The sequence below is a fragment of the Hypanus sabinus genome, chromosome 10 (genome assembly GCF_030144855.1).
Source record: "Hypanus sabinus isolate sHypSab1 chromosome 10, sHypSab1.hap1, whole genome shotgun sequence".
NCBI classification, from domain to species: Eukaryota; Metazoa; Chordata; class Chondrichthyes; order Myliobatiformes; family Dasyatidae; genus Hypanus; species Hypanus sabinus.
In genome coordinates, this window is record NC_082715.1 from 17815291 (window position 1) to 17959469 (window position 144179).

General features: G+C 41.6%; 2 protein-coding genes and 1 non-coding gene across 3 annotated transcripts in view; 1 reads left to right on the forward strand and 2 right to left on the reverse strand.

Annotated features, from left to right (window-relative positions):
- Positions 1-52177: 52177 nt before the first annotated feature.
- gopc (golgi-associated PDZ and coiled-coil motif containing) lies at positions 52178-114537 on the reverse strand. Its single transcript, XM_059981462.1, has 8 exons — positions 114133-114537; positions 84617-84781; positions 78861-79036; positions 77535-77700; positions 75998-76093; positions 71336-71500; positions 55132-55312; positions 52178-53709 (listed from the first exon to the last, which is right to left on the reverse strand). The coding sequence occupies exons 1-8, from the start codon at positions 114406-114408 to the stop codon at positions 53597-53599; spliced, it is 1338 nt and encodes a 445-aa protein (XP_059837445.1). The 5' UTR covers positions 114409-114537; the 3' UTR covers positions 52178-53596.
- Positions 114538-115222: 685 nt separating this feature from the next.
- trnac-gca (transfer RNA cysteine (anticodon GCA)) lies at positions 115223-115294 on the reverse strand. Its single transcript has one exon. It is a non-coding gene; the product is annotated as a tRNA-Cys (tRNA).
- A 10493-nt stretch (positions 115295-125787) lies between these two features.
- Positions 125788-144179, forward strand: part of LOC132400407 (nephrocan-like) — a 19537-nt gene continuing 1145 nt past the window's right edge. The window contains exons 1-3 of the mRNA XM_059981347.1: positions 125788-125791; positions 130147-130280; positions 141749-142650. Coding sequence (XP_059837330.1) covers positions 125788-125791; positions 130147-130280; positions 141749-142650 — 1040 coding nt within the window. The remainder of the gene's footprint in view (positions 125792-130146; positions 130281-141748; positions 142651-144179) is intronic.

Consider the following 144179-nt stretch of genomic DNA (forward strand, 5'->3'; position numbering starts at 1 on the left):
GTTCAGAGGGAAAACGGATCAGCCATGATCAAACGGCAGAGAAGACTCAATGGGCTGAATGGCCTAATTCTGTTCCTATGTCTTATGGTTTCATGGAGATAAAGGTCTGTAACAATTTATTTTCCCATTACGCAACCTCTATACCGTGTCTCATTCTCCTATAGTTCTTTCTTTCCAGTTCGATTGTATTACAGTTCACTTTCTTTCAACAACTTAAACAACACTTTCGTTTGATTGGGATTATAAAGGTACTACACATAGTACCCTCCAAGAGGACCACAACCTGGTCATGGGGTTTGGAGACTCGCGTGCCTCAATGAGCTATAATGGCTGGAGTCAGGGCTTTGTGTTTTGGCTGTTGGTAGGGTCACCCATGCCAAACAGGTCAAAGGGTAAAGGTCAGACTAAGAGTGGTTCACCAGTCCTCCAGGTTCGGGAGGGTTCAACTCAGGGCTAACAACCCTGACAGGTAAAACAGAACTGTTACAGAAGGAACAATGAAGAACGCTTCTACATCTGAGTGCGACAATATTCCAGAGTCTCCAGCTGGGACTTGCATGGCTGACAGTAGTGAAAACCGAGAGGAAGTTACTGACACGATGAAGGAAGCCCTGAACACCACCAGAGATGGAGGACCTTCATTGCTGCCCCAAACACCAGGAACACAATATGCAGTAACTAGTATATAAACATACTGTAATATATAAAGTGAAATAATAGGAAACAGTGTTTTGTACATTGGTTAATCAATTAGAGTGGAATATTATGCCATATATTTCCAGTAGCACCACCATTCAGAACATCTACCATAAACGCTGCCTGGGCAGGGCGAAAAGCATTATCAAGGATGCATCTCGCCCTAACCATGGACTTTTTACTCTCCTCCCAACCGGTAGGCGCTACAGGAGCCTCCGCTCCCACGCCAACAGACACAGGAAGAGCTTCTTCCCTGAGGCTGTGACCCTGCTAAACCTCACCTCTCAGCGCTAAGCAGTATTGCACCCATATTGTACAGTCTCAGTACTTTTTTATTCGTGTGCTGTAGCACTTACTTTTTATTCGCAGTAATTTTGTAAAGAACACCATTCTTTCCATTTCTGGTTAGATACTAACTGCATTTCATTGGCTTTGTATCTGTACTCTGCACAATAACAATAAAGTTGAATCTAATCTAATCTATTTATAAAGCTAATTTTCCCAGATAGCAAAAACAAAATGCTGGAGGAACACAGCAGGTCAGGCAACATCTATGGAGAGGAACAAACAGCTAACGTTTCAAGCTGAGACCATCGACTGTTTATTCCTCTTCATAGGTGCTGCCGGACCTGCTGAGTTCCTCCAGCTTTTTGTGTGCATTGCTCTGGATTTCCAGCATCTGCAGAATCTCTTGCATTTCCCAGACAGCAGAAGCTTTACATTAATAAAACTGGACTCAGTTAAGGCAATAAGAACCCACAGACAAGGAAGGCCTGGGGCAACACACACAAAATGCTGGAGGAAATCTTTCATTCTGCTTTCATCCTATTTCCTTTCCAGTCCTGATGAAGGGTCTGGGCCTGAAGTGACAACTGTTTATTCCTCTTCATAGATGTTGCCTTGTCTGCTGAGTTCCTCCAGCATTTTATATGTGTTTTCCATATGGATTTCCAGCATCTGTAGTGTTTAGGATGATCTGGGGATTAATCCACTGTAGGTAACAAGTTACTTAACATGAGCAAAGGAGAATTTCTCAGTGCTTCAGTTTGCCTTGGTCCACTTGCATATGGTGGGCAGAGTTTGACAAAGTTTCTTACTGCTGATCACTATCCATTGATCCCACAGCAAAACTGTGAATGATAGAATGGCAGGTGAAGACAGCAGTAGGCACACAGTTACATAAGAACATAAGAGATAGGAGCAGGAGTAGGCCATTCGGCCCCTCAAGCCTGCTCCGCCATTCAACAAGATCATGGCTGATCCAATCTTAACTCTAGTTTTCACCGAATCCCACAAGGCAAGAGTGCCAACCAACAGGGCACCATGCCGCCCATTTTATTTTATTATTCATCCCGCCCAAACCCATGTGATCACCCTGGGAAATAAAAAACTATTTGCCAATTGAGGAGAAAAAAATCTGGAAAATTCCTCTCCGACCCATCCAGGCTATCGAAAACTGGCCCAGGAGATCACATGGCTGATCTAAACCTAGCCTCATGTCCACTTACCTGCTCGCTCACCGTATCCCCTAATGCCATTTTTATCCAGGAAAATGTCTATCTCTGTTTTGAATTTATTGAGTGTAGTAGCTTCCACTGCTCTCTGGGGCAGTAAATTCCACAGCCCCACTACCCTCTGAGTGAAGAAATTTCTCCTCATCTCAGTCCTGGAACGGCATCCCCTCATTTTAAGATTATGCTCCCTAGTCCTAGTTTCACCCATCATTGGGAACATACTCCCCACATCCACCCAATCAAGCCCCTTCACAATCTTATATGTTTCAATAAGATCGCCTCTCATTCTTCGGAACTCCAATGAGTAGAGCCCCAATCTACTCAACCTCTCATCATACATCAACCCACCCATCCCCGGAATTAACCTAGTGAACCTTCTCTGCACTGCCTCGAGAGCCAGTATGTCCTTTCTTAAATATGGACACCAGAACTGCACACAGTACTCCGGGTGTGGTCTCACCAATACCAGTTGTAGGATGTTGTGGTCAAATTATCTTCATCGTTTATCTTCAAGGCTGAAGATGAAGAATAATTACCTGAATGTGTACCTAGAACACCCAGCTCCCCCAGAGAGAAACGGTAATTTCAAGAACACTTCTGTTTCTTCATTCATAAATGTATAAAACAAAATCCCAAAACTTTGGAATTATATAACAGGCTCCAATGCATTTGGAGTCACAACACATTATATTTCTGAATCCAAATTGGAAAATAAATGAAAAGATCTTTTCAAAATTAACCACATAGGAGAGGGAAGGAAGGATAAAGAAGTCATCAAGAATACAATAGGGTCTTTTAAGAGACAACTGGAAAGGTACATGGAGCTTAGAAAAATACAGGGCAATGAGTAACCCTAGGTAATTTCTGAAGTAAGTGCATGTTTGGCACAGCATTGTGGGCGAAGGGCCTGCTTTGCGCTGTAGGTTTTCTATGTTTCTGTGTTTCTAAGAAGAGACTCTGATGATTATTATCATAGAACAACAGTTATTGACTCAAAAACAAGAAGGTGAATGCATCACAGAGTTGTCATGGAGATCTCATCATAGACATGAGAGACATACATAACAAACGTAATCTGATAATCTAATATTTGCTCTCCTCCAATGCAAGTTAGCATAACATTCAAAATATCTGAAGACTTAACCTGGACCCAACATATCAATGCAGCTATAAAGAAGGCTAGATCAGGAGTTTGAGGAGGTGTTCTTGTTTGGTGTTTGTGTCACCAAAAACTGAAAACTGAAAACACTGAAAATTTCAACAGATGTACCATGGAGAACATTCTAACTGGCTACATCACTGTCTGGTATGGGGTGGGGGCTACTGCAAAGGATCAAATTAAGCTACAGAGTGTTGTAAGATTAGTCAGCTCCATCATGGGCATTAGTCTCTGTAGTATCCATTTCATCTTCAAGGAGCAGTGCCTCAGAAAGGCGGCATCCATCATTTAAGGTTCCCACCACCCAGAACATGCCCTCTTTTCATTGTTACCATCAGGAAGGAGGTACAGGAACCTGAAGACACACACTCAGTGATTCAGGAACAGCTTCTTTGCCTCTGCAATCCAATTTCTGAATGGATATTGAAACCATGAACTCTACCTCACTACCTTGACCACCTATCTGAGCAAGTCAACCAAAAGAAACCAGAATGAAGCTAAATATTAAGATTAAACCCCTAGGAAGAGGTTAAAAACTTGCACCTCCAATCCTACAACTCTATTGTAAAGATATTGCCTTTCAATAAAATGGTGACTTAGGGTTCAGCATCTAGTACAACCTTGAGTGCATTCCCATCAACTCATTGTGTACCTGTGCTACCAAGGTACAGGACCTCAAGCAGAAACATTTATTCATTCCTCCCACAACAATGGAAAATTCATTCTTTGGTAGGGGTAATTCTTGCTTCATTTCAGTTGTAGGATAATAACTGTTCATGAACCTGGTGGTGTGGGACCTAAGGCTCCTGCACCTCCTTCCTAATGGCAGTAGTGAGAAGAGAGTATGGCTTGGATGTTGAGAAAAAAGAATATATTCCTAACAGAAATTAATTACAAATCCATGAACAGAAACATAAATGATTCAACTTTTCTCTGTGAAATACTTGAAAAGGCCTGGGGATTAATTTATCAGAGTACTGAAAACTGTGTTCATGTTGAATGACAGAGATAGTTTAGGACTGGGGATATTTTAAGCAAGTAGCCAATTAAATGACTCATGTCTTCTCTGGTAATGACAGCTGAATTAAGATCTTAAAGTGTACCAGCAGGAAGAGAAAAGGTAAATCTCTCTCCACAGCTGAGTGACTTCAGGTGTTAGAGGAGTTGAAACTGATACCATGCTGAAACAAACAGAAAAGCTGTGCTGCAGAAACAAGTCCAATGAAGGATTAACTTTATATTCTGCAGCTGGGAAACCCTTGACAGTCAGGAATCCCGTCCTAACTATTAGAATGCTTCACTTAAACCAGGGATACCTGCTAAAATATTCTCACCATAACACAGCACAGTGTCAGTTTTAATCAATTAACAAGCACTTTACCGTAAATCAACATGATGAAAAGTCAATATTTGCTTGGTACGTTGCCACAGTCCCGCTCTGCAGATAACATCAAGTTCATAATAGATATAATATGCAATGTTATTCACAAATGTTATAGGCAATTTTTAACTGAATATGCTTTGTTGTACCATTCAGAACTATGGGTTGATGGGACTGGTCTGTTTAAATAGTTCAGAATGGACTAGATGGGCCGAATTGCCTGTTTCTGTGCCATAGTTTTCTATGACAGTAAACTACATGTTGATCTGCATTTTCACATTCACTTCAAGAGGACTAGAATATAAAAGCAAGGATGAAATGCTGAGGTTTTGGTCAGAACACACTAGGAGTATTGAGAACAGTTTTAGGGCCCAGATCTAAGAAAGGATGTGCTGACATTGGAATGGGTCCAGATGAGATTGACGAGAACTATCCTGGGAGTTAATGTTGATGTATGAGGATTGTTTGATGGCTTTGGGCCTGTACTAGTTGGAGTTTAAAAGAACACGGGGGTGGGGGCATCTCATTGATTCCCATCGAATATTGAAAAGCCCAGAGTGGACGTGGAGAGGAGATGTCCTATAGTGGGGGAAATCTCAGACCAGAATAGGACATCCCTTTAGAACAGATATGAGGAGGAATTTCTTTAGCGAGAAGATGAGGGATCTGAGGAATTCATCGCCACAGACGGTAATATTAAAGTGGAAACAAACAAGAGAAAAGCTGCAGCTGCTAGAAATGGTAGTAATAGAAAAATAGAAATGGAAGTAATACACAAAAAATGCTGGAGGAATTCAGGAGGTCAGTCAGCATCTAGGAAAAAGAGTAAACAATTGACATTTCAGGCCAAGACCCTTTATCCCTGTTAGGTTGACTGTTTGCTCTTTTCCATAGATGCTGCCTGGCCTGCTGAGTTCCACCAGCATTTTGTGTGCATTCATTATATTTAACGTGGAGGTTGATAAGTTTTTGATTAGTCAAGCTGTCAAAGGTTACGAGGATACAGCAGGAAAATAGAGTTGAGAAGGAAGATAAGTCAGCCCTGATGGAAGGGCGGAGAAGGCTTGATGGACCGAGTGGCTTAATTCTGTTCCAGTGATGTGCCATGCAGTCACTAGTTCCTCACCTTTCTAGAATAAGACACAGCTTTGGCTCTCCCCAACCAACTTCATTGCTAACAGCGGCAGCCCTCAACAGAGGGCAACTTACCTCTACAGAAAGGCCAGGAAAATGTAGACAAAGGAAACGACTGACATTTGTTATTTCCTTTGTTTGGTGGAAAGAATATAAATCCTTTGGATCCATTGGGCTGAGCCAGAGTGTTTAAGATCAGAATCAAAGTCAGATCTCTGAAGACTTAACCTGGACCCAACACATCAATGCAGCTATAAAGAAGGCTAGGTTTCATTCGGAGCTTGAGGAGACACCAAAAGCACTTGTATATTTCTGCAGATGTACTGTGGAGAGCGTTCTAACTGGCTGCATCACCGTCTGGTATGGGGTGGGGGCTACAGCTCGGAATCGAAGCAAGCTGCAGAACGTTATAAAATTAGTCAGCTCCATCATGGGCACTAGCCTCCGTAAGCACCCAGGGCATCTTCAAAGAGCAGGGTCTCAGAAAAGGGGCGTCTGCCATTCAGTGCCCCCATTACACAGGACATGCCCTCTTCTCATCAGGAAGGAAGTACAGAAGCCTGAAGGCACACACTCAACGATTCAGGAACAGCTTCTTCCCCTTTGTTCTCAGATTTCTGAATGGACATTGAACCTATGAACACTACCTCACTACTTTTTTATTTCAGATTTTTTGCAAAACTTATTTTAAATTAACTATTGAGTGTACCTCAGCTGTGTGCTTCATTTACTTATCATGTATTTCATTGTACTGCTGCCGTAAAGTTAACGAATTTCACCACATATGCCAGTGATATTAAATCTGAATCTAATTCTTGTTGGTGTATAATGGCCATGAAAATGCTGCTGGCACAATGTTTTACACCAATAACAAATTTGCAGCCAAGAGCATTAATCTGACAAATTACTGCAGCTGTGGACCTCCTACCAACTGAGAGCAAAGCTCAAAATCACTGCAGGGCTTTGCAGCAGGTAATCTCACCCAGATGGAGTTTTGCTTTGTAAACTTCCATAGTGATGCTGCTTGAAGAGTAGCCAGCAGTAATACCATAATACACCATAAGCACATGTAATATTCACCGATTTCAAGCAGGTGGTAAAAGCCAGACAACGTCTCACATGATAAGACAAGTCTAACATTAAAAATCCACAACCTGACAATTTGTGGCTTTGGAGACTGGTTTCAGTCCTCCCGATCATTTGATTTACTGAAGAATGACAAGTTCAAGGAAGGATTACAAGCGGCTCAGAATGAGAATCAGGTTTAATATCACTGGCGTAAGCCGTGAAGTGTGTTGTTATGCAGCAGCAGTACATTGCAATACATAATAATAAAAACCGTGAATTAAGTAAAATTAAATAAATAAAGCAAAACATCTCCATTGAAGTTCTCAAATCATGTTCCTTGCACATGGTCTGACAAGCACTAGATATAAGACCATAAGATATAGGAGCAGACGGCAGGCAGAATTAATAGGTAAATGCAGTATTTACTATTGTGCAAATGAGGCAGTAAGTGTCACAAGCTGGGGAAATTGTGACGTTATAGCCACCAGGAAGGATGAAACTATTACAGCAACACATGTTACTGGAAGCCAGCAAAGATCCTCTTTCTTTAAGCAGCAAGGACACTCATAGACAAAATAAGTTTGATGAAAAAGGACAAATACAAGAAAATCTGCAGGTGGTGGAAATCCAGTGCACCATCAGGTTGGAGGCTATCCAGGTGGGATACCAGGAGCTGCTCCTCCACCCTGAGGGTGGCCTCATCTTAGCACAAGATCGGCACATCAGAAACGGAATGGGGATTGGAATTAAAATGCTCGGCCACCAGGAAGCCCAGCTTGTGGTGGATGAGGCCACTCTCAGGGTGGAGGGGCAACACCTTATATTCCATCTGGGTACCCTCCAAATTGATGGCATGAAAATCGATTTCTCCTTCCAGGGAACCATATTTCCCCCCTCCTGCCCCCTTCCTCTATTACTCACACTGACCTTTTATTCTTCTCCACCTGCTTATTACTTCCCTGTGTCCCCTCTTCCTTCCCTTTCTCCTATTGGCCATTCTCCTCGCCTATCAGATTATTTTTTTCTCCAGCCCTTGACCTTTCCCACCCACCTGGATTCACCTATCACCGTCCAGCTGGCCTCCTTACCTACCCCCCACCCCACCTTGTAATTCACGCTCAGTCCTGAAGAAGGGTCTCGGCCCAAAATGTCAACTGCTTACGCTTTTCCATAGATGCTGTGTCTCTCCAGCATCTTGTGCACGTTGATGAAAACAGAAATGTTTTTAATGAATAGAGATGGAAAAATGGAGAGTGAAATCAATAGAATGTTTTCATTGAGTAAACTTAAGAGAACTGTTCCATTCGTCAATTGTAAAAGAGAGTGTTAAGAACATAACCTATTGCAAAGGCAATAACACACACAAAATGCTGGAGAGCTCCGTTTTTTAATTGTGGGAAGATACTGGAGCACCCAGGGGAAGCCTGCATGATTTACCAAGAAAATGTACAATCACCATGCAGACGGTGCTGGTATTGAACTCTGAACTCTGACGCCCAAAGCTGGAATATATATATATAATAAATAATATATATAATGGAATAATAAATATATATTCCACTTCTGGAGAAAAATTTGCCAGGAACAATCATGGTCTTTAGAACATGATCATACATGTCATACAACACGGCACATAAGGATGATGATACATCACTAACACATGTCATGAAATGTATTGTTCTATGGCTGTGGTACAGTGCTATACACAAAAGAATTATAAGTTACAATAAGAAATATATATGAGAAAAATTAAATAAGTAGTGCAAAGAGTGAGTAAAAATAGCGAGGTAGTGTTCATGGCTCGATTCATTGTCCATTTAGAAATCCATTCTATTCACTGTGTCTTCTGTATACAAATGGGAATATTTGTGTAAAATTGCAAGAATCTCCATGTTATTCAAACAACCAGAAACACAATGATAGTCAATGGCACAATTGTGGCAAACACTGGAGATATTTGGAAAGAGAGAAATAAAAGGAATGTCAAAATAAATGGGAAATGTTTAATCATTCTTTCATTATTGTTTTCTACGTTTGGTTAAATGGCATAAACATCACAGAACTACCTCTCTTTGCAGTGAAGATCACTTGAGCGAGTAATGCAAATATTTTTTCATTTATTAGTAATGAAACTCACCACTGAAGTTTTTACTAAAACGTACACAAGTGCCAGTTCCTATGATTTCTGGTTGACTTGATCTTTGAACAATCACTTTAGGTTCAGAAGAAAGATATTTTCCATCAGCAGCGAAAACATTTGTTTTAAGGCATCACACACACAAATTGCTGGAGGAACTCAACAGGTCAGGCAACATCTGTGGAAATGAAGAAACAGTCGACAGTTCAAGCCAAGACATTTCTTCAGGACTGGTGAAGGGTTTCGGCCTGAAACGTCAACTGTTTATTCATTTCTGTGAACACTGCATGACCTGCTAAGTTCCTCCTGCATTTTGTATCTGTTGTTTTGGATTTCCAGCAGAATCATTTGTGTTTATGATTTGTTCTAAAGTGCAGGTTTGATCAAAAATACATAACGCAATGGTTCCATGAAAAATGCTCTGCCCACCCCAAGAAAAAAGCTCCCTCCGCTCCATCAATAACTTCTGTTGGACAAGAGGTGAAAACTAAGGGAAATTCTCAACCACTCACTGCCTGATAGGTGCCCATGGGCTGCAAGTCTACTGGAGATGTCAGAGGCCTAATGTCTGTCTACTGGAGGCTGTAGGCCTGGATAGGGCCTTTCCTGGGGCTGGACTGTCTGTGGGTGTGATTGGGAGCGACTTTTTGCTGTTGTTCTGCTGAACATTGTGGACATGCTTAGTTGGTGTCGGAATGCGTGGAGACACTTGTGGGCTGTCCCCAGCACATCCTTAGGTTTTGTTGGTTGTTGGTGCAAACAATGCATTTCACTGCATGTTTCAATGCACATGTGATAAATAACTTAATCTGAATCTGAATCTCTACTGTCTGTGCCTCGGTGGTAAATTGTGCGGAGCTGATTGTAAGGCATTGAGCAGGATAAAGAACACTGTCTTTCGGGATGTTAAATGAGAGTTTCAGGCCTGCTTTAGCTTCTGTGATAAGATGTGGTACAAAACTGTGGCCATCTTTTGGGGTTGTGCAAGGATGGAACAAATCCCTGCATGACAGAGTTTGAACAGAGACACTCCTCACCTACCAATCTATGTTTCTGAGCTGAAACCATCGGATAGGGTATGACTCAGTTAGTAACCTTCTCATCTCAAATCCTAAAAGCACAAGGGAGAGCTAAAATTAAATCTAAATCTAAAGGCATGACATCTAATAATTTGACAAATTTCTATAGATGTGTGGTGGAGAGTATATTGGCTGGATGCATCATAGACTGGTATGGAAACAGCAATGCTTTTGAATGGAAAATCCTACCAAAAGCAGTGGATACAGCCTAGTCCATCATGGGTAAAGCACTCCCCACCATAGAGTATATCTACACAAAGTTTTGTCGCAGGAAAGGAACATACATCATCAGGGACCCCCACCACTCACGTCCTGCTCTCTTCTCGCCACATGCCATCAGGAAGGAAGTGCAGAAGCGTTAGAACTCACACCACCAGGTCCAGGAACAGTTATTACACCTCAACCATCAGGCTCCTGAACTTAAGGTGATAAATTCACCCGACTTCACTTGTACCATCGCTAAAATGATCCTACAACCTATGGACTCTCTATCTCATGTTCTTGATATTTGTTTGTTTGTTTGTTTATTATCTCTTTCTTTTTGTATTTTCACAGATCATTGTCAAGTTGCACACCCAGTTGGGTGCGGTCTTTCATTGATTCTGTTATGGTTATTAGATTTAGTGAGTATGCCTACTAGAAAAGGAATCTCAGGGTTGTATATGGTGAAGTGTATGTACTTCGGTTATAAATTTACTTTAAACTTTGAACTTTAAAATCTCCCCATAATTAAATTCTGGGTGAGAATGATTGCACCATCTGACAATCTTCTATCATTGCACTGTTTGACAATAACCAGATTAAGCATCTTAAACTAATTCTTAAAATGCTTAACTACCTAATCTTCTGCCTGAGTCATCTCACTTACACTTATTCACCCAATGTCAGGTAACCAAACTTATTATGCTAATGATGCATCATTTAACTAATTCATCTGCCTACACATGGTCAAGATCCCTCTATTCTTTAAATATTCATGTGTCTACCTACAAGCTTCTTAAATGCCTCTATCATATGTCTCCACCAACACCTCAGCACTCACCATGCACTGTGTAAGAAAGCCTACCTGCACATCTCCTGAGAACTTATTCTCTCTCACCCGAAATGCATGTTCTCTGGTATTTTGACCTTGGGAAAATGATATCCGCCCTCTACACTATCTCTGCCTCTCGTAATGGTATAAACTTTAATCAAGACTCTCCTCCTCAGCCTCCGCCAATCCAGAAAAAACAACCCCAGTAGGTCCAATCCCTCCTTATTACACATGTCCTTTACTGCAGAAGGCATCCCGGTAAACCTCATTTGCACCTGCTCCAAAGACTGACCGGAACTGAAAGCAATACTCCAGATTCAGCCTCACCAGAGTCTTTAAAAAACTGCAACATATGTAACTTCCTGATTCTGAACTCAGCGCCCCAACTAATAAAGGACACCATTTCATAAGCGTTTTCCAATACTCTGTCAGCTTGCGCATCCACTTTCATGGAGCTATCGCCAGACCCCAAAATCCCTCTATACATCAACACAGTCTGGATGTACCTGTGGAATGTTTTGGGATAAGCTCTCATACTCTTCTTGACCAGTGATGGAAAGTTAGTTACTGCTTATTATGCCACTAGTGTTTAGGGCAGCGATCAGTGACTAGCACAGAAATAAACCAGGTTACTTGCCTTCGGTTTTCAGATTCAGATTAATTTCTCACACGTCTGAGACCTCTGTTGGTCAGGGTTGACGGTAGGTGTTGCATCCTAGCTGTCTAGATGCACAAGCCTGGGCAGTACGATATAGAGAGCAAGCTGTTGCCCATGTAGCAAATCCCCTCCCCAAGCATCTGATGAAGCCAAAGGAACGGCAGAAGTGTGTACACAGTTTGGCACCACCAGTGTCGCAGGAGTTGCCAGTCATCGTTGAACTCAACCTAGGACTGCTCAAGGGACTCCAGCTCCAGAACTTTTCCTCGGGGTTTGCTCCTGAAGCCTTCCCCATGAGTGGGTGTAGCCGCAAGGCAGTGGAGGTTTGAGATCAGAGTTTTCCTTCTCCTAGATGAGCTGCCAACCATGGGTGATGAGCTCTATCTGCCCGAAGCGGTTTTAAGGCACTAGTAACCCACCTCTTCCTGTTCTCCCGTCAGTAGAAATGTAGCTAAGCTGCACATGAATGCCAGGAGCTGGACTTGGTTGTCAGAGACTGTTTGAGGCTCACACCATTGGGGGCATCTAATAGGTAGTGAGAGCTTGTCCCCATTACCACCCCTGGCTATAACAACCTTAAGGGACCCTAAGGTTCCTTATCACATGTACCTGGAAACCTGGCAGCCCATAAGTGTCACCACACGTTCCAGTGCCAACATAACATACTCACAATGCTTGACAGAACAGCACAGAAAACGACAACAGCAAAACAGGCCCCTTTCCTCCCAGCCACACAGACGGACAGTCTTCCAACTCCAGGACAGGAGGGGCGAACTAAACTTTGTGAAACATACATCAGCACAGTAACTGGCCCTTCTGCCCACAACGTTATGCCGAACCAATTAAATTAGTAATCAAATGGCCAACTAAACTAATCCCTCCTGCCTTTTTAATGTCCGTATCCAAAGCTGCCCTTCTGGTTTGGCCACAGGAGTGCGCTTTGGAAATCCAGACACAAGTTCCTTTGGCAGCATTTCCTGCTTCCACATCTCAAACTTCACAGTTCCCATTTCAGCCAAGCCCTCCAGGATGCCTCCAGCGTGAAAAAAAAATCAAAAAAAAAACTGCAGGTGCTGAAAACCTGAAATAAAAATCTTCATGACCTGAAATAACTGCTTCTCCTTCCACAGGTACTGCCTGCCCTGCTGAGGACTTTCTGTTTCTATGCCTTCAGTATTTATTTCGCGATGCAGCGTGGAATAGGCGCTCCAGCAACCCCACCACTGTGATTTAACCCTAACCTAATCAGGGGACAATGTACAATGACCAATTAGCCTTCCCGGTACATGTTTGGACTGTGGGAGGAAATCAGAGCACCTGGCAAAACCCATGCATTCCATGGGGAGGATGTACAGAGACTGCGTATAGAACGGTGCCAGAATTGAACTCCAAATTCTGGAATGCCACAAGCTCTAATAGAGTCACACTAACCTAAGCTGTGGAACTGAATCTCCGATCTGTCTGCTAAGGAGAGGGAAGCTAGAGGTTTAATCATAGACGTTCCAACCAATGCATCACTAATGGCCTTCTGTGTAAACACTTATGTCATACACAAACATGGGCGTCACGGTAAAGTAGCGATTAGCACAACACTATTACAGCTCAGAGTTCAGAGTTCAGTCCCAGCATCCTCTGCATGTAGTCTCTGTGGAACGCGTGGGTTACCTCTGCGTCCTCTGGTTTCCTCCCACAGTCGAAAGATGTACCGGCTAGGTATATTAATCATTGCAAGTTGTCTCGTGATTAGGTTAAGATTAAATTGGGCTGCTGGGGGGTGGGGGGAGGGTTGCTGGCCAGTACAGCTCAGTGGGCTGGAAAGGCCTACTCCACACTGTATCTCTAATTAAAATAAAATAAACAACATCCTTAACGAAGGAGAACTGAGGGGGTGGGGGGGAAATGTCAAATTGAGGCAACCTTTTATAAAATGTCCTGTTATTGCGATTCCCACTCTAAATGTGTGAATATGAATTGGGAACAATGCAGAAGCTTCTCCTTCTGTCTTCATCTTTCCTTTCAGTGAGCATAAAAGTCCAGGAACAAGGTAAGAATGCTCAGATGAAAGACATTCCCTCACAAGGCCGCAACCCTCATTCATGTGTCAGAAAGAGAGGCATGCTGGTAATGGAGACACTTCTGCCTCATCAAGTGTGCCTCCTTCAGGAATTCAGACTTTTCATGGTCCGTGGCACTTTTCTTCAGAGTCTACTCAAAACAAAGACAAAACAACCATTTAATACCGCTTTATCACTGTCAAATCCCGGCCCTGGAGAAATAATACGGGTGCAACATCTTCCTGGGCCCGCTACCCACCCGTGGACACCTTCAATAAGAGGTACTTGGTTCAATGCATAAGAGGCTGCCCTGTTTTTTTTTCATCAACAGGGCTGTTAGGCACAAGCGTGCAAGCAATCTTTGTAAGCTGGTTGTTTTGACAAGAGTTCCATTGTTTGTTGTCAGCTGCTCTATCTGTATCAGTAAATGGGAACAATGTTTCAGTGTGATGTTACACTTGTGTCTGAAAAGCCTGAAATTCAAATATTTGCATCTTCTGTTAGCAACACCACTTACTATAAAAGAAATGAGAAATAAAATAAGCCAAACACATCGCTATAATCCCGTACCTCTACACCAGCTTGTCAACTTTGCTTTCAAGAGCCGTGCATGGAGGCCCTGGTGGCAAAGTCAAGGGGGGACAATAGACAATAGGCAGTAGGTGCAGGAGTGGGCCATTCGGCCTTTCTAGCCAGCACCGCCATTCACTGTGATCATGGCTGATCATACACAATCAGTACCCCGTTCTGCCCTCTCCCCATATCCCTTGACCCTGCTATCTATAAGAGCTCTATATAACTCTCTCTTGAATGCATCCAGAGACTTGGCCTCCACTGCCTTCTGGGGCAGAGCATTCCAAATATCCACCACTCTGTGGGTGAAAAAGTTTTTCCGCATCTCAGTTCTAAATGGCCTACCCTGTGTTCTTAAACTGTGGCCTCTAGTTCTGGACTCACCCATCAGCGGGAACATGCTTCCTGCCTCCAGTGTGTCCAATCCCTTAATAATCTTATATGTTTCAATCAGATCCCCTCTCATCCTTCTAAATTCCAGTGTATACAAGCCCAGTCACTCCAATCTTTCAACATATGACAATCTCGCCATTCCTGGAATTAACCTTGTGAACCTACGCTGCACTCCCTCAATAGCAAGAATGTCCTTCCTCAAATTTGAAGACCAAAACTGCACACAATACTCCAGGTGGGGTCTCACCAGGGCCCTGTACAGCTGCAGAAGGACCTCTTTACTCCTATACTCAATTCCTCTTGTTATAAAAGCCAGCATGCCATTAGCTTTCTTCACTGCTTGCTGTACCTGCATGCTTGCTTTCATTGACTGGTGTACAAGAACACCTAGATCTCATTGTACTTCCCCATTTCCTAACTTGACTCCATTTAGATGGTAATCTGCCTTCCTGTTCTTGCCACCAAAGTGGATAACCTCACATTTATCCACATTAAACTGCATCTGCCATACATTTGCCCACTCACCCAACCTGTCCAAGTCACCCTGCATTCTCATAACATCCTCCTGACATTTCACACTGCCACCCAGCTTTGTGTCACCAGTAAATTTGCTAATGTTACTTTTAATCCCTTCATCTAAATCATTAATGTATATTGTAAACAGCTGCGGTCCCAGCACCGAACCTTGCGGTACCCCACTGGTCACAGCCTGCCATTCCGAAAGGACCCGTTAATCACTACTTTTTGTTTCCTGTCAGCCAGCCAATTTTCAATCCATGTCAGTACTCTGCCCCCAGTACCATGTGCCCTAATTTTGCCCACTAATCTCCTACGTGGGACTTTATCAAAAGCTTTCTGGAAGTCCAGGTACACTACATCCACTGGCTCTCCCTTATCCATTTTTATAGTTATGTCCTCAAAAAACTCAAGAAGATTAGTCAAGCATGATTTTCCCTTCATAAATCCATACTGACTTGGACTGATCCTTCTACTGCTATCCAAATGTGTTGTAATTTCCTTTTTTATGATTGACTCCAGCATCTTTCCCACCACTGACATCAGGCTAACCGGTCTATAATTCCCTGTTCTCTCTCTCTCTCTCTCTCTCTCTCTCTCCTTTCTTGAAAAGTGGGACAACATTAGCCACCCTCCAATCAGTAGGAACTGTTCCTGAATCTATCAAACATTGGAAAATGATTACCAATGCATCCACGATTTCTAGAGCCACTTCTTTATGTACCCTGGGATGCAGACCATCAGGTCCCGGGGACTTATCAGCCTTTAGACTCAACAGTCTATCCAACACCGTTTCTTGCCTAATATAAATTTCCTTCAGTTCATCCTTTACCCTAGTTCCTTTGGCCACGATTACATCTGGGAGATTGTTTGTGTCTTCCCTAGTGAAGACAGATCCAAAGTACCTGTTCAACTCATCTGCCATTTCCTTGTTCCCCATAATAAATTCACCCGTTTCTGTCTTCAATGGCCCAATTTTGGTCTTAACTATTTTTTGCTATTCACATACCTAAAGAAGCTTTTACTATCCTCCTTTATATTCTTGGCTAGTTTACCTTCGTACCTCATTTTTTCTTGGCGTATTGCCTTTTTTGTTAACTTCTGTTGCTCTTTAAAAGCTTCCCAGTCCTCCAGCTTCCCGCTCGTCTTTGCTATGTTATACTTTTCTTTTATTTTTATACTGCCCTTTACTTCCCTCGTCAGCCACGGCCACCCCTTACTCCCCTTAGGATCTTTCTTCCTCTTTGGAATGAACCAATCCTGCACCTTCTGTATTATTCCCAGAAATACCTGCCATTGTTGTTCCACTGTCTTCCCTGCTAGGGTATTGTTCCATTGAACTTTGGCCAGCTCCTCCCTCATAGCTCCATAGTTCCCTTTGTTCAACTGTAATACTGACACATCCAATTTTCCCTTCTCCTTCTCAAATTGTAGGTTAAAACATATCATATTATGTTCGCTACCTCCTAATGGTTCCTTTACCTCAAGGTCCCTGATCAAATCCGGTTCATTGCACAACACTAAATCTAGAATTGCCTTCTCCCTGGTAGGCTCCAGTACAAGCTGTTCTAAGAATCCATCTCGCAGGCACTCCACAAACTCCTTTTCTTGGGGTCCAGTACCATTCTGTTTCTTCCAGTCCACCTGCATGTTGAAATCCCCCATGACAACTGTATCATTATCTTTGCGACATGCCAATTTTAACTCCTCATTCAACTTACACCCTACATCCAGACTGCTGTTTGGGGGCCTGTAGATAACTCCCATTAGTGTCTTTCTACCCTTAGAATTTCTCAGTTCTATCCATACTGACTCTACATCCCCAGATTCTATGTCCTCACTCGCAAGGGACTGAATATCATTCCTCACCAACAGAGCCACCCCAACCCCTCTGCCAGTCAGTCTGTCCTTTCGATAAGATGTATATTCTTGAATATTCATTTCCCAGGCGCTGTCCGCTTGAAGCCATGTCTCAGTTATTCCCATGACATCGTACTTGCCAATTTCCAACTGAGCCTCAAGCTCATCTACTTTATTCCTTATACTTCGTGCATTCATATATAATACTTTTAATTCGGTACTCCCCTCTCCTTTCATATCAATTCCTATTTCACTTGACCATACTGTATGATCTCTTCTTGAGCTTTCTACTCCATTGATTCTGTTGTCCTTTTTAACTTCTCTTATTTTCACTTTCCCTTTACCTCCGTACTTATATTTCTAGTTCATCCCTTCCCCCTGCCACTTCTTAGTTTAAACACATCCATGTTGCAGTGGCAAACCTGTCTGTCAGAATGCTGGTCCCCCGCCTATTAAGGTGCAAACCAAGAGATAATAAGGGAGAGATAATAGCCCATTCAAGTAAATCTCACTGAAAGCCAAGTTGCTTGAAAAGCACAGTCAAAAATTTAAATCCTTTTCTGTGCAGAAGCTAACATCATTTTATAGAGGAGAAAAGATGTCTATAGCTCTTTTATACTCTGTCTCCATTTGAGTTAATTCATTCATCTAGCAAGTATTATGTTGGGTGCAAAAGTGCTCTGACTTCTGCTGCAGATACTCAAACCCAGCTGAGGGCAATGCATTGGAATAGTTTCAGCAAGATGCCAGAGAGAGAAAGGGAATACGAGCTGTAACAGAACAGTAGTCAGAAAAATACATCCATCCAGATTTTCAGTACTTCTCTCAACATCAAAACATGAAGTAACCATATAACAATCACAATCACAGCACGGAAACAGGCCATCTTGGCCCTCCTAGTCCGTGCCGAACCCTTAATCTCACCTAGTCCCATCTACCCGCACTCAGCCCATAACCCTCCATTCCTTTCCTGTCCATATACCTATCCAATTTTACCTTAAATGACACAACTGAACTGGCCTCTACTACTTCTACAGGAAGCTCATTCCACACAGCTATCACTCTTTGAGTAAAGAAATACCCCCTCGTGTTTCCCTTAAACTTCTGCCCCCTAACTCTCAAATCATGTCCTCTAGTTTGAATCTCCCCTACTCTCAATGGAAACAGCCTGTTCACGACAACTCTATCTATCCCTCTCAAAATTTTAAATACCTCGATCAAATCCCCCCTCAACCTTCTACGCTCCAATGAATAGAGACCTAACTTGTTCAACCTTTCTCTGTAACTTAATTGCTGAAACCCAGGTAACATCCTAGTAAATCGTCTCTGCACTCTCTCTAATTTATTGATATCTTTCCTATAATTCGGTGACCAGAACTGCACACAATATTCCAAATTTGGCCTTACCAATGCCTTGTACAACTTTAGCATTACATCCCAACTTCTGTACTCAATGCTTTGATTTATAAAGGCCAGCGTTCCAAAAGCCCTCTTCACCACCCTATCTACATGAGATTCCACTTTCAGGGAACTATGCACAGTTACTCCTAGATCTCTCTGTTCCTCTGCATTCCTCAATGCCCTACCATATACTCTGTATGTTCTATTTGGATTATTCCTGCCAAAATGTAGAACCTCACACTTCTCAGCATTAAACTCCATCTGCCAACGTTCAGCCCATTCTTCTAACTGGCATAAATCTCCCTGCAAGCTTTGAAAATCCACCTCATTATCCACAACACCTCCTACCTTAGTATCATCGGCATACTTACTAATCCAATTTACCACCCCAACATCCAGATCATTTATGTATAAACAGATAAACAATGGCCCAAAACAGATCCCTGAGGCTCCCCACTAGTCACTGGCCTCCATCCCGATAAACAATTATCCACCACTACTCTCTGGCATCTCCCATCTAGCCACTGTTGAATCCATTTTATTACTCCAGCATTAATACCTAACGACTGAACCTTCTTAACTAACCTTCCATGTGGAACTTTGTCAAAGGCTTTGCTGAAGTCCATATAGACTACATCCACTGCCTTACCCTCATCAACATTCCTCGTAACTTCTTCAAAAAATTCAATAAGGTTTGTCAAACATGACCTTCCACGCACAAATCCATGCTGGCTACTTCTAATCAGATCCCGTCTATCCAGATAATTATAAATACTATCTCTAAGAATACTTTCCATTAATTTACCCACCACTGATGTCAAACTGACAGGTCTATAATTGCTAGGCTTCCTTCTAGAACCCTTTTTAAACAATGGAACCACATGAGCAATACGCTAATCCTCCGGCACAATCCTCGTTTCTAATGACATATTAAAGATCTCCGTCAGAGCTCCTGCTATTTCTACACAAACTTCCCTCAAGGTCCTGGGGAATATCCTGTCAGGACCCGGAGATTTATCCACTTTTACATTTCTTAAAAGCGCCAGTACCTCCACCTCTTTAATTGTCATAGGTTCCATAACTTCCTTACTTGTTTCCCACACCTTAGACAATTCAATATCCTTCTCCTTAGTGAATACCGAAGAGAAGAAATCATTCAAAATCTCTCCCCTCCTTCGGTTCCACACATAGCCGACCACCCTGATTCAATTTTATCCCTCACTATCCTCTTGCTTTTAATATAACTGTAGAAACCTTTAGGATTTACTTTCACCTTATTTGCCAAACCAACCTCGTATCTTCTTTTAGCTTTTCTAATCTCTTTCTTAAGATTCCTTTTACATTCTTTTACATAATACATTCAAGTATTATCTCCTTCTGCACTTTGTTCAAAGGTTTCAAGTAAACATGACTTCAAATTGCAGTTAAAAAAATAATTGTCATGTTAGAAAGAAAACCAAATCAAGTCAAAGTAAATTTCTTATCAAAGTATGCATATGTCATCAGATACAACCCTGAGGTTCATTTTCTTGCAGGCATTCACAAGAAAATAAAGAAATAAAGTAGAATTTATGAAAACTATACATAAACAAAGATTGACAAACAACCAATGAGCAAAAGAGGACAAACTGTTCAAATAATAATAACAATAGTAGTAATAATAATAATAATAATAGTAATAATAATAGTAATAATAGTTAAGCTAAAGCAATTAATTCAAATAGTAGCAGTATTTTTGAAAGATATAAGCATGAGCTTCTGACAAGATAAATGTAGAACAGTAAGCATAAAGAAAGGTGCAATAGATCTAACAGAATATAAAGCAGAGCAGCAGGATACAATACAACTGATGGATGAATATGAAACATTTAAGTATCTGGGATATCAACAAGCAAAGAAAGTAGATTGTAGTGTGATAAAAGAAAAACTTTTGACAGAGTTTACTTCAAGGCTTGAAATTCTGCCACACGGAGCTCAACAGTAGAAGTATAACAAAGGCAATAAGCACTTTCTCTATACCTATTGTAACATGCTTTTTTTGGCATAATATCTTGGTCCAAGACCAATCTAGTAAATTTACAAAGAAAAATAAGGAACTGAAATGACAAATTTCAGAAAACATTACGTACCCTCAAATGCGCTTAGATTAACATTACCTAAGACAGAAGGGAAAGAGAAATAACAAACATTAAAAATCTACACAACGGTCAGATAAAGCTTCTGAGGATATATTTTCTTCAATGAAAATGGGATTCAGTACTTCATGTGAGCATTGCAATTCTGATAAAAAAAATAAATGCTACTAAACTTACATGAAAGCACAACCCAGGAAAATTAAGCCATTATCACTATAGAATAAAAAGTTAACCTTTGGAAGAGCATGACGCTCCATAGAAGACATCCCCTCAATCTGGGCAGATTAGATGTTGACATAGAAGCGTCAAACGCCTGGCTCAGAGTTGGAGACCTCGTCCCAGAAACAGAGGGGTTCCTTGTGACAATACCAGACCAGATGGCTAACACAAAAAAGTTATCAAAAATACATCATAAAAGACAAGAAATTCAAGATGATAAATGCAGAAAATATTAAGAGAAATCAGAAGCAATCCTGCAAGTGACAGGGTCCTGGAGCAGTTTAACTCAATATGATTTCTTATATAGGCACAATCAAGTGGCAAGCATCACTCACCAACAAACTCAAAAATAAATCTTACCTTACTATAAGTACAAGCCTGATCCAATTTTAGTCAGAGTTCTACAAACAATTTTACAACCAATCCATTATTACAAATTAAGCAATCCATAATAACTGTTCAGACATAACGTCACAGGAAAAACAAGCAAGAACATCTCACCTAATAGAGACAGCCATTCCACACACATAAAACTTACAAAAATCAATGTGAAAAACAACAGAAATATGCTGAATTAAAAGAGCAAATTGAAATGGTACATGAACAAGGTATGCATTGTCCCAATATTAATATTCACAACTGGTATCATCCCAAAGTCACTCCACAATAGCATTAACCAATTAGGGCTACAACATAATATCAGAAAATCAGAATATCAGAATCAGAAATATCAGAATATCATAAAATCTTCAGAAAGCCTCAATACTAAACACCACTGGAATAGTCTGAAAGTTCCTAGCAACTGAGAAATAGGCATGCTTGGCTGTGCCTGCACCTCACGTTTTACCAGCTTGAGTTAAGAAAATTAATCTTTAAAAATAAATAATAACAATAGAAGTTATTATTTGAAAATTGAAGTTATAGGTTCCTTTATCAATAAAACTGAAGTAATTAATTCAAATAGTAGAACTATTTTCAAAAGATATAAACATGAACTTTGGATTGGATAAATGCAGATCATTAAACATAAAGAAAGGTGCAATGGAGCTAATAGAATATAAAACAAAGCAGCAGAATATAATATAACCAATGAATGAATATAAGTATCTGGGATTTCAACAAGCAAAGAAATAGATCATAGTATGATAGAGGGAAAACTTCCAACAGAATTTACTTCAAAGCTTAATAAAATTTGCCAGACGGAGCTCAATTGTAAAAATATAACAAGGGCAATAAACACTTTTGCTAGACCTATACTAACATATCATTTTGACATTGTATCTTGTTCCCAAACAATGTGGAAAACTTACAGGAAAAAAAAATGACAGATTTTAGAAAACACTATTGTACACTCGAATGCACTTAGATTAACACTACCCAAAGACAGAAAGAGGAAGAGGAGAAACTGACATAAAAAATGTACTTAACAGCCAGATAAAGCTTCAAAGAATATATTTTCATCAATGAAAACAGGTTTCAGAACTCCATGTGAGCATATGCAATTCTGATGAGAAGTACACGCCACTAAACGTAAATGAGGGCACGACCCAGAAAAATGAAGAAGTTATCACTACAGAAGGAAACTTTAGCCATTGGAAGAGCATGACCCTCCATAGAAGACATCCCCATGATCTGAGCAAAATAGATATTGACATCTAGCATCAAACTCCTGGTTCAGGGTTGGAGATCTCTTCCCAGAAACAGAGGGGTTCCTTGTGGCAATACAAGTCCAGATGGTTAACACAAAAAAAATCAAAAATACATCATAAAAGACCAACAAATTCAATATGATAGATGCAGAAAATGCCAAGAGAAATCAGAAATAATCCACCACATTACAGGATCCTGGGGCAGTTTAACTTGATCTGATTTAAATTAGGCCTTTATTTAATTTCCAGATTTTAATTAACTATTTTTTTACTCAGATTCCCTGGTTCTCAGGTTGGGATTTGAACTTGTAGCTCTGGAGCAGTGATCAAGACCAGTAAGTAAACCATCTCACTCTCTCTCTCTCTCTCCTTAACGCAGTGGTTAGGTTGTTGGTCTGTCCATGGGGCCACCTGGTGGTGGATTATTCAGAATCAAGGATCAAGTCTACTATCATGGACATGTGCTGTGAAATTTGTTGTTATGCAGCAGCAGTAGAGTGCAATTCAGTGAAATTATTATTTTAGGAAGTGTGTGTGTGTGTGTGTGTGTGTGTGTGTGTGTGTGTGTGTTTGTGTGTGTGTGTGTGTGTGTGCGTGTGTGTGTGTGTGTGTGTGTGTGTGTGTGTGTGTGTGTGTGTGTGTGTACACCGTACTTTGCAAAAGTCTTTGGCACATATATATAGCTAGAACGCCTAGGACTTTTGAAGAGTACTGTTTAACCTTATTTCCCTGATGATCTTTCACTAGAGCAGGGGTTCCCATTAGGGTTAGGGTTTCTACGCCATGCACCCCTACCATTAACTGAGAGGTCCGTGGACCCTAGGTTGGGAACCCCTGCTCTAGAATAAGTGAATCAGTAACATCCTTTGCAGAAATTCCAGGAAAAACATTTTAAAAATCATTTTGATCAATTAATTTGCTTTAATTAAGTCTATCATTTTTTTACTTTATCGCCAGAGACTAATATGATTAATTAATTAAACTACTGGACAATTTGAATTTAAATACAATAGAATATTAATGGACACAGGAAATCCTGTGCCCTGATGTGGGGTCTTGATGTGGAATATTAACGTACACCTTTTTTTCTCCACGGATGCTGTCTGACCTGCTGAGTTTTCCAGTGTTCTGTTATTCCATCGATTCCATTCCTTATTGCAGCTCCTTACATCCCACATTTAATTCACACTATTCAGCCTTAAGCACATATGTAGAAACAGGGTTCAAAGTTCAAAGTAAATTTACCATCTAAGTTTTAGGTGTCGTGCCGAATCTGCGCAAACTCCAAAGGAAGTAGAGGCACTGCCTTTGCCAAGCTTTCTTTGTAATTGCACTTACATGCTGGGCCCAGTTTCCATCATTTGCTCTGCTTTCCTACCTCACGTCAAAGATATGCCACTAAGCTAAATGATTAGTGTGAACTAACAAAGTAACTAAGTGTTAAAATAATTGATGGAGCATTGATAAGAAAGAATAAATACCAGGATAATGGAATGTAAGGAGCTGGAATAAGGAATAAAATTGATGTGAGTACTCTCTTGGGAGTTGACATGGACAAAATGGACAACTGGACTCCTTCTTATAATAATAACTTCCAAAAGGACAACAACCTTGTCATAGGATTTGGAGGCCTGAATGTCTCAGAGACCTGGGGAGCCATGTTGGCTGGAGTGAGGGCTTTGTGCTTTGACTCTTGCCAGGGTCACTCTAACCCTAACCCTAACAGGTCAAAGGGTAGAGGACAGACTAAAAGTGGTCCACTGAATCTCCAAGTTCAGGGGTTCAGCTCAGGGCTAACAACCCTGACTGGTCAAACAAAATTGTTACAGAAACAGCAATGAAGAATCCTTCTACATCCGTGTGCGATTGCATGAAGAGACAGAGCTGGAGGGCCATTGCTGCCCAAAACACCAGCAGCATAAGGGGCAGTAAGTTATAACAAAAAGATATAAAAGATTAGAAAATAAAAGAACATTGCAAGAACTAAGCCGGTCAGAACTAGAACTTCACTTGCCCCATCACTGAAATGGTCCCTCAAACTACGGACTCAGCTTCAAAGACTTTTCATCTCATGCTCTTGATATTTATTACTTATTTATTTATCATTCTCATTTCTTTTTGTATTTGCACTGTCTATTGTCTTTTGTACATTGATTGAGTGCCCAAGTTGGTAAGGTATTTCACTGACTCTATTATTGTTATTATTCTTATAGATTTATTGAGTATGCCCACAAGAAAATGGATCTCAGAGTTGTACATGCAGATATATATGTACTTTGATAATAAATTACCTTTGAACTTTGAAATTCCTCCATTTACAGCGAGAACGTGCAAACTCCACACCGATTGCATCCAGTTGAACCCACATCAATGGAACCGTGAGTTCCCAGCGCAGACCATTGGGACATTGTGCTGTTTCTTTGTCAGCTGTTTTCTCCCAGATGCTTGCATTTTAATCCTCATGCACAGCTCATTTCAGAGCGTAGTTTTCTTTTTAGAAAAACTGCTTTCGTCTTCCAGTTGTCTTGGTCATTTTCTTATTCAACATTCCCTGCCTCATTTCACAATGAATTCCACAGATTCGTCATCATCTGGCTAAAGCAATTGCTTCTCATCTCGTTCTAAGGGAACGTCCTTATACTCTGAGTCTGTGTCATCTGGTCCTGGACTCTCCCTCCGTTGGAAAAGTCCTCTCAGTATCCATTCTTTTCAGGTCTTTCAACATTTGATTGATTTAAAACTTGCATAGATTATCTTTGAAGTAAGAATCACTAATTAGCTGTTAAAATACCATTGTTATGATCAATAAGGAGTTATAACTATTATAACTTTGTTGAAGATCCCATCAATATGGAATAGTTTGAGGGCTCCTTCTTCCCTTCTGAGCTGAACTTTGAAGTTTTATACTTTGAACCAGAGCAGGGGAATTTTCACTCATGCAGTATCTCTCTCTTATATAAATTTGTCGGCTCTTCCTTTTATCAAATGTATTCCACCAAGTATTCCAAAAATGTTTAAACAATTCCACAAAGCTTAAAACTCAGACAGTCAGACTGTGTCCCATTGCTCTTCCCCTCTGAAATGAGAAAGGAAGAAGAGATGCCGGATAGAGAAAGAGGCAGAAAGAGGATAGTTTTTATTTTCATGCAAAAGTAACAAATATTGTTCTAAAGAAGGGTCTTGGCCTGAACCATCGACTGCTTATTCATCTCTATAGTCTCTGCCTGCCCTGCTGAGTTCCTCCAGGATTTTGTGTGTGTTACTTTGGATTTCCAGCATCTGCAGACTTTCTCGTGTTTAAAATATTGCAAATATTATTTAAGTTTTTATTTGATTCTTCCACTGATTTTACAAACCGTCGTTTCTACTGCTGAAGTACCAAACTGTGTTACTTTTAACACAGTCTTCATGAATAAATCAGAAAATGTGGACGCCCCAGTAGAGATGTTATCTGCTTGGTACTAACCTCAGTCGGAACTAATTAGTGCCTTCTGCTCCCTTCCTTTCAACCGATTTCTGAATGCTCCGTCTTCTTTGCGATATAATCTGCTTTTGACGTGTATCAACATCTTTAACATGGAGCTTTATTGGAGTTACTCTACATTGTTTAGTTTCTCTACATTACATTTCTCTACTCTACATTGTTTAGTTTCCCAAAACTCCCTTTCAATCCCATGTTTCAAAAACACTGAAAGGGAACCAGGCCCTTTCGAAAAGTGGTAATTAAGAGATCTGTCTAACTGTCTATGCTCCTGGGAAAAAACGGAATGCACAATTCAAACTGATTGTCATACCATCCTACATTGCAGAAGCAACTGTACAAGAACCTTAATCACGAAGTCATTTTGTTTTGTTGAAGCATGCCGTTTCTTTGTTGTTGTTCACTTTCGGATAAATCATGCTGAAAAGTACATGGTTGTTGGATCAGATTGCTGGGCTCAGAAATACTTGGTTTGTCACCGAAGACTCCAGCAACTTTCTACAGATATACTGTACCGTGGAGGGCAGTCAGACTGGTTGCAACACTTCCTGGTACAGAGGTACCAGTGGAAAACATACCAGTACATACCAACGCAATACATCTGCAGAGGGTTCTACGCTCAGTCAGCTAACTTGTGGGTACAACCCTCACTACCACTGAAGACATTCTCAAAGGACAATGCCTCCAGAAGGCGGCATCGAAAAAAGGTCTTTAACCACCCTGAATGTGCCCTCCTCTCATTACTACCATCAATAAAGAGGTACAGGAGCCTGAAGGCCCACACCGAATGGTTTGGCAATGACTTCTCCTCCTCCGCCAATAGATTTCTGAATGGTCCATGAATACTCCCTTGCTACTTTTCTCTCTTTTTGCCCTGTTTATTTTATTACATGTATATATAGTATTGGGCAGTTATATTTAGCGACGGGTGCTTTAGGGTACTGTATCTATTAGCATGGAGCAAAGAGCAAGTTTGTAAATTTGTTGAGAGCAAAAAAGCAAAGGATGTTGGGGTTGGAGAGGGTGTTCTACAAGGGGGGGGCTGGTGTGGGTGTTGACACACCCATCCCTGCGACACTAGGCAAGCTCATTTGATTCTGAACTGTTGGTTGATTGATCAGTACAGAGTATCTCTTTAATGCCTTCCGCTCCCTTCCCCTTTTCCCAACCATGATTCCCGTCTCCTTGCCCCCTTCCCACTCTCAGTCCACAATAGAGACCCATATCAGAATCAGGTTTATCATCACTCATATATGTCATGAAATTAGTTTATTTTGCAGCAGCAGTTCAGTGCAATACATAAAATTACTACAGTACTGTGCAAAACTCTGAGGTATCTGGCCTAAGAATTTTGCACAGTACTGTACAGGACAGCAGTAATCTTCACACTTTCCAGATGCAACATATTCAATGGTATTACTAAAATATAAATATCATTCTTCTGATGTACTTTGGCATGCAAGCTTGTTCTAGAGTAACAAGTTTATTTTTTAAACTATAGTAACAACCGTTCTTTTTAAACTAGAAAGAAGTTTAATGCTAATTGACTGGCTACTTCCAGCAGTATTTTATCACTCATTGCTGCATGGAGAGTTGTAATTCTAGTCATTGACCTTTTCAGGTTAGCTTCCTCTAAAACGCTGCTGTTCTTCCCCAGACCAATTGCACTTCCAGCTGCTGCTCTGAGCTGGAATGTTTCTCTTGCACACTCGCCTGGCCAGGTGCAGAGCTGGTGCTACAGAACTCACTCCACACCACTTCCCACGGCTCTGATGCACTCGGATTTCTCTGAGAGCCTTCCACTACATCAAACTACCTGTGGATTGATTGTAAAAACAAGAGAGATAGAATCTTTCTGCCGCACTTTCACATGCTTTGTGAAATTAGGAAGTTTAGTCCCAAGGTCAAAATGATGAGTGGAAAACACTAAACATCGCCCAGATTTCATTCATTTATCAACATTAAATTGACGATTCAAGTTGCGTCAAAATTGTGGATCAATTGATTAATAGTTTCTATATTTTCAATTACAATTCAAACAAACATTTCACAATGAACAGCATGGTAGTGTAATGGTTAACATAACTCTATTACAGCTCGGGGTATTCCGGAATTTGGAGTTCAATTCCGGTGCCACCTCTAATCTAACCCTTAGGTTCAGCCGGCGGCATTAGTCTAGGGAAGATGGTCTCTGGCCCTGCCAAACATGTGAAATATGTGAAGTGAAAACTTCTTGTTTGTGTGGATGCGTTGTGATGTGTTCCCCGGTTACAAATCAGTACTACGAAATAACAAGCAGCAGACGATATGCAATTAAACGACTTGGTTTATAATTCTTAATTTAACTAAAGGGTTAGTAAATAAAGAAAAAAAAAGGGCCCATTTTAATGAAACAGTCCAATATGCACCGTGGAGCTCACAGCTTCCCATCCGTTAGTCCTGCATCAATATCCCCCAGGCAGCATCGACTCCCGGCCCCTCACTCCAAGTCCATTCCATCTGCCGTCTACGACCACTCCGTTCTCTCTCCATCTTCCACCATACAAAAAAAAACCTCAAACAACTCACGTTAAGGCACACAGCAAGAAAAAAAACCACTCCCTTTATCGGACGACGCACATTCCAAAGGCCCTGTTATCTCTAGTCATAACCCAAACACTGCTGGAGCAGAACAACCATTACATTAGCAGTGAAACCTTTCCCAGGGCGTTACATAAGGAATGCATGGATTTTCCCCAGGTGATCTGGTTTCCTCCCAAAGATGGGTAGGTTATTAGGTCATTGTAAATTGTCCCATGATTAGGTTCGGGTTTATCAGGTTTGTTGGGGATTGCTGGGGTGGTGTGGCTCAATGAGCTGGAAGGGCCTACTCCCCACTGTATCACTAAATAAATAAGTATTTCTATGTTTTGCAATGTCTAACGGGGTTTTCCAACTTACTTTTGAAAGGATTTTATAAATGTTAGCTCCATGTGCCATCATTTACACTGTCAGTGAAAATTTACCGGTAACATGGGTAGAATAAGGGAATATGGATAATTAAACACCAGTACATTCTGTGTACTGCTCTAGATTTCCAGCATCTGTAGTACCCCTCATGCCCAAGATGAAACTTTTTACAGCTTTATTCATTATATATGTAAGCGACTTCCATGCTCAGCGAAAATCACAGCACTGCCGCAACTCAATTTAAGTCAAGAGATTTGCAAAAGGAAAAATTGCTTTCCTCAAACATTTCCACGGAATTAGCAGGGCTCTTAGTTTTCTTAGTCACTGACATTCCTTATTTCAATTTAGATTGAAATTTACTGAAGCAACAACACCCCGAAGTGCATCATAATGGTATAATTAAAAATCATCTGACTTTGATTCTCGGAGGCTTATTAGGATTGGCAAACACAGTCTTCAATCCAAGAGTCAGATTTCCTTTCTTTTGCAAGAGTTGTTTTTAAACAGTGCCTTACAGCTGAAGACATGGCCGTGAATGATAGAGCAATTAAAATTGGGGGTGCTATAACTGAGAGAATGTAGCTATCACCAAGAGATGTTGATTGAGTTTACACAAATAGGGAGATCTATGGTCACAGAAGGACTGGAACAGAATATCGAGGAACTGCGAAGCCATGGGCAATGTAAACCAGCTGTCACAAGGGTGATGGATCAACATGAACAAGCTTTGCTGCACAGCGATTATGTATAACACATTTTGGTTTTCACCTGCCATGCACAATAACCTTATGCAATACTCTTAGGGGTGAGCCTTTCATAATAACTTCTCACTTGCAGAAAATCTATTTATGTTATGAAATTTGTCCAAAAACTCAATTTTTTTTCATTACTTTTATCCAGAAATTTGAAAGACAGAAGTGTCTTCACTGAACTGATTTTACAGCCTATGGACTCACTTTCAAGGACTCTCTGACCATGTTCTCTGTATTATTTATTCATTTTCTGTACTTTCACGGTTTTTCTTCATTTGCACATTGGTTGTTTGTCAGTTTTTGTGCGTGTGTAGTTTTTCATTGCTTCTATTGTATTTCTTTGTTCTACTATGAATGCCTGTAATAAAATTAATCTCAAGGTGACATAATGTAATTCCCTGGTTCACATATTTACTGTTATGGTGTAGGTATCTCATTTAACAGCTCGGGAAGAGCAGTCTGTTTGGGTTATTGCTGAAGATAAGGAATGATGTGGAATGTGTGCCATCCAATTAGCGGCAAGTTTTTCTTGGTGGTAGGCAATAAGGTTGGTCTCGGGCTTGTGTTCGGGGGGAGATGGAGAGAGAAGACCTTGGGGAGAACCGGTCATAGCATACGGTCCAGAGGGAGACCCGTTTGTTCGAGATGGATTGCGAGCGTTGTGTGCTCTCACATTGACCGAGGGCACTTTTCTTTTTGTTATTCTTTACTAACCCTTTAGTTAAGATTCATAAATATAATCCCTTTAACTGTATGGAGTGTACCATCTGTTCTTTCGTGGCACTAATTTGTAACAGGGTAGGTAATTACCCAGTATCCACACAAACTGCGGTTTGCAGTGGGATCGAGCAGACCCAAATCTCAGCAGTTTGGTGGGCTGGAGGTTGTTTTTCCTAGACTTATGCAGCCAAGGAAACATAATTTGATAATAAATTTACTTTGAGCTTTGGTAACTCTTTTTTGATAGTATCACATACTCAAACAAGTATCACACCTTCGGATAGACTTTACTGGCCTGGGCCCCACCCAGGATTATGCATGGTCCCACCACAAACCCTGTTATCTTGTTCAGATGTAAAAGGCCAGTGTTGCTCAGGAAGCTCCAGCAGCACCAGGAGGAAAGAGACTTCGCTCCAAAAGGCCTTAAATACCTTCGACAATTTGCAAAGCTGGAAGCTGGCCTGATAGATCTAATCGACATGGAGTCATAGTGCACTATAGCACAGCCTATCTATTCCATGGTGCAACTATTATTCTGCCTAGTTCTATCAACTGGAACCTTAACCATAGGGCTCCGTATCCATGTACTTATACAAATTTCTCTTAAATGTTGCAGTCAAACCTACACACACCACTACAGCTGGCAGCTCGTTCCACATTCAAGTTCCCTTTAAATAGTTCACCTTTCACCCTAAACCTTTGATCTCTAGTTCCAGTCTCACCCAACCTCAGTGTAAAAAGCCTACGTGATTTGCTCTATTCATACCTTTCATAACTTTGTACACCTCTATCAAATGAGGTTGGCTGGTGGCACAGTGACATCAGCGTCAGACTCCGGAACAGAGGCTGCCGGGTTCGGATCCCGTCGGGCCGTTCCCAAGTACACTTTCCATCCGTGCTGGGTCGAACATTGAGCTAGCAACTCGGCCTTGTGAAAACAAGAAAGCCTGCTAAAAATATGCGTCCTGATGACTCCGCTCGGAATAAGGGCTTACTTCTTCTTCTTCTTCTATATACTCTAACCTGCTGAGTATTTCCAGCTTTTTCTTATTTCAGATTTCCAGCAATTAAATTTAATCATCCTTTCTCACAGATGATCAACAAAAGGCATATCATTAATTGGTAACTGCAAGCTGATGTAATCTGTGCTGGCAATCTGTTGATGAAAATTTGGCTGCTGGCTGTAGTATTGGGCTGGTACTATTTTTTATAGCAGAAAGAGTAAGGAATTTCAAGTTCCTGGGTGTCAATATCTCTGAGCATCTAACCTGGACCCAGCATATCGATGCAGCCACACAGGAAGCACAACAGTGGCTTTATTTCATTGGGATTTCGAGGCAATTTGGTATGTCACCCGAAACATTTGCAGATTTCAATACCACTGTCTGGTATGGGGCAGTGGTGGAGTGGTGGTGGAGGGCTAGTGCACAGTAAGGACCCCTATCACCCAGGTCATGCCTTGTTCTCATTGCTACTATAGGGAAGGCGATACAGAAGACTGAAGACACACACTTAACAATTCATGAATAGCTTCTTTCCTTTCTGCCATCCAAATTCCAATGTCCAATGGACATTGAAGCTATGAACACTACCTCACTACTTTCTTATTTCCATCTCTGCACTACTTATTTCCTTTAACTCTCATATTGTAACTCACGTTTCCCTAATGTTGTGTTGCAAAGTGCTGCCATCGCAAAGACAACAATTTTCATGACATGTGCCACTGATATTAAACCTGATTTTGACTCTGATCTGGACCGCAATCCAACATCATAGCTGCATTCCCCTACCTGCCCCAATTAGGTTTTCTAGATGAGCAACGAACAGCCACCTTTCACACCCACCCTAACTCCTGCGAGGCAGGGAGGGTCCAGAAGCCCAGTTCCATGCAATCCCACCCCTCCCCACCCCCAATGCTGACAGCTGCCAAAGGTGTTTGCTTTTTTTTTAATATTTACATCATTCATTATTATATTGTAATTTGCTTTTTATTGTCCCAGTTGTCTTGTTTATTAATTATTGTACTGTCTTGCACTGTTTTGTGCAGTTTATGTAGTCCCGTGTAGGTTTAAAGTAGTTTTGTGTTGTTTCATGTAGCACCATGGGTCAATAGACAATAGGTACAGGAGTAGGCTATTGGGCCCTTCGAGCCAGCACTGCCATTCAATGTGATCATGGCTGATCATCCACAATCACCCTGCATTCTCCTAACATCCTCCTCATATTTCACACTGCTACCCAGCTTTGTGTCTTCTGCAAATTTGCTAATGTTACTTTTAATCCCTTTATCTAAATCTTTAATGTCCTGGAGTCCTGGAGGAATGTTGTTTCATTTTTACTGTGTACTGTACCAGCAGTTATGGTTGAAATGACAATAGAAAGTGACTTGACTTTTACTGTGCTGATGTCCCTTTGTCAGATTTGAACTTTGAACTTTGTTTCTTTTCCCTCATGCCACCTGACCTACTCAGTGTGGGTATTCCCACTGTTTTCTCTCCAAATCTTAAGGCTTTTCTCTCTGGAGTGAGGGAGGTTGAGAGGTGACTTGATAGAGGTGTACAAAATAATCAGAGGATAGCCAGAGATTTTTGTCTGGGATGGAAATGGCCAATACAAGAGTGCTTTATTTAAAAGTGTTTGGAGGAAAGTTTAGGGCAGGTGTCAGGGGTAAGTTTTATTTTACACAGAGAGTGGTTTCCAACAACTGAACCATGTTGAACCATGTGACTGTATCTGCATGTTTTTATGCATTAATGTGCTGCCACATGATTGTCTGATAAGATATTTGCATTAACAAGCAGGTTTGCATGTGTACCTAATAAATAGCCAATGAGTATATAGCAGCCAAAGTAAAGTATGAGACAATTGAAAATAATTAACTTGCATTAAATTATCTAATTTTATGATCATGTGTAATATTTTATATCCTAAATTGAATAAATCTTTTATTCCAGAACTATCCTGTGCAACAAATATTTTAGTAGCGATCACACCATGGAAGTAATGGGGCGCCTGGATATACTTGTCTTCAGATATAAAATGGTAGTTTCTACAATAGCCTCAACTGACATGTGACATGCTGCACTACAAAAGACATGGTGGAGGAAATGGGAATGAGATACGGTGAAGGAACAGGGAATGTCTAACTGGGAACTTGTGGGTCAACTCAACTTGCTTCCTTAGCTCAGAAAGCAGAAACATGAGGCCGCCAGCTACGCTCACCTGGCTTAGCCACCCGTCGAAATAGTTTACTGGGGTGTGGCCCACTGTCACATGCGAACAGGCACATGAGTCACAGGTGAGCGCTGGGGACCGAAGGTGAGCAAGCTTCTCTGGAATGGACATGACAAGCCCCTTCACCAGAAGTGCTACCCATCCCTGGATGCCCATACACCCTGCTACTCAGTATAGACCCCTATGTACCCCTATTATATAGAGCCATGTTGAGGCCATGCTAGGAATATCCATCATGGGTCTTGTCTGCTGACCTTAGCAAGGGTATGCATGCAATAAAGGTTTACCCAGGTGAAGTCTAGGGGTGAGTGGAATGTCCTGTCGGGAGAGATTAAGCAGACCATGATAATGTTCTCCAAAGTTTAGAAGAGCAAAAAATGATCTCATTGAAACATACAAAATAATTTAAGGGCTTGATAGGGTAGACGTGATGTTGATGTTTCCACTAGCTTGTTTCCTTCTAGCATTTCATAATAAGGGGCTGGTCTTTTAGGGGTGAGATGAGAAGAAGTTTCTTCACCCTGACAGGAATGAACCCTTGGAACTCTCAACCCATGAGGTTCTGCAGAGGCTGAGTCATTCAATATTTTCAAGACAGAGATCAATAGACTGTTGGATTTTAAGGGAATCAGGAATGTGGGAATACCACAGGAAAGTGGCTCTAGGGTAAAATTTGATCCTTGATCTTATTGAATAACGCAGCAGGAGCATCCTAAGTGCTTTTATTTGTAATGATGATGATGGCGTCCGTCTGTTTCGAAGGACTATGGAGCTGGTGACCTCTCCAGGGCACGTCTGGGCAGAAGGTATGGAGATCCTGGGATGTCCAGTAATCAAGATTCCCTCTTGGCCTCACCGGTGTAGTCCAAAGGAAAGTGAAGCAATATGTTTGGCACCAGCTTGGCTGCAGGAACCACCGTAAGGCTGTTCAGAGACATCCAGCCAGTTTAGGGGCTGCATTGCGGATTTGCTGTCTGGGTTTATTCTCGTAGATGAGGATCTGGTTCACGAGCACCGGGGCGTGTCCACACACCGGTGGGCCTGCGTGCTACGCGCGCAGGGTCCAGACCTCCTCGCCTCTGTACCCTGTAGTTCAGCCTGAATCCGAAAGGAGTTCAGTTTCGGGGTGGTGCCAGTGAGGAGGCACTACATGAAGCTTGCTGCTGGAGAGGCTATGTACCGGCAGGGAGAGACTTACACATTCAGCTCTTCTTTTTGCGAGACTGCTAGTCAGCAGTGGAATCTGAAAGAAAGAGCGATGAGCATACCTACTACACTACCACACCAGACACGTCACAACGACCGTTTGACATGCGTTTGTTCTATTGTGCCCGTATCCTTCCGACAAAAAAATGCAGATTATACTCCAGGCGCAGTGTCACTAAAGCTTTAAAACTCCAGCTACATTTAGATTTGATTCCATTCCTTTAGGATAAAAATCATCAAGCTATGCTTTTGTCCTGTTTATGTCTTTCAGGAACATACTTCCAGATTACTCTGTATTGAATCAATATTTCTTGGTTTCTTCCATTTTGAGAAACATGCTGCTTTGCTACTGATCCTATCAAAGATTCATTTATTATCAAAGTATATATGCAATATACAACTCTGAGATTCTTCTTCTCCAGAAAGCCACAAAACAAAGAAAACCATGGAAGTCAGTTCAAAGAGAAACAGCAAACTCACCCCAGCCCCCCGCACAAAAAAAGAGCGGCAACATGAACATCATCCCCCTTAAAACCCATCCCCTGCACAAAAATATCAGTCCCCCAAATCCCCCTCCCCACACAAAAAACTAACAAGAACGCAACAAGAACTTTGAAAGACAGGCCCCCGAATTCCCCTCCCCAGCACAAGAAAAACTACCAAAAGTCAACAAAAACATTGACCCCAAACTTCCCCTCCCTGCATGAAAAAATGAGAAAGAATGTGTGATAAAACAGAACATAAAAACCTTAAGACTGAAAAAGTCCACAGTCCAGAGTTCAAATCCATAAACACAGAACCTTGGCATCATTGTCCAACATCGTGGAAAGAGAGAGACAAGGCTCGAGCGCAGGGGCCTACCCTCTGGGCACAGTGATAGGCTTCTCTGGCAGCAGAGGGGATCGAAAGGCAGGCAGTCGGCGATGAACACTCACTCACCATCTGCATTCGCACCCATCTTGACCAATACAACCTCATAGTTCATGACATACTTCACCTGCCAACTTCTTGTCCACTTAATTAACATGTTTTAATCTTTACTCTCTCAGTCTAAATGGCATGAATATTAATGCTGAGCCTCCCTGATGACAGGGGGTGTTAGTCAAAGAGTGACTCCTGGCTTGAATCTTTATAAAGGAAACCAAAAAATAATTTGAATCTTTTCGATACATAGAGATGTAGGCTGGACACCTACCTCATATCTTTCCAAACAGATCCTTTACTCCCAATTGAAGAAAGCTCAGTGAGCCCTTGGTGGAAAAAGGAAATGCTTCAAAGATAACATTGCATTCAGCCTGAAGAAATTCAACATTGCCTCAGGAACCTGGGAAGACATTGCACTCAATCGATCCAACTGAAGGAAGTCTGTTCAAGAGTGAGCTGGGCTACATGAGAACGATTTCGGCTGGGCCACAGAGAACAAGTGGAAGCTGGGAACAGGGGGACCGATCAACCGAAAGACCCAAGCACTAACCTCAATCACCACTTACTCTTGCCCACACTGCACTGGAAAACGTGATCCCAGATCAGCCTCTGCAGCCATTTGAGAACTCCATAGGAGAACATCATACTCAACTCGCATTACACTACAATAGAAATATTGGCAGAAAAATAAGTATATTTACATAGCTTGAGAAATGGTCTGGCAAAATTTAACAGGAAACGTAAAAGGACCTTCTGCCCTGAATTTCCATTCTCTGTATTATCCTGAACAGTATAGATGAATCTCAAATCTCATGCCATATAAGCATTATGCAGCATGATTTCAGACTGTAATACTGTCATTGAATGGTGGAGACATACAGCAGACATACAGCCCAATTAGTCCTTGGCGTTTGTCAATCTTCCATTTGCCCCAATCCCACATGAATTCATCAACCCCCTCCCCTCAGATTCTACCACTCTCCTAAGCACTAGGAGAACCCCATACTCAACTCAAGTGATCACACTACTACTAACAGAGATACTGTACAGAAACAAGCCTTTTCACATATCATCTCTGTGCTAATCATCAACTGCCTTTTTGCAGTAATCCCATTCTCCCACCTACACACTAGAATCAGAATCAGGTTTAAAATCACCAGCATGTGTTGTGAAGTTTGTTAACTTTGTGGCAGCAATACAATGCAATAGATGATAAATAAACAAAAGAACTGTATTACAGTAAATACATACATATTAAAAGTTAAATTAAGATAAGTAGTGCAAAAACAGAAATTTAAGAAAAAGTAGTGAGGTAATGTTCAGGGGTTCAATATCCATCTAGGAATCGGATGGCAGAGGGGAAGAAGCTGTTCCTGAATCATTGAGTGTGTGCCTTCAGATTTCTCTGCCTCCTTCCTGATGGTTGCAATGAGAGTAAATCAGAGCAATGTACAGTAACATTGAACTTACTAACCCGTACATGTGGGAGGAATCCAGAGCATGCAGGTCAAGGTGAACTTATGCACAGACAGCACCTGATTAAATCCAAGACTTCTGTGCCAAAGGGCAAGAGCTCAGATTCAGAATCGGGCTTATTATCACTGATATATGTCGTGAAATTTGTTCCTTTGCGGGAGCAGTACAGTGCAATATGTGAAAAATTACTGAAAGCTCCAATAAGAAATATATTTTTAAATGAATAGTGCAAAAAGAGGAATATAGTGAGGTAGTGTTCGTGGACTGTTCGTATATCGGACCTCTTCAGTCTCCTGTATCTCCTCCCTGATGATAGTAATGAGAAGGGAGCATGTCCTGCAGCACCGGGCCTCTTTGTCTCACAAGCTGCCCGCTGTGTCTTGTTCAGAGTGGATGGGTGAGTGGGGCGGTAGTGCGAAGATTAAACCACTTGGCTGCCTGTAATGGATACTGAGCAGAGACAGTCATCCTGCAGGGGGCGCGATTGTACCAGTCCGCCACAGAGTGGCTGTTGACTTTTCAAACACAAATTGAACCTCAATGCATTTGAAAATCCTCAGGGCTGATCGCAGTTAATGTTTTATACACAGATAGCTTGGTCAATTCACAGCTGAACTTTCAACAAAATTATACAGAGGCATTCTTACTGCAAGATAACCCCAATCTTTTGCTGATGTTTTTGCTTAGAAACAAGTGTTCCTAAATTTAATTAGTATTACAAGGAATTTTGGCAAGGCCATCTGCTCAAATTTGTTTGATTAAATACAAGAAGCATAAGAAAATTGGGGAAAAGAGATGGAGATGGTTTAAGTAAAAAATCCAAAATGCAAGAGATAGTTAACAGTCATGTGGTCTCTATGGAGAGAGAAGCTTAATTTATCATGTTCAAACCTACGACTGACATTTAACCATAGATTTGTATTGTAATTTCTAACACCCCTCTCCCACCCCATCTCCCGTTCCCATGGATACCAAAGGAACGGATGAGGGGCCTCACAAGTAATGTGGTCGATGAATCTGAAGAAACATTTCAAAGCTGTGTGGTTTATGTCGACGAGCAACCTGTTACAGTCTCCAACCATATACATCAAAGTTCAAAGTAAATTGATTATCAAAGTACATACATGTCACCATATATAACCCTGAGAGTTACTTTCTTGTGGGCATATTTAATAAATCCAGTAACCGTAATAGAATCATTGAAAAATTACAGCAACTGGGCATTCAACCAGTGTGCAAAAGACATCAAACTGTGCAAATACAATAATAATAAGAAATCAGTATCATGAACATGAGATGGAGAGTTCTTGAAAGTGAGTCCATAGGTTGTGGGAACATTTCAGTGAGGGAGCGAGTGATGTTATTCCCTTTGGTTCAAGAACCTGATGGTTTAAAGGTAGTTGTAGCGGTGTGCTACATGCAGCGCTAAAATAACAACACGGAGTCGGTAAACTGCAATTAAAGATGATTTTATTCGAACTTCACAGCCTCCCTCATCCCGCCCTCCCCGGGCGCGGATGCTCCAAGGGACATGTACTCACAAACCCCCACAGGCTTTTTCCCTTTGTTGCAGACCTGGCCTTTATGCCTGCACACTGGCTAATTGTGAGCCGGTTCGAGTGCGCTAGGAAGTGGGTCGCCACATAACGCCCCCCCCAGAACCAGAGATACACTCTCCAAATGTCCACAGTCTGGGCCGGTCAACATGGGCCAGTTTGAGTCGGTCCACCGTGAAAACCTCCTCTCTCCCCCAACGTCCAGCACAAGCGTGGACCCGTTGTTCCTGATCACCGGAAATGGCCCCTCATAGGGACGTTGCAGCGGTGGCCGATGCCCGCCCCTTCGTACAAACACAAACTTACAGTTCTGCAGGTCTTGGGGTACGCAGGTCGGGTTCTGCCCATGCTGCGAAGTGTGTATGGGGGCCAGGTCACCGAGTCTCTCGCGTAATCTGCCCAGGACTGCTGCGGGTTCTTCCTCTTGCCCCCTTGGGGCTGGTATGAACTCCCTGGGGACGACCAGGGGTGCGCCGTACACAAATTCGGCCGATGAGGTGTGCAGATCGTCTTTGGGCGCCGTGTGGATGCCGAGTAGGACACAGGGAAGCTCGTCCACCCAGTTAGCTCCTCGCAGGCGGGCCATGAGGGTCGACTTCAGGCGACAGTGGAAACACTCCACCAGGCCGTTTGACTGTGGGTGGTAGGCAATGGTGTGGTGCAGCTGTGTCCCCAAAAGGCTGGCCATAGCTGACCACAGGCCGGCGGTGAACTGGGCGCCTCTGTCGGAGGTAATGTGGGCCGGTACACCAAAGCGGGATATCCAGGTGGCGATCAGGGCTCGGGCGCAAGATTCGGAGGTGGTGTTGGTGAGCAGGATCGCCTCGGGCCATCTTGTGAACCGGCCCACGATAGTCAGGAGGTGCCGCGCTCCACGCGACACTGACAGGGGGCCCACGATATCCACATGAATGTGGTCGAAACGCCAGTGGGTGGGATGGAACTGCTGCGGTGGGGCTTTGGTGTGCCGCTGCACTTTGGCCGTCTGGCAGTGCACGCACGTTCTGGCCCATTCACTGACCTGCTTTCGGAGTCCGTGCCAAACAAACCTGCTGGAGACCATCCAGACGATTGTCCTGATGGAGGGGTGCGCTAAGTTATGAATGGCGTCAAAAACACGTCGCCGCCAAGGTGCCGGGATGACGGGACGGGGCTGGCTGGTGGCGACATCACAGAGTTGGGCCCTCTCACCTGGGCCCACGGGGAGGTCCTGGAGCTGCAAACCAGAGACTGTGGTTCTGTAACTTGGAATCTCCTTGTCTGCCTGCTGCGCCTCTGCCAGTGCCTCAAAGTCTACCCCTTGGGAAAGGGCATGAATGTTAGGGCGAGAGAGCATGTCCGCCACGACATTGTCCTTACCCGAGACGTGCCGGACGTCCGTCGTGTATTCAGAGATGTAGGACAGATGGCGCTGCTGGCGGGACGACCAGGGATCGGACACCTTCGTGAACATAAAGGTAAGCGGTTTGTGGTCCGTGAACGCAGTGAAAGGCCGACCTTCTAAGAAGTACCCGAAATGTCGGATTGCCAGGTATGGCGCCAACAGTTCCCGGTCGAAAGCACTGTATTTGAGCTCGGGTGGCTGCAGGTGTTTGCTGAAAAACGCCAGGGGTTGCCAGCGCCCCTTGATGAGGTGTTCCAGTACCCCACCGACTGCCGTGTTAGATGCGTCCGCTGTGAGGGCGGTAGGGACGTCCATTCTGGGATGTACTAGCATCACGGCGTTCGCCAAGGCTTCCTTCGTTTGAATGAAAGTGGCGGTGGACTCCTCGTCCCAGGTAATGTCCTTGCCCAGACCCGACAGCAGGGCGAACAGGGGGCGCATGATCCGGGCAGCTGAAGGGAGGAAGCGGCGGTAGAAATTGACCATACCCACGAATTCCTATAGGCCTTTGATCGTGGTGGGTCGAGGGAAATGGAGGACCGCATCTACCTTAGCGGGCAGAGGGGCTGCCCCGTCTTTAGTAATCCTGTGGCCCAGGAAGTCAATGGTGTCGAGCCCGAACTGACATTTGGCCGGGTTGATTGTCAGACCGTATTCACTCAGCCGGGCATAGAGTTGACGGAGGTGGGACAGATGCTCTTGACGACTGCTGCTGGCTGTGAGGATGTCGTCCAAACAGATGAAAGCAAAGTCCAGGTCACGTCCCACCGCGTCCATCAACCGCTGGATCGTCTGTGCGGCATTCTTCAGACCAAACGGCATGCGGGGGAACTCGAAAAGGCCGAACGGGGTGATGAGTGCCGTTTTGGGGACGTCGTCTGGATGCATCGGGATTTGATGGTATCCTCGGACGAGGTCTACCTTGGAGAAGATCCGTGCGCCGTGCAGGTTTGCTGCAGTCCTGAATGTGCGGCACAGGGTAGCGGTCCGGTGTGGTAGCCTCGTTCAGCCTGCGGTAGTCGCCGCACGATCTCCAGCCCCCCTGTCGCTTTGGGCACCATGTGCAGGGGGGAGGCCCATGGGCTGTCGGACCGCCGGATGATCCCCAATTCCTCCATCCTCTTGAACTCCTCCTTCGCCAGTCGGAGCTTGTCCGGGGGAAGCCGCCGAGCGCGGGCGTGGAGGGGTGGTCCCTGGGTCGGGATGTGGTGCTGTACGCCGTGTCGGGGCATGGCTGGCATGAATTGCGGTGCCAGAACTGATGGGAAATCCGCCAGGACCCTGGTGAAGTCGTTGTCGGACAGCGTGATGGAGTCAAAGTGAGGGGCTGACAACTGGGTTGCACCCAGGGAGAACGTCTGAAAGGTCTCGGCGTGGACCAGTCTCTTCCTTGGCAGGTTGACCAGTAGTCTGTCAGCCCGCAAAAAATCCGCATCCAGAAGTGGTTGGGCTACGGCGGCCAGTGTGAAGTCCCACGTGAACCAGCTGGAGCCGAACTGTAGCTGCACCGTACAGGTGCCATAGGTCCTTACTGTGCTGCCGTTCACAGCCCTCAGGGGGGGGACCCGGTGCCCTGTTGCGGGTGTCGTAACTCGTCGGAGGTAAGACGCTGATCTCGGCACCGGTGTCGACCAAAAAAAGGCGTCCCAACCGCTGGTCCCACACCTACAGGAGGCTATCCCGAAGGCCAGCCGCTGTAGCCATCAGTGGCGGCTGGCCCTGGCATTTCCCAGGAACTTGCACGGCGGGAGACAGCAGCGGGCTTCTGCGCCCCACCGCTGGTGGTAGAAACACCATTGTTCATTGGGCTCCCCACCCCTGCCTCTGGGGTTAGCGGGCTCTGCGGCCAGGCCTGGACTGGTTTGCTGCTGGGAGTGTGGCCTGGTGATCTGCGCGACGGACGCCTCACTCACCTTCTTGGCGTCCCACAGCAAATCCGCCCGGGCTGCCACCTTCCGGGGGTCGCTGAAATCCGCGTCGGACAGCAGCAGGCGTATGTCCTCAGGCATCTGCTCCAGGAATGCCTGCTCAAACATGAGGCAGGGTTTGTGGCCAACAGCCAGAGGCAACATCTCATTCATTAAAGCCAATGGAGGTCTGTCTCCCAAGCCATCCAGGTGCAGTAAACGGGCAGCCGGCTCGCGCCGTGAGAGTCTGTAAGTCCTGAGGAGCAGGGCTTTGAATTCCGTGTATTTGCCGTCCGCTGGGGGAGACTGTAAGAACTCCTCAACCTGGGCCGTTGTGTCCTGGTCGAGGGAGCTCACCACGTAGTAGTAACGTGTGTCCTCTGAGGTTATCTGCCGAATGTGGAATTGGGCTTCTGCTTGCTGGAACCATAGGTGAGGTTGCAGCGTCCAGCAGCTTGGCAGTTTCAATGAAACCGCATGAACAGATGCGGCGTCGGTCATCTCCGGTCTAAAAATCGTTTGGACCGTTGGGGTCACCAATTGTAGTGGTGTGCTACACGCAGTGCTAAAATAATGACACGGAGTCGGTAAACTGCAATTAAAGATGATTTTATTTGAACTTCACAGCCTTGCTTTTAAAGCCTCCCTCATCCCGCCCTCCCCGGGCGCGGATGCTCCAACGGACACGTACTCACAAACCCCCGCAGGCTTTCTTCCCTTTGTTGCGGACCTGGCCTTTGGGCCTGCACACTGGATAATTGTGAACCGGTTTGAGTGCGCTAGGAAGTGGGTCGCCACATAGTAACTATTCCTGAACATGGTGGTGTGAGCCCTGAGGCTCCTGTACCTTCTTTTTCTGATGGCAGTTTACAGAAAGCACAACTTGAGTGGTGGGGGTCGCGATGATGGATACTGTTTTTCTGTAACAATGCTCTGTGTCGTTGTGCAGGCGGGGAGGACTTTACCCATGATGGACTGGGCCACGTCCACTACTTTTTGCTCAATATAATCATCTGCAGCTTTACGGCCCTTTTTTTTGGAACTTATTACATCATTACTGATGATGAGAGTCACAGTACTGAGCTGTCGTAATCCTGTAAAAATTTTGAATACTGAGACGCTGAGGGAGGGGGCAAGAGATGCAAAAACTGAAGAATCATTTACACTCTGGTGTAAATGGCTTCATTTTAGAAATCAGGTGTTTTTAGCGCTTCTCACTAACTGAGCCTCTGGCCGCATCAAGCTGAATTTCACTGACGATGTGCAGGATTCAGTAAATTCAGTCGGATTTAAAAATGACCTGGTATGTAATCATTGTTTGATTGAACCTGCACAAATTTAGTGATATTCCCCTCAGAGTCACATCTTTAGAATTATATTCCACCCCCCCCCCACCCATCCCAACATTCCCTACTCTGATCTTTTACCACTTATCACCTCCCCCTGGCTTCCCACCACCTTCCCTCTCTCCTATGAATTCTCCCCCCCCCCCCCCCTCCATCAGATGATTTCCTCTCCAGCCCTTCCCTCCCCTACCTTTTTATTCTGGTATCTTCCCCCTTTCTTTTCAGTCCTGATGCAGGGTCTCAGCCTGAAATGTTGACTGTCCATCCATTTTCACAGATGCTGCATGACGTGTTGAGTTCCTTCAGCATTTGCTGAGTGTTGCTCTGCATACTGGCATAATAGTCCTTTTTTTAACTTTAAAGTGGGTTATTGTTTATATAATGTGCCAAAGAAAATTATTCATTTCAGTGTAAGGCAAAATTTCAATTATATCATTCAAAGCTTGATGAAGTTCAGCCTAAAGACAGCAATAATAAATAAAATGACATCTGACTGCATAACATATGGGCTTCAGTTATATCTTCACAGCCTTTACCAACCTTTAGAGAACATGCACTCAGTGCACTTCTGGGAAAGGTATAACTTGTTAAAAAAAGGATGGATTACACCTGAACTCAAGGAGACCAATATCCTGGAAGTCAGGGTTGCCACAGCTGTTTGGGAGGGCTTAAATCAGTGTTCCCAACATTTTTTTAATGTCATGGAGCCTTACCATGAACTAAAGGGTCTATGGAACCCAAGATGGGAACTGGAATGATAGGGTAAAGATGGAGACAGTTGGTATACTAGCAGATGCAGTGTGTAGTGAGACTGAGGAGAGGGAGATGATAAGGCAGAATTGCTGTCAGTGTGATGGGTTTAAGTATGTCTTTAAAGTAAGTGGTAGCTTCAACTGTTCAACAAGTTGGAAAAGTGAAGATAAAGTAAAAGGGAAGAAGGTAGGCGAGGTTACAAGTCTCCAGAATAAATAAAAAGGCAATAAATTTAGAAAGGTATTAGCATTTGACTTCCAGTAACATGGGGACAAATTTGAAAAGGGTGATGGAATACAGGACTGAAGATGTTATTAACAACCACAAAATGCTGGAGGGACAGCAGGCCTGGCAGCATCTATGGAAAAGATTACATTCGACGCTTCGGGCCAAGACCTTTCTGAAACATAAACTGCACTGTTTTCCATAGATACTGCCTGGCCTGCTGAGGTCCTCCAGTCTGTGGGTGTTACTTAGATTTCCAGCATCTGTTGATTTTCTCGTCTGTGACTGAAGGCATGTAAAAAGTACCTGGTTATGTAACTGCAGTGTTTCGTAAATGGCGCACAGTATAGTCCCCACTAAACAAGACACTGGATGCGAGGGAAGGCTGTGGTCACCAAGTCATTAGGTATATGTAAAGTGGAGGTTGAAAAGTTCTAGATTAGTAAAGTTGTTAAATGCTACATGTAGACGGTAAGAGGATGGGGTTGAAAGGGTTAATAAACCAGCCATGATAGAATGGCAGAGCAGACTCAATAGGCCAAATGGCCTAATTCTGCTCCTGTGCTTTTTGGCCTTAAAATTCTCAGCTCTCTTAATGTTATTTCAATCAACCTCCTCAATAAAATATGCATATGTACGATTGGGAATTGTAAACTGTCATAGAGAATTGGTTTTCAAATTCACCGAGACCCTGGAAAGCACTAATTTTTTTCCATTCACATTAGAAAATTACACAAAGGCTTATTGGTAACAAGAATAGGATTTTAAACAACCCTTTTCCCATCAGTTCTATTTATTTTATTAGAATCGAACAGGTGTTTGGAGTCTATGTACAGTAGACGAAAGTTCAATCCCATTGCTTTTCCTGATATCTGAATACCAGTTACAAAGAAAATGCATTAAATTCCAGATTTTTAACAATGAAAGTTGAAAGGAAATTAGTCTAAAATACTGTACTGTGTAGGTCCAAGAGTGCCACTGGTTAACTTGCTGGTTATCAGACAGTTAACTTCAAGAAAGTTTGATTGTTATCATCAGGGTCAACCCCTGCCCACCCCCACCCACAAGGACATGCTCTATTCTTTCTGCTGCCATCAGGAAGATGATACAGGAGCCTGAGGACTCACACCAAAACAGTAATTTCCCTTTAACCATCAGACTCTTGAACCAATGGTGATAACTTCACTTGCCCAATCATTGAGATGTTCTCACAATCAATGGACTCACTTTCAAGGATTCTTTGTCTCATGCTCACAATATTTATTCTTTTTTAATTTATTATTGCTTCTGGTAGTTGTGCTTTTTTTTTGCTTTCTGCACTCTGGTTGAACATCCTAGTGGAGCAGTCTTTCATTGATTTTGTTAAGCCTATTATGCTATAGATGTATTGTGTATGCCCACAAGAACATGAAACTCAGGGTTGTATCTGCTGACATATATGTAGCTTGATAACAAAAATTACTTCTTCATGTTTTCAGCAGATGAAAGTCCTGCTCTATCTAAATATAGCCCACCAAAAAAAAAAGCCCAAATGAACAATGGACAAGGGATCTCATCTACCTGATCTTATTGCAGCCTGCTAACACTAGTTTCATTGATGTTTCTCTTAAGTAAGTAAAGATCATCAAGGATCCTTAAGAATGTAACTTTACACTTTTCAGAAATTTGAAATTGAGTGTATTGCAACTAGTTGATGTGCCATTTTTGTTATATTCCATTTCTGTTCAATTGTTAATATCATTTGGGCAATATTGTGACTTTCAAATTGGATTGATGTCAAAAGGTGATAATGAAGCCAGTAACACACACAATGCTCCTAAGTTTGTGATCACTGCCGGAGTCAGTGGTGGAGGCAGATACATTAGTGAAGTTTAAGAGACTACTAGATAGGTAATATGGAGGAATTTAAGGTGGGGGGGAGATTACATGGAAGGCAGGGTTTGACAGTTGGCACAACATTGTGGGCCGAAGGGCCTGGAATGTGCTGTACTATTCTACGTTCTATCATGAAGACATTGTATACGGTTCTTATATTCTATTTAAATATTGAGCACCAACATTCCTCACTAACAAATACAGTTAAATTTGAAACACAAATAACTCCAACGGACCTTTTGTCTTTGTGACTTTTTTTTATGAACAAAGCCTTTATCACATTAGAGGAGAAGGTTTCTTACAGAATTATTTTTAAGCATGTTTGCTATTTCATACTAATTTTACTATCTGCAATTTCTTCTCCATACTTGGGAGTATTAACCATTTTGTTTTTATTCTTGGTCACAGAATATAACAGATACTCATAAATATCAATAACTTAAGCTATCACCCACTGGTGGAAAAAAATTGGCAGGAAAATATAGTTTTTCCTGAACTCCATTTGGCCACGTAAGGTCAATGGAGTCATTTTGAAAATTTCATAGTTTTTAAGCACACATACCATTTCATTATTTTATTTGAGATATATCATTGTCAATAAATTACACTCTGCTTGATCTAGTTATAAAATACAGTTGCAAATGTTAGTTGTAGAGGGAACTAACTGAAAGATTTCATATGACAAAGATTTTTCAGTTTTCACTTCTCTGTCTTTCCAACACATTCCATTAGGAAATTTACCCCAAGAATAATTAAGAAAATTATTCTGAATTTTCAAAACTAAAATATTGAGATTTACTGAGGAACATGAACTCATCGTTTGTTTGTTTTTTGTTAGCAAGACTCTACAAAGCAGGCATCCTTTATGCTCTGGTAATAATTGAATTGAAAAAGGGTACAAACATATGTCCGTTTGTTGGCTGCAGTACAGAATAAGTAGCCATATTCAAGATATCTCTGCAGTAGTTTTCTGAGTGCAGACATCAGCACCATAAACGTATCAAATCCTCCTGAAGAAGGGTTTCGGCCCAAAACGTCGTTATTACATCCTCCCATAGATGCTGTCTGGCCTGCTGAGTTCTGCCAGCATTTTGTGTTTTTTTTTATTTCCAGCATCTGCAGATTCACTCGTGTTGCATATCAAACAATAACATTGTTTTGAGTAATTAAGCAAGCATGAAAGACAAACCTGTTCCCAACAAATCAAGGAAGTCACCTTTGACACCTACCTCCTGCATAAAGCTGGTTGCTTGCTTGCTTAAGCAGTTTTAGCTTTGTATCTCAAATTTTATAAGAAAGCAACCTAGTTTTGGTAAACTGTTTGAAGTAGTTTGTTATTGCACTGTATAGTCTTACTCCAATCAATGCATTGGAAAGCAGGCTAGGTTTTTGGTAGCATGTGTCAGTATTGTATCAATATGAAAATTTAATATACAATAGACAGTAGGTGCAGGAGTAGGCCATTCAGCCTTTCTAGCCAACACCGCCATTCACTGTGATCATGGCTGATCATACACAATCAGTACCCCGTTCCTGCCTTCTCCCCATAACCCTTGACCCCATTATCTATAAGAGCTCTATCTCTCTCTCTTGAATGCATCCAGGGAATTGGCTTCCACTGCCTTCTGAGGCAGAGTATTCCATAGATCCATAACTTTCTGGGTGAAGAAGTTTTTCCTCAACTCCGTTCTAAATGGTCTACCCCTTATTCTTAAATTGTGGCCTCTGGTTCTGGACTCCCCCAACATCGGGAACATATTTCCTGCCTCTAGTGTGTATAATCCCTTAATAATCTTATATGTTTCAATCAGACCCCCTTTCATCCTTCCGAATTCCAGTGTGTACAAGCCCAGTCACTCCAATCTTTCAACATATGAGTCCTGCCATCCTGGGAATTAACCTCATGAACCTACGCTGCACTCCCTCAATAGCAAGAGTGTCCTTCCTCAAATTTGGAGACCAAAACTGAATACAATACTCCAGGTGTGGTTCAACCTGGGCCCTGTACAGCTGCAGAAGGACCTCTTTGCTCCTACTCAACTCCCCTTGTTATGAAGGCCAACATGTCATTAGCTTTCTTCACTGCCTGCTATACCTGCATGCTTTACCTGTATTCCATAGATCCACAACTTTCTGGGTGAAGAAGTTTTTCCGCATCTCTGTTCTAAATGGCCTACCCCTTATTCTTAAACTGTGGCCTCTAGTTCTGGACTCACCCATCAGCAGGAACATGCTTCCTGCCTCCAGCATGTCCAATCCTTTAATAATCTTACATGTTTCAATCAGATCCCCTTTCATCCTTCTAAATTCCAGTGTATACTGTTAAGAAGGATGAACTCTGATGGGCAGAAGGGTACAGAGTTGCCCATGTCCCCCTTCCCTGGGAGAATTTCAAACTGTTACTGTTACCATGCTGCTCATGACAGACAATGAGAGACACAGATAAGAGGAAAACAAGTTGGAACATCTGCAGCTGATAAGAGAGAGGAGAGGAGCCATTGATTTAATGTTATGTCTTTTGGAGAGGGCTGTTTACTTGGTACCATTCTGGCCATTAAAATTCCTCAGTGGACAGCCAGAGTGGGCTGGTTTGATGGACTAAGCCATTCAAAACTGATTGACACCTGAGACCCCGTGAGTAGGAATAAAAGTGAGGTCTGGGGAGACACCCCTGAGACACACTAGTGAGCACTGCTTAAGTGTTGGAACCCACAAGAAAGTGTGGGGCATCGGAGACCGAACGAAGGATCGGTCAATTTTAACTCAGTGTTTATAGTGAGGCCGGGGGGCTTGTGTGTGTGTCCACCCTTGCCTGGGTGACGAGTCCACCATAGAAGAATGGTCTAGCTAAAGGACAGAGGTGTCATACCTGAATGGCCACAACAACACATTGACGGATCAAGAAAGTAAAGGAAGGTTTGAATGACTGTAGCTGTCACTGGGTTTTTTTCTCCCTCTCTCCCTCCCTCCAACGGTTATAATAGAAGAATCAACAACTACCTCAGCCTACATGAACTGAACTGAACTTTATACTTTCCCATGATAATTCATTATCCCCTGGACAACGATAGAGCTTGGTTATTATTATTATTCCCACATTTTTAGGTTTAGTATTGCTAACATGTATTATCTGTACATTTGCATTGTTGATATTGATTTGTATATTTTACTAATAAACACTGTTTTGAAAATAGTAGCAGACTCCAACGGATACTTCTATCTTTGCTGGTAAGACACCCAGTTACGGGGCACATAACAATGCAAGCCCAGTCACTCCAATGTTTCAACATATGACAGTCCCACCATTCTGGGAATTAACCTTGTGAACCTACGCTACACTCCCTCAATAGTAAGAATGTCCTTCCTCAAATTTGGAGACCAAAACTGCACACAATACTCCAGGTGGGGTCTCACCAGGGCCCTGTACAGCTGCAGAAGGACTTCTTTACTCCTATACTCAATTCCTCTTGATATAAAGGCCAGCATACCATTAGCTTTCTTCACTGCCTGCTGTACCTGCATGCTTGCTTTCATAGACCGATGTACAAGAACACCTAAATCTCGTTGTACTTCCCCTTTTCCTAACTTGACTCCATTTAGATAGTAATTTGCCTTCCTGTTCTTGCCACCAAAGTGAATAACCTCACACTTATCCACATTAAACTGCATCTGCCATACATTTGCCCACTCGCCCAACCTGTCCAAGTCACCCTGCATTCTCATAACATCCTCCTGACATTTCACACTGCCACCCAGCTTTGTGTCATCAGCAAAGTTGCTAATGTTACTTTTAATCCCTTCATCTAAATCATTAATGTATATTGTAAACAGCTGCGGTCCCAGCACCAAACCTTGCGGTACCCCACTGGTCACAGCCTGCCATTCTGAAAGGGACCCGTTAATCACTACCCTTTGTTTCCTGTCAGCCAGCCAATTTTCAATCCATGTCAGTACTCTGCCCCCAATACCATGTTCACTAATTTTGCCCACTAATCTCCTACGTGGGACTTAATCAAAAGCTTTCTGGAAGTCCAGGTACACTACATCCACTGGCTCTCCCTTGTCCACTTTCATGGCCCTTTTATCAATTGTGTGGAACTATGCGTGTTGATGATTACAGAATGTGTGCTGGTGTAACTCTGGTTATTGGCTCTGCACTGCAATAAACAGGTTTCGGACTCCTTCTGTGACTAGTAACATTATCATCTTCATAAAACTGGTTAAAGATATTTGGAAATGACAAAACAATGCTTGATAAGGAATTCCTTTTGTCAAAGTGGTGAACCTGTGGAATTTGTTGCCACAGGCGGCTGTGGAGGCCAGGTCACTGGGTATACTTAAGGGAGAGGTTGATAGATTCTTGATTGGTCAGGGCATGAAGGGATATGGGGAGAAGACAAGAGATTGTGGCTGAGAGGGAAAACAGATCAGCCATGATGAAATGGCATAGCAGACTTCATGGCCAAATGGCCTAATTCTGCACCTACATCTTATGGTTTTATAAAACCATGAGTTATGCAAGGTGTAAGTATATCTTTTGCACACTTTGAAAAAAAAAGTAAAGGTTCCTGGAGAAGTTAAACATTTTGATTACGTATGTGAACCTGATTTTAAAATTTATGGAAGAAAGCTGTGCAAATAATCGCATGGCTCTTACATAAATTTATATTTGCAATTAGGTAACTTAAATTGTTTTTGTTTCTATCCTTCCATGTTCCCTGTTACCCAAAATGTGCATAAGAAATTTAATCTCTACTTTTACAATCCTGAAAGAAAATTACCTTTGCCTTCCCCCATTTACTTTGGCATTGTTATGCTTTCTGCAACTGCACAGAACCAAAACTACAAAATATAAAAATAGTCATCTAGGCAAATTTAAGATCTTCTGAGACACAAGTAAATGATAATATAGCATAAATATATTGGATTGTAAAACAAAAGGCATACAATACATTATACACTTTGTATTAGTGAATATAACAAAATAAACTAACAGCTCTTTCAATTCTCTCTTGTTCAATTAACACAGCAAGAGGCTGGTGTTGAAAGAAAGAAGTGAGGCTTCAGTGTCTAGTAAACAGAATTCATTGCTGACACCAGTTTTATATAAAAATGTAAATGTGGACAAACGCTAGTAGTTGAGTAAATTAAACAATAGGATTTTCAGATGAACATTTTTCTAGGTAGGTAAGAGAACAGTGCCATTAAATTTCAAAAATCAGAAGTAGATGGCAAAATTGCCAAAGGCTTTTTAGAAAGTGTTTATCAGTCATTATTAAAAGAAACTGATTTACAATTGTATTGAGATAAATCCTATATTTTCATAAATGTACAACATATAATTACCCCACAAATTCTGAACATGCATGTTTCTACATTAGTTCCCATCCAAGAAAAGAGGATTTTTTTGCCATTTGAGTAGCATCACATTCAGCTTCAGGAACTGTGATTGCAAATAATATGCATCAAAAAAAATGAAGAAAATGTCACTCCAAACTGTTTCAACAGCTTAGCCCAAATGGTAAAGTGTAACAATTAAATGAATATACTTAATTGTAGACACCACTGTTTTATAAATTAACTTTAAAGCCATGTAAAATGTACATACGTGCTAGAGAAAGAGCAATATAGAGAGAGGGAGTGAGAGAGAGAACAAGACAGAGATTGCTGGGGGTGGGGGGGCCTTGGGTGCTGTGGAAAGGGAGAACATAAAAATAAGCATTCACCATAAACAGAGTATAATTTTATAAATACAAAAGTCCAATAATGAGTACATATTTACAACTTTGAGCTATTTACTGCAAAATAGCAATGTAACTATTAGTACAACTGAAAACAAAATACAGTATAAAAAGTGAAGCATCCGTTTCCTTATAATATGAACAGAAAGAGTTTGACCTCCATTTGTAAATACACAAAAAAAAACAGGAGTGGCAAGTATCACTCTTCCTGTGTACAGAAAATAAGTTATTATTTTTACTAGGTGTACACTACTACACTGTACATTTTTACTAGGTGTACAGCTTCAGTTTTTCTATAATCCAAATTCTTGTCATTAACTGAAAAACATTCTCAAGCATGTTTACAGAAGTTAAAAAATTGCATTTTACACTAGCTGCACTGTGTGAATCAGAATTTTACTGATTCTGAATGAGCAAGTGACTCGTGTACAGGGAACCGTACTCTTGGAAAGGTGCAAGTTACCTGAAGTGATACTATGTAAAATATACCACTATCATCTCAACTTCACCAGACATTACACTTAACATCTTTGCAGAATAACTAATTACAAATAGTGCACTTCAATGCTGGATGGATACATAGTATATAGGAATTGTGTACTTACAACAATGTAACTCGGATTATCTTTAAATAATTATTACAGCTGCATTTTGAAATGTTTTGTTAAGAAAAATAATCTTCCAATGAGATGCAGCTATGTGACCTAATAATTCATAACTCACTGGCTCATTAAATTTTACTACAACATATCACATTTGATAGATTTAAACTACAATGTCAATTCAGGTCTAACAATCATATTGAATGCAATGCACAACAGTCTTTATGAACATGACTGTGGGTCAGGTCACAGTTACTATTAAGAGATTCTGTTTAACAGTTCTGCACATATTTAAGGGGATATATATTCAGATTAATTATGCATGAACAAAGAGAAGCAAATATAAATCCATAATTTTCCTTGAACCTTTTTGGTTCAACCTTGAAGCAAATATCTCAGTAAAAGACTAACAGATTGTAATTGTAAAATGCTGAAAGTGCTTATTGTGCACAAAAGAACCCAAAGGGAAAGTGCAACAACACTGTATTAATATATGCTTTTTGATTTTAAATTTCATTTCACACCGAGTACATGCTAACAATCCTTCCAGTTTCAAGTTGAAGTTTGGTGTAACTCAAAATTTGTATCTTCCTACAAATTTACTGCAAAGTCAAAATAGTTTCATACATGCAGGGCTGTTACTAAAGCAGTTTTATGGCATCATTGGAACCCCTTAATCCAGAACATAACAAGGTTACGCTTTTAACATTATTTTTTGATGTGATCACATTCATACATTGTTCCTTCCATACTACCAGTCAAGTGCAGAAATAGCTATATTAGTGTTCAAGTAACGCAAGACCAACTTAAGATGAGGATTCTGCACCATCTTTTTGTTTGAATGTTGCATCTTCTGAAGCTGTTTCACTATTTGTTCCTGCATCTCCATTTAAAATGGCATCCAGAACTGGTTTCTGGTCTGTTAAGATTTTTTTTAAACAAAAAGAAAATTATTCAACATTAATATTTGAAAATGAAAATATTATGCAAAGATATACATTAAGATATACTTTTTGCAACTTAATCATTCTAAAACTATGTAACTGCAGCATTATTTTGCAGCATAATTCATTATTTAGGGAGTAATGATAGGTTAACAAATGTTGACACAAACATGCACCACCAAATGGGAATTATATGGACATATTAGCAGGAAGAATGAACATCTAATATAGAATTGTTAAGTGAAAGAAATGAAATATTGACCCAATTATTATGTTTCTAACTTCAAAACATCAAACTAATTCAAAGGAAAACATGGGAGTCTGAAACGGGAGTCTAACTTCATGTTTACTTTAAGTGTGGTGAGACGACGCATGCAATTTATGTATTTATACATACAACTCCGTGTATTATTTAAACAAACAAGAATGCTTAGTCAACCAATAAATATACAAGATTACTCAAATATTAAATACACAACACCATTGTTGATGGGATAATGTTACATGTAACAGGCCATTAAAGTGCTAATTTCAGTGTGACAATAATGGCAGTGTTACCCAGGATTTACAGCAAAAAGTACAACAAGCTTTTAATTTTGACATATTTTATTCCAGAAGGCAGTGATACCCCTTGGATTAGAAGTATAGAATGTGTAATTCCTAACTTGTCACTTGATAAAAAGATATAACTTGCAAAATGCTCAAAATTATGACAGTGCTAGTGGAATCTGAAGTTAAGGGAGTCCTCCTGCTGATGGAGAGTTTGGCCTTTTACAGGTGCTCCTGCAGCAGTCAAATATTTCAATTTTCAGAGGATCAGATTCCTCAATGGGACATCAACCCATGAACGCTACTTCACTATAAAAACAAGTAAGAAAAATTTAATCAACACACACAAAATGCTGAAGGAACTCAGCAGGCCAGGCAGCATCTATGGAAAAGAGTAAACAGTTGATGTTTCGGGCTGAGAAACTTCATCAGGACCCAGTCGAGCATAGTATTCTCAACTCTGAATTGATGGAGTTCTGTGCTCAAGTACCAGCTCCAAGAGCTCATTGCTCAAGTCAAGTCAACACTGAGCAAGTACCATATTTTAATAAACTTATGACAATTGATTAATCTTGATAGGATATGAAACAATTTGAAAAGAGATTGGAAGACATTCCCATTTCCTTGGCCAATACATTTTTTGCATCTAATCATGCATTACTTATTATATCTAAGTTTGAAATTGCAGATTGTTTTGCCATGTTTCTCTACAACAGTGATTATAATGCAAAAGTTGCAGAATGCTTTGAAATTTTTTGTATTGATATAAGGTAGTTTTCCATATCTAACACCATCGGGCATTTTTGTGCTATAAAACACCACAGCCAAGTATATTTTCAAACTTTTACCTGGTAGTGATTTAGCATCCCCACTTCCATCATTTCTACTGACAGCTGCATTTCTGCTTTCCTCCAATTCATCAAGATACAAGCGATAACGGTGCCCAGTCTCATCTTCATAATCCACGTTTTCATCATCAGAGTCTATCTCTGGAGCAACATATACCACTTCAAACTCAATTTCTCCTCTCTTTAAAAAAAAAGATAAAGTTGTCAAGTCCTGTTAAAGAGTTCAACATTATTAAACAACAGAACTAATGTCAATACTGAAATAAAAACGTGACATGCTGCATATGGTCTACTGAAAGATACAGATACAAACTATGTTTCAAGTCACTGAACTAATTGCAAATATCTACTGTATTTTCTGAAAAAGCATCAGAGTATATTTTAAACTAACTTACTAATCAATTATTTTTAAAATATATGTAAATCTGAAATAATACATTTTAATTGGAAGAACAAATATCACATGCTTCCTGGAAAATAAGTTTCCAAATGAGGAGGATAAATAGAGAATAATAAATCATGAAAAATAGTGACAATTTAATGAGATATAAGAAAGCAGCAGAATACCATACCAAAGTTCATGATAAGAGCAATAAAATTGAAAAACAGGGTATTTTCTGCTCTTATTCAGCACAATAACGGGCCCTTCCAGCGCAATGGTTACACTCATGTGACCAATTAACCAATTAACCTACCTTAGAATGTGGGAGGAAACCCATATGGATACAAGGAGAATGCACAAACTCCCTACTGACCATGACATAATTTTAACTCGGTTGCTGGCACTGTAATAACTCTACACTAACGTACTGCAGTTGTGTTAAACTTGTGTAGTGCAACATACATACAGGCAGTCCCCAGGTTACTTACTAGTTCCGTTCCTGAGTCCGTCTTTAAGTCGGATTTGTATGTAAATTGGAACAAGTACATCCGGTATTATTTAGCGTCAGTTAGTCAAACATTTGTCTTAGTATATAGTATATATTTTACCTTTCTATGCATATAACACTTAAGAAACGTATGTATTCTGATAATTAAACCACTGCGTTGCTTAGTAATAACTGTAGCTTTCATCAGGGCGGGGCCTTTCATATGCTCCATTATTCTCACTTTATCCGTTATCATTCAAAATTGTTCCGATTGTTGACCGACTGTAGCTTAACGCTTTTCCAATGACCAATGGCGTTTCACCACTTTCCAAATGCTTTATTATTTCCACTTTATTTTCAAATGCGATTGCTTTCCGTCAATGGAACAGAAACACTGCGGGTGGCTGGTCCCGAGGTCCGCCAGGTCCTAAGGACCACCAGCTCCGAGACAGGTTAAATGTTCTCCAGCCCGGCGCTGATCTCACTGCGCCACCAGCCAACCGGAACGGGGGGGGGGGTCAGGGTCCTCCTCGGTTCGTAAGTACGGGTTGTCCGTAGGTCGGACGTTCGTAACTCAGGGACTACCTGTACTTGTCTTTTTATCATGCTTATCTCACACTCTTGTCCTCCCAACCTGGAACACCTAAAAATTAAGTGCCGACTGTTCTACTTGCCAAGAGAGTTCTCCTCCATGATGTTCACTGCAGATTACAATCTGCCAAAGGTCGTTGTTAAGCAGACACTTGATGTACTGAGTGCCGCCTTCAGCAAATAAGAAACAGCCCACCCATGCTCTTCAAACTATTAGCGGGGATTTCAATCAGGCTTGTTTAAGAAATCTCTGCACGATTATATTCAACATATCACCTGTACTACCAACACTCAAGACTGCTATACTACAATTAGGAATGAATGTCTACCATTCCATGCCTAGACCACATTCTGGGAAATCTAATCTTTTGGTTTTCCTCCTCTCACCTACATACAGGAAGAGGCTACAGAACAAGGCTCCAGAGACAAGGTTAATGAAAAGGTGGTCACAGGAGGCAGAGGTGCGGCTACAGGATTGCTTGTAGACTGGGCCGTGTTCAAGGGCTCAGAGGATCTAAACCAAATGCACCACAGTTGTCATGGATTTATAAGACAGTTGTAGGCGAGTGTGTCCTCACAATATAATTCAGAGTCTTCCCCAACAGAAGCCCTGGATGAACTACGAGATACACAACCTGCTGAGGATCAGATCAGTGGCATTCAAGTCTAGCAAAAAAGTAAAATACAAGAGATCCAGGTATGATCTCCAGAAAGCCATCTAATGTGCAAAGTGGCAATTCCAGACTAAACTTGAATCACTGAAGAATCCTCGACAGCTGTAGCAGGACTTGAATGCTATCACCTCCTTCAAAGTGAAACCTAACAACATAGGTGACAACATGGCTTTGCCCACAGATGTGCTCAATGCCTTTTATGCTCACTTTGACCATCAAAATATGGAGCCTCCTTCACAAACTCCCACAGCCCCTGATGACCCTGTGATTTCAGTCTCTGAAGCAAATGTTAGAGCATCCTTCATGAGGGTAAACCCACAGAAAGCATTTGGCCTTTATGGGTTACCTGGCCAAGAACTAAAGACTGATCAACCTCTCACTTCAGCAGTCTGAAATACCCACCTGCTTCAAGCAAGCTTCAATTATACCCAAGAAGAACGTGGTAACCTTCTTCAATGACAATCGTCCAGTAGCACTTACATCCATTGTGATGAAGTGCTTTGAGAGGTTGGTGATAAAACATATCAACTCCTGCCTGAGGAATAATTTGGATCCATTCCAATTTGCCTACTGTCACAACAGGTCAAAAATAGGTGCCATTTCATTGGCTCTTCCCTCAACCCAGGAAGATCTGGACTGTGAAGATGTATTCATCAGGATGCTCTACAATGAGTACAGTTCGGCATTCCTCAAAATTAATTAATAAACCAAGATGTTGGCTTCAATACCTCCTTCGACAACTAGATCCTCAATTTCCTCACTGGCAGTGCCCAGTCAGCAGCCACATCTCCTATAAAATCTCCATCAATATATGCAACTGTGTGCTTAGCCCCCTGCTCTAGTCATTTTATATTTTTAACTGTGAGGCTAAGCACAGCTCCAATGACATTTTTAAATTGGCTGATGACACCTCTGTCATTGGTCGAATCAAAGATGGTGATGAGTCAACAAATAGGAGGAAGGTTGAAATCTGGCTAAGTGGTATCACAACAACAACCTCTCACTCAATGTCAGCAAGACCAAGTAGCTGATTATTGACTTCAGGAGGAGGAATCTGCAGGGTCATTGAGCCAATTCTCATCAGAGGATCAGAAGAGGAGAAGGTCAGCAATAAATTCCTAAGTTCATTTCAGAGGATCATCCTGCGTCCACCATGTACGTGCCATTATGTAGATACACGGCAGTGTCTCTGCTGTTTTAGAAGTTTGCAAAGAATCGGCATGTCTATAGATGCACAGTGGATAGTATACTGTCTAGTTGCATCACAGCCTAGTATGGAAATGCCAATGCCCTTGCATGGAAAAGCCTACAAAAAGTAATGGATATGGTTTAGTCCATGACAGGTATAGCCCTCCTCACCATTGAAAGCAGGAAAGCAGCATGCATCATCAAGGAACCCCATCATCCAGGCCATGCTCTCTTCGCACTGCTACCATCAGAAAGAAGATACAGGAGCTTCAGAACCCACACAATCAGTTTCAGGAACAATTATTAACCCTCGACTATCACGCTCTTAAAGCAGAGGGGATAATCTTACTCACAGATCAACTAAACCATTTCCACAAGCTATGTACTCACTTTCAAGGTCTCTTCGCCTCATGTTCTAGAAATCATAAATTAATTAATTTATGATTTCTTACTTATTTTACTGTTGTATTTGCAGTTTGTTGACTTTTGCACATTGTTGCTTGTCTTTGTTTTAGGGGCGACCTTTCTCTGATTCTCCTGTTTCTTGTATTTACTATGAATGCCCGCAAGGAAATTAATCTCATGGTTGTATGCGGTGACCATACATATACTTTGATATAAGTTTCTTAGAACTTTTTACATATATAACATCGTCAGGATTTTAATATGGATATTAAGATTATTAAAAAGTGGAATTGAGTAGATGCGAAGAAAATATTTTTGCCTACAGATGAACCTTCAAATACCATTCCCCACAAGCTAAACACTGTTCAATGTACCCCATTCCCTCACTCACCTAGAAAACAGCCTCTATAAACCAAAAGACATACGTAAAAATCTACTTCGCCTTTTGACTAAATGTTTGATTAAAGTTTCATTTCTTCACACATCCATTTTGGCTGCAATCCATTTATAACAAGTATTCCATCCAAATATGTTGCAACATTGTTCCTGTTACTCACGCACTCACCACTCTGCGTAAAAAACTTACCCCTGACATCTCCTCAGTACCTACTTCCAAGCACCTTAAAACTATGCCCTCTTGTGCTAGCCATTTCAGCACTAGGAAAAAGCCTCTGACTTTTCACACTATCAATGCCTCTTGTCATCTTGTACAGCACTATCAGGTCACCTCTCATCCTCCATCGGCTCCAAGGAGTAAAGGCCGAGTTCACCCAACCTATTCTAAGGCATGCTCCCCAATTCAGGCGACATCCTTGTAAATCTCCACTGCACCCTTTCTATGGTTTCCATGTCCTTCCTGTAGTGAGGCAACCAGGATTGAGCACAGTACTCGAAGTAGGGTGTGACCACGGTCCTTTATAGCTGTAACATTACCTCTCGGCTCTTAAACGCAATCCCACAATTGATGAAGGCCAATGCACCATATGCCTTCTTAACCACAGAGTCAACCTGTGTAGCAGCTTTGAATGTCCTATGGACTTGGACCCCAACATCCCTCTGATCCTCCACACTGCCAAGAGTCTTACCATTAATGCTACATTCTGCCATCATATTTGACCTTTCCAAAATGAACCACACTCATCTGGGTTGAACTCAATCTGCCACTTCTCAGCCCAGTTTTGCATCCTATCAATGTCCCGCTGTAACCTCTGACAGCCCTCCACACTATCCACAACACTCCCAACCTTTGTGTCATCAGCAAATTTACTAACCCATCCCTCCACTTCCTCATCCAGGTCATTTATAAAAATCATAAAGAGCAGGGGTTCCAGAACAGATTCCTGAGGCACACCAATAGTCACCAGCCTTCATGCAGAATATGACCTGTCAATAATCACTCTTTGCCTTCTGTGGGCAAGCCAGTTCTGGATCCACAAAGCAATGTCCCCTTGGATCCCATGCCTCCTTACTTCCTCAATAAGCCTTGCATGAGGTACTTTATCAAATGCCTTGCTGAAATCCATATACACTACATCTACTTCTCTTCCTTCATCAATGTGTTTAGTCACATCCTCAAAAAATTCAATCAGGCTCGTAAGACACAACATGTCTTTGACAAAGCCATGCTGGCTTTTCTTAATCATATTATGTCTCTCCAAATGTTCATAAATCCTGCCTCTCAGGATCTTTTTCATCAACTTACCAACCATTAAAGTAAGACTCACTGGTCTATAATTTCCTGGGCTATCTCTACTCACTTTCTTGAATCAGCAACCCTCCAATCCTCCGGAACCTCTCCGGAGGATTATCACCAGAGGCTCAGCAATCTCCTCCCTCACTTCCCACAGCAGCCTGGGGGTACATCCTGTCCAACCCCAGTGACTTACTTGATGCTTTCCAAAAGCTGCAGCACATCATCTTCCTTAATATCTACATGCTCAAGCTTTTCAGTCTGCTGCAAGCCATCACTACAAATGCCAAGAGCCTTTTCCGTAGTGAATATTGAAGCAAAGTATTCATTAAGTACCTCTGCCATCTCCTCCAGTTCCATACATACTTTTCCACTGTCACCCTTGATTGGTCCTATTCTCTCACATCTTATCCTCTTGCTCTTCACATACAGTACTTGTCGAACGCTGTGGGGTTTTCCTTAATCCTGTTGAATTGAATTAATCTACCATCTCTTTCCCAGATTCATAAATGGGCTGCCAAGTGGCCAGTAACATTCACAACAAAAGTCCCTGGCAGTGACCACATCAAACAAAAGAAAACCTGATCATTGAATATCATCAATATAGGCATCCATTAATCTGCAAAACACAGATGGACAAGCCACATAAAAGAGCAGGTGAGATCCTAAGTATCTTGCAACAATTGATTGATTTCCTGACACCATCCTAAACTTTTCCACAGATCAGGGGCGATTAGGAGTATAATGGAATACTCCCCACTTATCTGGATCCTTGTGATTCCAACGATACTCAAGTTCAACACCATTCTGAACAAATAGCCTGTTAGGAGTGAAAATTCATTCATTCCCTTCGTTACTGTTTCACCATGCCTGGGCGCCCACCAACATAATACACCAATAGCACCTTGCAAATCTACCTTTATCATCAAGAAGGACAAGGGCAGAGAAACATGGGACCAAAAGTGTCCACAGAGTCCCACCAAATAACACACCATAATGATTTGGAAATATCTTGCCACTGTTTTATCATCACTGGAAAATTGAGAATATTCCATCACATTCTTGCATCTTGTCGATGGTGGTAAGACATTATAGTATAAGGAGATGAATCATTCACTGCAGAATATAAAGACTCTGAGGTAAAGTTTTGTAATTATATGTCAATGTCAGATGAGTTTCTTAACAATAGTCACACTCATTATGAGCATCTAGCATTCAACGTCAAGTATGGATAATGAAAACATCCCCTGCTAAAGCTGGGCATTACTGTCTGTGGCACATACAGCGTGTACTTGCTATTAACCAGCTTGAACACAGATTATCTCCTGATGAAATATGTTTGACTAAACATGATTATGAGATTATGCTAGGTTAAGATGTACAGTACTGTACAAAGTCATAGGCACATATATATAGCTAGGCAAGTCTTTTGCACAGTACTGTAGTAATTTCATGTATTGCACTGTACTGCTGCCTCAAAAAAGTTGATGACATATATATGAGGGCTGATAAACCTATTCTGATATGGGTCTCCATTCAGGATTGAGAATGGGAAGGGGACAGGAAGAGGGAAATCATGGTTGGGTAAAGGGGAGGGGAGAGAGTGAGAAGCACCAGAAAGACTTTCGGTAATGGTCAATAAACCAATTGTATGAAATCAAATGTCTGGTGCCTCAGGGCAGAGTGTGTCTGTACCCGTGCCAGCCCCCACCCCTACCACTACTTCTTTGCCATCTGTCCCACACTCTCCCACGGCACTCCACCCTTGCCATTCCCAACATTCTTTGCTCCCACCAGATTTACAAACTTGTTCTCCACTCCACACTGACAAATACAGTACTGTGCCCATACCTTAGGCACCCTGAGACTATGCCCTCTTGTCCTAGACTCTCCCACCATGGGAAACATACTTTCCACATATACTCCGTCTCGGCCTTTCAACATTCGAAAGATTTCAATAAGATCCCCCCCTCATCCTTCTGAATTCCAGCAAGTACAGACCCAGAGCCATCAAACGTTCCTGGTATGATAACCCTTTCATTCCTGGAATCACCCTTGTGAACCTCCTCTGGACCCTCTCCAATGTAAGCAAGTCTGTTCTAAGATGAGGGGGCTCAAAACTGTTCACGATTCTCAAAGTGAAGCCTCACCAGTGCCTTATAAAGCCTCAGTATCACATCCATGCTGTTGTATTCTAGACCTCTTGAAATGAATGCTAACATGGCATTTCCCTTCCTCACCACCAACTCAACCTGCAAGTTAACCTTCAGGGTGTACTGCACAAGGACTCCCAAGTCCCTCTGCATCTCAGATTCCTGGATTTTCTCCCCCATTTAGAAAACAGTCCACACATTTATTTCTACTACCAAAGTGCATGACCATGCATTTTCCAACACTGTATTTCATTTGCCACTTTCTTGCCCATTCTCCTAATCTAAGTCCTTCTGCACCCTACCCATTTCCTCAACACTACCTACCCCTCCACCAATCTTCGTATCATCTGCAAACTTGGCAACAAAGCCATCTATTCCATCATCTAAATCGTTTATATACAACGTACAAAGAAGTGGTCCCAACACCGACCCTTACGGAACACCACTAGTCACAGGCATCTAACCAGTAAAGGATCCTTTTACTCCCACTCGCTGCCTCCTACTAATCAGCCAACATACTTATCATGCTTTAACCATGTTAGTAACTTTCCTGTAATACCATGGGCTCTTAACTTGGTAAACAGCCTCATGTGTGGCATCTTTTCAAAGGCCTTCTGAAAATCCAAATATGCAACATCCACTGCATCCGCTTTATCTATCCTACTTGTAATCTCCTCAAAGAATGCCAACAAATTCATCAGGCAGGATTTCCCTGAAGGAAACCATTCTGACTTTGTATTATCTTGTCCTGTGTCACCAAGTACTCCATCACCTCATCCTTAGCAACAGACTCTAGCATTTTCCCAATCCACTCAGGTCAGGGTAACCGGTCTATAATTTCTTTCTGATGCCTTTCTCCTTTCTTAAAGAGTGAAGTGACAATTTCTAGTCCTCTGTTACCATACTAGAGTTCAATGATTTTTGAAAGATCGGTGGAGTTTCAAGATGGCGACGTAAGCATCTGCCTTTTAGGCGCTCTTTATTTTTTTAACTATAATCACCCTTTAATTAGATCTTTTCGAACTTAATCATATGAGTTGCTACCTTTGATTGACCCTTTTTTCCTAAAATAACAGTTGATCTAATCTTGTCAAACCTAAAATGGCTACAAGTAAGAAATCGGCTAAGGATCCTGTATCCATCGACGCAATTTCTGGTCTTTTGGACATTAAACTGGATGTTAAATTTGCGGGTATGGAAGGTAAATTGGACAATAAACTGGATGCTAAATTTGCGGGTCTGGAAGGCAGACTAGAAGGTAAATTGGACAGTAAACTGTTAAGTTTGGAAAGGAGGATTACTTCGAAAATATTCGATCTTGAAGGAGTTGTTAAATCGCTTGAAACTAAGTTTCAGTCGCAGGCGTTAGAGGTTCAACAGCATGGAAATAAGATCACGACTCTTGAACAATCAATTTGTGAAAAAGCACGTACAATTGAAGTGTTAGAGAAGAAGATAGAGTCGACTGCTAAAACTTTAGATCAGTACAAGTTTAAAATTACTGATCTTGAAAATCGTTCTCGCAGACAGAATTTGCGCATCATCGGAATTCCCGAAAAAGTTGAGTCCGGTGATTTAACTGAATTTTTCTCTAAATTACTGTGGGAAATTTTCGGTGGTGAAGGTTTGAAAAATGAGCCTGTTATTGACCGCGCTCATAGAGTTGCGAGGTTTTCGTCTGTGTCTGATAAACCACGAGCGGTGATTGTTCGCCTTCATTACCCTCGTGAGAAAGAGCTTCTAATTCGATTAGCTCGTAAAAAAGGTATGATCTCCTACAGAAATTATTCATTTCGAATAGTTGAGGACTATTCGTATGAAGTAATGAAAGCCAGGATCGCTTTTAAACCAGTGATGGCAGAGATTCATTCGATTGGATTTAAACAAGCTTTAATGTATCCAGCGAAGCTTAGAATGGTGCTGCCCGACAACAGTCTACACTTTTTTAACACTCCTGAAGAAGCGAAGAAATTTGTTGAAGAATATCGATCCTCTAGTGCAACTTGAACTATGAGTTACATTGAAGATTTTTTTTTTGGAGAGAGGATGTCATTTCATTTTAAGTTTTAACCCTGGAAGTTGGGTTATAACTTTTTATTTTGAACTATGGGTCTGGGTCTTTTTTTTTACTACTATTATTATTGCTTATAGATGCTGTTTTAATTTTTATAATATCCTTTTTTATACACGTTTGTATTTTGTAATAATGAATTATTTTTTCAAAATGTCGTTTCTTCTTCCCATAAGTCTTTACTTTTTATAAGCGTTTATTTGCTTGCCTGTATTTAGAAATGGAACAAAGGTTTTGAATTCTTTTTCTTTAGTTTTTTTTTATATATGTTGTAGTGTCTATTAAATCTTTTTTTTTTAAAAAAATTCTATTTTGATAACTTTTTTACTAAATTTTCTTATTAGATTGCTGAATTTATATTCATATTTTGTAATATGGCTTTCTCAAAATGTCGTTTCTTCTTCCCATAAGTCTTGGCTTGTGAAACGTCATCTTTGTATCTGAATATGGAATTTCTTTTTTAAAGGTGTATCACATTTTTAAACTTTAATGTGCATTTTTTTATTAATGATTTTTCTGGTTTTACTATTTTAGTTTTTTTTTTGATTTGTCTGATATGGGTGTGTATGTGTATGTGTATATATATATATATGTAGGTATATATATATATATATATATATATATATATATTTTTTTGCAACTATATTTTAATTAGGGTGTTATATAGTTTTTTCTTAAAAAATTTTCTTATGGAGCTGCCATCTTGAAATGGGGGTAATATTAGTATTAGTTTATGCGCCTGCCGCTTGGCTTTCTTTCAAAGGGTGGGGGGAGGGGGGAGGGATCTTTTTTCATGCTTTTGCTTTTTATTTTTTTGCTTTTAGTTTATGGGCTGACTTTAAATTGTTAATATTGTTGAGGTGTCAGGATCTCCGGTTGCTCCTGAATCAATTTTCCTTCTTCCTAAATTGTGGGTTATGTGTCTTTTTAACCTTTTATGATACACACAATTAATATTGGTATGATGGATAAATCTATTAACTTTATCTCGTGGAATACTAATGGTTTAAATCATCCGATTAAACGTAAAAAAATATTTAAAGTATTCCATAGATTGAACGCTAATATTATTTTTGCACAGGAGACCCACATTAGGAGGGAGGATAATCAACGTTTTTTTAGGTTCTGGAAAGGTCAACAATTTCACTCAAATTGTACCGCTAAAATTAGGGGTGTGTCTATTTTTATAGACGCCTCAATTTCGTTTACACATTATGAAATTATTTCTGATCCACAGGGTAGATTTTTGTTGATAACTGGTTCACTTTTTAATCGGAAAGTTGTTTTAGTTAATATTTATGCTCCAAACTTTGATTGTCCTGAATTTTTTAAACGTTTATTTACTTCTCTTCCTAATTTGAATGAATATGTGTTGATTATGGGTGGAGACTTTAATTGTTGTTTGAATCCTTCGATGGATAGATCTAAACCTATTCGAACTCTTTCGAATAGATCAGCTTTACTTATTAATTCTTTTATGGTTGATTCTGGAATTGCTGAAATATGGCGGTTTTTGAACCCTAAAGATACAGAATTTTCATTTTTTTCACATGTATATCATAGTTATTCTAGAATTGATTACTTTCTTATTGATCATCGTTTATTAACAGATGTTATTGATTGTAAATACGATTCTATTGCTATTTCGGATCATGCGCCTTTGAAGTTATCTATCAAGATTTCGGACTCTTCTATCAATACTAGATCTTGGAGACTTAATGCTACTTTACTTCAAGATCCAGAATTTATTACCTTCATAAAACAACAAATTGACTTATTTTTTTCAACAAACTATAATGAAGAGATTGATAAAGGAATACTTTGGGACTCTTTCAAGGCTTTTATTCGTGGACAAATTATTTCATATTCCGCTGGTAAAAGAAAACAAAGATATTCAGATATAGCTTTATTGGTGGATAAAATTAAAGAAATTGATAAGATTTATTCCGTTACTCCTACCAAAGAACTTTATAAGAAGAGAGTTGAGCTTCAAATGGAACATAGTTTATTATTATCTTCTTCAATTGAGAATCAATTAATTAAGACTAGGGCTCAATTTTATATTCATAGTGATCGAACTGGTAAATTGTTAGCTAATCAATTAAAAGCTATTTCAACTAAGCGACAAATTATTAAAATTCGTAAACAAGACGGTAATTTAACTACTGATTATAAAGAAATCAATAACACTTTTCAAGATTTTTATAAATCTTTATATCAATCAGAATTTGACGGTGACCGGTTTACGATGGATAATTTTTTTAATAATTTGAATATTCCTAAACTGATAGATGAAGATTGTAGCTTGCTTGATGCTCCTATTTCTATGGATGAAATAAGAGAGGCTATCTCATCAATGAATTCAGGGAAAGCTCCTGGTCCTGATGGTTTTATTGTAGAATTTTTTAAAACTTTTTCTTTATTGCTTTCTCCTTGGCTATGTGAAATCTTTAATGATGCGTTTGTTAAGAAGAGACTACCTCAATCGTTTTATGAAGCTACTATCTCTTTAATTCTTAAAAAAGATAAAGATCCTACCTTATGTGCATCTTATCGCCCTATATCATTATTAAATGTAGACTCTAAGATTCTTACAAAAATTTTAGCCATTAGATTAGAAAAGGTATTACCACAGATTATTTCAGAAGATCAAACTGGTTTTATTAGGAATCGATATTCCTTTTTTAATATTAGAAAATTGATTAACATAATTTATACTTCATCACCTACAACCCCAGAATGTGTTATCTCATTAGATGCTGAAAAAGCCTTTGATAGAGTTGAATGGACATATTTATTTAATGCATTGAGAAACTTTAATTTTAGTCCTAATTTTATATCATGGATTAAATTAATATATTATAAACCTGTTGCTTCTGTTCTTACAAATAATTATAGATCCTCTTTTTTTCAATTATCTCGTGGTACGAGACAAGGTTGTCCTTTAAGTCCTTTATTATTTAATATTGCATTAGAACCTTTAGCTATTGCTATTCGTGAGTCTCCTAATATTTTTGGTATTACCCGTAATGAGAAGTTATACAAATTATCGCTTTATGCTGATGATTTGTTGTTATATATTTCTAATCCTAGTAGGTCTATTCCTGCTATTTTATCCTTGTTGGCTCAATTTGGTAGCTTTTCTGGTTATAAGTTAAACTTAGATAAGAGTGAGTTATTCCCTTTAAACGCGCAAACTTTATTGAGTGATAGGATGCCATTTAAAGTTGTTACTGATAACTTTATCTATTTAGGTATAAAAATCACCAAGAAATATAAAGATTTATTTGGACTGAATTTTTTACCTATGCTTCATCAAATTCAGCAACTTACTACTAGATGGTCTCCCTTATTTTTATCATTAGTTGGTCGGATTAATGCTATTAAAATGATGATTTTACCGAAATTTTTATATTTATTCCAAGCTTTACCAATTTTTATTCCTAAATCTTTTTTTGATAATATTGATTCAAAAATTTCCTCATTTGTGTGGCAAAATAAAAATCCTAGGTTAAGCAAAAGGCAATTACAAAAGTCTAAAAAAGATGGTGGTCTAGCTTTACCTAACTTTAGATTTTATTATTGGGTGAATAATATTCGTAACCTAATGTACTGGAAACTAGATTTGGATTCACCTGTGTGCCCACAGTGGGTAAATTTGGAATGTAGTGAGGTTAAGGGATATTCTATATTTTCCGTTCTTGGTTCTTTTCTTCCTATTGATTTAGCCAAATTCAATAAACAGATATCTAACCCTGTTGTTAAACATACACTACGAATTTGGTTTCAATTTCGCAAATTCTTTAATCTGAAAAACTTTGCTCTGGATAGCCCTATTTTATGTAATTTTTTTTTTAAACCTTCATTGACAGATCAAGCTTTTAGTATATGGAAAAGGAAAGGTATAAAATGTTTTCGTGATCTTTTTTTTGAAGGTACTTTGATGTCTTTTGATCAACTATCCAACAAATTTGAATTACCTAAATCTAATTTTTTTAGATACTTACAAATTAGAAATTTCTTACATAAAATTCTTCCATCTTTTCCTAACTCAACTCCATCGGATTTTTCAGATTTGATTTTTACTTTTAATCCTTGTCAGAAGGGATTAGTAGCTTTTATTTATAACATGATTATGAAGATACAGCCAGAAATATCGGATAGAATTAGACAAGAATGGGAAAAAGAACTTCGATGTAATATATCAACAGATAAATGGGAAAAAATTTTACAAATGGTTAATTCCTCCTCTATTTGTGCTAAACATGCTTTAATACAATTTAAAATTGTACATAGAGCTTATATGTCTAAAGATAAGCTTGCCCGATTTTATTCGCATATTAATCCTCAATGTGACAGATGTCACTTAGAAGTGGCTTCATTGACTCACATGTTTTGGACATGTCCCACTTTACATAACTATTGGAAGGACATTTTTGATGTCATTTCCTCAGTATGGAATATCGATTTACAACCCCATTTTATTACTGCAATTTTCGGTATACCAAATGAAGATGGCAATCAGCTTTCCCCTTCAATCAGACGAATGATTGCCTTTGTAACATTAATTGCCAGAAGGTCTATATTACAAAACTGGAAAGAAGTAAATCCTCCTACTACATTTCAGTGGTTCTCCCAAACTATTTCTTATCTGAGTTTGGAAAAAATCAGAAGCACTATCTTTGATTCTTCAATTAAATTTGAAGAAACCTGGGGACCATTTATTCGACACTTTCATATGAATTAATTTGGCCTATTTCAGATCCTTTTCTCTACTTATACTTGTTCAGGTATGGAGTTCCGGAGTTCTTTTCTTAACACCTTTATATATTTATAAAGTGCTATTATTGCCCATGTTAGCTTTAGTTTAGTATTTTTTTTCAATATATATTTTTTCTCATATATAATTTCAATTTTTTTTTTTCTTCTTTTTTCGACGATTATTTTTGTTTTTTTTTCATATATATTTATATAGACTTGATTGATTTATGTACCTTTTGTTGATGGATGTTTTAATAGGATATTATTATCCTATTACTAATGTAATCTCAAGTTTATTGAATCTGTAATCTATTCATTATTATGTGTTGTTTTTTTTTATATATGAAATTTAATAAAAAGATTGAAAAAGAAAAGAAAGATTTTTGAAAGATCATTTCTAATGCCACCCCATTTCTAACACTACCTCTTTCAGAACCCTAGCGTGCAGTTCATCTGGTCCAGGTGACGTGTACTTTTTCAGCTTTGGCTTTCAGGTTTTTGAGCATCTCTTCCCTTGCTATAGTAACTGCACCCACTTCTCTTCCTTCACACACTACAATATCAGGTTGGAATAAAGGGTAAACATATTGCAAATATGAAGTACAGTCGGCCCTCCTTATCCAGGGGTTCCGAACGCGCAGATTCAACCACCCTCAGATCAGGAAAACCCAGAAGTTCTCTCTCCAGCACTTGTTGTTTGAGCATGTACAGATTTTTTTTTCTTGTCAGCATTCCCTAAACAATACGGTGTAACATCTATTTACATGGCATTTATATTGTATTAAGTATTATAAGTAATATACAGGAGAATGTTGCATAGGTTACCGCGGATCGGGATTGGAAAAGAAAACCAGAAGCCAAGTTGGAACAGGTACATCCAGTATTACTTAGCGTCAGTTAGTCAAACATTTGTCTTAGTAAATAGCATATATTTTACCTTTCTATGCATATAAAACCCTTAAGAAACGTATGTATTTCAATAATTAAAACACTGTGTTGCTTAGTAATAATTGCAGCTTTCATTGGGGCAGGGTCTTTCACATGCTCTATTATTCTCACTTTATCCTTTAAAATTGTTCCGATCGTTGACTGACTGTAGCCTTTTCCGATGACCAATGGCATTTCACCTCTTTCCGATTGCTTTATTATTTCCACTTTATTTTCAATCGTGATCGTTTTCCGTCAATGGAACAGGCAGCAGTTCCTGAGCTCTGCCATGTCCTAAAGTCCACCGCACTGAGACAGGTTAAATAAGGTCCGGAGCTCAGTCGGGTCCTAAAGTCCACCGCACTGAGACACGTTAAATAAGGTCCGGAGCTGAGTCGGGTCCTAAAGTCCACCACACTGAGACAGGTTAAATAAGGTCCGGAGCTCAGTCGGGTCCTAAAGTCCACCACACTGAGACAGGTTAAATAAGGTCCGGAGCTCAGTCGGGTCCTAAAGTCCACCGCACTGAGACAAGTTAAATAAGGTCCGGAGCTCAGTCGGGTCCTAAAGTCCACCACACTGATGCAGGTTAATTAAGGTCTGGAGCTCTGCCGAGTCCTAAGGTCTACCACACTGACACAGGTTAAATAAAGGACTTGAGCATCCGCATTTTCTGGTATCCGTGGGGGGGGGGGGGGTCCCAGAACTAATACCCCATGGATAAGGAGAGCCAACTGTTATAGAGAAACCATGGAGAATAAAGCCAGATTAACATTTCAAATATAGAGTAACCACAAGCTCAAGGCTTCACATTCACAAGCAATACTTTGGCAACCACACATACACCTTTATACCGCATTGGTCTCTTCATTTACCTGCTGGGAAAGGATTGTAACAGCTTCTTTGTGTTTTGCATCTCTTAAATTTATTCCATTAACAGCTAGTATGGCATCTCCAACATGAAGGCCACCACATCGCTCAGCAGGCTGGCCTGGGTGGATTTCTGATATTAGAATTGGGACTCCATGCTCCTTGCCACCCTGTTTTACAATTCAGAAAGATGTTGCATTTAGTTCACGACTGAACACTGAAAACGTCTAAACATTTTATACTCATAGAACATAGAAAACCTACAGCACAATACAGGCCCTTTGGCCCATAAAGCTGGGCCAAACATGTCCTTACCTTAGAAATTACCTAAGGTTACTCATAGCACTCTATTTTTCTAAGCTCCATATACCTGTCCAGGAGTCTTTTAAAAGACCCTATCATATCTCAATATTGTCCTGGAATTTCATCATAATTAATCATTTTTAAAGGGAATAAAACTCTTTCATTATGAATGTCCATTGCAAGAATGGCTCTCTTGAAACCATCATATGTTATATTGTGGAACTCTAATATTGTAGATTACCTCACAACTGGTGTACAATTCTGGTTGCCATATTAAAGGAAGGACGTGGTTGTGATGGAGAGAGTGCCAAAGAGACTCCGCAGGGTGTCACCTAGATTGGAGGACTTTAGTTAATGGGGGAGATTGGAGAGGCTCGATTTATTTTCCATGGAAAATAAGCTAATAGAGGTGCATAAAATTTTATGAAGTATTGGACAGATAAATAGAATTCCTTTCTCATCGAAGAGCTGTGAAAAAAACAAGCAGGAACAGCTTTAGGAAGAGAAGAACATTAAAAAGGATATAAAGTAAAGGTTTTACGTACGCAGAGTGATTGATATCTGGAACCCATTACCAGAGGCAGTGATGAAGTCAGATGTAATCATTATGCTTAAGAGATATTCCTAATGCAGGGAAATGGGATTAGTATAAATGAACAAAGATAGATAGATAGATAGATTGATAAATAAATAAGCATAATGAATTGAAGTCCTGTTTCTGTGCTGTACACACAAACACAATTTGGATCAGTCACTCTTAGCTCAAGGAAAAACTGTATAGGATAATTGAGTAATGTAATGGAAATTTTATAAACAAACACAAACAAATTTTAATGCATACACATTTGCCTAAATATACAGAGAGAATTTTTATATAATCTCCAATAATCATATAACACATAATTTTGAATAAATCTGAAATACGAGAACTCACGTAGTATTTTCCAATCAGAATAAAATTCTGAGAAGGTGCCATTTGCTCCAGCTAAACTCATTTAACTCTTCACTACCACCTTTGTCTCTTGGTTGATATGGAATTGAGAGTCAAAGCCTAGATTTCACTGAACTACCAAGTTGGTAATTTGAATACAGAGGTACAAAATGTCTTCAGGGCCCAACAATCTCACAGTTCACAAAGTTCTCATAACCAACTGACTAGGATTAGCTTATTTTGCCAATCCCCTATAGCTGTGATTATTATATCATCCATTCATTAATTCTTCACATCTCATAATTTAGCTATTCAGTTGTTATGAATTTATGAATATGAAAATGATTTTTATTCTATCATCTTCCCCCTTTCTTTCCAGCCCTGAAGAAGGGTTTCAGCTTGGAAAGTCTGGATTTAGAGGAACAAATTTGTAGAAAGATCACAGACTGTTGCAAAAAACGCAAAATCGTGATAGTACGTGATTTTAACTTTCCTCATAATGACTGGGACTCCCATACTGTAAAAGGACTAGATGGGATATAGGCTGTCAAATGTGTTCAGGGAAGTTTCCATAATCAGTACGTAGAAGTCACACGAGACTGTGAAAAACTTGATCTCCTATTAGTAAATGAGAAGTGTGTGTAGGGGAACACTTTCATAATGCCATTAGTCTAAAGGTAATTATGGAAAAGTCGTCAGGCTGAGATTCTAAATTGGAGAAAGGCCAATTTTCATGAGATCAGAAAGGATCTGACAAGCATGGATTGGAACAGGCTGTTTTCTGGAAAAGGTATACTTAGTAAGTGGGAGGCCTTCAAAAATGAAATTTTGAGAGTACAAAGCTGAAATGTGCCTGTCAGAACAAGAGGCAAGTTAACAAGTTTAGGTAACCTTAGTTTTTGAGAGATATTGAGGTCCTAATTAAGAAACAAAAATGAGGTGCATAACAGGTATAGGCAGGTTGGAAGAAATGAGGCACTTGAGGAGTATAGGAAATGAAGATAACACTTAAGAAGCAAATCAAGAAGGCTAAAAGAAAGCACGACGTTGCTCTAGCGGACACAGTGAAGGAGAACCCAAATGGCTTCTACAGATATGTTTAGTGTAAAAGGATTGCAATGGACAAAACTGGTCCTCTGGAAGATCAGAATGGTAATCTATATAGGTGGAGCTGAAAGAGATGGAGGAGATCTTAAATGGATTTTTTGCATCTGTGTTTACTCAGGAGATGGACACAGAGTCTATAGAAGTGAGGCAAAGCAGAAGCAAGGTCATGGATTTTATAAAGATTACAGAGGAGGAGGTGTTTGCTATCTTGAGACAAATAAAGGTGGACAAATCCCCAGGGCTTGTCAAGGAGTTACCTCGAACCCTGTGGGATGCAAGTGCAGAAATTGCAGGGGCCCTAGCAGAGATACTTAAATCATCCTTAGCAATGGGTGGGGTACCAGAGGATTGGAGTGTAGCTAATATTGTTCCGTTATTTAAGAAAGAAACTAAGAATAAACTAGGAACATGATTTAGGCCAGTGAACCTGACATCAGTAGTGAGAAAGTTATTGGAAGGTATTCTAGGGGGCCAGATATATGAATATTTAGATAGACAGGGACTGACTAAGGATAGTCAGCATTGCTTTGTGTGTGGTAGATCGTGTCTAGCCAATCTTATCAAGTTGTTTGAGGAAAGATGACAAAGGTATTGGATGTTGTCTACATGGACTTTAGCAAGGCATCTGACAAGGTCCTGCATGGGAGGTTGGTCAAGAAAATTCAGATGTTTGGCATTCAAGATGAGACACTCAAGATTTGGTTAGACACTGGCTTTGTGAGAGAAGCAGAGAGTAGTAGTCGGTGATTACCTCTCTAACCGTAGCCCGTGACTAGCAGACTGCTGCAGGGAACAGTGTTGTTTGTAATCTGTATCAACAATCTGGATGATAATGTGGTTAACTGGATCAGTTAATTTGCAGATGACACCAAGACTGGGGGATGTAATGGACAGCAAGGAAAACTATCAAAGATAGCAACAGGAACTGGATCAGCTGGGAAAATGGGCTGAAAAATGGCAAATGCAATGGCACTGAGAAGTGCAGTAGGACAAAGAGATCTAAGAATACAGGTCTATAATTAATTGGAATTGTTGTCACAGATAGATAGGGTCATAAAGAAAGCTTTAGGCACATTGGCCTTCATGGATCAAAGTAATGACTACATGAGTTGAGATGTTATGTTGAAGTTGCATAAGGCGTTGATGAAGGCTAATTTGGAATATCGTGTGCAGTTTTGGAGTATCATGTGAAGTTTGGATAGGTACATGGATGGGAGGAATATGGAGAGCTATGGCTCACGTGCAGATCCATGGGACTAGGCAGTTTATATGGTTTAACATGGACCGAAGGGCCTGTTTCTGTGCTGTAGCTTTCTATGACTATTTCCATAAGTTCTGCCTGACTTACTGAGTTGCTCCAGCATTTTGTGTGTGTTACAATGAATCTGTGGATTCTGTACTATAAATCCTTAACCTCAAATCTGCCTAAAATGTTCCTACAATATACTTCTCTTCAAAGCTGACTTTGCTATCTTTCCATTGTCTCCAATTTTCTTTCTTGTTTATATATGCACACAATCTATTAAGTGATAAGGTCTTGCAACGAACCATATACAAGAACTACAGTTATAAACGCTAATTCTACTGTCGCAAGTGCTATCAATTACACAAAAGTTATCCAAGCCTTATTTTTCTACTCTACTTTTTAAAACTTTTCCATTTAAATCTTTCAAAAGAATCAACTAACCCCAAATTGGTACAGTAAACTTTACTAAAACTATAAAACTCAGATACACTCTGCTCACAACCTCATACTTATGAAGCAGGAGAGTCTAAGCTTATTGACTTTGTGGATATCATGGAACATTATCAGCCTCTGCTAATTTTTAAAGAACATTAATCTTGAAGCTGTGGATACCAAATTTAAGAACAAACATGAGTTTTATTCTGCAACAAATCTACAACTCCATGAGTAGCCCTTCATAAACCTTCAACCTGTGAAACTTCATCAACATACAACAGCTATTCCATAAATAGAATCCAAATTACCTGTTGAATCCAAATAACCTGTTATAATGTTGATTTTCAATGTTTGAGAACATAGGTGATAAATCAAGAAAAAGTTATAGGCAATTAAGATTACACATTGTGATGACTAATGTTGGCCAATTCCATAAGAATTTGAAATTAAAATTGAAATAATTGTTGAGGGATTATAAATTAAAACTCACATGAGTTAAAGATCAAACGTATGCTGCTCATCATTCAAATTAAATAAAATTAACCATTACAATTAATACTCATATGAAGTTTCTGTTTTGAGTTAACATCAGTGTTTTCATTACTACAACAAGATAAACCTGGATTAATGTTACAGCAGACTTACTGTAATCGATATACCAAGTCCTTCATGATCCTCTTTAACCAACAGTACTTTGCGAATTGGCCCAACTCCTTGGGTCTTCCTAATTATATCTGGATCCTAATTTCAGGAAAGAGGAACAGATAAATAATTTTTGAATGTGAAAAGCAGGGAAAACCCTTGTGATACTTCTTTAAAATCTTATAAAATTGAGCAATTTATGAAATAATTTAACATAACTATGCTTTTTAAACATTAGAAAAAAATCTTATAATGCAAAAATAAGTACATAATTCACTAATAGTCAGCTGTTGGAATTTTAAGCATTAAGATTATAATTGTAGAAAGTAAAACAGAATTATTCAGAATGAAGGCAATTCATCAGAACCCTGATGAAGGGTCTTCAATCTGAAATGCTTGAATTGCACTGATTTATCTCTCATGTCTAGCACCTGAAGTTTTTTTAATATTTTAATTAAGAACACACATTCCAGTCAAATCTAATTTTCTGGAAAACAATGAAAAAATATTAAGATCTAATTAAGATTTTGAAAGGGCATCATCAAATAAAAATTTTGATTTTTATGAAAAGGTAAATCCTGTAATACTATTATTCAACTTTCAGAACTCAAATCGTTTAAATACTCCAGCACTGATAGAGATTTATATATTACACTCTTTATTGAAGTAAACTTCTTACAAAATTGACATGTACTATATCTGCCTAAGCCTATGATGTACAGAGGTGTGAAGGTCTCTCTGTACTTCAATCAGACCTCTTGTGTACGGCACAAATTCTTGGTAAATAGTCAAGCGTCTAAGTCTGGATTTACAGCCTAAAATTGTAATTGTTTAAGTTCCTAGTTACAACAAAGTTCCTCATGTAGATTGATTTTACTGTATTATATAATTACAGTAGGTCAATTTGAAATGAGTGCATTAAAATGCCCAACATGTATTTGATTAAAGTTAAGTCAACTGCTTCTTCCATTTGCAACTCCACACGTCCACACTTCAATTTCTCTACTTAACCCTCATTTGTCCTGCACTATCACTGTCAGTATTTGATTATCCCAATCATAATGTCATCACAGACCAGGGTTTCCCAAACATGCACCAGTTGAATCTAAATTGAGCACATACATTTGTTTTCTGCTAAGGTTTCTATGGTTTTGGTTGCCTTGAGGAATCTTGTGAAAGTAGTAAAAGAATTATATGAATTGCATAGGCAAGGTAATAATGAAAATAATACTCTTTGCTTTAATATGTTCATAAATACAATAACCATTTGCACAAATCAGATAACTAAAACCTATTAAGTATTCATTAGAAATGTTGACAGATGAACACTTGCACCATTTGAAAACACTCCTAAAAACATAAGCAAGATCAAGAACTGAAGTAATACTTCAACCTAGAGATATGTTTCAATCTCAAACTTTGTACCTCTTATTGAGGCTCAAGGAGAATTTCATCATTTGGAAGGTTCTTAATAAAACAAGCTAATATACTAGTAAACATTATCTTTAGTTAGAAGAGTGAAATTTGAAATTTTGTGTACATGTCCAGGTGGCGTGGGCAAGGGTCGTTTAGGGTCATTGCGTCCTCGGCATGCCCTAATAACTGTTTTATGTCTATGAAGATGTATTTCTGCTTCTAGCTGGTTCCAGAGTTTATCATGAGCAGGTCCTTTCATGTCTCGACCCAAAAGCTGGATTTGTTGGACCCTGCATGAAACATATTAACAATTAGGAGGTTTTAAAAAAATAGATGCTACAAATCATAATCATGAGATTCAGCAGATACTAGAAATCTAGAGTAACTCATGCAAAATGCTGGAGGAACTCAGCAGAGCAGGCAGCATCTATGGAATGGAATGGGTCTTGGGACGAAATGTCAACTCTTTAATCCCTTCCACAGATGTTGCCTGACCTGTTGAGTTCCTCCAGCACTTTGTGTTCTCTAAAAATAAATGGTGGTTTCTTAAAGAAGTTATATTTAAATCAGATTCAGACCCATTTTCATTTTAATGGAACAGAATCTGATATTGACGCTGACTGTTCGGCCCACTAGCTCCATACTGGCTTCCAGTGGAATAATCGTATCGATCCCGTTCCCATTCTTCAAGTTCCCTGTATATCCACAATTTATTCTCGCAAACAATGTGCATCAACTTTCCTTTGAGTCTTTTCTTGCTACTAACCTAAGATGAAGAAATTATTTTCAGTAACCAAATAAGCTAGCAAATCTTGGCATGTGGGGCAAAACAGAAAGACATAAAGGAATCCCATGCTTACATATTGAACATTTATATCTGTGCACTTGTAGTGCTACTGTGACAAGGTAATTTCATTTAGGATCAATAAAGTATCTATCTCTCTATCTATTTGCAATCTCTGCGAAGACATTACCCAAGGGCAAGTCAATAGAATTAATAACCGATCACTATGTTGTCTGAGGAGTAACAAAAACTGAGAAAATATAGAGTGAATCTTTAAATATGACTATTCAACAGGAAAGTTCTTCCTTTCACCATAATAACTAGACTTTGTAGATTTTCCCAAATTTTCTGTTATGTTTTGTATGCCTCTTTACCAGTTGGATCAATATCTAAATTTAATTGTGAAAATGTAGATATCTAAACTCAAGTTATTACATTTAAAGAAGTCTGGATTGGCACAGGGATAGGAGGGGATGGAGGGTGATGGTCCAAGTGTAGTTTGATGGGAAAAGGCAGAATGTAACTGATCAGCCTGTGAGATGACCTGTTTTTTTTCTGTAGTGCTCTATGACTCTACAATTCTAAGTCATTTACCAAATGAACAGAGCTAGACTGCTTTTTAGTTAGAATTGTGGTAATAGTCAGTAATTGTGAGCCACTGCTTACCTGCCCGCTAGCTCTTTATCCAGATACTTGGCTGCTAGCCTTGCACCGTAAACTTCAGCTTGTAGAACCGCTATATGTCGTCGCAGGGCTTCATTCTCTTTTCTTAGTAGCTTTACGTCAGCTTCCAGTTTTGCTTCCTTCACTTTTTCTTTTTTATTGGCTTCTAATTCTTTCTCCTTCCAAAAAAAAACATACACATTGTTTACCATTACATGTCATCAGTCTCATCAAAACAAAAAGTCCTTTGCAATGAGAACCAAGACCCCAATATCCCAACGCTAAAGAGTATCCAAGTCAAAATCTGGAGCTGGATTTGAATAATTCAGTCACAGTGTGACCAGAGAACTCAAGTACTAACAGTGATATTTTTATTGGCTATCTCAAAGCATAATTAAAATGCTGTCTCTGAAAACTACAAAGCAAAAGTTAATAAACGGCTTTAAACTCAGAAACAGAAATTAGCAACAAAAAGCCAGGAGCATGAGAATATTATTCCACCTAGCTTTCCTATTATTCAATGTCAAGCTTCTTAATATTTAAGCTGTAGAAAAAGAAAATATACTTTAGATTTCAAAAGCAGGAGTATGTAAATTATATAATTTCATTTATGTCAATGATCTTTGGTGACACAAAGCCTGTTTGCCACAATGATCTATCACATGAAGCTCATAAAACAGAATACTCAAGACATTTGAAAATACTTAATATTTTCCTTAGTTCTGAAAATAACAAACTATGAAACAAGTTAACACAAGAAATTCTACAGATGCTGGAAATAAGTGCAGTAGTTAATGCTGTGCAACTGTCTTGGTGCTTGCTTTGTTAATTATTAAACTTTTCTTAACCCAACAGTCATAGAAACATAGAAAATAGGTGCAGGAGGAGGTCATTCGGCCCTTCAAGCCTGCACCGCCATTCACTGTGATCATGGCTGATCATTCAACGCAGAACCCTGTACCTGCTTTCTCTCCATACTCCCTGAACCCTTGAGCCAGAAGGGCCAGATCTAACTTCCTCTTAAATATAGCCAGTGAACCGGCCTCAACTGTTTCCTGTGGCAGAGAATTCCACAGATTCACCACTCTCTGTGTGAAGAAGTTTTTCCTAATCTCGGTCCTAAAACGCTTCTCCTTTATCCTTAAGCTGTGACCCCTCGTTCTGGACTTCCACAACATCAGAAACAATTTTCCTGCATCTAGACTGTCCATTCCCTTTAGAATTTTATACGTTTCAATGAGATCCCCCCTCAATCTTCTAAATTCCAGTGAGTATAAGCCTAGTCGATCCAGTCTTTCTTCAAATGAAAGTCCTGCCATCCCAGGAATCAATCTGGTGAACCTTCTTTGTACTCCCTCTATGGCAAGAATGTCTTTCCTCAGATTAGGGGACCAAAACTGCACACAATACTCTACGTGCGGTCTCACCAAGGCCTTGTACAACTGCAGTAGAACTTCCCTGCTCCTGTACTCAAATCCTTTTGCTATGAATACCAACATACCATTTGCCTTTTTCACTGCCTGCTGTACCTGCACGCCCATCTTCAATGACTGGTGTACAATGACACCCAGGTCTCGTTGCATCTCCCCTTTTCCAAATCGGCCACCATTCAGATAATAATCTGTTTTCCTGTTCTTGCAGCCAAAGTGGATAACCTCACATTTATCCACATTAAATTGCATCCGTCATGAATTTGCCCACTCACTTAACCTATTCAAGTCACCATGCATCCTCTTAGGGTCCTCCTCACAGCTAACACCGCCGCCCAGCTTCGTGTCGTCCGCAAACTTGGAGATGCTGCATTTAATTCCCTCGTCTAAATCATTAATATATATTGTAAACAACTGGGGTCCCAGCACTGAGCCTTGAGGTACCCCACTAGTCACTGCCTGCCATTTTGAAAAGGTCCCATTTACTCCCACTCTTTGCTTCCTGTCTGCCAACCAATTCTCTATCCACATCAATACCATACCCCCAATACCATGTGCTTTAAGTTTGCACACTAATCTCCTGTGTGGGACCTTGTCAAAAGCCTTTTGAAAATCTAAATATACCACATCCACTGGCTCTCCCCTATCCACTCTACTAGTTACATCTTCAAAAAATTCTATAAGATACGTCAGACATGATTTTCCTTTCACAAATCCATGCTGACTTTGTCCAATGACTTCACCACTTTCCAAATGTGCTGTTCTTACATCTTTGATAATCGACTCTAGCATTTTCCCCACCACCGATGTCAGACTAACCGGTCTATAATTCCCCAGTTTTTCTCTCCCTCCTTTTTTAAAAAGTGGGGTTACATTAGCCACCCTCCAATCCTCAGGAACTAATCCAGAATCTAAGGAGTTTTGAAAAATTATCACTAATGCATCCACTATTTCTTGGGCTACTTCCTTAAGCACTCTGGGATGCAGACCATCTGGCCCCGGGGATTTATCTGCCTTTAATCCCTTCAATTTATCTAACACCACTTTACTACTAACATGTATTTCCCTCAGTTCCTCCATCTCACTGGACCCTCGGTCCCTACTATTTCTGGAAGATTATTTATGTCCTCCTTAGTGAAGACAGAACCAAAGTAGTTATTCAATTGGTCTGCCATGTCCTTGTTCCCTATGATCAATTCACCTGTTTCTGACTGTAAGGAACCTACATTTGTCTTGACCAATCTTTTTCTTTTCACATCTATAAAAGCTTTTACAGTCAGTTTTTATGTTTCCTGCCAGCTTTCTCTCATAATCTTTTTTCCCTTTCCTAATTAAGCCCTTTGTCCTCCTCCGCTGGACTCTGAATTTCTCCCAGTCCTTAGGTGCGCCGCTTTTTCTGGCTAATTTGTATGTTTCTTCCTTTGTCTTGATACTATCCCTAATTTCCCTTGTCAGCCATGGGTACGCTGCCTTCCCTGGTTTATTCTTTTGCCAAACTGGGGTGAACAATTGTTGCAGTTCATCCATGCGATCTTTAAATGCTTGCCATTGCATATTCACCGACAACCCTTTTAAGTATCATTTGCCAGTCTATCTTAGCTAATTCACGTCTCATACCTTCAAAGTTACCCTTCTTTAAGTTCAGAACCTTTGTTTCTGAATTAACTATGTCACTCTCCATCTTAATGAAGAATTCCACCATATTATGGTCACTCTTACCCAAGGGGCCTCGCACAACAAGATTGCTAACTAACCCTTCCTCACTGCTCAAATCCCAATCTAGAATGACCTGCTCTCTAGCTGGTTCCTCGACATGTTGGTTCAGAAAACCATCTCGCATACATTCCAAGAAATCCTCTTCTTCTGCACCCTTACCAACTTGGTTCACCCAATCTATACGTAGATTGAAGTCACCCATTATAACTACTGTTCCTTTATTGCACGCATTTCTAATTTCCTGTTTAATGCCATCCCCAACCTCACTACTACTGTTAGGTGGCCTGTACACAACTCCCACCAGCGTTTTCTACCCCTTAGTGTTATGCAGCTCTATCTATATCGATTCCACATCCTCCAGGCTAATGTCCTTCCTTTCTATTGTGTTAATCTCCCAGCAATGCTACCCCACCTCCTTTTCTTTCCTGTCTATCTCTCCGGAATATTGAATACCCCTGGATGTTGCGCTCCCATCCTTGGTCACCATGGAGCCATGTCTCTGTGATCCCAACTATATCATATTCATTAACAACTATCTGCACATTCAATTCATCCACCTTGTTACGAATCCTACATATGCTACACTGAGTTTGTAAAAAATGTATATTGCAATGACTTTGGTAAAACACCAGTGAAAAATGGTCAACATATTAAGAGTTGTAGTAACAGTGAATTAACTTATTTATATCGAATTACTGGTGAGGACTAGTTCAATTTACCACTGTTGTGCTCAATGTAAACATCAAACACTAACTCTATTTACCAACAGTCAGTCCTCTGCTAGAGTCCAAAATCAAAATTCCAGCATGATACATACAGAAAGTACAAAACTAATGGAAGGCAGCATGAGCTGGCACAAAGCCCACAACACAAAACCACACCAGCGTGCTCACTTACCATCTCATCCACTGAATGGACAGACTTGGGACAGGAAAAAAAAAGTTAGTAAGTTAGCATATAGAAAACAGTTAAAAAGGTACATTCACTGAAAAAAGAGAAATCAAAGGAGTTTGTACAAAAGTACCATAGAGATAATATTCATTGCCATATAATTCTACAGCACTTCAGTGAAAGGAGCAGCATTTTAAATTAAAACATCTATATATCCAAAAGAGTACAAATGGACAACAAATGTGTATACAATATTACTGGTAGGATTCCACTATGGTCAGAACTCAATCTTTAGTGTATAGTAATCTACAATATGGGGCTGCATGGTAGCTAGTGGTTTGCATCATGTTTACAGTACAACCAACAGTGTTCAATTCCCATCGCCACATGTAATGAGTTTGTACATTCTCCCTGTGACTGTCTGGGTTTCCTCCCACTATCTAAAGACAAACCGGTTGGTAGGTTAATTAATCATTGTAAACTGTCCTGTGATTAAGCTGGGGGATTGCTAGGCAACACGGCTCAAAGGGGCCATATTTCATTAAATAAATAAAACACAGTACATCACTTTATTGTAATATACTGTAAATCACTTATAACAGAAGGAACATAATAAAAGAAATTTCCAATTGACAGAAGCATTCCCACTTGGTTAATGGTGAAGGGGAAACATATCGATACTGTACAGAGATAGAGGTGTTCTGCTCTGTTTGGCAAATGGAACTAGAAGCTGAGATAATTACATAAATATACAAGTGGAGATGCAACAAAAAGGAGGTAGGAATAATAAAATAAGGAAGGACAATTCATACTGTGGAGAAGCAGACAGACTTGAAACATATATTCCCAAATCCTCAAAGGCAGCAAGATAAATTTATAAGATAGTTTAAAAAAAAATATGGGATTCTGAAGCACAGAACAATAGGAAAGTTACATTAAAACTGTACTCAAAACTAGCTTGAGTTCTGCAAGCAAAAGGAAATCTGCAGATGCTGGAAGTCCGAGCAACACACACTAAATGTTGAAGGAACTCAGCAGGCTAGGCAGCATCTATGGAAAAAAGTACAGTCAATGCTTTGGGCCAAAATTCTTCGGCAGGACTGGTTTTCTCTAAGGGTTTCAGCCTGAAATGTCGACAATACTTTTTTGTGTGCTGAGTTCTGCAAATAGTTTTGGTCAATACAGGAAAGATGTGATTATACTATAAAGGATGCAGACTGGTTTTATAAAGATTGTACAGAAATAGAAAACTGCACTAAAATAAAAAATAGATGGGTTGAGACTGTTTTCTCTAACAGTGAAGGCTGTGAAAGAACATAGCTGAATTGCATAAAGTTATGAAGGACCTAAATAAAGTCAACAACAAGGATCAATTTTCTTAAGAGTGGTGAAGAGATGAAGGATTATTTTTACCCATAAAGTGGCAGGAGTCTAGAACTCACTGCCTGAAAGAGTAGTAAAAAATATAAAACCTCATCATTGTTGTGTAGTTGAAGAGTCAAGATCAACAAGGTTGTGAAGCTTGTACTAGAAACCGGGATGAGGCTCTGTAGACCCTTTAATTGATCACCAGAGTCATGAAGGGTTTAACACTTCCTCCCCGTGTTGAAGTTGATGCATGAATATAATTTGCATAAAACAGGAGCAACCCAAATAATTCAATTCTTGAAACAAAGCTAGGTAACTTTAGAATTAATTAATTTTGTTTTAATGATAACATACCAGCTTAGCCTTGATTGAACCTGAGTCAACATTCTGTCCTGTCTTGGCGTGCAACTGGAGTTGGACAGCATGAAGCTGTAAAAGCTGATCATGTACTTCTTTCTCCAACACAGCTTTCTCAGCCTGAGTATCAATTAGCTCAGACTTCATGTCCAGTAGCTGAGCCTACAGAGCAAATAATTAAAAGATGGTTAATAATTTAGGTGAATCTTACAGTAACTACCACTGTAACTGTGAACTCTCTACAGTACTTTGAAGCAGCAACAGAATACTAAACACACAGGGGAACAAGTTCACTTGGTGAGTTTTATTAACTTAAATTTCCGTGTTTCGACATACAGTCGGCCCTCCGGATCAGTGGAGGTTTAATTCCAGGACCCCCCGCAGATACCAAATTCCACGGACACTCAGGTCCCGTATATAAAATGGCGTAGTATTTACATATAACCTACGCACATCCTCCCGTATACTTTAAATCATCTCTAGATTACTTATAATACCTAATACAATGTAAATAGTTGCTATACTGTATTGTTTAGGGAATAATGACAAGAAAAAAAGTCTGTACATGCTCAAACAACGAGTGCTGGAGAGTCTGGGTTTTTTTTCCGATCCCGATCCACAGTTGGTTGAATTCGCGGATGCGGAACCCATGGATACGGAGGGCCGACTGTATAATTTCTTGAAATGATTCAATAACAATAAAACAATAAAATGGAAGAGGATGCAAATATCTGATTAGCTGCCGTCTATGGATAAGAAACAAAAGTAAATCTTTCAGATTGATAACCTTCCATCAGAATTGTGTGTTTCTAGCATTTTCTTTTTTTCATTTGAATTGCCAATATTTGCAGTACTTTTAATTTAATGATAAGATCCAATTGCAAATAATTATGCAAATATTAACCATACAAACTATGAGGAAATTTCTAACCAACTATTGTACATATTCATATCCTAGAATATCTTACATAAATTAAGTACCTAACCCAAAAGGAAATAACTTGCCATGGCATTCACAATACGTTTCATATTCTGTATGGTCAGGGAAAAAGGGTACCGTTGTATGAATCACAAAGTTAGAGCCACCACATCCTACAGACTCACTGATTATGTCAGCAATTTGATCGCTATGCCAATGAGAAAGTTGTGAAATGGTTCTGGGCACAACCCACATGTTAACCCACTTGCTACTTTACAGAATATTCATTTTTAAAAGCTTCTCGAGCCAGATGTCAGAACACCCAGAAGTGCACACTTCCCTGGAGATTAAACAGCCATCTGTTCTGGCTGTATTCTGCTGTGTCAGGAACTTAATCTGAATTTTGATTTCTGCTGGCACTCCTGCAGCAATGAAACAGTTAACATAGATCAGTGTGGACTGAATAATTCAGGTAATGTGCAGTGGCTGCCTGAGAGCTGTCCAGGGTAAGGGTCGGTTCTTACAATGCAGAGATGAAGAGTGTAAGGATGCCTTTGAATTGGCACAGTGAATCCAGCCCATTACTGCAGGCCAGTCTACAGGAACTTAGCCGACACAGTATATCGCAGGCAAAGCTCTCCCCACCATTGAGCACATTTACAAGGAGCACTACCACAGGTAAACGGATAGATATGGTCATGAGGAAAACTTTAGACACACTGCCCTTCATAAAACAAAGTACTGAATACAGGAGATGGGATGCTGTGTTGAAGTTGTATAAGACTTTGGTAAGGACTAATTTGGAGTGTTGTGTGCTGTTTTGGTCACCTACCTATAGAAAAGATGTAAAGGTTGAAAGAATACAAAGAAAATTTACAAGGACGTTGCCGGGATTGGAGAACCACAGTTATAAGGGAAGACTGAATAAATTAGGACTTTATTCCTTGGAATGTAGAAGATTGAGGGAAGATTTGATAAAGGTATACAAAATTGTGAGGGATATAGATAGGGTAAATGCAAGCAGGCTTTTTCCACTGAGGTTGGGTGGACCTACAACTAGAGGTAATGGGTTAAGGATGAAAGGTGAAAAAAATTAAGGGGAACATGAGGGGAAACTTCTTTACTCAAGAGGATTGTGAGAGTGTGGAATAAGCTGCTAGTGCAGTTCGATTTCAATGCTTAAGGGGAGTTTGAAAGTAATGGTCCCACTGCAGTCCATGGGAGTAGGCCGTTTAAATAGTTTGTCACAGACCGGATGGTCTGAAGGGCCTGTTTCTGTGCTGTACTCTTCCATGACTCTACGACTCTATCACCAAGGACCCCCACATGACCTTTTCTTAATACTACCATTGACCGGGGGGTACAGGAGCCTTAGGTCCCACACCTCCAGGTTCAGGATTAAGGTTCCTGACTCAGCTTTCTCAATCCCAACAATCTCACCTGAGTTAGTAGGGCACTGAATTTGTAAGTATGGGGCAATTTCCAGACTGACAAAAAGGGCATTGTGAACAACTTCTATCACATTGAACAACTGATGAAGAAACACCAAGGATACAAACAGTATGTCAACAAGTGGATAAGCTACTGCCAATGGCCAAAAATGACTGGCACTCACTCATGGTGCCAGTTCAGATGCAGATCTAAACTTAGCACTGAATAGCTGCAACACTTGTTCCAGCATGTCCAACACCAACCCTCACATGCTACCATAACACATTGCCACAGTGGATCATTCCACACTAAGTTATGCAGCAAAAAAATCATTTTATTGTGAGTGCTCTAGAGCACTGAATCCTCAACCAGGTTACCAGCAAAGCAGTGGACAGAAGTAGAAAGGGCAGGTGTTGGCACCAAGTTCCTCCATCAGAGATGTATCTCACTATACAAAGCAGCTTAGCACTTAGCACAATGCTACTTCAGTTTGGGGCGTCGGAGTTCATAGTTCAATTCTGACGTCACCTTTATAAAGAGTTTGTGTGTTCCTTCCCATAATAATGTGGGTTTACTTTAAGCGCTCCTGTTTCCCCCCCCCCCCCCAACATTTCAAAGACCCACAGGTTAACAAGTTAATTAGTCATAGTACATTATTCTGTAATGAGCTAAGGTTAAGTCAGGGGTGACTGGGTGGTGAGGCTCATTAAGCTAGAACAGCCTGTTCCATGCTGTATCATTAAAACAATAAATGTTGTAATGATCCCTTTTAGCATTGATTCCACTAATGCTCTCATTCACCTTATCATATTTAAACATTTTTACACCTTGCAAATCTCTCCAATTTCCCTTTGAAAGATGCAATAATCTCTACTTCAACCACTTTTTATCACAAGGCATTACATTCTTCAGCACACCTTGTAAATAGAGGCTAACACAAATCTATCTCTTCAGTGTCTTGGTATCAACTATTTGCTCCTCTTCATTTCCACATTAAAAAGAGGAACAATCCCTTTAATCCAATAGCAAAATAGTGGAGCTGGAAATTTTTAACAAGACATCAGCTGTGTAGAGAAAAAACAACTTGAAGTCTTAGATTAACATAAATTTAGTTTGAAGTTTGTGAAGCTTTTAAAAAACAACTAAAAAGCCATAAGAGAAAAAAATGAAATATGAAGTTAAGCTAGCTAATAATATCAGAGGATATCATAAGATTGTTCAGATATATAAAGAGTAAAAGATAACAAAGAAATTGCATATAAACTGAACAAATATCTTGTTTCAGTCTTCACTGTGGAAGATATAGCAGTATGCCAGAAATTTTTAGAGTGTCAGGGAGAAGTGTGTGTAGTTGCTATTACTAAGGAGATGATTTCTAGGAAGCTGAGAAGTCTGAGGTAGATAAGTCACCTGGACCAAATGGACTATACCCCAGAGTTCAGAAAGAGGTAGATCAAAAGATTGTGGAGGCATTAGTAATGATTTTTCAAGAATCTCTAGATTCTTTAATAGTTCAAGAGTACTGAAAAATTGCAGAGGCCACTGCATTCTTTAAAAAGGGAAGGAGGCAGAGGAAAGGAAATTACAGTAATGCCTTACTTCAGTGGTTGGGAAGAGGCTGGAGTCCATTATTAAGGATGAGGTTTTGGGGTACTTGGAGGCACATGATTAAATCGGCTAAAGTCTGCATGGTTTCCTTAAGGGGAAATCCTGACTGACAAATCTGTTGAAAATCTTTGAGGAAATAAACAGGTTAGAGAAAGAGTCAGTGGATGTCATATACTTGGATTTTAAGAAGGCCATTGACAAGGTGCTGATAAGAAGCTGCTTAATAAGATAAGAGCCCATGGTATTACAGGAAAGACATTAATGTGGATAGAAGATATGCTAACTGGCAAAAAGCAAAGTGCAGGAATAAAGGAGGCATGCTATGGTTGGCTGCAGATGACTGTCATTGCTGGGCCCACTTCTTTTCGTGATCTGGATAACAGAATTGATTACTTTGTGACTAAGTTTGTAGTCAATACAAAAACAGATGGAGGGGCAGGCAGTATTAAGGAAGCGGTGAGACTGATGAAGGACTGAGACAATGGGAAAAGAAGTGTAAGATGCAATATAATTTAGGGAAGTGTATGGTTATGCACTTTGGAGAAGGAATAAAGGTACAGACTTTCTAACTGAGGATAAAATTCAAAAATCAGAGGTGTAGAGGGGCCTGAGAGTCCTTGTGCAGGGATTCCTTAATGGTTTACTTGTAGGTGTTGAATCATTGGTCAGAAAGACAAATGCAATGTTAGCATTCATTTTGAGAGGTCTAGAATATAAAAACGAGGATGTAATGCTTTAAGGCATTGGTCAGACTGCACTTGGAGTAATGTGAGCAGTTTTGGATGTCTTATCTAACAAAAGATGTACTGGCATTGTCGAGAGTCCAGGAGGTTCACAAGAATGACTTTAGTAAGAAAAAATTAACACATGAGGAACACTATGACTCTGGACATATATTCACTGTAGTTTATAAGAATGAGGGAGAGCCTCATTGAAACTTATTGAGTATTGAAAGGCCTACATAGAGTAGATGTATAGGGGAATTTAGGACCAGAAGGCACCGCGTCAGAACAGAGGAACGTCCATTTAGTACAGTGATGAGGAGGAATTCCTTTAGCCAGAGAGTAGTGAATTTGTGGAATTCATTGCCTATGGTGGCTATAGAGACTAAGACATTGGGTCTATTTAAGGCAGAGCTTGACAGTTTCTTGATTGGTAAGGGTGTCAATAGTTGCAAGGGAGTGCGGGAGTGTGGGGTTGAGGGTCAGCCATGATTGGGCGGTGAGGGAGATGGGACGAACTGCTTAATTCTGCTCCTATGTCTTATGGTCTATTGTCTAAAGGATCTAAATGGGAGAAAACGAAATTCTAAATAAAACAGTTCCAAGTTGCTGAGAAAAGTAAAGTTGTTCTATAATATGGCAGAGACCTGGAAAGAATAAATGACTTGTAGCAATGACACCAGCAGAACAAGTGGTTAACAAATAACAGTAGTGTCAATTCCTTCTGGTTCCCTCACACATCCCAAAGACACATGGACTAGTTGCTTAATGGACCACCACAAATTGCATAAATTGCACTGGTGAGTGATATAATCTAGGAAATGATAAAAATTCAGATTCAGTTTATTTGTCATTTAGAAACCACAAATGCAATGCAGTTAAAAAATGAGACAACGTTCCTCCAGAATAATATCACAAAAGCATATGACAAAACAGACTACACCAGAAAATCCACATAACGTTTGGCAATCCCCAATCCAGAGTCCGGAGAGGCTGCTGCGTATTAATATCGCGCTACAGTCTTAGTGTGTTCCCCGGAAAGGAGCTCCAAAGCCACCAGACAAAACAAGACCAAAATCTAAAGCTACAAGACCTGCACAAAACCACATAGTTACAACATATAGTTACAACAGTGCAAACAAAAAAAGCATAATTGATAAAAAAAAGACCATGGGCACAGTAAAAATAGTCCAAAGATGTTAAAAGGCTATAAGTTCAAAAGAAATCACGTCCCCAGGGTCCCGACAGACCCGCCATCCTATGCCGGCAGCAGAAGGGAATACCCCCACTATGGATTTCCAGGGCGCTGCCCAACTCAGCCCAGCAGACGCAGCACACAATGAAAGCTCCATCGGACCCAGCCTCGCAGACACAGCACACACCAAAAGTGACCTGACCGCAGCAGACTCCAAGTCCATCGAACCTCCGAGTCAACGACCATCCCCTCAGGCACAGCTTCTCCGAGCACCATCCTCTGCCGAGCGTATTAAGACAGCCCGGCCAACAGCCATCGGCAATGCAACCCCAAGGACTGGGGGCCTGTTCTTCCCAGCAGGGTCCCGGACCTCACAGCAGCAGCAGTAATGAAGAAGATCTTCCTGCAGATGTTCCTCCATGCTCCCACGTCCGTTTTCAATCGATTATGATTGTGCACAGCACCCCACTTCACAAAAAACAGATAATCAGCTCCGGAGTGGCCGCTGCAAACTGTGTCGTGCCGCCATCTTGGAATTTGAGGAGAATATGGGGAGAATAAATAAATAAATTAGGGTTAGCGTAGGATTAATGTGCAGTATATGGGTGATTGTTGGTTAGTGTAGACCCAGAAGATAAAAATCTTTATCAACCCAATCTGTTCCTTTCAATTTTATGTATTTCTATCGGGTAATTCCCCTCTGGGGAAAAGCAATTGAAATTTTGTAGAGGGCAGGCTCAAGGCTCAGAAAAGGGTCTATCTCTTTGCTGTATATCTTTATGATTATAATAAATGGATTTATCTAAGCAAGGCACAAATAGAAGAGAGTAATTAAATCTAAATTCTCCCGATGAGACCAAAAAGTGTACAACTGGAAATATGGCACTCAAGTCTGCAATCTAAATTTTAAATTCAAGATTCAAGATTTTTTAAATGTCATTTCTAGTACACAGGCATAAAGGAAAACAAAATATTAGTTACTCCAGATCCAATGCAGCAAAAAAAAAAGAAAAACACTAAATAACAATAATAAAAGAACAATAAATATAATTGCATAAGAGAGCTTATATACATAGATTATTCGTATGTTCATAAAGTGATGCTAGTTACAAGCTGATACTGACCTGGCTCTCAAGGAACTGTATGAGACCAACAGCACCCTGGAAACTGTACACCCAGAGGCTACTTTCATCGTTGTCAAAGACGTTAATAGAGCTTGTGGAACACAGGGAGATAGCATACTCGACTACTCCCTACTCTCTCTTCCACAATGCTAACAAAGTGCTCCTCCGTCCGCCATTTGGTAAGTTGGATCACTTTTCCATCTTGCTTCTGCCTGTACACAGGCAGAAGCTGAAACAAGAGGCGGCCATATTTAAAACTGTCCACTATTGATCCGGCCAATCAGTCTGCATACTACAGAACTGCTTTGATGACATCAACTGGAATGTCTTCCGTGCTGAGGATGTCTCCGAGTTCACAGAAGTGGTCACGAGCTTCATCCAGAAGTTATTCATTTTGTCTCCCAAAAGTCAGTCAGGGAGCATCCAAACCAGAAACCCTGGATCAATAGTTCCGTGTGTGCTGCACTTAGCACGCAAGACAGAACTTATGTTCCCGATAACCAACAGGAAGTCAAGAGCTGCAGCTACCATCTACGGAAAGTCATCAAGGCAGCGCAACAACAATACAGGAACAAGATCCCGACACAACTCACCATCAAAAACACACACAGCTTATGGCAAGGTCTGCACACCATTGCAGTCTTCAAAGCTATGCACAGTGGTGCTGCCAACATCACTACCTCTCTCCCAGATGAGCTAAATCTTTTTTTTTACGCTCTGTTCGATGTCGACAACACTGAGCCCCTGAAGAGAGCCACTGAAGCGACCTGCACCTTGGTCACCTCTGACACTGAAGTACACAGATGTTTCCAATGAGTGGACAGTCGCAAGGCTGTGGGATCAGATGGCATCCCAGGGCAAGTACTCAGGATGTGTGCAGCACAACTGGCAGGTGTGTTGACAAACATTTTTAATCTCTTCCTCTCCCAGTGTAGAGTGCTCTCCTGTTTTAAAACATCCACCATTGTCCCGGTACCTAAAAAGAGCAAGGTAATACATCTGAATGACTGGTGCCCTGTCACACTCACCTCAATAATAAGCAAATGCTTCGAGAGGCTGGTCAAGGATTACATCTGCAGCTTGCTACCACCAACACTGGTCCCCTACAATTCCTCTACTAACACAACCAATCAACAGATGATGCAATAACCGCAGCTCTACACACCGTCCTTACACACCTGGAGAAGAGGGATGCTTATGAAATTGCTGTTCTTGGATTACAATTCAGCATTCAACAACATAATTCCCTCCAAGTTTGACAAGAAGCTCAGAGACCTCAGCCTTCACCCTGCCTTGTGCAGCTGGATCCTGAACATCCTGTCAGATCACCAGCTGGTGGTAAAAGTGGGCATCCTCACCTCTGCCCCTCTGAACCTCAACATAGAAGCCCCTCAGAGATGTGTCCCCTCCCTGTATACCCTGGACCACAGCTCCAAACTGCTAATTAAATTTGCAGATAATACTACTGTAACACTCACGCGATCAGTTAATGTATGTCTAGGGGGAAATCTGTCCACCCGCTAAACCGTGTCTCCCGTTTCCGTGGATGCTGTGAAATGCATACTGGTACAAACTCGCACACACAATATCAAACCACACACCATGTACGTTTACAGAATACACTTTATAAATCTTACTAGAACTAGGTAATTAATAGCGATACAATATATGTGAAAGAAAAGCAAGAAAAGGTGCCAAAACTTATTAGAGTTCAGTCAATTTGTGCACAACCATTGGAGCTCAACTATCGAAGTCTTCGGTCCACTATTTGATCTTCTTCAACCTCCTTGACCCGCCGCCTAGGACCAACCTTGGTGGTTGACCAGCGCACATCCAGCACGACCTCCTTCCTCCCGATCTCCCCTCCATCTCCCCAAAAGCCCGCACAACACTAGCTTACAGACCCACAAGACAGAATAACATCTATCCAAATTGGTTAACAAATGAATACAATTCTCGTTATCAGTAAATATAACCCAAACAAGCTGTGAGAGAAAGCACTCTCTCACCATACAAAGAAGCAATCTTACCTCTAACATAACAAAGAAGCCATTTTGATTAACATACGCAGTAACATAAAGAAGAAACCCCTTATACTTCATTGATCGGTCTTGTCCCAAATAATAATGAGGCAGCCTATAGAGAAGTCATCGCCCTGACACAGTGATGTCAAGAAAACAATCTCTTCCTCAATGTCTCAAAAACAAAAGAGCTGGTTGTGGACTACAGGAGGAATGGAGACAGACTAACCCCTATTGACATCAATGGATCTGGGGTAGAGAGGGTGAACAGCTTTAAGTTCTTCAGCATACACATCACCAAAGATCTCACCTGGTCTGTACATACTGGCTGTGTGGTGAAAATGCATAACTGTGCCTCTTTCACCTCAAACAGTTGAAGGAGATTGGCATGAGTGCCCCAAACCTAAGGACTTTCTATAGGGACACAATTGAGAGCATCTGACCGGCTGCATCACTGCCTGGTATGGGAACTGTACTTCTCTCGATCGCAGAGCTCTGCAGAGAGTGGTGCGGACAGCCCAGCGCATCTGTAGATGTGAACTTCCCATTATTCAGGACATTTACAGAGATAGGTGCATAAAAAGGGCCCAAAGGATCATTGGGGACCCGAGTCACCCCAACTACAAACTGCTCCAGCTGCTACCATCCAGGAAATCATACCACAGCATAAAAGCCAGGACAAACCAGCTCCCGGACAGCTTCTTCCACCAGGCCATCAGAATGATTAATTCACACTGACACAATTGTATTTCTATTGTAATTCTATTTCTATGACCACTTGTTGTAGAGCCTCCCTCTCTGCCATAGTACAGATTCTGTGTCATATATTGATGATGCATGTTAGGATGCTCTCTACTGCACATCTGTAGAAGGACACGAGTATCGATGTGCATAGTCCAGCTCCCTTCAGCCTCCTCAGAAAGTTGAGGCATTAATGAGTTTTCTTGTAGACCCCTCTGTAGCCCATCTCATCATTGTTGGTGATGAGCCCAACCACTGTCATGTATTTTACATTGAATACAGAAGGCCAAGTTGCACCCAGCAAGTAACACTTCTTGCTTTAATTACTGACAATCTACCCCCAGTTTTAAAAGAACACCTTCTTTTAGATAGCGCCACTAACTTTTTTTCACTTTTGACTTCCTTCATTTCCATCTTATCCTCTTTCTCTCCACCCCTCCCTCTTCAAAACATTTTTGACTTCTTCAGTTTCATGAAAGACACCAGTGTGTGACACTGTTTATCTTTGCATAGATGATACCCAACCATGAAAAATTAAAAATCTCTTTTAATTGTGTAGATTGCCTAGATATCTGTTAATGTCACAGTGTTAATATAACTGAACAACAGTAACAATAGAATGATTATTAGAAACATTATTACTGTTGACTGGATGAACTTATGCTGCGCTGAAATGGATAAACTTGTGCAATACAGTTCATGAAAAAATATGTACATAAGTTCCATTCTAAAGAACTAAAAACATTGACGGTCAACACAAATATCCTTTCCAATAGTTGCATTTATGAAATAAAAGGAACCAACATGCCAGTGAGCATATTCTAAGTTAGTAGAAAGATGGCATAATCCTTCAGATAATAAACAACTCCAATTAATCAAGTGCCCAAACACTGCTAAGTATTGTCCGTGAATCCATCAAATATAGGAGCAGAATTAGGCCATTTGGCCAATTGAGTCTACTCCACCATTTCATTGTGGCTGATCCATTTTCCCCTCAGCCCCAGTCTCCTGCCTTCTCTCCATACCCTTTCATGCCCTCACCAGTCAAGAATCTATCAACCTCTTCCTTAAATATTGGCCTCCTTAGCTGCTGTGGCAAGAATTTCACAGATTCACCACTCTCTGGCTAAACAAATTCCTCCGCATCACATTCTAAATGGGCATCCCTCTACTCTGAGACTGTCCTCTGGTCTCAGACCAATGTCCACTATAGGAAATGTCCTCTCCACATCCAGTCTATCGAGGCTTTTCAACATTCAATAAGCTTCAATGAGATCCCCCCCACCCCCCCATATTCTTCTGAATTTGTGTGAGTACAAATACAGAGTTAAAAATCAAATACAGAGCTATGAAACACTCCTCATATGATAAGCCTTTCAATCCCGGAATCATTTTTGTAAGTGTCCTTTGAACCCTCTCAATGTCACTACATTTTTTTGTCATTGAATTTTAAATCTGGTGAGATTAACTGAAAAAATAAAAAGGGCATAACTATTTTTGACCACTTTAGGCTACTGGTCCTTATTGACGATGTGGCCACATTATTAAGTACACCTGCTCTTTCCTACAACTATCTAATAAGTCATCACGTGGCAGCAACTCAATGCAGACGCATGCAGACATAGTCAAGGGGTTCAGTTTTTGTTCAGTGCAAATATCAGAATGGTGAGGAAATGTGATCTAAGTGACACTGAATGTTAATGTTTGTTGGTGCCCGACAGGGCATCTCAGAAACTGCAGATCTCATGGGATTATTTATTTACTTACTTACTTATGTCAACAGTCTAACAGTCTCTAGAGTTTACAGAGAATAATGTGAAAAACATCCAGCAAGTGGCAGTTCTGTAGGGCAAAAATGCCTTGTTAATGAGTGAGATCAGAGGAGAAGGCCAGACCAGTTCAAGCTGACAGGAAGGCGACAGTAACTCAAATAACCACACGTTACAAGAGTGGTGTGTGGAAGAGCATCTCTAAATACACAGCACACTGAACCTTGAAGTGGATGAGCTACAGCAGCAGAAGATCATAAATGTTCACTCAGTGGCCATTTTATTAGGTATGGGAGGAAACTAATAAAGAGGCCACTGAGCAAAAACATGAAATATCGACAAATCCATACAAGGCATTTCTCAGTAAAACTACTGCATGGGTGAAAACAGCTTCACTGTGGAGACACTTGTCAAAAGTCAGCAATTTGTACTACATAATGTTAAAGTAATCATTTTGCTGCATCTTTACTTAAAGGTAAGCCAACAATAACAACACAGGTCATCCCCAACAGGTTTTGCTGGGCAGCACTAACCTTTCAAAGGGATTTGGTACAGGCCTTCATGGCTGCATTGTAACCACATCCAAACACATACCTGTACAAATTCAAAAGTCCAATGTATGTAGATTCATTCCTGAAAATGGCAAAATACTGTATACTCCCTCCACTCTTAGTAATTGTTCTTTCACATCTGTCTTATGTGCTTTTAATTACATGCATTACAATTCCTTGGAAGTATGGTTATACATAATGAGTGATTTTGAGCATTTTCCAACTTACAGCCAAAATCTTGGTTTTACATATCATCTCTTAACATAGCAAAAGCATCTCAAGACAACAAGATATAGAAGCAGAATTAGGCCATCAAATCTCATCCCTTCATAAAAGCAACTACACAAAATTTTACTCTCTTATCATGCGCAAAAAATAAAAATTACCAATTCACTATATTAAATTTTACAAATACAAACAATCCTCTGACATTGTCAAAAAAGTAATCAAGTTAGTATTATTCATATCTGATGAAGGGGTAATATTTTGAGCTATGGATTTCAAATCCTTTTTAATATGTCAAGAAATAAAATTTTACTACTATTATTCATAAAAACGGTAGATTCAGTCTCATGGATGTGTAAATCTGGTTGCAATTACCATATACTTAATTGTTCTTTATTCGCAGGATTCAAATGTACAAAATAAGAGTTTTTTTCCCCAGCCTGTTCTTTCTCCTATTAAGCAACTGCAGTAATTTACGCATCATCCTATTGCTCAATCATTTCATTCCACGCATGGTAAGAATTACTGTGGTAATGACTAGAACACAAACTATTTGTTAAATTTAAAGTACAAAACCAATGAAACAGTAATCAGGCAAGTTATTCAAGTGATTGTTGAGCCTGATCCACAGGTTCTACTGGTGCTTATCACATTTCTTTCCCTTAGATAATCCCTCAGGGTGATGGATGATTTATTTTTTACTCCAGTCCTAAGATGGCTGAAGATTTCTGCGTGGGATCATTTGATGCGGCAGATGGGTGGGTAGTCAGGAATGTTGAGCAGTCCTACCACAGCATGTAAAAGGCTCAATGTGCTCCTACTATAACCCTTGAAGAACATGGGACCTTCCCGGATGCTGTCCTTCACCCTGAATGGTTGTGGCCAGTGATTGAAGTGAACTTCTTCAATGAGGATGTTACATTGCACAGGAAGACTTTGGGTCCGTTGAAGCATTTACTCTATTTTTTTTCTTCTATATATTATATTACATTGTACTGCTGCTGCTTTAAATAAAATAAATTCCACGACATATGCCAGTGATAATAAACCTGATTCTGAAATCTCTTGATATTGGAGAAGCATTCATGCTTCAAGAAATGTGCATGGCCAAAGCCTCGCTGCTGGATATGTTGGCCTGTCAAAGGATATTAAAATTGGTCTGCAAATCTATTTGTTGGATCTTTGGTCATGGTGTTAGTTCCCCTGGCGTTTTGTGTGTTTGCCATGATCCCAAAAGATGGGGATGACAGACTTGCCGCAAAACACAGTACTGAGTTTGGCAACACGAGTGAATCTGCAGATGCTGGAAATAAATAAAAAACACAAAATGCTGGCAGAACTCAGCAGGCCAGACAGCATCTATGGGAGGAGGTAATAACGACGTTTTGGGCCGAAACCCTTCATCAGGAGTACTGAGTTTGGGATCTTTATCTTTGAATACTCCTTTCCTCATTTCAAGCCAAATTAGTACATTCGAGCCTTAGGCAACAGTCATTCTTCATTGAGAGGAGGCTCTCGAGATAAGGAAATTATCTCCTTTTTCCTGAGTTTCATTTTGGACCTGGACTTTGAGTGTGGACCAGAGGCATGTTGGTAGACCACCTTAGTTTTTCAGCTGTTTAGTGTGAGCTGCATTCTTTTGTAAAACTCAGTGAAGTTAACAACTTGGGGGACTAATCTCTGGAAAAGTCAGCAGTAGATGGCAATTTAGTGACTGTGGTTGATCAACCCGCAATCTGTAATAGAGATGAATATTTAGTGGACTAAATTCATAATAAGGAGAAGCTCATACTGGAACACACACAAAATGCTGGAGGAATTTAGCAGGCCAGGCAGCATCTATGGAAAAAAAAGTACAGTTGACGTTTCAGGCCGAGACCACTTGGCGGGACTGGAGTGGGGAAAAAAAATGAAGAGTAGATTTAAAAGAAGCGGGAGGGGAGAGAGAAACACAAGGTGATAGATGAAACCAGAAAGGGGGGGGGGGGGGAAGAATGAAAGAGCTGGAAAGTTGATTGGTGAAAGAGATACAAGGTTGGAGAAGGGAGTCTGATAGGAGAAGACAGAAGACCATGGAAGAAAGAAAAAGCGGGGAAGGAGCACCAGAGGGAGGTGATGGAGAAGCAAGGAGATAAGATGAGAGACAGAAGAGAGGGAAAAGAGGATGGGATATGGTGGGGGTGGGGGGCATTACCAGAAGTTCAAGAAATCGATGTTAATACAATCAGGTTGGAGGCTACCCAGACAGGTGTTGTTCCTCCAACCTCAGTGCGCCCTCTTCACAACAGTAAAGGAGGTTATGGATTGACATATTGGAACAGGAATGGGAAGTAGAATTAAAATTGAATTGAACTGACTTTATTTCTTACATCCTTCACATACATTAGGAGTAAAGATCTTCATGTCTCCATCTAAATATGCAATAGTAATTTACAATAATTTATAATAAATAAAACAGTCAATGTAACATAGAGTACACTTAACTCAGCGTGAGTTAATCACTCTAATGGCCTGGTGGAAGAAGCATTCCCAGAGCCTGTTGGTCCTGGGCTTTTATGCTGCAGTATCATTTCCCAGATGGTAGCAGCTGGAACAGATTGTGGTTGGGGTGACTTGGGTCCCCAGTGATCCTACAGGCCCTTTTTACACACACTTGTCCTTGTAGATGTCCTGAATCATGGGAAGTTCACAACTACAGATGCGCTGGGCTATTCACACCACTCTCTGCAGAATCCTGTGATTAACGGAGGCACAGTTCCCATACCAGGCAGTGATGCAGCCAGTCAGAATGTTCTCAAATGTGTCCCTGTAGAGAGCTCTTAGGATTCCGGGGCCCATACCAAACTTCCTCAACTGTCTGAGGTGAAAGAGGCACTGTTGTGTCTTTTTCACCACACAGCTGGTGTGTGCAGACCACGTGAGGTCCTCGGTAATATGGATGTCAAGAAACTTAAAGCTGTTTACCCTCTGAACCCCAGATTATTTGACATCAATAGGGGTTAGCCTGTCTCCATTTCTCCTGTAATCCACAACCAGCTCATTTGTTTTTGCCACATTGAGGGGAGGTTGTTTTCTTGACACAACTGTGTCAGAGAGATGACTTCTTCCCTGTAAGCCACCTCGTAATTGTTTGAGAGAAAACCAATCAATGTAGTGTCGTCGGCAAATTTAATTATCAGATTAGAGGTGTGGGTGGCGACAGAGTCATGGGTATACAGGGAGTAAAGAAGGGAACTTAGTACACAGCCCTGAGGGGCTTCTGTGTTGAGGGTCAGAGGGGCAGAGGTGAGGGAGCCCACTCTTACAACCTGCTGGCGAACTGACAGGAAGTTCAGGATCCAGCTGCACAAGGCAGGGTGAAGGCCAAGGTCTCTGAGCTTCTTATCGAGCCTGGATGGAACTATGGTGTTGAATGCTGAACTGTAGTCCAAGAACAGCATTCTCACATAAGCATCCTTCTTCTCCAGATATGCAAGGATAGTAAGTAGAGCAGTGGCTATTGCATCATCTGTCAATTGTGTTGGTAGGCGAATTGTAGCGGATCCAGTTTGGGTGGTAGCATGCTGCAGATATAATCCTTGACCAGCCTCTCAAAGCATTTGCTTATTATTGAGGTGAGTGTGACAGGACGTCAGTTGTTCAGGCATGTTACCTGAGTCTCTTTCTAAAAAGAAAGGCCCTTGTGGCTAAAGGGATCAGGGGGTATGGAGAGAAAGCAGGTGCAGGGTTCTGAGTTGGATGATCAGCCATGATCATACTGAATGGCGGTACAGGCTCCAAGGGCCGAATTGTGCACCTATTTTCTATGTTTCTATGGTCGTTTTTGGTACAGAGACAATGGTGGATAATTTGAAGCAGGAGGGCACTCTACACTGGGAGAGGGAGAGATTAAAAATGTCTGTAAACACACCTGCCAGTTGTGCTGCACACATTCTGAGTACTTGCCCTGGGATGCCATCTGATCCCGCAGCCTTGCGACTGTCCACTCATTGGAAATACTTGCGTAACTCAGCCTCAGAGACGACCGGATTGCAGGCTGTAGCGGTGGCTTTCCTCGGAGGAGGACATTGAACCGAGCGTAAATGTGATTGATCTCATCTCGGAGAGAGGCTGCGATGTTGGTGGCACCACTATGTTTGGCTTTGCAGTCTGCGATGGTATGCAGCCTTCACCACAAGTCACGTGCTATTTGTTATGAATCTTGACTCAATCTTGTCCCTGTATTATTGTTTCGCAGCTTTGATAGCTTTGCTCACATCATAGCTGCTTTTCTTGAGCTCTAGCTAATCGCCAGCGAGGTAAGCTTTATGTCACGCTGTAAGTACTGCTCACACGGAACTACTGACCCTGGGGTTTCTGGTTCAATAAGACCCTGACCAATTTCTGGGGGTGCACTTCTGGATGAAATACATGACTCTATCAGTGAACTTGGAGACAACCTCATCATGGAAGACATTCCAGTCAACATCATCAAGCAGTCCTGCAGCATGGAGGCCAATTGGTTGGACCAAAAGTAGATGGTTTTAACAATGGTTGCTTCTTGTTTCAGCTTCTGCCTGTACGTCGGCAAAAGCAAGATCAAAGTGTGATCTGATTTTCCAAAAGTTGGGCGAAGGAGAGCTTTGTAAGCGTTGCAGGAGTGTAACAGAGGTCAAGTATCTTATCTCCATGAGTGCTCAACTGGATGTGCTGACAAAACTTTGAGAGCCTTTCATCAGCAACGCTAAACTCACTGACAACAATGAAGGCAGCCTCTGGTTGTGCAGTGTCAAACGTTTTGATGGTCTTGTACAATTCCCTGAGGGCCAGAATCAGCCTGTGGCAGAATGTACACCGTGATGATAACAGACATGAACTCCTTAGGCAGCCAGTAGGGTCTGAACAGCAGCACCAGGTATTCCAGGTCTGGGGAACATAAGGATTTGACTGCATGCACATTCTGGGGGGGTCGCACCATGCAATGTTGACCACGAAGCATACCCCTCGACCTTTACTCTTCCCAGAGAGGTTTTTTGACCTGTCAGCCTGGAACCCAGAATGCTCACTGGCCTGATCCAGTATCTCCTCCGTCAGCCAGGTCTCCACGAAGCACAAAACATTGTATTCTTTTGCTTCCTGCTTATAGGAGATTCTGGATGTCAGTTCACAAAGCTTGTTGTCCAGGGACTGAATGTTAGCCAGGAATATGCTAAGGAGCAGCGGTTGACTTACGCCATCTCAACCTCACCAGGTGCTGGCCCTTCCCCCCTCACCTCTGGCGCTTCTTCTGAGGTGGTAGCGGTGTAAGAGATGAGTCTCCCATGGATCGTGCAAGCAAGGGATCTCAGTGTAGGAAAGGCGGCACATAGTGAGTAAATGCTGTTTTTTCGATGTTCAGAAGGGCCAGTCTATCGTATCTGATGTGACTATCAGCTACTTGAACAGAAAATACTAAGAAAATCATAGAAATTATCAGTATACTATAGATTTGGAATGGAGCTCACAACACAGCCGCCGTACGTCGAGTGGCCACTGGGAGATCCCACTTTTTCTGGCTCATTGGAAGTGAGTTCATGTACTGCACTTTCTCTATGAGTTGGTTTATGATGAACAGTTAAGTATTAGAGCTTGCATGCCATCAAACAGTAAATATGGAATGATAATGTGTTTCTGAGGACAATAAAACTTGAGAAAGATGCCCATTATCAGCCTTAGTCAAAGACTTTTATGAAGTTGAAGGCAGACATGCATAGAGATGGATGAATTCTATTTATCAATGAGTTTACTGCATGGTGAAGATCGTATCTGACTCTTGACAAGCGGATTCCACATTGCAACTCTTGTAAGGAGAGCTTCCGTCACTGATAAACAGTTGAAAAAATAGTTGCAATGGCAGGCAACAGGGAAATCCTCTGTGGGTATTGCAATTGCTCATCTCTATTCCTGAAGATTATCTCTAAGGTACCTTCTCTTCCCAAATGGTGAAGATCTTCAAAGAGTTTTTTTGGCATCAGCTGCCTCTCAGTCCTTAGGTTTGGACTATAGAGGGCTTTGGTGATGCTTAACATTCTAAGCACATCACAGATATCAACAGTTGGTGGACCTCTGTATTCTTTCAACCCAGAGCCTGTTCTTTAGGTCTCAGATGCTTATTTGCTGGTCCTTGGCCTTCAGAAAATCCTTTATTCCTATGAAATGGAGAAACCTGCAGAAAACATCTGGCCCAGATGTTGTCACTGGCCATGTCCTTAGATCCTGCGAAAGGCAGCTGGTGGGGATATCTGAACATATTTCACTGCAATATTAAGGATTTGCTATTCCCAGTATGTCTTCAGAAGTGCACCACACTGATACAAGTTGGATTTTTGCACATTAGTATGATAAACAAAGCCCAGAGATAACCTTTGTTTTAAATGCTGAGATGACAAGGAATTAACTTTTGTCTCATTATTAAAGAGACATTAACCCAGTTCCTGAACTGGAGGTGGCACTGAAGCTACAACAGAGCACTTCACAGATATTACAATTAAAATCACGGTGCAATGTACAGATGGTGTAGGTGGCTCTGATTGGATCTAATCAAAGATGCCATTCTGTCCAAGATTTTTGACTATCACAGGAACTGCATCCACCTAGATAACTGGAGAGTTTCCATCACACTCTGACCTTTCCTTGAAGAAAATGTAAAGACTTTGGGACATTGCAATGGCAAATATGGTTGAACCTGAAAGCTTGAGATGGTTAGCATCCAGCACTTGCATGGTGTGAATTTACTTGCTGAATAAGCGATACCTGAATTTCTTCAGATACATGAAGTATAAAAGAGAGGCAAGAGTGGATATCAGACAACTGGAAAATTCTGCTTGAGAGGTAGTATGGGGACAAGGAGATGGCGAACGAACTGAATAAGTATTTTGCTTCAGTCTTCACTATGGAAGACAGTAGCAATATGGTGGAAGTTCCAGGTGTCAGGGGTCATGAAGGGTGTTAAGTTACCATTACTAGAGAAAAGGTTTTTGGGAAACTGAAAGGTCTGAAGATAGATAAGTCACCTGGACCAGATGGTGTACACCCCAGGGTTCTTAAGAGATTGTGGAGGCATTAGTAATGATCTTTCAAGAATCACTAGATTCTGGAACAATGGAAAACTGCAAATGTCACTCCACTCTTCAAGAAGGGAAAGAGGCAGAAGAAACTAAATGTCAGTAGTTGGGAAGGTGTTAAAGTTGATTATTAAGGATGAGGTCTCAGGGTACTTGAAAGCACATGAACTGAATTGAATTTATTTTACTCTCACATCCATCCCACAAATCTAATGGTTTGTAGAAAGAAGCTGTCCCATAGCCTGTTGGTCCTGGCTTTAATGCTGCAGTACTGTTTGCCAGATGGAAGCAGCTAAAACAGTTTATGGTTAGGGTGACTGGTGTCTTCGATGATCCTCCAGGCCTTCTTTACACACCTGCTATTGTAAATACCCTCAATGGAAGGAAGTTCACATCCACAATGTGCTGGGCTGTCTGTACCACTCTCTGCAGTGCCTTGCGATCAAGGTTAAAGCAGTTCCCGTATCAGGTGGCGATACAGCCAGTCAGGATGTTCTCAATGGTGCCCCTGTAGAAGGTCTTGAGGATTTGGGGGCTCATGCTGAACTTCATTCAGTTGCCTGAGGTAGAAGAGTCTCTGTTGTGCTTTTTCTTTCCCCCACACAGCCGGTGAGACCTTCAGTGATGTGTATACTGAGGAAACTGAAACTACTCACCCTTTCAAATGCAGTTACATTGATGTTGATTAAGGTGAGCCTGTCTCTGTTCCTCCTATAATCCACCATCAGCTCTTTTGTTTTTTGGACATTAAGGGAGAGGTTGTTATCCTGGCACCATTGTGTCAGGGTGGTAACCTCTCTCCTCTGTAGGCTATTTTGTCACGACTAAAAACAAAGCCAATCAATGTCATGACATCTGCAAATTTGATCAGCAGATGATACGTTAGGCCACAGTCAGCATGGCCTCAAGGGAAAATCTTGTTTGACAAATCTGTTGCAATTCTTTGAAGAAATAAAAACAGGATAGACAAAGGTAATCAGTTGATGTTATGTACTTGGATTTTCAGAAGGCCTTTGACAAAGTGCCCTACAGGAGGCTGATTAACAAGCTAAGAGCCCATAGTATTACAGGAAAGATTCTAGCATGGATAAAACAGTGGCTGTTTGGTAGGCAGCAAAGAGTGGGAATAAAGGGAATCTTTTCTGGTTGGCTGCTGGTGACTGGTGGTGTTCCACAGGGGTCTGTGCTGGGACTAATTCTTTTTACGTTATATGGACTTGAACATTACGAGAATGGGCAAAGAAGTGGCAGTGTCAGGAAGTGTACCATTATGCACTTTGGTAGAAGAAATTAAGAGGTTAACTATTTTCTAAATGGAGAGAAAATACAAAAAAACTGAGGTACAAAGGGACTTGGGAATCCTTGTGCAGGATTCCCTACAGGTTAATTTGCAGGTTAAGTTTGTGGTGAGGTGTGGTAAATGCAATGTTAGCTTTCATTTCAAGAGGACTAGAATATGGAAACAAGCATGTAAGGTTGAGACTTTATGAAGCACTGGTAAAGCCACACATAGCATACTATGAGCAGTTTTGGGCCTCCTAAATTAGAAAGGATGTGCTGAAATGGGAGCTGGTTCAAAGGAAGTTCATGAAAATGATTCCAGGATTGAATGGATACGAAAACCTGGGTCCAAATTCAGAAGATTGAGAGGTGCCCTCATTGAAACCTATCAAATGGTGAAAGGCCTTGATAGAGTGGATATGGAAAGGATGTTTCCTATGTTGGGAGGGTCTAAGACCAGAGGATACAGCCTCAGAATAGAGGGTCATTTTCTTAGAATGGGGATGAGAAGGAATTTCTTATGGTGACATATACATACTTCCACGTTTGAGCACCGCTTCTCCAATACTGTTATCAAGATTGTGGCAAAATCAGAGAGCTACTAATAAGATAGAGAAGCCTTCACCTGAACAGTTAATAGAAGAGTGTTCCTCTGTTGCAGATCTACTTTGTTCATTAGCTTCTGCTCTAATGGCCACGCCAGAAACAATGCAAGTGGAGATATCCCGTTACATAGCACAGGAATGGGATTAGATTTCGTCAGTGCACTGCCCAAACTGATGTTTTATCATACTCAAGGAATATTAGTGTTATAGCAATAAAGCACAAAAACACTCCCTTTGACCAATCATGTCAGTACCAGTAGTCAAGTACCCATCTTAATTTCCAACAGTCGGCCTGCAGCATTCTAAGCCATGGAATCTCAATGCACATCTGAATACTCTATAAATGCTGGAAGATCACCTGTCCCCACACAACTCAGACAGTGTGTTCTGGATTTCAACCACACCCTTTCTCAGAGCTCCTACCTTTAATCTGATACATTCTTATATGCACCATTGCCAAGGGATAGAGTTCCTTATTATCCACCCTGTCTTTAGACATAGACATAGCCATAGAAATCTACAACATATTACAGGTCCTTCAGCCTACAATATTGTGCTGACCAGGTAACTTACTCTAGAACTTCCCTATCACATAGCCCTCTAATTTTTCTAAGCTCCATGCTCCTATCTAAGAGGATCTTGAAAGCCTATTGTATTCACTTCTACCACTGTCACTAGCAGTGCATTCCATGCACTCATGACTCTCTGTGTAAAGAAACTTACCTCTGACATCCCCCCCCACCCCCGAACCTTCTTCCAAGTACATTAAAACTATGCCCCCTCATGTTAGCCATTTCAGCCCCGGGGAATGCCTCTGACTATCCACACAATCAATGCCTCTCATCATCTTATAAACCTCTATCAAGTCACCTCTCATCCTCCATCGCTCCAAGGAGAAAAGACCAACTTCACTCAACCTACTCTCATAAGGCATGCTCTCCAATCCAGGTAACATCCTTTTAAGTCTCTGCCCCTTATAATTTTGTGTACCCTATTAAGTGTCCTCCCGACTTACAACCCTCCAAGGAAAACAAACGCAGTCTATACAAATCCTCCTTATAAATGAAATTTGTTCTTTGTTTTATATTCTGTGATTTTCACTCATTCTTTTCTCGCTGCCATTTGCACAACTTGCTTTGTTGCACGCGCGCGCATGTGTGTGTGGGGGGGTTGGGTGTTATGTTTCTCTTTCAACTGGTTCCATGGTTTTTTTTTGTTTCCTGACCGTCTGTGGGGAAGATGAATCTCAGGGTTGTATACTGTGCATGTAGTTTGATAGTAAATGTACTTTGAATCCTTTGAAATACTCCATCTCAAGTAACATTATGATGAAACACACACAAAATGCTGGAGGAACACAGCTGGCCAGGCAGCATCTATGGAAAAAAGTGAACTATCAATGTTTCAGTCCGAAACCATTCATCTGATGATTAGTCTCTGCATTCTGTCTTTAGATTTTACTAAGTGGTGACCTTGAGTCATGGCTATTTCATACACTAAAGGACATCTTTGGTGCTCAAATAACTTGAGTTATGCAGTATATTTTCAGGCAATGATATCTATTTGACGTTAGTAGTTGATCTTATTGAAGTTTGAAATTCATCAAAAATATAGGCTCTATATTTAGCCCTGATGCAACAGCATATATGTAACTCAAAACATGAAAAAATCTGCAGATACTGGAAATGCAAAGCACCACAAACAAAATGCTGGAGGAACACAGGAGGTCAGGTAACATCTGTGGAAAAGAATAAAGAGCCAATATTTCAGGACTGAAGAAGGGACTCGGTCTGAAAGGTCGACTGCTTATTCTTTACCTCACCCTTTACAGTTTCTCATTCTAACAATACTTTTTAAAAACTCTGTCCTCAACTACATATAAACAGCAGCATTAAAACTCCATCCTAGTCCAATCAACAACATTGTTGAGCACAGTTTCCAGTGAGATGTTAACAGATTAGCCTTCACCCCCAATTGAGAAGCTGTAGTGGACCTTAATATTGGGCAATTCATGCATTGACATCTCCTGGAGACATGGATGCCAATGTTTATAATATTCATAAAGTGGCATGCAAAAGTTTGGGCACCCCGATCAAAATTTCTGTTACTGTGAATAGCTAAGCAAGTAAAAGATTACCTGATGTCCAAATGGCATAAAGCTAAAGATGACACATTTCTTTAATATTTTAAGCAAGATTATTTTTATTTCCATCTTTTACAGTTTCAAAATAACAAAAAAGGAAAAGGGCCCGAAGCAAAAGTTTCGGCACCCGACGTGGTCAGTACTTAGTAACGCCCCCTTTGGCCAGTATCACAGCTTGTAAACGTTTTCTGTAGCCAACTAAGAGTCTTTCAATTCTTGTTTGGGGGATTTTCACCAATTCTTCCTTGCAAAAGGCTTCAAGTTCTGTGAGATTCTTGGGCCGTCTTGCATGCACTGCTCTTTTTAAGGTCTGTCCACAGAGTTTTGATGATGTTTAGGTCAGGAAACTGTGAGGGCCATGGCAAAACATGCAGCTTGTGCCGCATAGTCCAGGAGGTAGTCCATTGTGGATTTTGAGGTGTGTTTAGGATCATTATCCTGTTGTAGAAGCCATCCTCTTTTCATCTTCAGCTTTTTTTCTTTTTTTTTATACAGATGGTGTGATGTTTGCTTCCAAAATTTGCTGATGTTTCATTGAATTCATTCTTCCCTCTACCAGTGAAACATTCCCAGTTCCACTGGCTGCAACACAAGCCCAAAGCATGATCGATCCACCCCCATGCTTAACTGTTGGATAGGTGTTCTTTTCATGAAATTCTGCACCTTTTTCTCCAAACATACTTTTGCTCATTGCAGCCAAAAAGTTCTATTTTAACTTAATCAGTCCACAGGGCTTGTTTCCACAATGCATCAGGCTTCTTTAGGTGTTCCTTTGCAAACTTCTGACACTGAATTTTGAGGTGAGGATATTTCTTCTGATGACTCTTCCATGAAGGTCATATTTGTGCAGATGTCACTGCACAGTAGAACAGTGCACCACCACTCCAGAGTCTGCCAAATCTTCCTGAAGGTCTTTTGCAGTCAAAAGGGGGTTTTGATTTACCTTTCTAGCAATCCTACAAGGAGTTTTCTCGGAAAGTTTTCTTGGTCTTCCAGACCTCAACTTGACCTCCACTGTTCCTGTTAACTGCCATTTCTTAATTACGCTACAAACTGAGGAAACGGCAACCTGAAAGTGCTTTGCTATCTTCTTATAGTTTTCTACTGCTTTGTGGGCACCATTTATTTTAATTTCCAGAGAGCTAGGCAGCTGCTTAGAGGAGCCCATGGCTGCTGATTGTTGGGACAAGGTTTGAGGAGTCAGGGTATTTATAAAGTTTTTTTGCATCACCTGGCCTTTCCAGCTCGTTGCTGGGACCGCAGCTATTTACAATATACATTAATGATTTAAATGAAGGGATTAAAAGTAACATTATATAGATGACACAAGAACAAGAATGGGTGCAAGAACAGGAAGGCAGATTGCTATCTGAATGGTATCAAGTTAGGAAAAGGGGAAGTACAACGAGAGCTAGGTGTTCTTGTACATTAGTATCAGTCACTGAAAATAAGCATGCAGGTATAGCAGGCAGTGAAGAAAGCTAATGACATGTTGGCCTTCATAACAAGGGGAGTTGAGTATAGGAGCAAAGAGGTCCTTCTGCAGCTGTACAGGGCCCAGGTTGAACCACACCTGGAGTATTGTATTCAGTTTTGGTCTCCAAATTTGAGGAAGGACACTCTTGCTATTGAGGGAGTGCAGCATAGGTTCATGAGGTTAATTCCCAGGATGGCAGGACTGTCGTATGTTGAAAGAGTGGAGCGACTGGTCTTGTACACACTGGAATTCAGAAGGATGAAAGGGGGTCTGATTGAAACATATAAGATTATTAAGGGATTATACACACTAGAGGCAGGAAATATGTTCCCGATGTTGGGGGAGTCCAGAACCAGAGGCCACAATTTAAGAATAAGGGGTAGACCATTTAGAATGGAGTTGAGGAAAGACTTCTTCACCCAGAAAGTTGTGGATCTATGGAATAGTGGCCAATTCTCTGAATGCTTTCAAGAAAGAGTTAGATAGAGCTCTTAAAGATAGCTGAGTCAAGGGATATGGGGAGAAGGCAGGAACAGGATACTCATTGTAGATGATCAGCCATGATCAGATTGAATGGCGGTGCAGGCTCAATGGGCCGAATGGCCTACTCCTAGAAACATAGAAAATAGGTGCAGGAGTAGGCAATTCAGCCCTTCGAGTCTGCACCGCCATTCAGTATGATCATGGCTGATCATCCAACTCAGAACCCTGTACCTGCTTTCTCTCCATACCCCCTGATCCCTTTAGCCACAAGGGCCAGATCTAACTTCCTCTTAAATATAGCCAATGAACCAGACTCAACTGTTTCCTGTGGCAGAGAATTCCACAGATTCACCACTCTCTGTGTGAAGAAGTTTTTCCTCATCTCGGTCCTAAAAGGCATCCCCTTTATCCTTAAGCTGTGACCCCTCGTTCTGGACTTTCCCAACATCGGGAACAATCTTCCTGCATCTAGCCTGTCCAATCCCTTTAGAATTTTATACGTTTCAATAAGATCCTCCCCAATCTTCTAAATTCCAGTGAGTATAAGCCTAGTCGATCCAGTCTTTCTTCATATGAATGTCCTGCCATCCCAGGAATCAATCTGGTGAACCTTCTCTGTACTCCCTCTATGGCAAGAATGTCTTTCCACAGATTAGGGGACCAAAACTGCACACAATATTCTACGTGCGGTCTCACCAAGGCCTTGTACAACTGCAGTAGAACCTCCCCGCTCCTGTACTCAAATCTTTTTGCTATGAATGCCAACATACCATTTGCCTTTTTCACTGCCTGCTGTACCTGCATGCCCACCTTCAATGACTGGTGTACAATGACACCCAGGTCTCATTGCACCTCCCCTTTTCTTAATCGGCCACCGTTCAGATAATAACCTGTTTTCCTGTTCTTGCAACCAAACTGGATAACTTCACATTTATCGACATTAAATTGCATCTGCCATGAATTTGCCCACTCACCTAACCTATGCAAGTTACCCTGCACCCTCTTAGCATCCTCCTCACAGCTAACACCGCCGCCCAGCTTCTTGTCATCCACAAACTTGGAGATGCTGCATTTAATTCCCTCGCCTAAATCATTAATATATATTGTAAACAACTGGGGTCCCAGCACTGAGCCTTGCGGTACCCCACTAGCCACTGCCTGCCATTCTGAAAAGGTCCCATTTACTCCCACTCTTTGCTTCCTGTCTGCCAACCAATTCTCTATCCACATCAATACCATACCCCCAATACCGTGTGCTTTAAGTTTGCACACTAATCTCCAGTGTGGGACCTTGTCAAAAGCCTTTTGAAAATCTAAATATACCACATCCACTGGCTCTCCCCTATCCACTCTACTAGTTACATCTTCAAAAAATTCTATAAGATTCATCAGACATGATTTTCCTTTCACAAATCCATGCTGACTTTGTCCGATGATTTCACCTCTTTCCAAATGTGCTGTTATCACATCTTTGATAACCGACTCTAGCATTTTCCCCACCACCGATGTCAGACTAACCGGTCTATAATTCCCCAGTTTCTCTCTCCCTCCTTTTTTAAAAACTGGGGTTACATTAGCCACCCTCCAATCCTCAGGAACTAATCCAGAATCTAAGGAGTTTTGAAAATTATCACTCATGCATCCACTATTTCTTGGGCTACTTCCTTAAGCACTCTGGGATGCAGACCATCTGGCCCTGGGGATTTATCTGCCTTTAATCCCTTCAATTTACCTAACACCACTTTACTACTAACACGTATTTCCCTCAGTTCCTCCATCTCACTAGACCCTCGGTCCCTACTAGTTTCGGAAGATTATTTATGTCCTCCTTAGTGAAGACAGAACCAAAGTAGTTATTCAATTGGTCTGCCATGTCTTTGTTCCCTATGATCAATTCACCTGTTTCTGACTGTAAAGGACCTACATTTGTCTTGACCAATCTTTTTCTCTTCACATATCTATAAAAGCTTTTACAGTCAGTTTTTATGTTCCCTGCCAGCTTTCTCTCATAATCTTTTTTCCCTTTCCTAATTAAGCCCTTTGTCCTCCTCTGTTGGTCTCTGAATTTCTCCCAGTCCTCAGGTGCGCCGCTTTTTTTGCTAATTTATATGTTTCTTCTTTGGACTTGATACTATCCCTAATTTCCCTTGTCAGCCACGGGTGCACTACCTTCCCTGGTTTATTCTTTTGCCAAACTGGGATGAACAATTGTTGTAGTTCATCCATGCAATCTTTAAATGCTTGCCATTGCATATCCACCTTCAACCCTTTAAGTATCATTTGCCAGTCTGTCTTAGCTAATTCACATCTCATACCTTCAAAGTTACCCTGCTTTAAGTCCAGTACCTTTGTTTCTGAATTAACTATGTCACTCTCCATCTTAATGAAGAATTCCACCATATTATGGTCACTCTTACCCAAGGGGCCTCGCACGACAAGATTGCTAACTAACCCTTCCTCATTGCTCAAATCCCAATCTAGAATGGCCTGCTCTCTAGTTGGTTTAGGAAACCATCCCGCATACATTCCAAGAAATCCTCTTCCTCAGCACCCTTACCAATTTGGTTCACCCAATCTATATGTAGATTGAAGTCACCCATTATAACTACTGTTCCTTTATTGCACGCATTTCTAATTTCCTGTTTAATGCCATCCCCAACCTCACTACTCCTGTTAGGTGGCCTGTACACAACTCCCACCAGCGTTTTCTGCCCCTTTTTAGTTTATCTCCTAACTCCCTAAATTCACCTTGTAGCATCTCATCCCGTTTTTCACCTATATCGTTGTGCACCACGACCACTGGCTGTTCACCCTCCCATTCCAGAATGTCCTGCAGCCACTCAGAGACATTCTTGACCCTTGCTCCAGGGAGGCAACATACCATCCTGGAGTCTCGTTTGCGGCCGCAGAAACACCTATCTATTCCCCTTATAATCGAATCCCCAATCACTATAGCTCTCCCACTCTTTTTCCTTCCCTCTTGTGCCACAGAGCCACCCATGGTGCAATGAACTCGGCTGCTGCTGCCTTCCCCTGATGAGACATTTCCCCAACAGTATCCAAAACAGTGCATCTTTTTAGGAGGGAGATGACCTCAGGGGACTCCTGCACTACCTGCCTACTGCTACGCTGCCTAGTGGCCACCCCTCCCCTTTCTGCCTATGTAGCCTTTGTGGGCCAACTCACTGAATGTGCTATTCACAACTTCCCCAGCATCGCAGATGCTCCAGTATGAATCCAATCGCAGATCCAGACGCTCAATGCGGTCTGCCAGAAGCTGCAGTTGGACACACTTCCTGAACACATAGTCGTCAGGGACACTGGAAGCATCCCTGATTTCCCACATGCTGCAGGATGAACAAACCACGGGGCCGATCTCAACTGCCACGACCTACCCAATACTTGCCTCAACTTTTGAAACTTTCTCCTTTGAAAGGAACTTACCCGGCCTTACCTCACTCCTGCACCTATTGTCTATTGTCCTAACAATGACTGTGAACAAGCCATAGTCTTAACAAGCTAATTAAGGTCTGAGACCTTGGTAAAAGTTATCTGAGAGCTCAAATCTCTTGAGGTGCCCAAACTTTTGCATGGCGCTCCTTTCCTTTCTTTTCCACTCTAAAATCGTACAAAACAAAAATAATACATTTATCTTCCTTAAAATGTTGAAAAGAATGTTTCATCTTTAACTTTATGACTTTTGGAGATCAGCTCATCTTCTACTCACTTAACTATTCACAGTAACAGAAATTTTGACCGGGTTGCCCGAACTTTTGCATGCCACTGTGTATTGACCTTTTCTCAATCAGGTACTGCTTTCACTTAGACTTCTGTATCTTGCCTCCAGTCAGGAATGGTGTGAGAACATTGTCTCCATTCAGACACACAAATATATTGTTCCTTCAGTCACGGACACAGTCTCTGTTCAGACATAAATTAAACGTCCCTCACCCCCCCACCCCCCGTCAGTTGGCTGCAACATTGCCTCTGTTCAAACATAAAAATATTATCCTTCGCCCCTAAGCTGTGAGAACAGTGTCATCACTTAGACATAAATATGATGTTCCTCGGCCACCAGACAGGGATATTGTGGTGCAGTCTCCGTTGACACTGCATAATTAAAATATCGCCCTTACCTCCAGCTTGTGGTTGATCTGGAAGACAGTCTGCGCCTTGTGACACAGCTGGGCAAAGCAGGAGCTGAGCGCCGTCATCTTCTGACGGCCCTCATAAGTGATCTCGGACTGATCCGGGTCGATCTCACCCAGCAGCAGGTCCACGTCCACGAAGGCCTTGTCGAACTCCTTCTCCAACACTTCCAACCAGCGGAACATGGAGGGGCCGGGACCGGGGCCAGGACCAGAGCCTGTGCCAGGACCAGCCGCCGACGTGCCCCCAGCCGAAGAAGCCATGTCTGCCGCTGCGATGGAAGGAAGTCCCGGTGCCCGTCCGTCCTCTCGCTTCCTCTCACCGGCACCGCCTTCTGTTCCGGTTGTCAAGGGCCGACACTCGATTACTCCACCTGCCACCTCGCAGCCAGTGGCCAACCGAGCAATCGAGCGGTTGCCAAGGGGACGGGGGGGGGCAGGCTGCGATACGTCATCAATTCCATCTACGTGCGAAAGGAACTGGGGAAAGTGATTTTGATGGAGCAAGAACAACAACTTAATGAATTGACTCTCCGAGTTTAGACTTCGTGCTATTCCAGACAGCATTTTGAACCTAACCCTTTATGTTTATGCATCATTTAGCCGAGAGAGTTGATTATTATAAAGTCAATGTTTTATTTTATATAATATTCCTACTTAAACGTGCATTTTGAGGAGTTCCTTTGCTTTAAGCTTGTACTTTTACTATTTCCCCTACCTAGACCCCTCCTTCTCGCCTTTCCAAACCATTGGCCTCAGCAACACAAAGCCAATCTCGAGAAGGAGACATGCAACGCCAGGCTGAGTTAAATTGGCAAGAGTTTCGCTGACTTCAAAAACGGTGCTTATTACTTGTTTCTCCCTTTCAAAACACACACAAAATCAGGCAATCTCGTTCTGCAGACTTCCAGGCATGTACGTATAAGGAGGCTCTTCGGCTGTAAGATCAAAGACAAAATGCAGACTTAAATTGGAAAATAATAAATACGGTATGCACATTTGAGTCACATTCCATTTGACATGAGCAACTACAATTTGAAGGGGGTAATACACAAAATTAAAATACACAATAAAACTAAGGGGGCACCCGGATTTGAACCGGGGACCTCTTGATCTGCAGTCAAATGCTCTGCCACTGAGCTATACCCCCAGCTGATGAGAGCTACTGTAAACACTTCCTCTATCGCATACACCGAGCAATGCATCATTTCCTTCTTCATAGTGTTTTCTAACATTGCTGAATCGCGAAATGCAATAGAAAGACACGGCGGATCCAGCAGATTTTTACTGTTTTTGCAACATTTCTGCGCACCAGTCAACGATGTCCACTTCCTAAATCTTTGCAGGAGTGTACCTTCTTTGTAATCCGAGTTTTGCAATTAAATTTGGTGAGCGTATTAAGATTTCACTTGTCAAAGAAAGGCAGTATTTTTTTTGAATGCCCTTTAGCTTTGTCTTTGGTTCTATGATTCTCTCGCTCCCTGCCTGAATTAAACATAGTCGCTTTCGTCCCATATTGAGCCATACGACATTGGAGCCGTTCGGCCCATCGAGTCATTTCCGCAATTTCCCTCTCAACACTATTCTAGTGCCAACTCCCCATAACCTTAAATACTGCTGGAATTTTAACGCTGCACTGCAGTGGGAACTCAAAACCACAGCAGAGCAGATCTCACATTTTTTGAGTAACCTTTGCATTTAGATCATAACAAAACAACTAGGAGCAGAATTAGGCCATTCAGCCTATCAATGCTGCTCCAATATTCCATCATGTCAGATTTGTTATCCCTTTCAACCCCATTCTCCTTCCTTCTCCCTGTAACCTTTAACACCCTGACTAGAACCTATAAACATCTGCATTAAATATACCCAATGGTTTGGGCTGCACAGACAATTGTGGCAAACAATTTTGAAGATTCACCACCCTCTGGCTAAAGAAACTTTTCCTCATCTCTACTTTAAATGGATCTCCCTCAATGCTGTGCCCTCTGGTCCTAGACTCCCCCACCAAGGGAAACATCCTTACCACATCTACTCTGTCTAGGCCTTTCAACAATTGAAAGGAATCAATAAGGACTCCTCATCCTTCTGAATTCCAGCAAGTACAGACCCAGAGCCATCAAATGTTCCTCAGATGATAATCCTTTCATTCCTGAAATCATCCTTGTGAACCTCCTCTGGACCTTCTCCAATGCCAGCACATCCTTTCTTAGATGAGGAGCCCAAAACTGTTCACAACACTCAAGGTGAGGCCTCACCGGTGCCTTATAAAGCCTCAACATCACATCTCTGCTCTTGTATTCTAGATCTCTTGAAATGAATGCTAACATTGCATTTGCCTTCCTCACCCATCACTCAACCTGCAAGTTAACCTTTAGGGTGTTCTACATAGGAATTTCCAAGTCACTTTGGATCTCAGATTATTGGATTTTCTCTCCGTTTATAAAATAGTCTGCACATTTATTTCTTCTACTGAAGTGATTTCCACTATTGTAGTTCATTTGCCACTCTCTTGCCCATTCGTCTAATCAGTTTAAGTCCTTCTGAAGCCTACCTGTTTCCTCAACACTACTTGCCCTTTCACCAAACTTCTTATCATCTGCAAACTTGGCAACAAAGCCACTTAGAACATAGAACATAGAAATCTACAGCACATTTACAGGCCCTTCGGCCCACAATCTTGTGCCAACCATGTAACCTACTTTAGAAACTACCAACCACACAGCCCTCCATTTTTCTGATCTCTAAGTACCTATCTAAGAGTATCTTAAAAAACCCTATTGTATCCACCTACACCACTGTCACTGGCATTGCATTCCACACACCCACCATTCTCTGTGTGAAAAACTGACCTCTGACATTCCCCTTGTACCTTCTTCCAAGCACCTTAAAATTATGCCTCCTCATGTTAGCCATTTCAACCCTGGGAAAAAGCCTCTGGCTATCCACATGATCAATGCCTCTCATCATCTTTTACACCTCTATCAGGTCACCTCTCATCCTCCATCGCTCCCAGGAGAAAAGGCCGAGTTCTCTCAACCTATTCTCATAAGGCATGCTCCCCAATCCAGGCAACAACCTTGTAAATCTCAACTGCACTCTCTCTATAGTATCCACATCCTTCCTGTAATGAGGTGACCAGAACTGAACACAGTACACCAAGTGGGGTCTAACTAAGATCTTATATAGCTGTAACATTACCTCACAGCTCTTGAATTCAGTCCCACAGTTGATGAAGGCCAACATAGCATACACCTTCTTAACAACACTGTCTTTTTCTTTCTTTCTAAATCTTTTTATTAATATTAGTAATATGGACAGAATACAGATGATATATTGATAAAAAAATTACCAACATACACATTCCATTACATATGAAAAAAAACATACATAATAGTTACAATATAAATGAGTTTACCAAGACATAAGCCATAAGATATATGTATGGACCTAGTAAATCTAAATATTTCATAATGTATAATATAAAAAAAACAGAAAAAAGAAAGAAAAAAAAAACAAAAAAAAATTTATATAATGCAAAACTAACTAATCTAATCTAATAACTATAACTAATAAGTAATTTAAAAGAAAGAAAAACAAACAAAAGAGAAGGAGAAAAAAAAAGTGGGCTGTTTATAATATCTCACAAAAATAAGTATTCATCAATGCCGTCACTTCCGGCGGTCCTCTCAAAATACATAAGCTAAAAGCTAGGAAATCAAATGTACTTGGCACAGGGTCATATTACATCATATGAAAATGTTGAATAAATGGTCTCCATAACTTTTCAAATTTAATAGAAGTCTCAAAAGTACCACTTCTAATTTTTTCTAAATTTAAACATAACATAGTTTGAGAGAACCAATTAAATACAGTGGGAGGATCAATTTCTTTCCAATTCAACAATATAGATCTTCTAGCCATCAGAGTTAGAAATGCAATCATTCGACGGGCTGAAGAAGATAAATGCTGTGAATCTAACATTGGTAAACCAAAAACTGCGGTAATAGGATGAGGTTGTAAATCAATATTCAAAACCGCAGAAATAATATCAAAAATATCTTTCCAATATTTCTCCAAAAATGAACACGACCAAAACATGTGAGTTAAAGACGCAATTTCAGAATGACATCTATCACAAATAGGACTTATATGAGAGTAAAAATGAGCTAATTTATCCTTGGACATATGGGCCCTATGTACAACCTTAAATTGTATTAGTGAATGTTTGGCACATAACGATGATGTATTAACTAATTGAAGAATTCTATCCCAATTCTCACTAGAAATACTAAAACTAAGCTCTCTTTCCCAATCCTGTTTAGTCTTATAAAGGGGCTCTAACAACACTGTCAACCTGTGCAACAGCTTTGATTGTCAAAGCCAAGAGTCTTACCATTAATATTATATTCTGTCTTCAAATTTGACATACCAAAATGAACCACTCCACACTTATCTGGATTGAACTCCATCTGACACTTCTCAGCCCAGTTTTGCATCCTATCGATGTCCCACTGTAACCTCTGACAACCCTCTACACTATCCACAACACCCCCAACTTTTGTGTCATCAGCAAACTTACTAACCCATCCCTCCACTTAGTCATCCAGGTCATTTATGAAAATCGCAAAAAGGAAGGGTCCCAGAACACTGTCACTGTCCACCATGAAGAATATGAACCATCTACAACCACTCTTTGCCTTTTATGGACAAGCCAATTCTGGATCCACAAAGCAAAGTCTCCATGGACCCCATGCCTCATTACTTTCTGAATGACTCTCGCATAGGAACCTTATCAAATGCCTTACTGAAATCCATATACACCACATCCACTGCTCTGCCTTCATCAGTGCATTTTGTTACATCCTTGAAGAATTCAATCAGGTTCATAAGACATGACTTGCCCTTGACAAAGCCATGCTGACTATCTCTAATCAGATTATGTCCCTCCAAATGCTCATGAATCCTGCCTCTCAGGATCTTCTCCAACAACTTGCCCACCAGTGAAGTAAGACTCACTGGTCTATAATTTCCAGGGTTACCTCCACTCAATCTCTTGAGCAAGAGAATAACATTTGTAACCTTCCAATCCTCTGGAACTTCTGCCATCCCAAATGATGATGCAAAGATCATCACCCGAGGTTCAGCAATCTCCTCCCTCACTTCCCAGAGTATTGTGGGGTATACCTCATCCATTCCTGGCAACTTACCTAACTTATTATCTTTCAAAAGCTCTAGCACATCCTCTTTCTTAATGTCTATACACTCAAGCAATTTAGTCTGTCATAAGCCATCCCCACAACTGCCAAGGTCCTTTTTATTGGTGAATACTGAAGCAAAATGTTCGTTAAGTACCTCCACTACCTCCTCCGGTCTATGCACGTTTCCACTATCGCACTTGATTGGTCCAATTCTCACATGGCTCATCCTCTTGCTCTTCACATACTTGTAAAATGCATTGGGGTTTTCCTTAATTTTGCTCACCAAGGCCTTCTCATGGCCCTTTCTAGCTCTCCTAATTTCATTCTTGAGCTCCTTCCTGACACCCTTGTAATTTTCTAAAGCTCAGACAGTACCTAGTTTCTTGAACCTTCCGTAAGCTTTTTTTTCTTCTTAACTATATTTTCTACATCCTTTGTACGCCATGGTTCTTTTACCCTACCATCCTTCCTCTGCCTCAATGGAACATGTTCCCTGAACACAGTTCTGCCATGCATTTCCCTCAGAACATCTGCTCCCAATATATGTTCCCAAATTCCTGCCAAAAGCATCATATTTCCCCCACCCCAATTAAATGTTTTCCCAAATTGTCTGCTCCTATCCTTCTTGAGCACCATAGTAAAGGAGATAGAGTTGTTATCACTACCAACAAAATGCTCTCCCATTGAGAGATCTGACACCTGACCAGGTTCATTTCCTAATACCAGATCAAGTACAGCCTTTCCTCTAGTTGGCTTATCGACATATTGCACCAGGAAACCTTCCTTAACACACTTAATAAACACCACCCCATCTAAACCCCTCAAAGAGATGCCAGTCAATAATAGGAAAGTTAAAATCTCCCATCACAACAACCCTATTGTTATTGCACCGTTCCAGAATCTGCCTCCCTCTCTGCTCCTCGATGTCTCAGTTACTATTGGGGGTCTATAAAAAACACTCAGTAGAGCTATTGCCCCCTTCCTTTTTCTGACTTCCACCCATACTGACTCTGTAGACAATCCCTCCATAACTTGCTCCTTTTCTGCAGCCATGATATTATCCCTGATTAACAATGCCACTCCCCCACTTCTTTTGCCTCCCTCCCTGTCCTTTTTGAAACATCTAAAGCCCAACATACTAAGCAGCCCTTCCTGCCCCTGAGACATCCAAGTCTCTGTAATGGCCACAACATCATAGTTTCACATATTGATTCACGCTCTAAGTTCATCCACCTTGCTTATGATAATCCTTGCATTAAAATAGACACATCTCAAACCATCTGGCTGAGTGCTTCTTTGCTCTATCATCTGCCTATCCTTCCTCATAAACTCCCAACGAGCTGACACTACTTCTCCACCAACCACCCCATCCTCTGCCTCTTCAATTCAGTTCAAACACCCTTGCAAATCTTGTTTAAACCCTCCCCAACAGCATCAGCAACCTCCCTTCCAGGATATTGGTTCCCCTGTACTTCAAGTGTAACCTGTCCCACTTGTACAGGTCACCCCTTCCCCAGAGACGTTTCCAATGATCCAAGAACTTGAATCCCTGCCCCCTGCATCATCTCCTCAGCCACTCATTCATCTACACCGTCTTCCTGTTCTGACCTTCACTAGCTCGTGGCGCTGGGAGTAATCCGGAGATTACCACCTTTGAGGTCCTGACTGTCAGCCTCCTTCCTAACTCCCTAAACTTACTGCGCAGGGCCTCTACCCTTCTCTTGCTTATGTCATTGGTATGAATACGTACCACAACCTCTGGCCGCTCACCCGCCCCTTCAAGAATGTTCTGCAACTGCTCCGAGACATCCTGGACCCTAGCACCCAGGAGGCAGCAGACCATCCACTCTTGAACTCAATCACATTCTGATCACTGACTTCTAAGGGTTATTCTACCTTAAGCTCCTTAATCAACTCTGGTTCATTACATAACATCCAATCCAGTATAGCTGATCCCCTAGTAGGCTCAATGATAAACTGCTCTAAAAAGTCACCTCGTAGAGGCATTCAATAAACTCATTCTCTTGAGATCTATTTCCAACCTGATTTTCTCCAATTGGCCTGCGTGTTGAAATCTCCCATGATTTCATAACAGTAGAGTAGAGGAACCTGAACTTTTAGGGTGATATGGTAGTGTAGCAGTTAGCAGAATGCTTTACAGTGCCAGTGAGCCAGGTTCAATTCCACTGCTGTCTGTAAGGGTTTTGTATATGTTAGAGCATATTCTGCAGTTCGGGTATATAGCAAATATTACCTTCAGCAACCAATATTTAGACCTGAATGTGGTTTGTAGATTCAATTTAAAATGCAGCCTTGACCAATAGTTTCCTGAAGCTGTGCACACCAGTTAATCGAAAACCAGGCAATGCAGATTAACATTAATTTCGGGTGTTTAGAGTGGGGTTGTGAAGAAGGAGGTGTGAAAAATTATCTGTAATACAAAGGAAGCTTTGTAACTATAGGATTGTTCAGTTGCTGAGTTTGATCTTTCGCATATAAAATGTAAAGTAATATTGGGTCAAACAGTCGTCGTCTTCTAAGAAGAACAGTCCTCTTCCTCATTTTGTTGAATAAAATGTTAGCTTCAGTGTATTTCCAGTAACTTTGTTTGCGGTACAACAGTATATTCTCCCTTTGACTGTGCGGGTTTCCTCCAGGTGCTCTGGTTTCATCCCACATTCCAAAGATATATGGTTTAGTAGGTTAATTGGCAACATCGGTGTAACTGTTGGCATGGCCATGTTGAGCCAGAAGGGTCAGTAATTGTGCTTTATCTCTAATAAATTTTTTAAAAGCTGAAAATGGTGATAAAATAGTACATCCTGACTGTTTCAGCAACAGTTCTGCTTCAGCTGGCAAGTTCACAATTTCGTGATTATTTGTTTAGTCGCTACCCCCACCGCTATTGTTTGTTTCAATAAGTACCTTCAATAAACATAACTCATTGATAAAATAGATTAAATGTGCTTTGGCATTTAACAGAAACATAACTGGACCAAAGTTAGCTGTGAGCTGACAGAGATGGCTGAAAGGATGATTGAAAGCTTGGTCAAAAGGGCACGCTTCAAGGAAAGTCATAAAGGAAGAAAACAACGAAGAAGCAAAGAGGATTAGGGAATTCCAAAGCTTAGAGCCTCAATAGCTGATACATACTCACCAAAGGACTTTGGAATTTTCAAGAGGGAAGGTTTGGAGGAATGCAGAGTTTTTAGAGCATTGTAGGGTTAGAAAAAGCTGTAAGCACAAGGCTGCTAGTGTTGAACTTCAGCAACAGAGGCAATGAAATATAATGTACATCAAAAGGCAACGGTGTGGGTAATGTGTTAGCATGCTGAAATACAACCTGCAAAATTGTAGACGAGTTACAGTTTGGGAAGGCAGCCAGGGTTACTTTGCAGTTGCTGAGTCAGCCAGGTAGCAAGGGCGTGGCTAACAACTTAAACGACCAACCAGCTGAGGTAAAGGAGAATTTGACATCCTGCAAATATGGATCAAATGTTTATAGTTCAGCTTAGTATAAACTAAGTTTGCAAATAGTCTTATTAAACCTGGGAGTGTGCTAGATTATGAGATTAATTGTAAGGGTTAGGAATCTCTGGCAGTGTCAAAGATAATTGCTTTTTTTTCCACATATTTAGTTGGTGGATATTGGATAAATAGTCTAACAAAATTACTGGAGGGATCAACAGGCATGTGAGGAGCTTTGTTTGAGTGTTTATTAGATAAATACTAAAATGCTTTATGTACATGAGAAAGAAAACAGATGAAGAGTAGATCTTCACTAAAATTCAGAATTAGTAGCGTGGGAACATTGAGAAAAAAATTAAACTTTACTTATGTTCTTGCTGACACAGCAGGACCAGCATTTCATCCCTGAAGTTCCCTGAGAATACATTTGCTCTTGAAATTGATGCAGATGTCCTAGGCCCAGCATATAAGTGTAATTATGAGGAAAGCATGGTAGCATCTCTACTTCCTTGGAAGTTTGTGAAGATTCAGCATGATATCTAAAACTTTGATAAACTGCTCCACTTCTGACCCAGTCCATTATGAGTAAAACCTGCTTCACCTTTGACCCAGTCCACCATGGGTAAAGCCCTGCTCCACTTGTGACCCAGTCCACCATGGGTAAAGCCCTGCTCCACTTCTGACCCAGTCCATCATGGGTAAAGCCCTGCTCCACTTGTGACCCAGTTCACCATGGGTAAAGCCCTGCTCCACTTCTGACCCAGTCCATCGTGGGTAAAGCCCTGCTCCACTTCTGACCCGGTCCACCATGGGTAAAGCCCTGCTCCACTTGTGACCTGGTCCAACATGGGTAAAGCCCTGCTCCACTTCTGACCCGGTCAACCATGGGTAAAGCCCTGCTCCACTTCTGACCCAGTCCACCATGGGTAAAGCCCTGCTCCACTTCTGACCCAGTCCACCGTGGGTAAAGCCCTGCACCACTTGTGACCCAGTCCACCGTGGGTAAAGCCCTGCACCACTTGTGACCCAGTCCAACATGGGTAAAGCCCTGCTCCACTTGTGACCCAGTCCAACATGGGTAAAGCCCTGCTCCACTTCTGACCCAGTCCAACATGGGTAAAGCCCTGCTCCACTTCTGACCCGGTCCACCATGGGTAAAGCCCTGCTCCACTTCTGACACAGTACAACATGGGTAAAGCCCTGCTCCACTTCTGACCCAGTCCACCGTGGGTAAAGCCCTGCTCCACTTCTGACCCGGTCCACCATGGGTAAAGCCCTGCTCCACTTCTGACCCGGTCCACCATGGGTAAAGCCCTGCTCCACTTCTGACCCAGTTCACCGTGGGTAAAGCCCTGCACCACTTCTGACCCGGTCCACCATGGGTAAAGCCCTACTCCACTTCTGACCCGGTCCATCATGGGGAAAGCCCTGCTCCACCTTTGACCCAGTCCATCATGGGTAAAGCCCTGCTCCACTTCTGACCCAGTCCACCATGGGTAAATTCCTGCTCCACTTGTGACCCAGTCCACCATGGGTAAAGCCCTGCTCCACTTGTGACCCAGTCCCCCATGGGTAAAGTCCTGCTCCACTTGTGACCCAGTCCACCATGGGTAAAGCCCTGCTCCACTTTTGACCCGGTCCACCATGGGTAAAGCCCTGCTCCACTTGTGACCCGGTCCACCATGGGTAAAGCCCTGCTCCACTTCTGACCCGGTCCACCATGGGTAAAGCCCTGCTCCACTTCTGACCTGGTCCACCATGGGTAAAGCCCTGCTCCACTTCTGACCTGGTCCACCATGGGTAAAGCCCTGCTCCACTTCTGACCCGGTCCACCGTGGGTAAAGCCCTGCTCCACTTCTGACCCGGTCCACCATGGGTAAAGCCCTACTCCACTTCTGACCCGGTCCATCATGGGGAAAGCCCTGCTCCACTTCGGACCCGGTCCACCATGGGTAAAGCCCTGCTCCACTTCTGACCCAGTCCACCGTGGGTAAAGCCCTGCTCCACTTCTGATCCGGTCCACCATGGGTAAAGCCCTGCTCCACCTTTGGCACGGTCCACCATGGGTAAAGCCCTGCTCCACTTTTGACCCTGTCCACCATGGGTAAAGCCCTGCTCCACTTCTGACCCAGTCCACCATGGGTAAAGCCCTGCTCCACTTGTGACCCAGTCCACGATGGGTAAAGCCCTGCTCCACTTCTGACCCGGTCCACCATGGGTAAAGCCCTGCTCCACTTCTGACCCGGTCCACCATGGGTAAAGCCCTGTTCCACTTGTGACCCAGTCCACCATGGGTAAAGCCCTGCTCCACTTCTGACCCGGTACACCATGGGTAAAGCCCTGTTCCACTTGTGACCCAGTCCACGATGGGTAAAGCCCTGCTCCACTTCTGACCCGGTCCACCATGGATAAAGCCCTGCTCCACTTCTGACCCGGTCCACCATGGGTAAAGCCCTGCTCCACTTGTGACCAGGTCCAACATGGGTAAAGCCCTGCTCCACTTCTGACCCAGTCCACCATGGGTAAAGCCCTGCTCCACTTCTGACCCAGTCCACCACGGTTAAAGCCCTGCTCCACTTGTGACCTGGTCCAACATGGGTAAAGCCCTGCTCCACTTCTGACCCAGTCCACCATGGGTAAAGCCCTGCTCCACTTGTGACCTGGTCCAACATGGGTAAAGCCCTGCTCCACTTCTGACCCAGTCCACCATGGGTAAAGCCCTGCTCCACTTGTGACCTGGTCCAACATGGGTAAAGCCCTGCTCCACTTCTGACCCGGTCCACCATGGGTAAAGCCCTACTCCACTTGTGACCCGGTCCACCATGAGTAAAGCCCTGCTCCACTTCTGACCCAGTCCACCATGGGTAAAGTCCTGCTGCACTTCTGACCCGGTCCACCATGGGTAAAGCCCTGCTCCACTTCTGACCCAGTCCACCATGGGTAAAGCCCTGCTCCACTTCGGACCCGGTCCACCATGGGTAAGGCCCTGCTCCACCTTTGACCCGGTCCATCATGGGTAAAGCCCTGCTCCACTTGTTACCCGGTCCACCATGGGTAAAGCCCTGCTCCACTTCTGACCCGGTCCACCATGGGTAAAGCCCTGCTCCACTTGTGACCCGGTCCACCATGGGTAAAGCCCTGCTCCACTTGTGACCCAGTCCACCATGGGTAAAGCCCTGCTCCACTTCTGACCCGGTCCACCATGGGTAAAGCCCTGCTCCAATTCTGACCCAGTCCACCATGGGTAAAGCCCTGCTCCACTTCTGACCCGGTCCACCATGGGTAAAGCCCTGCTCCACTTCTGACCCAGTCCACCATGGGTAAAGCCCTGCTCCACTTCTGACCCGGTCCACCATGGGTAAAGCCCTGCTCCACTTCTGACCCAGTCCACGATGGGTAAAGCCCTGCTCCACTTGTGACCCGGTCCACCATGGGTAAAACCCTGCTCCACTTCTGACCCGGTCCACCATGGGTAAAGCCCTACTCCACTTCTGACCCGGTCCATCATGGGGAAAGCCCTGCTCCACCTTTGACCCGGTCCACCATGGGTAAAGCCCTGCTCCACTTGTGACCCAGTCCACCATGGGTAAAGCCCTGCTCCACTTCTGACCCGGTCCAGCATGGGTAAAGCCCTGCTCCACTTCTGACCCAGTCCACGATGGGTAAAGCCCTGCTCCACTTGTGACCCGGTCCACCATGGGTAAAGCCCTGCTCCACTTCTGACCCGGTCCACCATGGGTAAAGCCCTACTCCACTTCTGACCCGGTCCATCATGGGGAAAGCCCTGCTCCACCTTTGACCCGGTCCACCATGGGTAAAGCCCTGCTCCACTTGTGACCCAGTCCACCATGGGTAAAGCCCTGCTCCACTTCTGACCCGGTCCACCATGGGTAAAGCCCTGCTCCACTTCTGACCCAGTCCACCATGGGTAAAGCCCTGCTCCACTTGTGACCCAGTCCACCATGGGTAAAGTCCTGCACCACTTGTGACCCAGTCCACCATGGGTAAAGCCCTGCTCCACTTTTGACCCGGTCCACCATGGGTAAAGCCCTGCTCCACTTGTGACCCGGTCCACCATGGGTAAAGCCCTGCTCCACTTGTGACCCGGTCCACCATGGGTAAAGCCCTGCTCCACTTCTGACCCGGTCCACCATGGGTAAAGCCCTGCTCCACTTGTGACCCGGTCCACCATGGGTAAAGCCCTGCTCAACATCTGACCCGGTCCACCATGGGTAAAGCCCTGCTCAACATCTGACCCAGTCCACCATGGGTAAAGCCCTGCTCCACTTCTGACCCGGTCCACCATGGGTAAAGCCCTGCTCAACATCTGACCCAGTCCACCATGGGTAAAGCCCTGCTCCACTTCTGACCCAGTCCACCATGGGTAAAGCCCTGCTCCACTTGTGACCCAGTCCATCATGGGTAAAGCCCTGCTCCACTTCTGACCCGGTCCACCATGGTTAAAGCCCTGCTCCACTTGTGACCCGGTCCACCATGGGTAAAGCCCTGCTCCACTTCTGACCCAGTCCACGATGGGTAAAGCCCTGCTCCACTTGTGACCCAGTCCACCATGGTTAAAGCCCTGCTCCACTTGTGACCCGGTCCACCATGGGTAAAGCCCTGCTCCACTTCTGATCCAGTCCACGATGGGTAAATTCCTGCTCCACTTGTGACCCGGTCCACCGTGGGTAAAGCCCTGTTCCACTTGTGACCCAGTCCACCATGGGTAAAGCCCTGTTCCACTTGTGACCCAGTCCACCATGGTAAAGCCCTGCTCCACTTTTGACCCGGTCCACCGTGGGTAAAGCCCTGCTCCACTTCTGACCCGGTCCACCGTGGGTAAAGCCCTGCTCCACTTCTGACCCAGTCCACCATGGGTAAAGCCCTGCTCCACTTCTGACCCGGTCCACCATGGGTAAAGTCCTGCACCACTTCTGACCCAGTCCACCATGGGTAAAGCCCTGCTCCACTTTTGACCCGGTCCACCATGGGTAAATTCCTGCTCCACTTCTGACCCGGTCCACCATGGGTAAAGCCCTGCTCCACTTCTGACCCGGTCCACCATGGGTAAAGCCCTGCTCCACTTCTGACCCAGTACACCGTGGGTAAAGCCCTGCTCCACTTCTGACCCAGTACACCGTGGGTAAAGCCCTGCTCCACTTCTGACCCGGTCCACCGTGGGTAAAGCCCTGCTCCACTTCTGACCCAGTCCACCATGGGTAAAGCCCTGCTCCACTTCTGACCCGGTCCACCATGGGTAAAGCCCTGCTCCACTTCTGACCCGGTCCACCATGGGTAAAGCCCTGCTCCAATTCTGACCCAGTCCACCATGGGTAAAGCCCTGCTCCACTTCTGACCCGGTCCACCATGGGTAAAGCCCTGCTCCACTTCTGACCCGGTCCACCGTGGGTAAAGCCCTGCTCCACTTCTGACCCAGTCCACCATGGGTAAAGCCCTGCTCCACTTCTGACCCGGTCCACCGTGGGTAAAGCCCTGCTCAACATCTGACCCGGTCCACCATGGGTAAAGCCCTGCTCCACTTGTGACCCGGTCCACCGTGGGTAAAGCCCTGCTTCACTTCTGACCCAGTCCACCATGGGTAAAGCCCTGCTCCACTTCTGACCCGGTCCACCATGGGTAAAGCCCTTCTCCCCTTTTGAGCACATCTCCACAGAGCACTATTGTAGGAAAGCGGCAGCCATCATTAGGGTCTCCACCACCCAGGTTATGTTCTCTTCTCACAGCTGCCATCAGGAAGAAGGTACAGGAGCCTCAGGACACACATCACTAGGTACAGGAACAGTTATTACCTCTCAACCACCAAGCTCCTGAACCTATGTGGATGTTCACTTGCCCCATCACTAAACTGTTCCCACAACCTACCAACTCTTCATCTCATGTTCTCCATATTTATCTATCCATCCATCTATTTAATTATTCCTTTTTACTTTTGAATTGCACAGTTTGCTGTCCTTTGCACATTGGTTGTTTGCCCTGTTGGGTGCAGTCTTTCATTGATTCTATTATGATTCTTGGAGAAACTGAGTATGCCCACAAGAAAATTCATCTCATTTGGGCCTATTGAAGCTTGGATTATTTTGGGTAGTTGACCATAGGATAAAGATGCACACTGGGTTAAAAGACTAAGAGAGTAAATACAGCATTCTCATATACAACTATATCTAGGGTTCCCAATTTTCTTTATGCCATGGACCCCGACCATTAACGGAGTGGTCCGAGGCCCCAGGTTGGGAACTCCTGGACTCTATAGTGTACCATGTGAAACTGTTGTAACAACAGCAATTTAACTCTAAACGATGCTATGATCAATTGCCAGCAAAGTCGCGATCAATAATCACTACAAAGAGATCAGATTTTATTACTTGGTTTATGTTACACATATCTAACATCGGACTAATTTTTAAAGTATAAACGTATGGGTCTGCATCAAAATAGCTGAAATGGAGGAGCGTCTTTTCAAACTACATTTAATTCAAAATTACCTAAAGTTTGTAAAGTCATTTTCTTTAGCACACGATGGACAATTTGTGTGTTCCAGCACGCTATCGTATTCTACGTTCTATTTTAAAAAGTAATCCAAAACACGCCATGTTACGGTTATTTTATATCCTTTAAGGATTTTAAATCTCGCTCGGTTAAAGGGGGGTACTCTTTTCTTTAAAATGTAAAATATGCGTTCGTTTCCTCTTATCTCGCAGCTCGGGAACTCACCTTGGAGTGCCCAGCCACCTGTGGCAACAAAAGTTATTGGGCTTTTGTTTACATCAGCGGGTTAGAAACGACAGCCAGGACCTGGAATGTCATACATTGTAACCACACAAAGTGTTGTTATCTCAACGCGGCAGCAAAAACAGGCTAGAGACGAAAAAGAAAACCAAAAAATAATCCTCCTGTTTGCAGATGGACATCCTACACAATGGACAATTCAGTAATTTTGCGACGGCGTTTCTATTAGCACTGTGCTTCTTTGCAAATATCAGGGTAATATACCATTGTTCGGCTCTGACTTTTTCCGTTTGCTACAAAGGGCTTGTTTTTTAGGTCGGATAATACTGTTCTTTTCTTTGATCGACGTTTCCAGTCAGAGAAACGCGGTCGCACGAGAGACACCAAGCTTAAAAGGGAGAGATAAAAAGTCATTTTCAGAGGTAGAGATTATTCCCAACGAAAGCAGAGCGGTTTCTGCACTGACGTCAGTTTCTAAGGTTTATTGTGGACCATTCGTAATTAATACGAGTAGATCCCGAGAAGCCAAAAAAGATGCTGCTATTTATTTCTTTTTCTATGCTGACCTTTCTGATTGAATGCCAAGGCGATTGTCCCACGAGATGTGTGTGTGACGCTTCTAAATCAGTACAGTGCTACAGAGTTACGACTGTGCCTAAAGCCATCCCTACGGATACCAGAAAACTCCACCTCGGACACAACAACATCAAGCAGCTGCGGGTGAGGCTAAAAAAAACACACAAGGAGCTTGACAACGTCTTATATCGCGCTCTTTATCTTCCTGCGATTTATTTCATTGACATTGGTTCAGTTATTCTTGTCCACTACTGTATTTTCTTTCATAATTTCTCTGATTTCTCGCCACCTGATTTGCGTTATGCGCTTAGCCATGGGTTTCATTAGAACGATATATTCAGTAAGAGGCATTTTGCGCCGATCATTTCGAATGTGATTAATTTGCGGTCTGCACGCCTCATCGTCCCTGGCATAGCTGGCGAAATTTCGTTACCTTCTGTCAGCAGTACGGTGCAAGACATTTAAAAATGCCACAAGGTTAAAATAATACATAAACAGTACAAAAGAGGAATAACGATGTAGGATTCATAAACCGTTCAGAAATTAGATGGCGTAGGGGAAGAAGCTGTTCCTAAAAGAGAAATAAGCCTCATACACGACTGAGAAATCTAAATGTAACAAATGAGTAGGCGAAGCAGTATTCCACCCCTCCCCCCCAAAAAAAAACCGTGGGTAAGGTATTATTTTTTAAAGCTACAAGGCTAATAGAAGTTCTGCAGTTTATTAGGCGTGGTTAAAATCCCGTTCATGGTGAATATGCTTGATAAGACGCTGTCCGGGAAGTACAGATAGTAACTCTTTCAATTTCACGCTGTTAATTGATGTTACATTTTTATTCAGAAAGCAAAAATTAAAAATAATAGTCTTTGAGTCAGCGCTGTGTTATGTGAAACGTTCAGAAATGTAAAAAAAACCGTGTAGCTTCTCTAACAAAACTCATGTGACATTGGTTCTTGCGAAGGATGTGAGCATGGGTCAATGATAGCTTCTAATTCTGTGCCCTCCCTGTGGATCTCAGTCTCGTCTCCGTGTTTGGGTTCCTCTGCCCCGCGCAGCAGAAAGTTGACTCGCCAGTGTAGTTGGAATAGCGAGGGAGTGCAGCGGATGAAGTAGGATTTTTTTTTCGGGATTGAACAAGGGTCTCATAATTCGGCCCGTTGAATTCGTACCGGCTCGATGTAACAGCAATTCATCTCTTGTTCCATAATCTGGTTCGCACCCCAGGCCTGCAATTCTTCCCCACCTTTCAGATACTTGCCAGACACCAAATTTACATCCACTTTAACTCCTGATAGGCATTCCTGACCATAACAACTCGCTATATGAGAAAAAAAGCTTTTTCCTGGGTAACATGCAAAATGCCAGAGGAGCTCAACAGGTCGGGCAGCATCTCTGGAAAGGAATAAAGAGACGACCAGTCCATCCACCGGTCGCTTATTCCCCTACGTAGATGCTGCCTGATCTGCTAAGTTCCTCCAGCAGTTTGTCCTGCTCTGGATTTCCAGCATCTGCAAGATTATTGAAACAAAAAAGTTTTTTTTCTGTATCTTGTGTCTCCCATTCATGATTTTAAATAGTCCTATTAGATCCCTTTCTATTTTCCTCTATTCCAAGGAGAACAATCCTGGACTATCCCACATCCCTGGAATCATATTCAATAGGTATTTGTATTTATTGATTGATTGAGATTCAGTGTGGAATAGGCCCCTTTGAGGTGTGCCACCTGGCAACCCCCATTTCAACCTAGATTAATTATGTGACAATGTACAATAACCAATTAATCTACCAACCAGCATGTCTTTGAACTGTGTGAGGAAACTGGAGCATGCAGAGGAAACCCACGTGGTCACAGAGAGAACATACAATCTCCTTACAAGATTCGGGGACGATTGAACCCAGGTCAGCAGCACTGTAAAGCATTGTGCTGACTGTGCCAGCCCATTCTTTCTGAATGCTTTTATCTTTTATCTAAGGCATGGCGCTCTGAATGGAACGCTCTGCTTCAGTTGCAGCCAAACTAGTGCTTCATAAAAGTTCATTATGACCTCCTTGTTCCTGTACGCTGTCCCTCCTTTATAAAGCCCAAGATTCGATATGTTCTCTAAAACCCCTTTCTGAATCAGAATCAGGTTTATTATCACCAGCATGTGTTGTGACACCTGTTAACTTTGCAGCAGCAGTTCAGTGCAATATTTAATGCAGAAGAAGAAGAAAAAAAAGATAATAATAAATAAGTAAACCTATTACAGTGTAGGTATATTGAATAGATTAAAAAGCATTTTGTAAATTCCGCCTGCTCTTTCACATGAATATTAAAAATATAATTATACAATTTAAAATAAAAGGGTGGGCTTTTACTCCTGGTGCTCAAATCAAGTTTTAAATAGGCAACATAGACAAATAAAAATGGATTATTGGATCACATTACTGTTTGTGAGAGCTTATTGGACATATTGCAGTAAAATGCAATGCCATATTTTTAAAAAAACTTTTTTTTTATCAGTAAAGCACTTTGGGATGATGTGAAGCTACCTACGATGTGAATAAATAAAAGTACTTATTTTATAGCATTTGCAGTTCATTAATATAGGAAAATAATACTGTTTAAACCAAGAAACTACATACAACAACAAATGCCATTAGGTTCTGGATGTATGTGATTTTGCTTTGTTCAAATAATGTGATAGAAATCTTAATGAATATTATCATTCACCATACCTGTATTTTTTATGACTGAAGATTTACTCATTTTCTACTTAAGAAGTGATGTGGATCTTCTTCATTGCTTCCTACTTACAATCATCTTCAATAAACACTGTGGAAATAAGCTTGCTCCCTGAATTCTTTCCAACAATGTCAAACTAAATAGACCCTTATCATTGGCTTCCCATTTGGAGGAAATATGCTTTCCACATTCATACATTTTAAAACTTTGAAATTTTCTATTACAGCTCCTTTGTCTCTGTTCTCCATTACAAGTTATGCCAGTATTTCAAATCACTCCTGTAATTTACAACCTGAAGTTGTGCTCCACCTCTCTGTCATGGATTTGAATTGACAAATGACTCAACCCAAGTGTGGAGAAATGACAGACTCCCGTGTAGAGACAGAAACAAGAGTTTATTCAAAGCATAATTATTATTATCAAAGTATGTATAAATTATACAACCTTGAGATTTGTCTGCTTACAAACATCCACATAACAAGAAACCCAAAAGAACCCAATGTAAAAAAAAAGAACACAGGGAAAAAGGCACAAATCAAACCAAATCATCCAGGCAATGAAGCAAGCACCAGCATTCAGAATGAAGCCAGGACCAGCCAGAGAAGGCCCATAGTCTCATTCTCAGTCTATCACATGGGCAAATTGCTGTGAAGCTCGCAGACACTAAGCCCAGAGCAGCCGGGGCACGACACAGACTCAGCTCTGAGGTGAGAGGGGTGAAACGTCATAGAGCAGAACCAGCTTGACCTTCGCCTCCGGTCCCAACACCTTGCTTTTCAGTCCATCTGGCCCAGCATTTAAATTGTCCAAACAGTGGGTCGTCTCCAAACTCAGGAATTCCAACAGAACCTCGGTGGTTCGACTGAGTGACACCATGAGACAAATCATTCTAGCAACACGAGGACCCCACGTTGTGCTAATCAGGAGTATGCTTTGGATAATCCCAGTACCCAGAAAACCCGTGTCAGTCAAACTAAACTTGACTAGGTTAAACAGAAAGCACACAGGCTTAGTGGCTCTAGATAAGACAATTAACAAATACAGGTGCACAGACCCGCAGGGGCTATGACACCTTTCATTTCTTCAATGAGACAACTAAGTTTACGCTATCTGTGATTTAACAGTTGTTTTCTACAAATCTCATTATATTTTAATGACATCTGTGTCTGAATATTCTTTGTTTTTCTGAATAATTATCTACCCTAAAATATATGTATATTAATTTCATATTTGTGTCTTCACAATTTCAGCCATTTTGAGTTTTCATTCCAATCATAAATTCATATCTAATGTCCCTGATTTTTTGATATACACCTCAAGACAACAGCAAATTTGCATTTGTATGTTATGTAAATATTCAAGAAGAAACATGCATTCAGAGCACAATTTCAACCCTTTTCAAATTAAATAACTACCCATTCACTAGAATTATTTCCTTTTAGTCTGCCAACCAAATTTTAATCCACATTATACTCATAGAAACATAGAAAACCTACAGCACAATACAGGCCCTTCGGCCCACAAAGCTGTGCTGAACATGTCCATACCTTACAACTCGGCTCTTAAACTCAATCCCACGATTCATGAAGGCCAATGCACCATATGCCTTCTTAACCACAGAGTCAACCTGTGCAGTAGCTTTGAGTGTCCTATGAACTTGGACCCCAAGATCATTCTGATCCTCCACACTGCCAAGAGTCTTACCATTAATACTATATTCTGCCATCATATTTGACATACCAAAATGAACCACCTCACACTTATCTGGGTTGAACTCCATCTGCCACTTCTCAGCCCAGTTTTGCGTCCTATCAAAGTCCCGCTGCAACCTCTGACAACCCTCTACACTATCCACAAAACCCCCAACCTATGTGTCATCAGCAAATTTACTAACCCATCCCTCCACTTCATCATCCAGGTCATTTATAAAAATCACAATGAGTAGGGGTCCCAGAACAGATCCCTGAGGCACACCACTGGTCACTGGAACTCCATGCAGAATATGACCCGTCTACAACCACTCGTTGCCTTCTGTGGCCAAGCCAGTTCTGGATCCATAAAGCAATGTCCCCTTGGATCCCATGCCTCCTTACTTTCTCAATAAGCCTTGCATGGGGTACCTTATCAAATGCCTTGCTAAAATCCATATACACTACATCTACGACTCTACCTTCATCAATGTGTTTACTCACATCCTCAAAAAATTCAATCAGGCTCTAAGGCACAACCTGCCTGTGACAAAGCCAAGCTGACTATTCCTAATCATATTATGCCTCTCTAAATGTTCATTAATCCTTCTTCTCAGGATCTTCTCCATCAATTTACCAACTACTGAAGTAAGACTCACTGGTCTATAATTTCGTGGGCTATCCCTACTCCCTTTCTTGAATAAGGGAGCAACATCCACAACCCTCCAATCCTCTGAAACCTCTCCCATCCTCATTGATGATGCAAAGATCATCAGTAGAAACTCAGCAATCTCCTCCAACTTATCAAACTTAATGCTTTTCCAGAAGCTCCAGCACATCCTCTTCGTTAATATCTACATGCTCAAGCTTTTCAGTCCACTGCAAGTCATCACTACAATCGCCAAGATCCTACTCGGTAGTGAATACTGAAGCAAAGAATTCATACATCTGCCACCTCCATTGGTTCCATACACACTTTTCCACTGTCACACTTGATTGGTCCTATTCTCTCGCGTCTTATTCTCTTCCCCTTCACATCTTATAGAATGCCTTGGGGTTTTCCTTAATTCCTTAATGCCAAGGCCTTCTCATGGCTCCTTCTGGCTCTCCTAATTTCATTCCTAAGCTCCTTCCTGCTTGCCTTATAATCTTCTAGATCTCTATCATTACCTAGTTTTTTGAACCTTTTGTAAGCTCTTCTTTTCTTCTTGACTAGATTTACAACACTTTGTACACCACAGTTCCTGTACCCTACCATCCGTTCCCTGTCTCATTAGAGCATATCTATGCAGAACCCCACGCAAATGTCCCTTGAACATTTGCCAGATGTCTTCCATACGTTTCCCTGAGAACATCTGTTTCCAATTTATGCTTCCAAGTTCCTGCCTGATAGCCTCATATTTCCTCTTACTCCAATTAAACATTTCCTTAACTTATCTGTTCCTATCCCTCTCCAATGCTGTGGTAAAGAAGATAGAATTGTGATCATTATCTCCAAAATGCTCTCCCACTGAGAGACCTGACACCTGACCAGGTTCATTTCCCAATACCAGATCAAGTACAGTCTCTCCTCTTGTAGGCTTATCTACATATTGTGTCAAGAAACCTTCCTGAACACACCTAACAAACTCCACCCCATTTAAACCCCTCATTCTAGGGAAATGCCAACCAATATTTGGGAAATTAAAATTTCCCATCACAACAAACCTGTTATTATTACTCCTTTCCAGAATCTGTCTCCCTATCTGCTTCTTGATGTCCTTGATACTACAAAATTTGTATTTGGTGTTCTATAAAAAACACCCAGTAGAGTTATTCACCCATTCCTGTTCCTAACTTCCACCCACAGAGACTCCGTAGACAACTCCTCCTAGATTTCCTCCCTTTCTGCAGCCATGACGCTATCTCTGATCAACAGTGCCACGCCCCCACCTCTTTTGCCTCCCTCCTGTCCTTTCTGAAACATCTAAAGCCTGGCACTTGAAGTGGCCATTCCTGTCCCTGCACCATCCAAGTCTCTGTAATGGCCACAACATCATAGCTCCAAGTGCTGATACATGCTCTAAGCTCATCCGCTTTGTTCACAATACTCCTTAAATGAAAATAGACACATCTCAAACCATCAGTCTGAGCGCGTCCCTTCTCTATCACTTACCTATCCTCCCTTACGCATTGTCTCCAAGCTTTCTCTATTTGTGAGCCAACCTCCCTTTCCTCCGTCACTTTAGTTCAGTTCCCACGCCCCGGCAATTTTAGTTTAAACTCTCCCCAATAGCATTTGCAAACCTCCCCAGCAGGATATTGGGTCTCCCTCAGATTCAAGTGCAACTCATCCTTTTTGTACAGCTCCCACCTTCCCCAGAAGAGGTCTCAATTATCCAGAAATCTGAATCCCTGCCCCCGCTCCAATCCCTCAGCCACGCATTTATCCTCCACCTCATTCTATACTTATACTGTACTCACTGTCACATGGCACAGGCAGAAATCCCAAGATTACGACCTTTGCGGTCCTGCTTCTCAATTTCTTTCCTATCTCCTGTAGTCCTCTTTCAGAACCTCTTCCCTTTCCTACCTATGCCATTGGTACCAATATGTACCACGACCTCCGGCTGTTCTCCTTTCCACTTCAAGATATCGTGGACATGATCAGAAACATCCAAGACCCACTCACCTAGGAGGCAAATTACCGTCTGTGTTTCTTTCCCGCATCCACAGAATCACCTGTCTGACCCCCAAACCATAGAGTCCCCTATCACTGCTGCCAACCTCTCCCTTTCCTTACCCTTCTGAGCCACAGGGCCAGATTCTGTGCCAGAGGCAGGGCCACTGTTGATTCCCCCAGGTAGGCCGTCCCCCCAACAGTACTCAAACAAAAGTACTTATTTTTAAGGGGGACAGCCACTAAGGTACTCTCTAGCATCTGCTTCCTGCCCTTCCCTCTCCTGACTGTTACCTGCTTATGTCTCCCTAGGCCCCTGACTACCTGCCTTAAGCTCCTCTCTATCACCTCCGCGCTTTCCCTGACCAGACGAAGGTCATCGAGCTGTATCTCCAGTTCCCTAACACAGTCCCTAAGGAGCTGCAGCTCGACACACCTGGTGCAGTTGTGTCCGTCTGGGAGGCTGGGAGTCTCCAGGACCTCCCACGGCTGACTCCGAACACAGAAAACCAGCCTCACACACCGTCTTTCTGTCTGTATTTTAAACAGATAACCTACTTCACCTTGACCCCTTATCGCTGAAGCCCTGTTAAGCCAAAGTCTTCCTATGTCTCCCTCTACTCCAGTGCTTACTCCTCAGACACCTGCTCTGTAAAGCTGTTCTTTTTAAACTCTTCCTGCTGTTCTCACTGGCCAAGCTCCACGTGTTTGTGCAGTCGTGCCCAATTCAAACTGCTGAAGAAATAACTCATGTTTTAATATTATAGTTTTGGTGGCCACTTTATTAGGTACACCTGCTTTGTAATGCAAATGTAACATCAACCAATCATCTGGCAGCAACTCAATGCATAAAAGCATGCAGACAAGGCCAAAATATTCAGTTTTTGTTCAGACAACATCAGAATGAGGAAGAAATGTGATCTAAGTGACTTTGATCATGAAATGATTATTGGTACCATATGGGGTGGTTTGAGTATCAGAAATTGCCGACAGCCTGGGATTTTCATGCACAGCAGTTTCTAGAGCTTACAGACAATGGTACCAAACTTACAAAAAACATCCATTGAGAGGTATTTCTGTGGGTGAAAATGCCTTGTTAATGAGAGAGGTCAGTGCAGAATGGTCCATAGAACCACAGGACATATGAATAGAATTGGGCCATTCAGCCCATCAATTGATGCTCTGCCATTCAATCATGGCTGCTCCCAGATCCCACTCAACCCAATACAGCTACCTTCTCGCCATATCCTTTGATGCCCCGACTGATTAAGAAATTTACCCACAGACTTGGCTTCCACCGCGGATGATGGTAGAGCATTCCACAGATTCACCACTCTCCGGCTAAAAAAATTCCTTCTTATCTCAGTTCTAAAAGGTTGCTCCTCATTTCTGAGGCTGTGCCCTCTAGTTCTGCGCACCCCCACCGTAGGAAACATCCTCTCCACATTCACCCTATCTAGTCCTCTCAACATTCAGTAGGTTTCAATGAGATCCCCACGCATTCTTGTAAATTCCACTGAGTACAGGCCCAAAGTGCCAAATGAAAGGTGCCAAATAACCCCTGCCTGTGCACCTGTATTCATTAATTGCTGTCTTATCTAGAGTCATTAAGCCTTTGTGCTTTCTGTTTAATCATCATTTCTTAACCCCTCGTTCCCAGAATCACTCACATGAACCTCCTCCGGACTCTCTCTAATGACAACACATCATTTCTGAGATATGGGCCCAAAGCTGTTGACAATATTCCAAGCGCAGTCTGACTAGTGTCTTCAAAGATCTCATTATTATCTCCTTGCTTTTATATTCTATTCCCCTTGAAATAAATGTTAACATTGCATTTGCCTTCTTCAGCACAGACTCAACCTGTAAATCAACCTTCTGGGAGTCTTACACCGGGGCTCCTAAGTCCCTCTGCACCTCTGACCTTCTCCTCATTTAGGTAATAATCCACGCTATTGCTCCTTTTACCAAAATGCATCATCGTACATTTCCCAACACTGTATTCCATCTGCCACTTTTTTGCCCATTCTTCTAATTTGTCTAAGTCCTGCTACAATCGCATTGTTGCCCCAGTACTTACCTACTCCTCCACCTGTCTTTCGTATCATCTGCCAACTTTGCCGCAAAACCATCAATTCCATTATCTAAATCATTGACAAACAATGTGAAAAGTAGCGGACCCAACATTAACCCCTAAGGAACACCACTGGTCACTGGCAGCCAACCAGAAAAGGCCCCCTTTATTCTCACACGCTGCCTCCTACCTGTCAGCCATTCCTCTATCAGTGGTTCAAGCTGAGAGTAAGGTGTTATGTACCCCGTAACTGGGTTAATAGACCAGCAGAAATGGAAGGATACGTTGGAGTCTGGTGGTACTGTAACTAAAGGGGTTTATTAGTAAACTAAGCAATGCAGTATCAATAATGCAAATATACATATAAACCAGGTTAGCAATAATAAAAACAGAAGTGTAGGAATAATAATCAACAGTAATAAACAAGCTCTATCAATGTCTAGGGGTAAATGAATTGTCATAGAAGAATATAAAGTTCAGTTCAGTTCGGGCTGAGGTGTTGCAATTGTTAGAGAGAGAGAGAGAGAGAGAGAACAAGAGATTGAGCAGCTGCAGCCAGCAAACCTTCTGTTGTATTCTTATTCCGTTGTACCGTTGTGGTCATTCAGTTATGACCCCTCCGTTCTCAGCGAGACCGTTCTTCTGTGGTGGACTCGTCACTCTGGCATGAGTGGACACACACACAAGTCCCCACCGGCCCTGCTGTCACACTGTGAGCTTTGTGACTGATCTCCTGATTCGGTCCTCGAAGCCCCCACCTTCCTGTGGGTGCACAACACTCTTTCAGTGTCCACTGGTGTGTCTGAGCATGTCTCCCCAGATACGTCTTTTTATCCCCACTGACGGGGTATCAGCCATCCATCAACTCCACATGTCCATGTCCATCAAATTAGTCCACTCCCTGCTGTCTCAGCAAGAATGTTAATGAGCAAAGAAGTGTCCTTGTTGCAAAAGATTGTTTACCTTTCCATCAATGAAGAAGCCATAATACATAAATCAGTCATCTCTCTTATCTGTAGCAGATGCCTTTAGCTCTGTTCTGCCTCTCTCTCTCTCTCTCTCTCTCATTAGCTGCATAGTTCCCAAGGGGTGGGGGTTAACTTTGGACCCCATTTCCATCAGGTCTGTTCAGCACTCATAACAAAGGCAAGCAGTAAAAACAAATAACCACACATTAAGACAGTGATGTGCGGAATAGCCTCTCTGAATGCACAACACGTTGAACCTTGAAGTGGATGGGCTACAGCAGAAGACCATGAACATACAGTAATATACACAAACTAAGCTGCTTTCAGCCAACCTGCTGATTTTTATCTCGGCACTGTTACATGCCCTTGATCCACCTAATTTTTAAAGTTTCACTCCTCTCTTGAAAATGTGAGTGACTAGGCCTCCACAGTATTTCTTGGCTATTGAATTTCCTTCTTGGTGGAGAAATTTCTTCTCATTCAATCAGTGCAGATGAGGAGCAGACATCCTTCTAATAAATCAACAATGATCAAATGGCATAGCAACTTGATGGCCCAAATGGCTCCTATGTTTATGGTCTAAGAAAGATATGTGGGACAAGGGAGATGATAGGGACGGAGGACAAAATTAGGAAAGGGAAGGGGAAGAACAAGAGGAAGAGGAGCCAGGTGGGGAGGGGACACAGTTAGGGTGGATGTGAGGGGTGAGCAAAATTGAAGGAAGAGGGTAGGAAATGGTTAAATAATAGATCTAAAACAACCCATTCTCTAGTTTGTTCCTCAATAGTTTGGTTTAGAAATTGAGTTTGAATTTAAACATGCTCCGGAATATAAAGAATTTAATCAGAATCAGGTTTAATATCACCAGCATATGTTGTGAAATTTGCTGTCTTTATGGCAGCAGTACAATGCAGTACATAATACAGTAATATCCATTCAGAAAAAGGATGACAGAGGGGAAGAAGCTGTTCCTGGATCACTGAGTGTGTGTATTCAGGCCTCTATACCTCCTTCCTGACTGTAACGTTGAGAACAGGGCATGTCCTGGGTGACGGGGGTCCTTAATGATGGATGCTGCCTTTTTGAGGTGTCACTCCTTGAAGACATCCCGGCTGCTGGGGAGGCTAGTGCCCCTGATGGAGCTGACTGAGTTCACATCTTACTGCAGCTTATTTCAACCCTGAGCAATAGCCACCCCACCCCCCCCCACCCCTGTCCCAGGTGGTATGCATCATGCTCAAAATTAGACATACCATCTTCTGCAAATGCGTTCTGGAAATGAAGTTTATTTTGGTCAATCAGAATAATAAAGAGAAAGAAAGTCTACATATTTCAGGTATGGCATGTACAGCGTTGTTCATTCCATTTGGCAAATATTATTTTCAGCCTTTTCCTTTTCCCTATCCCAATGTTATAACCTACACTTATAAAGATATGATTGAATCGTTTACCAGGTCTTTACTGTGAACTGCATCTATTGTACGTTGATCTTTTGCAGGCATCTGATTTTGGTGGACTTAATGGAATTGAAGAGCTAGCACTGTCTTCTTGTGGAATGGAAGCAACAGAGGCATACACATTTTCAACATTAACAAATCTCAGAACATTAGAACTATGGAAAAACAAGCTGAAACAAGTCCCCAGTAAACTTCCCTCCAATGTTGAAGTGCTAAAACTGGGTAACAACCGGATTCAGGCCTTGTGTGAAGCTGATTTTGAAGGTTTGGCAAAACTGAAGGTCCTTGATCTTCAAAACAATAAGATCTCCATAATTCATTCCAGTGTTTTGTCATCTGCTGTCAGTTTAGAAAGTCTTATTTTGGATAGTAATAGACTTGAGTTGTTATCAGGACCATTAAAGCTTGCTTACCTGAAACGTTTAAGCATGCAGAATAACAGACTCTCTTCACTTCCCTTGAATTTCTTCAACTTCTTACCATCTCTACGCTTTCTTAGTTTGTCGGGAAACAAATTTTTGAAGATTCCGCAAGGAATGCCACCACCATTATTGTCTTTAAAGATGGATAAAAATTTGATCAGCGAATTGGAAATGCAAGATTTAAACTACCTCAGTCACCTGTTTGAGCTCTCCCTTTCTGAAAATCAAATTTCTACAGCTAATAATGCGCTGACTTTGTCGAACTTATCTACAGTGGATCTGTCCAAAAACCAGCTGAAGGCAATACCTGCTGGTCTCCCATCACATCTGCGAATGTTGGATTGTAGCCACAACTTCATACAAAAGATTACACTGCAAGAATTCTCTGGAGTATGTGGGCTCAAACATTTGTTTCTGGAGTACAACAACATTACCAACATCGACCTAGATGCACTGCAGCACTGTTTACAACTTTCCGATCTAGCATTGGAGCAAAATCATCTGTCATCTTTTCCAAAAGGGTAGGTTAGTACAATTAGGTTGGGAGAAATTTGAGAAGGAGAAGGGAAAATCGAATGTGTCAGTATTACAGTTGAACAAAGGGAACTATGGAGCTATGAGGGAGGAGCTGGCCAAAGTTCAATGGAACAATACCCTAGCAGGGAAGACAGTGGAACAACAATGACAGGTATTTCTGGGAATAATACAGAAGGCGCAGGATTGGTTCATTCCAAAGAGGAAGAAAGATCCTAAGGAGAGTAAGGGACGGCCGTGGCTGACGAGGGAAGTAAAGGGCAGTATAAAAATAAAAGAAAAGTATAACATAGCAAAGATGAGCAGGAAGCTGGAGGACTGGGAAGCTTTTAAAGAGCAACAGAAGATACCAAAAAAGGCAATACGCCATGAAAAAATGAGGTACAAAGGTAAACTAGCCAAGAATATAAAGGAGGATAGTAAAAGCTTCTTTAGGTATGTGAATAGCAAAAAAATAGTTAAGACCAAAATTGGGCCAATGAAGACAGAAACGGGTGAATTTATTATGGGGAACAAGGAAATGGCAGATGAGTTGAACAGGTACTTTGGATCTGCCTTCATTAGGGAAGACACAAACAATCTCCCAGATGTAATAGTGGCCAAAGGAACTAGGGTAAAGGATGAACAGAAGGAAATTTACATTAGGCAAGAAATGGTGTTGGATAGACTGTTGAGTCTAAAGGCTGATAAGTCCCCGGGACCTGATGGTCTGCATCTCAGGGTACTTAAAGAGGTGGCTCTAGAAATTGTGGACGCATTGGTAATCATTTTCCAATGTTCTATTATCTATTAAGCTGGTGAGAAAGAATACTGCCAAAAAAATTATTGCACTATGCAGTAGCAGGGCGAGTAAGTAATCTTAGAAGTTACAGAGCATTGGAAAATCATCCCAGCCATGGTGAATAAGCATTGTTGGAAATGCATCGCAGGGTATATGGGAGGTTATCTCAATGTGGTAACTAGTGTAAAGCTTTCACTGCAAAGTGAGCCAAAGTATTTCATATAGTGTATTGCCCATTTGATTATGATGTTCCCCTTAATGGAGAATTATTATGAATGACTTATGTAACAAGAGAACATTAATGTATGGGCAGTCACCATGCAGTCCATGACAGATTGGGTCAAGGTCCAGTGTGATGCACCATCAATAACTCTTGGAGGCAGGAAGTGAATGATAGGCTTTTATTAGCAGCAAAGTGGGAACATGACATCTCGGAGACTGAGGGAGGAGCAGTGCCCCAATCGCCTTTATACAGGGGTCTGTGGGAGCAGTCAGCAGAGGGGCATGTCCAGACAGGTATACATAGTTTACCACACAGTGGCATGGCATCAAAGATGATAGGGGACTCCTCACTGCTGCGTATTTCCTTCACCATCACTGTTGTTGTGATGTGTCATCATCTTCCACCAGCTCCATCAGTGAGGTCTAGGTTGGATCACTCATTGTCTGGAATATCACTCTTGACTTTACTGTCATGGCTGATTCTACCAGGAGCTAAGCTCTCCACCAGGACAA

What these genes read in the sequence shown, in the direction of transcription:
- gopc (XM_059981462.1), bottom strand. Translation starts at nt 114,408, where the DNA reads ATGGCTTCTTCGGCTGGGGGCACGTCGGCGGCTGGTCCTGGCACAGGC. An exon ending in GTTCAATCAAGGCTAAGCTG is followed by an intron (nt 79,037 to 84,616) that starts GTATGTTATCAT and finishes TTTTTTTGGAAG; the next exon opens with GAGAAAGAATTAGAAGCCAA. An exon ending in TGCCCACGCCACCTGGACAT is followed by an intron (nt 76,094 to 77,534) that starts GTACACAAAATT and finishes TCCTGAAATTAG; the next exon opens with GATCCAGATATAATTAGGAA.